We start from the raw sequence: 106,683 nt of genomic DNA on the forward strand, positions 1-106,683 counted from the left end.
GCTCAACCTGCTGCTGGCTGAAAAAAGCTGATCACTGATTGGTTGCTATGGGTTATTGCCCAGGTGCAAATTTGCCTACTGTTTGTAAATGAACCCCACTGAGCAGTTATTTGACCATGTGAAGGCACAAGGCATGTTATGGATACCCTTCATAAATGATGACATCACAAAGAACCGTTTCTAACAATATACTTGACTAGCTATAATCATTTTATTGCACATTATGTTAAGTCTCACATTATGTTAAGCCATGTGACCATAATCCTATATGTTTATTGGGTGCCATTATTGGGTCCAAGGCAATTTGCAGAGAAAATAAACTCTGAAGCTTCTCAGCAAGTGTCAGCCTTTGTGGTCACAAGGGCGGTTTAATGTGCTTCATATTTTGATGAAATGACTTGTGTATCTAATGCAGTCGCAATCAATAAGAGACTCCTTGAAGAAGGAGGATAAATTACTGAGGAAGTGATTTGTGCTAAGCCAGCATCTTCTTTCATCTCAGTAATAATGCCTCATTATTTATTTTATTATTATGACATCATTCCTCCCATCTCTGTAGCAACCTTCGCTATGTGGGGTGTTACAGTTATCAAACATGCGAATCCCTAGTGATGGGTGAATTTCTCCTGTTTCGCCGAAAAAAATTAGAGTTTCACAAATTTTTTCGAGAATTTTATGCCGATTTCACGGGAAATTCACGCGAAACGTCAAAAAATTCAAGGGAAACTTGTGAAACTCGAAACGCATCAATTTTGAACGTGCGTCCGAAAAGTTGCTGGCTTCAATTTTGACGCCGGTGTTAAAGGGGTTGTTCACCTTTCAGATAACTTTTAGTGTGATGTAGAGAGTGATAGTCTGAGATAATTTGCAATTTTTTAAAAAAAATTTATTATTATGTTTGAGTTATTTGGCTTTAAATTCAGCAGCTCTTCAATTTGCATTTTAAGCAGCCCAAATGACCCTAGCAACCATGCATTGATTTGAATAAGAGACTGGAATATGAATAGAAGAGGTCTGCATAGAAAGTAGAGAAATACAAATTAGCAGCAACAATAAATGTGTAGCCTTACAGAGCATTTGATTTTTAGATGGGGTCAGCGACGCCCATTTGAAAGCTGCAAAGAATCAAAAGAAAAATAACTATAAAACTATAAAAAATAAATAATGAAAAACAATTGAAAAGTTGCTTAGAATTGTTCTATAACATACGAAAAGTTACCTTGTGAGGCAACTTTGGGCAACTTCGGAAAACGAAGTGCATTGACTGCCATCCCACCAGCGATTTGCATTCTAGCCAGTGGGAGGCAGTTCGGGGAGATTAGTCGCTGGGCGACTAATCTCCCCGAATCTGAGCATGTCTCTGCCTGGAATGCTGGGAACTATAGTCCATATAAGAAAAAAAGGCACCCACCACCTCCAGTGCCCCCCACCCCAGTTACCACCCCCCTGCCACCACTTTACAGCTCGGACCTCACTTTCTCCGGCTGCAATTGGGGGGGGGGCTGGAACCCACATGTCCCAGTGGAGGGAGTGGGCCTTGGTTGGTTGGGGCCACAGGGCCCATTGGGTTTTTTCCCAGTTTCTCTACAGCCCGGTCAAACCCTGACTGCCTCTTCCATGTAGTACACCCGGTGCTTGGTTTAGAGAGGTTCAGCCACTTCCCCATCAAATTAGTACCAAGAAAAAACCAGCCTAGCAGAGGAGATTTAAGCAGGTGGATCCCCTTTGCAGGGTCGGACTGGACATTGGGGGCCAACGGGTTGTGGACCCCCAGCACGTGGCACCACAAATTGTTTTTTTTTTGAGGGGCAAGCAAATTGGGGGAGGGGGTCTAGGCCAACAAGGACCCATGAAGGCCAGGGACCACCAGGTTTTTTCCAGCTGGCCCAGTCTGACCCTGCCCCTTTGTGATTTATTAGTGAAATGCTGTAGTCCAACAACATCAGGGTTGTATGCTTGAAAACAATATTGTTCAACAAAACTTTTCCCAGCTCTCCAGGGCCCAATGCTCATTAAATTGCAAAATAATCCCCCAATCAGAATCCCAGTTGATGTGTTTAATTCTGGCTCCATGTTCATTGCTCCTGCATTTGGAGTTGGAAGCAACAGGCAGCTTCCCAGCACTGAGCATGTCTGTCCTTCTTCTCCATGTGTGATCCCAGAGTAATATAATGACTCCAACATGGCACAATAATCTCTGTATGTATATATATATATATATATATATATATATATATATATATATATATATATATATAGTGATGGGCGAATTTTATTCGCCAGGCGCGAATTCTCGGCGAATTTGCGCGATTCGCGCCGAGCGAATAAATTCGCGAAACGCCCGCGAAAATTCGCGGTAAAAATTCGCCGGCATCAAAAACGAGACGCCGGCGCCGTTTCGCGAATTTTTCGCCGTTTCGCGAATTTCGCGCGAAATTCGCAAATTTTTCGGTGAAGCGAAACGGCGCAAATTCGCCCATCACTATATATATATACACACAAACAATACACAAAAGCCATGAATATATTGTGAATTATATCCTTATAAACGGTAAGTTCTGATGTCATGTTATAAACGGCGAGTTCTGATGTCATTTCTGTCACATGACTCACTGAAACTTGTGTATTATAATAAATAAATAAAGTACCCCCTCTTGTAAAATATAAGGATATTAGAAGTTCCATGACCTGTATAAAAACACTCGGCCTACAGCCTCGTGTTTTTATATAGTCAAGAAACTCCTCGGTAACTTATAATATCCTTATATTTTACAAGAGGGGGTACGTTATTCACTAAATATATATAGTTAAATGCAGGACTAGGATTCTATAGAGCAACATTCTGAAGGCTGAAATCTGATTTACACTCCTCAGGTGCACGGTAATTGATATACACATTTCATAAAAAGGCAAAATATTTTTTGAAAAAAATTCACACTACCGGTATATTCAAAACTTTTGAGTTTTGTTTAAATTTTTTTATTTTTTTCACAAAATATCTCGGTGTTTTTATGAGATGCGTACATCAGTTACCGTGCACCCGGGGAGTGTAAATCAGATTTCAGCCTTCAGAATGTTGCTCTATAGAATCCTAGTCCTGCATTTAACTGCACACAGCAAACCCCACCCACTATACATTCTGCAACAAAATCAACAATCCTGACACAGCTCCCAGTGGGCGGAATGAGCATCCCCTGCATCTGAGACAGAAGCCGAGGTAGGTAACAGCATGTTTAATCCACTGCATGATGCGCAGAGAATAAGACTGAGAGCAGGAATAAAGACATTGCACACAGTCATGTTCCTAATGTGATTTAAGGACAGGTCTCCTGGAGTGAGTGGGAAACTCTCTGCCATGTTGCAGGATGGTACTAAAATACTGGAGATAACCTGCACTTTCATATTAGCGCTTTTCTCTGTTGCAACAAACTCATCAAGTATCATCGGCTTAAAGGTGCAGAATGCATGAATGATTGCGACATCGACTGCAGCACTTGGGCTACTTGGTTATTATGCCCATTGATCCCGATCCAGTTCCCAGAAATTGATTATTATCTGCTATACTCAATTAGACTTCAGACGACTTACACTTTTAATGCATTGTATATCATATGGTATAAATCTAATATTACACATCTATTATCTGGATAATTGGACAGTACCTTATTCCTCATGTTAAAAAAGCTGCATGAAGCCAGGTTGGTTCCCCATACTGCATACCGACCATTGCTGTAAAGCAAAAAATAAACACCCCTCCAATCTTTCCCCATTGGAAGACCTTCTGAGTGCAAAACCATTCTTTATTTATAGATACACATAGACAGACAGGGATGGAGAGATCTGCAGTAAGAGCAGCATAATTTAAAAAAACAAAAAAAACAAAAAAAACAAAAAAAACATTATTGTGTTACCTACACCCATTGGCTATTGTAAGGGGTATTGTACCAAAAAAGGTTGCCTAATTTTAACAGAATGCAATTATTTGCAACTTACTAGTATACGTTAATTACAACTGTGCAGTTGATTGTAAATCTAAGTTAGAGCAGTATCTGTCCTGCTGTTTATATTCTCTGCTCTGCTGATCCTGACTTCTGAAACAATCTAGTTGAAGTTGTATGGCGCTGATTTACTAAAGGGCGAAGTGACTAACGCTGGTGTTACCCAGGGGTACTTCGCCAATGAAAAATGCCGCTCCTGTTACTTTAAGAGCTGAATTTCTGGCAGTTAGGCTCTCTGCGCTAGTGCACTGGCCCTCTCTGCTGCCCTGGTGGGACCCCCTCATGCGCAAAAAGGTAAGCCCACAGGGGAGGGGGGGCGGCAGAGGGGCCAGGATCGCCCCTGGTGTTACCGCTTTCAGGCACTTTGCCAATTTACTAACGGGCGCAGGCATAACTTCGCTAGCAAAAGAGACAGATGCTAGCGGTCATTCGCACTCTATCGCTAGGCGAATTTTCACTCTGGCGAATAGATGTTACTCTACAAATTCACTAAGATGCGGATTTTACTGAACGTTACCTCTTTCGCCAGATTTGCCTTCGCCAGCTCAGACCAGACGAAGTCCATTGGAGTGAATAGATCTTCCTCAATCTTCTGTTACTTACTTCATATTTTTAGTGGAAAAAGTCCCAAAAAACACTGGTGTCTTTCTTTTTTCAGAGTGATAGGCTGCAAAAGTCCTTAAAATGTTTTGGGGTAACGGGGTTCCCCCCTACATTTTCTTACATATGTAACATAAACTATACAGTGGGCTCATGTGTACGGCAATATAACAACTCTATTGTCTTTATTAAGGTTCCCTGGACTTGTGTAATGTAATGTATTTGCTGCAACATATACGTCCATTCAACTTTATAATTTCCCACCGTATGCAAATTAGCCTGAGTGAAGACCTCTAACGAAGTTGAGCTATAATTGAATGCTAGCGCATTTTTGCTTTGATTGCTGAAGTAACGCTAGCGAAAATTCGTTGCATTTTAGTAAATTAGTGTTGTCTGAGCCAATTTTCACCTGGCGAATTGTTGCGATGGCTGCGAAGCTGCCGCTGGCAAATTTACATTGCTTAGTAAATTTACCCCTATATTGCATTATTTCTGTAATAACCAGACAGACACAACTTTATTTAATGCAGGGTAAGAGGGGAGGAATCCTTGTCAGCTACTCTGGTTATTACTTGTACTGCAATAAAGATGCCTCCTGTATCAATATATATATATATGCCCTGGAAGACTGTTAAGGTGGCCATAGACGCACAGATAATATCATACGAAACAAATTTTCGTCCGATATTCGTTGCGTGTATTGCGGAAAAAGAGACGACCGGTATCGGCAGAAGACTTGGATATCGGTCGGCTCGTCGATCGGGCTGGACGGAAAATTTTGATCGGGTGCCTTTGAAGGGACACAAACATCGGCCATTGCTAGTGCTGAATGGTCAGATACAGGTAGAATTCTATTGTTTCTTCCCGTATATCTACCTGTACATCTGACGATTAGGCTCGATTCAGGGTATTGAAACGAACGATCTTTCTTGGAAGGATATTTTCCAAGAAAGATCGAAATTGTTACGTCTATGGCCAAATTTACCCCAGCTTGGATCCACCAACCAGATAAGTCCTTCCCCACAACACAATCCAAAGTAATGAATTTGTCCAAAATGCGAATTTTGACGCTGGCGTTAAAGTCAATGGGCGTCTGAATAATGTTGACGCCCGATGGTTTTGATGCGAGCTACTTTTCCAACGCGCGTCCAAATTTTTTTGACGCAGGCAAATTTTTTTCTGCCAGTTTTGCAAAAACGGAAATTCGCCTCAAAATTCACGCCTGCCGAATTTATTCGCCCATCACTATTTATAAGCTTAAAGATATGCCACCTTCAAACAAGTCTTTCATTCACAATGTAATAACAGGTTTACCCTGCACAATACTCGGTTTTGTTCTTATCTGTGAATTTTTTTTCCCTAATTCTGACTTTTATTTGATCCCATTATTTAGACCAAATGAATAACAATTCCCAGTATTTATAGATGACAGTATCCGTGCCCAGGAATGAGCATTAACCTGGTTAACTTGTTATATCATCATCTGATGGAACCCCTAGGTTATTTTGTTCCAAAAGCCCTTCTATTACCTTGGATTATTATAATAATGAACAAAAAATATATACATAAGATCAGTAATTTGCAATTAATTTCTGAAGGAACATATCCCAGGGCAACAAAAATGCATTTCAGTAGATAAATAATTATAGGGCCAGACACACCCCAGACAGAAGTGCAAGAGCAGTAAGGAGCACAAAAGTCCCTCATTCATGGAGCACTTCTTTGTGGAAGATTATAGAAAATCTGGTGCAAGGTGTAGAGAGCAGCATTGTTGGGTGCAAGACCTGTCCTATGGAAGTACAAGGCCCCAGTGGCCCCTGGAGAAGGGACAGGAGCGGGGGGATGTCTATGTGCCACTTCTAGTGATGGGCGAATTTCGCTTCACCGAAAAATTCACGAATTTCCGGCGAAATTTGGCAAACGGCGAAAAATTTGCAAAACGCGAATAAATTCAAGGGAGTCAATTGATGCCAGAAACAATTTGATGCGCATTGAAGTCAATGGGCATCTGTTTAATTGTCACTGGCGTCCAAATTTTAAATTTGCCGCAAATTTGTGCCTGGCAAGTAAATTCACGCATCACTTGCCACTTCCTTTCTGACTCTCCTGAATACAGAGCAACACAGAATATAGTAGTTACACAGGAAAATACTGTAAATGGGGATCAAATCAAATGCCATTTATAGCTCCCTACATTACAATAGGATTTAAACCGCTCTCTCTCCTATAGAATCAGATATTTGAATACAGGCTTAAAGGAGAAGGAAAGCTACTAAAGCAGTTTATTGTCAATAGATTAGCCGCAATAGTACAAGCTATATTTATTCAATTTATTCTTCAGAATGCTTTACCATACCTGAGTAAACAGCTCTAGAAGCTCTCTCTGTTTGTTTAGGATAGCAGCTGCCATATTAGCTTGCTGTGACATCACTTCCTGCCCGAGTCTCTCCCTGCTCACTCATAGCTCTGGGCTCAGATTACAGCAGGCAGGTGAGGAGGGAGGGGGAGAGAGGAGCAAACTGAGCATGCTCAAGCCCTAGCCCTGGAGGTTTAAGATGAAAACAGGAAGTCTGATACAGAAGCCCATGAGTACACAATAGAAGGAAAGAAATGTGGTGTTTCTTTTGACAGAGGACTCAGAGCAGCATTACTTTGAGGGTTTACTGGTGTATTTACATAGACGTTTCTGATAAAGCTCACTTACTTTTAGCCTTTCCTTCTCCTTTAAATGTAAGAAGTATTTTTACTTTATGGAGTTACTGGTCCTGTAGCTGTTGTTGTCGGCATCTTTAGGGTTGTTTGGGGCCTTAATTATCGAATTGAATATAAATCTAAGTAACCTTCTGGCAAACATTACTTATAAGTGTAATTGCTATTGAAGACAGCATGCGTCTGTCTTTGCACTGCTGGTTCTGACTATTCAGTTAAATGTTAAAACAAAATCGTTTAAAGGAGACATACATTTTCTACAAAACTCACCCACCTAAGCCCAAACTGAATTACAGAGGGAAGAAATGTCTTCCTTTTAGCTCTGTGTCAAATATATAACTGTTATATAACTAAGGATGATTACTGTGCAGTTTTGGCTTTGTTATAATTTACTCCAGTTTCAAGATAAGACCTGGCGTGGGTACAGGTATGGGATCCGTTATCCGGAAACCCGTTATCCAGAAAGCTCCGACTTATGGAAGGGCCGTCTCCCATAGACTCCATTTTATCAAAATCAGAATTTTTAAAAACGATTTCCTTTTTCTGTGTAATAATAAAACAGCAGCTTGTACTTGATCCCAACTAAGATAGAATTAATCCTTATTGGAAGCAAAACCAGCCTATTGGGTTTATTTAATGTTTACTTTATTTTCTAGTAGACTTAAGGTATGAATTATGGAAAGATCAGTTATCCAGAAAACCCCTGGATAACAGATCCCATACCTGTACCAAGCAAGCTTTATTTTTAGCCAGGTTGATTAGCAATGCAGCCAGTAGATGGCGCACGTGCAAAACATTTACAGAGTTTGCCTTCTGCAGTGCAACACTAAAGCTGCTATGCAGTACTTGCCAATGCCATGCGTATAAATAATATACAGTAGGAAAATAATATCAATGACATCAGCACAAAATTAGAATTTAAATGGGACGTGCTGTATTTGTGATTTTTTTTTTATCCTTTGTTTTAACCTATTCTGAATCTTGCCTGTGCTCCGGTCCCCTCTCACTCACACACCTCCCAACATTTTGGAAATAGAAATAAGGACAAAAGGATTTGCACGGCAATTTTTTTCTGACCACTCCAAATTTTTGTGGTCACACCCCCTAATTACCATGTCCATTTTACAAAATTTGGCAGGTTATGAAAATTTAAATACACGTCTGTGTTTTTTTTTTTTTTTGTGTTATTACAGTTTTGCTATTGAAGGTGAATTGCCCTTTAAAGGAGAACTAAAGCCTAACTAAAGAAGTAGGTAGAAATGTTGGACATGATATTTTGTGCTTCTGTACCAGCCCAAGGCAACCACAGCCCTTAAGCAGTAAAGATCTGTGTCTCCAAAGATGCCCCAGTAGCTCCCCATCTTCTTTTCTGCTGATTCACTGCACATACTCTGTGCTGCTGTCACTTACTGAGCTTAGGGAGCCACTCACAATATACAGTACACATAGAATAGAAATGTCACAATATAAGGATGATTAGAAATTAATACACATAATTACTACATGGCAGCACAGAAACCAGTGCAATTAGCATCAGAATTGAATAATCAGCAAACCTGTAGCATCAGCTTATATTACAGCCAGGGAAGCTCATTTTCTGCTGGATAATTAGTGACGAGCCCTAAGCTTAGCTTCTCAACAGCCAATCAGAGCCCACTGAGCATGTGAGTGTCACAGACACTTTCCAAGATGGTGACCCCCTGTGACAAGTTTGAAGTCCTGGATCATTGCTGCTATTGACAAGCTGAAACTTTAGCCTCGTGCAATTAGTCCAGTAAATAAAATATGGCATTTTTAGCCATATTAATTTTTAGGGTTTAGTTCTCCTTTAAAGGGGTGGTTCAACTTTCTGTTAACTTGTAGTATGTTATAGAATGGCCCATTCTAAGCCACTTTTCAATTGGTTGTCATTACTTATTTTTTATTGTTTTTTAATTATTTGTCATTTTCTTCTGACTCGTTCCAGCTTTCAAATGGGGGTCACTGACCCCATCTAAAAACAAATGCTCCATAAGACTACAAATTTAATGACATTGCTACTTTTTACTATTTTCTATTCAAGCCATCTTCTATTCATTTTACAGTCTCTTATTCAAATCAGTGTATGGTTGCTAGGATGATTTGTACCCTAGCAACCAGATTGCTGAAAATGCAAACTGGAGAGCAGCTGGATAAAAAGTGAAATAGCTCAAAAACTACAAATAATAAAAAATGGAAACCAATTGCAAATTGTCTCAGAATATTACTCTCCACATCATACTTGGGGGGGGGGAATTTACTAAATCCAGAATGCAAAAATTTGTGATTTTCTTTTTATAAAATCACGAATTTTTCAAAATTTATTAAACCCTGAGGATGAAAAAGTCAGAATCTGAAAATCCGGCATCTCAGACCTGTCGAGGTTGCATATAAGTCAATGGGAGAAGTCCCAATGATTTTTTGATGTGCGCTGGGTTTCGTGCAATACCCCAAAGTTTTAGGACTTTTTGGGCAAAAAGCATATGAAATCTGAGTTTTTGGGTGAAAAAAATGAAAGATTTGTGAAAATCCGGATGAAAAATTCAAAATAATCGTGAAAATCTTAGTTTTTTCCCGCAAAGCAAATTTTTGCGAAATAATAACAATAATTATAATAATAGTAACAATAAATAAGCGTGGATTTGATCAGAGTTTGTAGCAGAAAATATTGAAATAAATTTGGACTTTGGATAAATTTGGATAAATAACCACCTTTAAGTTAATTTGAAGGTGAGCAACCCCTTTAAGCTGTAACTCTAAGTTCTCCCAAGAGACCCGCTTATCTTAAATTGTTACAAAAGTATCTAAATATCTATTCTGGGCTCTCTGCCAAAAGCCAATTAAGTCAGAACTTTGTAGTGTTCAGTGCAGGAGATCAAAGAGAAAGTCGGGACATTTCGGTAACAAATGTGGGACTACGTGCTGCGCCGTCAAAATTTGGACTGTCCATCGAAAAAACGGGACAGTTGGGAGGTATGCACTCTGATCCTTAAAAAAAGTTGCAGAGGTTAATACCAAGAAGCCAAAGAGGCATTGCCCGATAATAGTAGATTGGGTGAGTTATTCTAAAGGCCAAGCAAACAAAGCCAAGAACAAACCAGGGTCTTCTGGTTACCTAAGCAAACTTACTGTACATCCACAGGGCGGCCAACAGAAATTATGATGCCCTACGCTACTTAAGTGGCAAAGTCGTCTACATAGAGAGGGCCAGGATTAGGGCCCAAACTGGAGGTAGGAACAAAAGGCAAGTGGGGTGGTGGCATATGCCACAAAGGTTAGGGAAATGTTGGAGACCACCACAAGAACTTATCTTTTTCTTGTACCCCACTAGCTAAATCCAGAATCCATCCGCCAATCACTGAAGAGGCAGAGTAAGAAACCATGACTTGCAGTCAAATACAAGATGTATGACCGGGATGATGGATGGATATGTCCTAAATAATGCTGAAGACTCTCTACGAAACCTCTCAGTCTTCTCAGAGCTCCCTGGATGTCTACAAAGAGGTCTGGGGCCTATTCATTGAACATGACGTTTCATCAACAAGCAAAGGATGATATGGTAGGTCCGAATAATTCCGTTCAACCCATTTCCAGACTCTGTAGGTGTTTTGAATGTCCCGGATTTGCGGCAAAGCCACAAATAATAATGGGAGAGTAAATTCAGCAGGAGCAAATTTGCGGCGAATTTCCGCGTTTCATCGGTGAAAAAATTTGACTCGTCAAAGAAAATTGGGCGCGTGGCAGAATAGTCGCGTGCATAAAATTATTTGGACACCCATTGACTTTAATGCATTTGGACAAAATAGTGCACGTATAAAAAATGTTGCAGGCGTAGAAATTGATGCGCATCAAAATAATTTTGACACCCGTTGACAGTGCGTTTTGCAAATTTTTCAGCATTTCGCACATTTTCTGTGAAGCGAAACAGCACATATTCGCCCATCACTAGACACGAAGACCCGGTCCTAGGGTGGCAAGATTTCAGGGGCGGCATGACGCCCCAGTCGCACCATCTACGAATGCATCCTCAGTGCAGATAGGGACAAGTGAAGTGTGCCCATGCATGCTTACGCACGGGGGGCGGAGCAACAAAACTGAAGCCGGCCTAGGGGCTAGTGATGAAAAATTCACGAATTTCGCAAAGCGTCAAAAAATTCGCAAAACCACGCCGGCGTCTCGTTTTTGACGAGTTTTTGCCGCGAATTTTGGCGGGCGTTTCGCGAATTCATTCGCTGGCATCACTACTAGGGGCAGCAGACATACAAATCCGACCCTGAAAATGAGATTTCAATGGCCATAATGTTATGCCACATCACTGGATATCTGAGCCACAGCCAATCCACACAAGCCATTCTCAGTGATATGTGGCCACTTTCCTTTCATTATTAAATCCCCATAGTTGGGTGTTATGAAAAGGCCTACCATAGCATGGATGCTGTCTGCACGTAAAGGGGCCACCCAGGCTGATAGGCACCCATTATTGTGAGATGTATAAGCACAGCCTTTACTGTAGGAAGCAGGAACACTCACAAAGTTGAGATGAACAAAGGCACGCTTTATTGTCAGCTTCTTGCAGGGAGGCAGGTTTACCGACCGGACCACTGGTTGCCAATAGACTCTGTAATCCCCAACCTGTAGCTCATGAGCCACATGTAATATCATATTACAGAAACATCAAAAAAAGAGCAAATCAATCAAAAGTAAGAAACTGTATTTCTAAATTAACATTGCTGTAGTTCAGCGCTTTCTGGATAACTGATTTCTGTATAACAGATCCCATATCTGTAATTAAAGGATTGGGCTTACTCATCAGGCAGAATATAGATAAGAGATAGGGTTGCCACCAGTGTGGTTTTCAACTGGACATCAAAACTTTCTGTTCAGTTTACAACATTGAGAAAACTGAATGGAAAGTTAGTACGTTGCATCTAAAGGTGGCCATACACAGGGAGATCCACTCGTTTGGTGATGTCGTGATCTTGGTGGGCTATTTACACCTTCCCAACTTTCGGCCAAATATACACCCACAAACGGGCCAATAAGCTGCCGACACGGTCTGTTGGCAGCTTTTATCGGCCCGTGTATGGAGGCCTTTAGTGATGAAATAACCCCACCCTAGCATCAAACCTCCACCAACTTCAATGTGTCTGCCTCTCATGTCACCACTGCTCCACCCCCAATGCTATCCGTCCCACCCCCTTTGTTCTGGTTTAGGCACCAGCAAAAGTGGCAACCCTAGTCTTGATCCTGCCTCTGGATGTTCCTGGTCCAAAGCACAGTGCGCAGTTCCTGCACTTCCTCCTGCAGGGTAATTCTTCTACAGGCCAACCTTAGGGATGGCACCACCTGCTGAACTACAACATTGCCCAACTATTTACACCTCCTTACACGCCTCCCCTTTAAAAATCGAACATGTCCTTGTGTCTGTCAAAATAAATCCTTTCACATATTTACATGCATAAATCTGCCATACTGCCCGTTCCTTTTTGCCTTAAAGGAATTGTTCAGTGTAAAAATAAAAACTTGGGTAAATAGATAGGCTGTGCAAAATAAAAAATATTTCTAATATAGTTAGTTAACCAAAAATGTAATGTATAAAGGCTGGAGTTACATAGTTACATAGTTACATAGTTAAATTGGGTTGAAAAAAGACAAAGTCCATCAAGTTCAACCCCTCCAAATGAAAACCCAGCCCCATACACACACCCCTCCCTACTTTTAATTAAATTCTATATACCCATATCTATACTAACTATAGAGTTTAGTATCACAATAGCCTTTGATATTATGTCTGTCCAAGAAATCATCCAAGTCCCTCTTATAGTCATTAACTGAATCAGCATCACAACATCACCTGGCAGTGCATCCCACAACCTCACTGTCCTGACTGTGATGAACCCCCTACGTTGCTTCAAATGAAAGTTCTTTTCTTCTAGTCTGAAGGGGAGGCCTCTGGTACGGTGATCCACTTTATGGGTAAAAAGGTCCCCTGCTATTTGTCTATAATGTCCTCTAATGTACTTGTAAAGTCTAATCATGTCCCCTCGCAAGCACCTTTTCTCCAGAGAAAACAACCACAACCTTGTCAGTCTCCCCTCATAATTTAACTCTTCCCTCCCTCTAACCAGTTTAGTTGCACTTAGTCTCTGCACTCTCTCCAGCTCATTTATATCCCTCTTAAGGACTGGAGTCCAAAACTGCCCCCATACTCCAGATGAGGCCTCACCAGGGACCTATAAAGAAGCAGAATTATGTTTTCATCCCTTGAGTTAATGCCCTTTTTTATACAAGACAGAACTTTATTTGCTTTTGTAGCCACAGAATGACACTGCCCAGAATTAGACAACGTGTTATCTACAAAGACCCCTAGATCCTTCTCATTTAAGGAAACTCCCAACACACTGCCATTTAGTGTATAACTTGCATTTATATTATTTTTGCCAAAGTGCATAACCTGCATTTATCAACATTGAACCTCATTTTCCAGTTTGCTGCCCAGTTTTCCAGTTTAGACAGATCACTTTGCAAAGTGGCAGCATCCTGCATGGAACCTATAGTTCTGCACAATTTAGTATCATCTGCAAAAATAGAAACAGTACTTTCAATGGCCACCTCCAGGTCATTAATAAACAAGTTGAAAATCAAGGGACCTAGTACAGAGCCCTGCGGTACTCCACTAACAACACTGGTCCAATTAGAAAATGTTCCATTTACCACCACTCTTTGTAGTCTATCTTTTAGCCAGTTCTCTATCCAGGTACAAATACTCTGTTCCAGGCCAACATTCCTTAATTTAACCAGTAACCTTCTGTGTGGCACTGTATCAAATGCTTTAGCAAAGTCTAAGTAAATCACATCCACTGCCATCCCAGAATCAAGGTCTCTACTTACATTCTCATAAAAAGTAATTAAGTTAGTCTGGCAAGATCTATTACGCATAAAACCATGCTGGCACAAACTCATAGTATTATGATTTGCTATGAAGTCCAGTATCTTATCCTTTATTAACCCTTCAAAAAGCTTTCCTACCACTGACGTCAGACTAACTGGCCTATAGTTTTGAGGCTGAGAACGGGATCCTTTTTTGAATAGAGGCACCACATTAGCAATTCGCCAGTCTCTCGGCACTATGCCAGATCTTAATGAATCCTGAAAAATTAAGTAAAGAGGTTTGGCAATCACAGAGCTAAGCTCGCTAATTACCCTGGGATGAATACCATCTGGCCCTGGACCTTTGTTAATCTTAACATATTCTAGTCTCTTTTGAATTTCTTCATGTGTGAACCATGCATCATTAGTTGTATTACTGGAATTGGGACTGTTAAGAAGGAAACCTTCACTTACTGGTTCCTCATTTGTGTAGACAGATGAAAAATATGAGTGACTGGATGTGTAACATAATAGCCAGAACACTACTTCCTGCTTTCTACTGATTGGTTACCAGGAAGTAACCAATCAGTGACTTGAGGGGGGGCACATGGGTCATATCTGTTGCATTTGAATCTGAGCTGAATGCTGAGGATCAATTACAAACTCACTGAACAGTAATGTCCCATGTGGCCCCCCTTAAAGTCACTGACTAACTCAGAGTTAGAGAGCTGAAAAGCAGGAAGTAGTGTTCTGGCTATTATGATAGACATCCAGTCACTCCAGCCTTTACACATTACATTTTTGGCTAACTAATTATATTAGAGACATTTTATCTATTTACCCAGTTTTTATTTTTACACTGAACTGTTTCTTTAAGCCATGGACAGAATATAATCTTTGGCAAGATTGCAGCTTATCCTCCCATGATGATAAAGTTCTGTTTTTCTGCTGCAACTAAGACATCAAGTTTCTGGCTAAACATGGTTGTTAGCTGCAACCAGAAAGCTGCCATATTACCCTTTAAGAAAAACTTCAGCATGGCAAAATATGTAGCATTCCTCTTAAAGAATGTATAAAAGAAAAAGTGACATGAACTTCAGGAACAGCTGGACTATTTGGCCCTACAATTCCTGTTGAAATTCAGCGGTTTCCCTTTTTCTATATTTAATAATTTGCCCAATCTGTTCTTAACCGTACAAGAGCCCAAATTTTTCATGGGAAATGCCTTTTCTCTCGTGAACACTTCAAACAGATGTTCAGCTTATTGGCTCTTCTGTAATTGTGACATCATCCACATTTTATATCTTAAATGGGAATATATATAGGCACATCTCTCCCTACTATACCTGCTATCCCACAGTCACACTCCCTTCCCAGAGACTATTATCCACTGTTACTATAGATACCATCTCTCCCTACTATACCTGTTATCCCACAGTCACACTCCCTTCCCAGAGACTATTATCCACTGTTACTATAGGCACCATCTCTCCCTACTATACCTGCTATCCCACAGTCACACTCCCTTCCCAGAGACTATTATCCCACTGTTACTATAGACACCATCTCTCCCTACTATACCTGCTATCCACAGTCACACTCCCTTCCCAGAGACTATTATCCACTGTTACTATAGGCACCATCTCTCCCTACTATACCTGCTATCCCACAGTCACACTCCCTTCCCAGAGACTATTATCCACTGTTACTATAGGCACCATCTCTCCCTACTATACCTGCTATCCCACAGTCACACTCCCTTCCCAGAGACTATTATCCCACTGTTACTATAGGCACCATCTCTCCCTACTATACCTGCTATCCCACAGTCACACTCCCTTCCCAGAGACTATTATCCCACTGTTACTATAGGCACCATCTCTCCCTACTATATCTGCTATCCCACAGTCACACTCCCTTCCCAGAGACTATTATCCACTGTTACTATAGACACCATCTCTCCCTACTATACCTGCTATCCCACAGTCACACTCCCTTCCCAGAGACTATTATCCACTGCTACTATAGGCACCACCTCTCCCTACTATACCTGCTATCCCACAGTCACACTCCCTTCCCAGAGACTATTATCCACTGCTACTATAGGCACCATCTCTCCCTACTATACCTGCTATCCCACAGTCATACTCCCTTCCCAGAGATTATTATCCCACTGTTACTATAGACACCATCTCTCCCTACTATACCTGCTATCCCACAGTCACACTCCCTTCTCAGAGACTATTATCCACTGTTACTATAGGCACCATCTCTCCCTACTATACCTGCTATCCCACAGTCACACTCCCTTCCCAGAGACTATTATCCACTGTTACTATAGACACCATCTCTCCCTACTATACCTGCTATCCCACAGTCACACTCCCTTCCCAGAGACTATTATCCCACTGTTACTATAGGCACCATCTCTCCCTACTATACCTGCTATCCACAGTCACACTCCCTTCCCAGAGACTATTATCCCCACTGTTACTATAGGCACCATCTCTCCCTACTATACCTGCTATCCCACAGTCACACTCCTTTCCCAGAGACTATTATCCCACTGTTACTATAGGCACCATCTCTCCCTACTATACCTGCTATCCCACAGTCACACTCCCTTCCCAGAGACTATTATCACACTGTTACTATAGGCACCATCTCTCCCTACTATACCTGCTATCCCACAGTCACACTCCCTTCCCAGAGATTATTATCCACTGTTACTATAGGCACCATCTCTCCCTACTATACCTGCTATCCCACAGTCACACTCCTTTCCCAGAGACTATTATACACTGTTACTATAGACACCATCTCTCCCTACTATACCTGCTATCTCAAAATCACACTCCATTCCCAGAGACTATTATCCCACTGTTACTATAGACACCATCTCTCCCTATTATACCTGCTATCCCACAGTCACACTCACTTCCCAGAGACTATTATACACTGTTACTATAGACACCATCTCTCCCTACTATACCTGCTATCCCACAGTCACACTCCCTTCCCAGAGACTATTATCCACTGTTACTATAGGCACCATCTCTCCCTACTATACCTGCTATCCCACAGTCACACTCCTTTCCCAGAGACTATTATCCACTGTTACTATAGGCACCATCTCTCCCTACTATACCTGCTATCCCACAGTCACACTCCCTTCCCAGAGACTATTATCCACTGTTACTATAGACACCATCTCTCCCTACTATAACCTGCTATCCCACAGTCACACTCCCTTCCCAGAGACTATTATCCCACTGTTACTATAGGCACCATCTCTCCCTACTATACCTGCTATCCCACAGTCACACTCCCTTCCCAGAGACTATTATCCCACTGTTACTATAGGCACCATCTCTCCCTACTATACCTGCTATCCCACAGTCACACTCCCTTCCCAGAGACTATTATCCCACTGTTACTATAGGCACCATCTCTCCCTACTATACCTGCTATCCCACAGTCACACTCCCTTCCCAGAGACTATTATCACACTGTTACTATAGGCACCATCTCTCCCTACTATACCTGCTATCCCACAGTCACACTCCCTTCCCAGAGATTATTATCCACTGTTACTATAGGCACCATCTCTCCCTACTATACCTGCTATCCCACAGTCACACTCCTTTCCCAGAGACTATTATACACTGTTACTATAGACACCATCTCTCCCTACTATACCTGCTATCCCAAAATCACACTCCATTCCCAGAGACTATTATCCCACTGTTACTATAGACACCATCTCTCCCTATTATACCTGCTATCCCACAGTCACACTCCCTTCCCAGAGACTATTATCCACTGTTACTATAGGCACCATCTCTCCCTACTATACCTGCTATCCCACAGTCACACTCCCTTCCCAGAGACTATTATCCCACTGTTACTATAGGCACCATCTCTCCCTACTATACCTGCTATCCCCACAGTCACACTCCCTTCCCAGAGACTATTATCACACTGTTACTATAGGCACCATCTCTCCCTACTATACCTGCTATCCCACAGTCACACTCCCTTCCCAGAGATTATTATCCACTGTTACTATAGGCACCATCTCTCCCTACTATACCTGCTATCCCACAGTCACACTCCTTTCCCAGAGACTATTATACACTGTTACTATAGACACCATCTCTCCCTACTATACCTGCTATCCCAAAATCACACTCCATTCCCAGAGACTATTATCCCACTGTTACTATAGACACCATCTCTCCCTATTATACCTGCTATCCCACAGTCACACTCACTTCCCAGAGACTATTATACACTGTTACTATAGACACCATCTCTCCCTACTATACCTGCTATCCCACAGTCACACTCCCTTCCCAGAGACTATTATCCACTGTTACTATAGGCACCATCTCTCCCTACTATACCTGCTATCCCCACAGTCACACTCCCTTCCCAGAGACTATTATCCCACTGTTACTATAGGCACCATCTCTCCCTACTATACCTGCTATCCCACAGTCACACTCCCTTCCCAGAGACTATTATCCACTGTTACTATAGGCACCATCTCTCCCTACTATACCTGCTATCCCACAGTCACACTCCCTTCCCAGAGACTATTATCCCACTGTTACTATAGGCACCATCTCTCCCTACTATACCTGCTATCCCACAGTCACACTCCCTTCCCAGAGACTATTATCCACTGTTACTATAGGCACCATCTCTCCCTACTATACCTGCTATCCCACAGTCACACTCCCTTCCCAGAGACTATTATCCCACTGTTACTATAGGCACCATCTCTCCCTACTATACCTGCTATCCCACAGTCACACTCCCTTCCCAGAGACTATTATCCCACTGTTATTATAGGCACCATTTTTCCCTACTATACCTTTAATCCCACAGTCACACTCCCTTCCCAGAGACTATTATCCACTGTTACTATAGGCACCATCTCTCCCTACTATACCTGCTATCCCACAGTCACACTCCCTTCCCAGAGACTATTATCCACTGTTACTATAGACACATCTCTCCCTACTATACCTGCTATCCCACAGTCACACTCCCTTCCCAGAGACTATTATCCCACTGTTACTATAGGCACCATCTCTCCTTACTATACCTGCTATCCCACAGTCACACTCCCTTCCCAGAGACTATTATCCACTGTTACTATAGACACATCTGTCCCTACTATACCTGCTATCCCACAGTCACACTCCCTTCCCAGAGACTATTATCCCACTGTTACTATAGGCACCATCTCTCCCTATAATACCTGCTATCCCACAGTCACACACCATCTCTCCCTATTGTACTATCCCACTGAATGCTATTTTATGAGCCAATTGGTTGCCTGCAAAATCAATAGGGAAACGTGGTGCATTCATGTATTTTCCACACTTTGTGCGGGGCCCTAAGCAGGTTGCACTATTGGCACCCTTGTATAGAGATGTGTATAATAATCATTCCCTAAATCTACTTGAGCCACATATCCCTGGCTGAGTTCAATTCTCTGAACCCCTTAGCCAAGTACAGTTCATCCTTATAAAGTTATTATACATCGGCACTGCCAGCTCCAGATTGAGCCCTGCTTTGCAGTGCAGAGGAATAATCTTATGTCACAGGAGTTCTCTGCTGTCGGTGCCTCAGCCCTAATCCTTTTGCAAAGTGGTTTCCACAACAAAACTCCAATCTGTTGTGTTTCGCACTGATTAGTAAATCTACTGCTCATTTGTGCTCAAACAGCTGTGTTTGTTTAATTATTTTGTTACCAGTTAAAGGACTGAAATAGGCATTACAAATATACGCTTGCCTTTCTAAGTGCCGTATTTATATTCCATTAATCTAAATACTTTTTGCTCTATTCATATAATATCATGAGTATCCTATAATATAAAGTAAAATATAACTTTTTAATGGTTTTTAGTAATTAGTTGTATCAGTTACTATTTGTTCTTGGTAATGCCACATGAAGCTTGTGCATTTTATAAAATTATACACCTCTTGTTGTAAGAAAGATAATGGTGTTAAAAGTCATTACTTGTATAAAGGCACTCGGCCTTCTATATGGTCATAGAATCAGAGGTAACTATTAATATCCTTATAATTTGCAGTAGGGGACACATTATCCCTTTTAATATATGGTCACAAAACTTCTCAGTGACTTCTAATATCCTTATAATTTACAGAAGGGGGTACACTATCCCTTATAATACATGAGTGATACTCAGAGTTCCCTGTATAACTCAACTTGCAGTCTTGTGCCTTTATATGGTCACAGAACAACCCCTCAGTGACTTCTAATATCCTTATCATTTACAGTAGGGGGTACATTATCCCTTATAATACATGAGTGATACTCAGAGTTCCCTGTATAACTCAACCTGCAGTCTTGTACCTTTATATGGTCACACAACAACCCCTCAGTGACTTCTAATATCCTTATCATTTACAGTAGGGGGTACATTATCCCTTATAATACATGAGTGATACTCCGAGTTCCCTGTATAACTCAGCCTGCAGCCTTGTGCCTTTATATGGTCACAGAACAACCCCTCAGTGACTTCTAATATCCTTATCATTTACAGTAGGGGGTACATTATCCCTTATAATACATGAGTGATACTCAGAGTTCCCTGTATAACTCAGCCTGCAGCCTTGTGCCTTTATATGGTCACAGAACAACCCCTCAGTGACTTCTAATATCCTTATCATTTACAGTAGGGGGTACATTATCCCTTATAATACATGAGTGATACTCAGAGTTCCCTGTATAACTCAGCCTGTAGCCTTGTGCCTTTATATGGTCACAGAACAACCCCCCAGTGACTTCTAATATCCTTATCATTTACAGTAGGGGGTACATTATCCCTTATAATACATGAGTGATACTCAGAGTTCCCTGTATAACTCAGCCTGCAGCCTTGTGCCTTTATATGGTCACAGAACAACCCCTCAGTGACTTCTAATATCCTTATCATTTACAGTAGGGGGTACATTATCCCTTATAATACATGAGTGATACTCAGAGTTCCCTGTATAACTCAGCCTGCAGCCTTGTGCCTTTATATGGTCACAGAACAACCCCTCAGTGACTTCTAATATCCTTATCATTTACAGTAGGGGTACATTATCCCTTATAAGACATGAGTGATGTTCAGAGTTCCCGGTATAACTCAGTCTGCAGCCTTGTGCCTTTATATGGTCACAGAACAACCCCCCAGTGACTTCTAATATCCTTATCATTTACAGTAGGGGGTACATTATCCCTTATAATACATGAGTGATACTCAGAGTTCCCTGTATAACTCAGCCTGCAGCCTTGTGCCTTTATATGGTCACAGAACAACCCCTCAGTGACTTCTAATATCCTTATCATTTACAGTAGGGGGTACATTATCCCTTATAATACATGAGTGATACTCAGAGTTCCCTGTATAACTCAGCCTGCAGCCTTGTGCCTTTATATGGTCACATAAACCCTCAGTGACTTCTAATATCCTTATCATTTACGGTAGGGGGTACATTATCCCTTATAATACATGAGTGATACTCAGAGTTCCCTGTATAACTCAGCCTGCAGCCTTGTGCCTTTATAATGACACAGAACTCCTTACAAAATATCCTTTAAAGTTTACAGTAAGGGTTTTATTGACCCATGTAATGAATTGGAGTAATCATTTGGGCCTCTTTTGGGCACTTTTGTACACTTGTTCTAGTTTCCAAGATAGAAGTTTATACACTGCTAAAATAATGAATCTGAAGTAACCTCAGCACTTGCTGTTGCTGAAGACAGTCAGTATAAAATTATGTAAAAAAAAGGAAATCCTTGTGATGCAGGAAATTACGTTATTGACCAGGGAAAAGCCATTTTAAATTTCTTTGGGCAGGTCTAGACAGAGCAACATCCCAAGATGTTCTACTTCTCATGAAATTAATTTTCTACCAACTGCGTACTGCCTGCCAAAATGTTGTTTTAAAGCCATTTTATTAGCACGGTAGAAACTGCTAATATCTTAAAAACCAGAACCAAGAATAATTACTGCAGATTGCAAAAGTGCTCAGTAGAGAAACTTAACATTAATTTAGGGTTTATATTTCCTTTAAGCGGAATTTGAAAAGATGGAGGGAGGGGGGGCAAGTTTTAAAGAGAATTTATGTTCCTGTTAACAAACTGATGGAGTTAAATTAAAATAAATTAGAAATTGTAGATGCTTTACTTCTCATCAGGCAAGAGAAGTGTTGCCCTGGACACCATAAAGAACTAACTGCCATCTACATGTGTTACTGTCAGTTGTGATCTTTTTACAGCGCGTCAATCATAAATGCTTCTCTCTGACTATTTCACTTCGCCTTCTAAAGCTTTGCACATAAACGAGGAATCCTGAGATAGCCGCAGCTTGCATCGTCGGAATTCATTTGGCTTATTTATAATCCTTACAGGCAAACGCTTCCCTCTCCAAAACAGTCAGGGGCAACTGGATGAAATTAGCCTGAACTTTATCATCTTATTATTAAATGTTTATTAATTGCAAAAGTTGAGCTCATTGTCTTTAAATAGAAGAGAACTGCTGTAACGAAGCACTTTTTTTTTTTATTGAAGCCCAAGCGGTGCTTCATCACCCAAGTGCAAAAAGTGCAAACACAAAGTTCAATCACTGTACAAAAGAGTTCAATGGACTTTGTCTAAAAATAGAGAAAGTGGCAAAACTCCAAGGTTACCCTGGCCAAATGGTAAAACATTTTCTGGAATCTTTGGGCCTTCCTTCATCCGAAGACCAGGGCAGACCTTTATTCCTGACCTTCCCAGCCAAAAGGCCTGCAGGAGACAAGGGTCTTCATCACAAAGCTTTGTCCTACAACCTCGAGCCTCGAGGCCTATAAGGGGTCAGGAAAACAAATGGACCTTCAAGAAAGTCCAAGAATTGCCAAGGCCACAAAGTGTTGTAGTTCATAGGTGAAGGGTGCAATCCTGTGAGTTCAGTCACCCCAGGGGTGTAAATCCTCTGGGGGGGGGGGGAAATAGCTTGGATTCCATAGCAGCCGATCCCTGGGTCAAAGGATCAAGTGCCTCTTCATCTCAACAGCAGGTGGTGTTGGCTTCCCCAAATGATATAAACAGATACTACATTTTTTTATTAGTCAAAAGGTATAGAAGTGATAAATGAAACTTTTTTTTTATCGTTGAAGCCAGAGCAGTGCTTTATCACCCAAATGCAAAAAAAGCATAAAGGTACAATTTAGTGACAAAGTCTCATCAAAACTCTGCGTTCACCCAGCCAAAAGGCACAAAAAAGTTCTCAAGTCTTCGGCTTGCCTTTGTCTGAAGACTAGGGCAGACTCATTGTCCCTGACCTTCACGGCCAAAAGGTCCACATGGGGCAAATGTCTTCAGACAACCTTCACCACAAGACTAGTGGGGCCCTTTCATTCTTCCTCAGCCATCCCAGAAGCCTATAATGGGTCATGGATAAAAAATGGACCTCCAAGAAGCTGCCAATGATATGCTGTATGTGCCCACGGTGGCAGTGCCGTAACTAGTGTTGCTGGGCCCCACAGCAAATTAATTTTAGGGCCCCCAACATATCCAGTGTTTGTCCTGTTTTACCAATATATGTTCAAATTGCTCATCAATGAGAGCCTCATGGGGCCCCCTGTACCTCCTGGGCCCCCCTGCAGCCGCAGGGTCTGCTTCCTCTGTAGTTACGCCCCTGCACGTTGGGGCCCTGGTTCAGGGGAAAGAAGGAACCTAATGGCCACACATTTCCCCGCTAGATCAGTTAACAACCAAGAGGTTTATTGTACCTGATCCACACAGATTAAAGAGGTAAAAGGGGTTGTAAACTCTCCATAAAACTGCTCCACTGCGCCTCCCTAGTTCTCTTATGTAGATGGCTAAAAACAAGGTCATAGATGCTAGGGATGTACCGAATCCAGGATTCGGTTCGAGATTCTTCTGCAGGATTCGGATTCGGCCGAATCCTTCTGCCTGGCCGAACCAAATCCAAATCCTAATTTGCATATGCAAATGGAGGGGAAATCGCGGGACTTTTTGTCACAAAACAAGGAAGTAAAAAATGTTTCCCTTTCCCATCCCTAATTTACATATGCAAATTAGGATTTGGATTCAGTTCGGTATTCGGCTGAATCCTTCGAGAAGGATTCGGGGATTCGGCCGAATCCAAAATAGTGGATTCGGAGCATTCCTAATAGATGAATGCATGAATGCTCTTATCTTACATAAGAGACTAGTGATGGGCGAATTTATTCGCCAGGCGCGAATTCGCGGCGAATTTGCGCGATTCGCGCCCAGCGAATAAATTCGCGAAAATTCGCGGTAAAAATTCACCGGCGTCAAAATTTTTTTCGAAAAACGGACGCCAGCATCAAAAACGAGACGCCGGCGTTGTTTCGCGAATTTTTCGCCGTTTCGCGAATTTCGCGAATTTTTCGGCGAAGCGAAACAGCGCAAATTCGCCCATCACTTTAAGAGACCAATGTGCCATGACAGAATATTTTCACCAGATGCATTGATGTAAATCAGGGGTCCCCAACCTTTTTAACCTGTGAGCCACAATCAAATGTAAAATGAGTTGGGGAGCAGCACAATCATGAAAAAGTCCATTGGGGTGCCAAATAAGGCCTATGATTGGCTATTTGGTAGCCCCTATGTGGACTGGCAGCCTACAAGAGGCTCTACTTGGCACTATACTTCGTTTTTATGCAATTAAAATTAGCTTTCTAGCTTGAAATTCAAAAATAAGCACATGCTTTGAGGACCCTGAAAGCAACATCCAAGGGGTTGGAGAGCAACATGTTGCTCACGAGCTACTGGTTGGGGACCGCTGATGTAAATGGTTGTTTTTCCTCTGCATTTTTTTTCTCATGTCAAATGCATTGGTGTCAATTGATGCACAAAAACAAATTAAAATGCATGGAACATTTCTCGTAATGCTGTGGTTTTTCCTTGAGGGAGAATTTCTTTTTTTAAGGGCATGGTAAAACTCTAATATTACCATTGGGGTAGAGTTGCCATCTGTCCACTTTTGACCAAGGTAGTCTGGTTTTTGGAAGGGCTGTCCAGGTCAAAACTACCTTCCTGATTTTCCAGATTAGGAAAACCATCCAGGATTCCCTGAGAGTGATGTGACTCCGCCCTTGACATCACTGGCCTGCCCCCCACATGCTCATCACCCCACCCCCGACGCATCATTGGCTTACACACCACATCATTGCAGGAAATCGTGGCAACCCTAAATTGTTGGGGGGGTTGCCTTTTTCCCCTGATTTGACAAAATTCTGAAACTTCATGAAAAATAAGGGGGCAGATTTATTACAGGTGGAGGTGAATTTTAGAATGAAAAAAATTTGAATTTCGAGCTATTTTTTGTGTACTTAAACTAGGGAATAGTCCAAATTCGATTCAAATTTGAAAAAAATGTTGAATATCAAAATGTATTATGTACTGTCTCTTTAAAAATTCAACTTCGACCATTCACCATCTAAAACCTGCCGAATTGCTGTTTTAGCCTATGGGGGACCTCCTAGAACCTATTTGGAGTCAATTGGTGAACTTTGAAAAGTTTTTTTTGTGAAAAACTTCGAATCGGATTCCATTAAATGCTATTACTTGAATTCGGCTGAATACGGACCTATTCGATCAAAAAACTTCGACTTAATTTCGGTTGGTCTTTTTGAATTCGAATTTCGACGTTTATTTCAATTCGAAATTCGACCCTTGATAAATATGCCCCTAGGTGTGTAGTTATTATTAAATAATAATAATAATAATTAGGTCTAGTGGCAATAATAAACCCGGTATTGCAAAATACTCCCCAGCACACCCTGCTGCACACTGCCTGGTGCTCAGTACTAGTGACGGGCGAATAAACTCGCCAGGCATGAATTCGCACTGAAATTCTGCGTTTCGCCGCTGGCGAATTCATTTGCGAAACCGTGCATGCAGATATTGTAGAATCCCAATATCAGGACAGGGGTCTGGCCCAACGGGAGCCCATGAGGGTTCGGGGCCCACCGGGTTTTTTCCCAGTGTCCCGCTGGGCCAGTCCTACCCTGACGTAGGCTGATTGGATTCATATCACTGGAGCAGATCTGCTTTTCTCAGCCTGCAAATATAAACAGACCGGCAACAGCCGCAGTCGCAGCGCAGCATTGATCCAACACGACTGTAGCATGCAGATGCTGCACCTGCATTCGACAGTCGTGTCAGGTCGGATTAACACTGCGACTTCATCCGACATTTCTATCTCTTACCTTATTTCCGTTGCATGCATCATGTCGCAGCACGTCGGATCGTGCCGAAAACAGACGTGTACCGTAAGGATGGGAGAATTTTTTCGCCTTGTATGACTTGTAGACTTGTATGGCGTTGTGCATCAAAAAAAAAAAGACAAAATTATTTTGACGCCCATAGACTTTAATGGGCATCGGCGACATTTCGCCGGCGGCGAATTTTTGTTGAAACAAAACAGGTCAAATTCGCCCATCCCTACCGTGTAGTCCTACCCTTATAGGGCCATGTTTTATGCTATAACTGTTTTGCTAACGAAGCTGAAATTGCCCTTATAAGGATACATTTTAGTATGTTATAGAATGGTCACATTATAAGCAACTTTTCAATTGGCTTTCATTATTTATTTGTTATAGTTATTTGCCTTTTTCTTCCGACTCTTTGCAGTTTTAAAAAAAAGGAGTTCACGATCCCTTCCAAAAAGAAAATGTTCTGTAAGGCTACCAATTTATCGTTATTGCTACTTTTTATTGCACATATTTCTATTCAGGCCTCTCCTGTTCATATTACAGTCCCTTATTCAAATCAATACATGGTTGCTAGGGTAATTTGAACCCTGGCAACCAGATTGCTGAAATCGCTGGACAGCTGCTGAAAAAAAATAGCCATAACTCAAAAGCCACGAATAATAAAAAAAATTAAAACCAATTGCAAATTGTCTCAGAATATCACTCAGAATACATCATACTAAAAGTTAACCCCTTTAAGCTGTGAGTCACAGTTTTCCCAAAAGACCTGCTTATCTTAAATAGTTACCGTTATTTCTTTGCTTATCTTAAATTGTTACAAATGTATCTAAGTGCAACTGCTCAGTGTTCTCTTATTTTAATTAAGTTTCAGAAGCTTTGTATCTTTTTCTGGACATTTCAGACACTTCTGGACATTTCAGTAAGAAACCCAGGACTGTTGGCTGAGCTGTCAAAATCTGGACTGTGCCATAGGGAGTTCTGCCACAGCCTAAAACAAGTTAGTACTTCTGAATGCTGGCAAATCCCAGCCACATCTATGTAGATTCCTTAGCATGTGATTCAGCTGCCAGCCTCCCGTTGTTTCTATTGTGACTGTGAGGCCACTTTCATTCGCTATTGATCTCCATAGGAAAGTCAGGCATGTGATAATGGCCTTCACGGATCTGCAAGAACAGAATATCTCATTCTTGCCAAGAGATAATAATTCATCTATCTATTCCCTGTCTGAGTGCTCTCATATACTCAGTGCAGACGATGACCATAAATCATGAGCAGACAGCTGTTTGTGATGGGGAAGGAAGCAGATAAAGCAGATAAATAAGTGCAAAGCTTTGCCCTGGGCAGAATGCGCTTCCCTTAACCCACAGGGTTTTGTCCTGGCACTGCTCTTGTCCAGCAGTCTGGGATACCCCTCAGTCGTGCAAGTTAAGGTGGCCCTACACTATAAGGGCTAGTCCACACGAGGAGATTCGGGGAGATTTTGTCGCCTGGCCTCACTGAGGCAACTTCGGGCGACTATAGAAAACGCATCGCCTTGTGTGCATTAGCGCAGGCGACTTTGCATTGTAGCCTATGGGGAAAAACGCTGAGGCGGTTCGGGGAGATAGTCGCGCAAAAGACAAGGCGATTAGTCGCCAGGCGACAAAATCTCCCCGAATCTCCTCGTGTGGCCTTCCCTAAGATGCCAAAAGAGCGGATCTTAACCCAATGTGCCCACTAACGGCTGAGCGATATCGAGTGGATCCAAACGTTCGGCCCTGGGGCCAAACGATCGGATTACAATGCTACGAATGGGCGCCGATGGGTCGCAGGACCTCATAAATTAGCCAATGCGGTCCTGGATCGTTGAAAAAAATCAAACTTGACTGATCGACATCTGGCCGGTTTTTGACTTGATATCGATCGGGAGGACCCGTCGGGAGCCCCCACACATGGGCAGATAGTCTAAAGGGCCGATATCAGCAGCTTTAATCTGCCCGTGTATGGCCACCTTTACCCTTCTCCAGCTTCTAATAATTAATCAATGGGCTCAGGGCCAGAACTAGGGGAAGGCAGAGTAGGCATGTGCCTAGGGAGCAAAGCTCTGGGGGCGCCAGGCACGTACCTCTCTGTCGTCTACCCCATGTCCGGTCCCCTCTCTGCCCCATCTATTTGTGCTCCTGCGCCTGCGCACATCGATTTGCACATGCAATCAGTCATTCACGTATGCGCACTTGGGTGCCAGGCAGGCCTGGTCTGGCTGAGGATGGGCAACTGTCAATCTAAACATATATGGGCAGTATTTCAGTCTGGGGCATCCAAACTCACCAAGCCAATGACTCCCCACCCTTAATAATCATCCCATTTGCTACATATCTCTTTAACCCACCTGTCTGTCTGTATTAAGAAAAAGAGCAGGCGCTTGCAAAGATCAATCTTCCAGGCAGACTTGTCAAGTAGTTTATTCCAATAGACCAGGATCCAGCCTTACGCGTTTCATATCACTCAGATACTTAATCATAGGCTCCCATAGCTGAGGGTTCAGGGCGGTGCACCTGGACCTCTTCTCAGTTCTACAAAAACCTGACAATGTTCTATTTATATATTACTACTATCAACAAGTGTGTATGGTTTATATTGTCTGTCCGTATTGTCAAAGAGTCATCTTTTCCTTGGAAAAATCATAAATAGAGTCGGCAGAACAACCAAAACACATTAAAGGACTTAAAGGGGTTGTTCACCTTCAAACAACTAGATGTTTTTCGATAGATCACAAGAAATAATTACTAATTCCAATTACTTATCATTTTCTACGTGTCACCGTTTTTCTAATATTGAAGTGTAAAGTGTCTTTTTTTCACCTTCTAAAGCAGCTCTGGGAATGGGGGTCGCCGACCCTGTAAACTGTTCTAAATTGATACATTTAGTTGATATATTTGTTATCTTTGTCCCTGCTGAGCAGAATCCCTGGGTTTCATTAAAGGCAGCTGTTAGACTTGATACAATAGTTGCTAATACTCCAGGGATACCGCTGAGAAATTGCAACTAAATGTGGCAAAATTGTAACAGTTTAGAGGCTGCACCTGAATTACTATATAACTCAATGTTTGTTGAAATAATTAATGTGTCCATGTAGTTACGATATTCCCGATGTCAACAAGAGTTACAGCAGCAGCTGAGAGGCACGAGGGGGAAATGTAAATGGGCTAATACAATGGAAGGGATTTAATATGCATTGTGCCAGGGATGTGTGACCAAAAGGATTAGGAGCAGATAAATTAGCTGTCAAATAATGATAATGTACAGGGAGGCAGACTTCATCTACATTTATAGGTTTATATAGCAATACAGTAATTAGTATACACACACACACACACACGCAGGCTACTCATTTCAGTACAAATGCACAAAGGCAGGTAATTTGCATAATGGAATGGTTGGTCTAGTTCTAGTAAGTCAAATTTGTGTTATATGACTCAATCTTTTTTAATAATATCTTTATAATTTTTAGAAGGGGGTACATTATCCCTTATAATAAACAAGTGATGCTCAGAGTTCCATGTATAACTCTTTGTTAAGCCTTGTGCCTTTATATGGTCACAGAACAACCCCTCAGTGACTTCTAATATCCTTATCATTTACAGTAGGGGGTACATTATCCCTTATAATAAAAAAGTGATACTCAAGAGTTTCAAGTATAACTAAACCTGCAGCCTTGTGCCTTTATTTGGTCACAGAACAACCCCTCAGTGACTACTAATATCCTTATCATTTACAGTAGGGGGTACATTATCCCTTATAATACATGAGTGATACTCAGAGTTCCCTGTATAACTCAGCCTGCAGCCTTGTGCCTTTATATGGTCACAGAACAACCTCTCAGTGATTTCTAATATCCTTATCATTTACAGTAGGGGGTACATTATCCCTTATAATACATGAGTGATACTCAGAGTTCCCTGTATAACTCAGTCTGCAGCCTTGTGCCTTTATATGGTCACAGAACAACCCCTCAGTGACTTCTAATATCCTTATCATTTACAGTAGGGGGTACATTATCCCTTATAATACATGAGTGATACTCAGTGTTCCCTGTATAACTCAGCCTGCAGCCTTGTGCCTTTATATGGTCACAGAGCCCCTCAGTGACTTCTAATATCCTTATCATTTACAGTAGGGGTACATTATCCCTTATAATACATGAGTGATACTCAGAGTTCCCTGTATAACTAAGCCTGCAGCCTTGTGCCTTTATATGGTCACAGAATCTCAAAGTGACTTCTCACATCCTAAGGTATTCAGTATTCTTTATATTATTATTATCGTTATTATTATATGTCAATGGCATCGGCAAATAAAAAAAATGATAATTCGCCTCATTTTAAAAAGGCCAAGACTAAAATAATTTGGGAACCAATTCAGAATAATACACTCAAATAGACTTCGCCATCATCAGAATTGCTGCTTTAATAACACAGAATCTTATAAGGACTAAATATACAACTGTGGCTGGACGTTACTATGGAGATTAAAAATAAATAAGTGATTTTCTGGTTATGCGAGATCCAAGCCCCCTGGGAATGGAATCGTTTTCTGACCGGTTACATTAGTGGAGATTCAGCCGAGATAAGAATTTGCATTAGGGGAGACGGGAGATGAATAAATCAAAAGTGAAGGGCAATTCCACGTACAATATGACTTTATATGGAAAGCAGCTGAAAGGGATTTTGCCCTCATACAATATACTCCACACTGATGCAGAGTAGAGAGCCCAACATTTTCCCATGCTGTAGAATTGATTGCCTGTCCCTCCTCTATACGCTGCTATTGGAGCATCAAAGTCCCACCCACAATAGAAGTCTCTGACACCATGAGATGAGATGTGAACCAGAGATCTTTGCTTTTTGTTATGTAAATACTTTCACTTGAGCACTTCCTTATTCTGCCAAGTTACTGTTTTCAGAGGATAAGATAGTAAAACAAATGACTCTAATAATACTGTATAATCAGTAGCGTTCGTTGAGGGGGCGGGCCCTGGTGTGTGACGCGCAGCCGGGCCCCGCCCCCCTCCGTACCGCCGCATTTGGCCGGATTTTCAGCGGTGAACGGACTGCCGGGGGGCCCTGAGGGGGTGCGGGCCCTGGCCTGCTCGTACCCCCTGCTCCCCCGGTAGTTCCGCCATTGTGTATAATGAGCTGCTCTGAATTTCAAAGCATTTCTGAGCCAAACTCTATGTGCACCCAAGGTAAGGTGATTGCTATCAATGCCCAGCCCATATCTGCACACAGGACCCCCATTGGTAAAAAATTCCCGAAGAATAGAGAAATCGGAAAGTTCACGAAAAAATCGTGAAATTCGAAAGTTTTCAAGAAAAAACGTGAAATTCAAATGTTTTTACAAAAATCATGCAATTCGAACGTTTTCACAAAAAAATCGAGCAATTAGAATGTTTTCACAAATGAATCGAGCAAATTCGAGTGTTTTCAAGAAAAAAATCGAGCAATGCTAAAGTTTTCACAAAAAAATCATGAAATTCAAAAGTTTTCGCGAAAAAATCATGCAGTTCGATCGTTTTCACGTAAAAATTGAGCAATCAAATTTTTTCACTAAAAGATTGTGAAATTTGAACTTTTTCAAGAAAAAATCGTGCAATTCGAACGTTTTCACTACGAATCGAGAAATTCAAACGTTTTCACGAAAAAATCTTGAAAATCGAAATTGACGCAGATGAATTTTCACTGGCGAATTTTCACTGGAGATTCGCGAACTTGTTTGCTGCCAGCCGAATTTATTTGCCCATCACTAGTGGTGGTGCTACTGCTGGAACTTAAGTTTCCCTTCACCCAAGGCAGTAGCTTAATTAGAGTGTGCCGGGCCCCCTTGCAAAAAAATCTTCATTCCCTTTGTCAAGCATGCTTGATATGTAGATGTAGATATTTGATGTATAGACCAAGTAGCAGACAGTTATCATATATGGACTAAGGGGGGTGTAAGAAAGTTGCATGGGTAGCAAGCTGGATGAAGTTTCAGAGCATGAGCACCGGGATGCCCAGTTACACCCAGGGAAGCCTTGACTCCAGCCAAATCACCAAACACTTACCTGTAAATATCTCCCTGTTTGCGCTCCCCGATTTGGGGCTATCCTTTAAAGGATAAGTAAACCTTTAAAATAAGTGAATATAAAACTGACGAGGTTGCTATTCAAAGCAATTTTGTCATTTACGTTCATTATTTATTTTCTTTCTATTCCAAGATGTTAAGGGATACATGTGCTGTTAATATGAATGGATTTTGTTCCAACAGCGCCACCTGCTGGTCAGTTTCTGATCAGTCTGACCACCAAGTAGTCAAAGAAGTTGTCAGGAGAAAGAAAGAGGCTGCTCTGATGTTCTTCTGCTTAGGAAAACAATTCAAAAACATTCTCACTTCTTTCCTAAGCAGAAGAACATCAGAGCAGCCTCTTTCTTTCTCCTGACAACTTCTTTGACTACTTGGTGGTCAGACTGATCAGAAACTGACCAGCAGGTGGCGCTGTCGGAACAAAATTCATTCATATTAACAGCACATGTATCCCTTAATATCTTGGAATAAAAAGAAAATAAACAATGAATGTAAATGACAAAAGTGCTTAGAATAATTCATCAATTTTACATTCACTTATTTTAAAGGTTTACTTATCCTTTAAGAATGAAAACCCATAGGAGCTATTACGAGACCGAGAGACTCCTGCCTGCCGGCACAGTTAGTCAGTTGTCAGTTGCAATTTCCATTCTAGCCTTTTGCTATTTTGCATTGTGGGTTTGATATTTACTGAGCGATGCACACTGGAGGCGTATTCCCCTGGGAGTGGAAGGCAATTAGAGGTGCCTAACGTTGTATTTAGTTTGAAGCAGACACACAAGAACAGAAGCAAAGGATCCTAAAAGCTTCTCTGATACGTAACAGTGACAGACGCTACACACAGTCAACAATGTGCCCGTTCGTATTACATAATGAAGAGGCTCCCGCTACAATACACAACCTGGGCAGATGCCACTGAACTTCAAGAGGATGTTTTTAATAGGGCATTCAACAGCCTGTCATTGGTTAAAACTGCCTACAAGTAGTCAACTGTCAGTAGCTGCATGAAGGTCTTGTACAGATTATTCAACCTGTAACGCCTCTTTTTGTATCAATAGTGATGGGCGAATTTCTCTCGCGGAAAAATCATGAAATTCAGATATTTCAGGAAAAAATCATGAAATTCGGACATTTTCACGGAAAAACTGTGAAAATCAGACATTTTCATGAAAAATCTGGAAAACTGTAAACTGGCATGGAAGATTCTCGAATTTACTGGCTGGTGGCAAAAGGCGGAAATTCGCCACAAATTAGTGCCAGGTGAATTTATTCGCCCATCACTAGGGGGCAGATTTATCAAAGGTCGAGGTGAATTTCCAATGAAAAAAATTCTAATTTCCAGCAATTTTTTGTGTACTTCGACTAGGGAATAGTCCAAATTTGATTTGAAATATACTGTCTCTTTAAAAATTCGACTTCGACCATTCGTCATCTAAAACCTGCCGAATTGCTGTTTTAACTTTGAAAAATCGAATCGAATTTAATCGAATGCTCTATATCTTCCATTCGTACGATTCAAATTTGGCCAAATATGGACCTATTCAGTCTAAAACCTATTCGACCAAAAACTTTGACTTAATTTTGCTTGGTCTTTTTGAATTTAAATTTCTACGTTTTTTCAATTCGAAATTCGACCCTTGATAAATATATCCCTAGGTATCAATAAACCTGTCCTGAGATGTTCTGTTATATAACCATACAGTGGAACACTTTGTTTTGCTCTATAACAGCCTATAACTTGTGCCATAAGGATAACATTTCTCTGCATGCCAACTCTGTAACATGACATGCACTATATATAAACAATAAGTGTATTTCTTTTAGTTGTAATATTGGTGTGTAGGTGCATCTCAGGTCAGTTTGCCTGGTCATGTGCTTTCAGAAAGAGCCAGCACTTTAGGATGGAACTGCTTTCTGGCAGGCTGTTGTTTCTCCTACTCAATGTAACTGAATGTGTCTCAGTGGGACCTGGATTTTATTATTGAGTGCTGTTCTTAGATCTACCAGGGAGCTGTTATCTTGTGTTAGGGAGCTGCTATCTGGTTACCTTCCCATTGTTCTGTTGTTAGGCTGCTGGGGGGGAGGGGTGATATAGCTTCAAGTTGTATTACAGCAGTAAAGAGTGACTGAAGTTTATCAGAGCACAAGTCACATGACTGGCGACAGCTGGGAAACTGAGAATATGTCTAGCCCCATGTCAGATTTCAAAATTAAATATAAAAAAATCTGTTTGCTCTTTTGAGAAACAGATTTCAGTGCAGAATTCTGCTGGAGCAGCACTTTTAACTGATGTGTTTTGAAAAAAACATGTTTTCCCATGACAGTATCCCTTTAATCTTTGCATGCGCGCTGAGGGGGTGTTACAGAAAAACCCAATGCGTGCTGGCGCCGTGCCCAACATAGAAAGACTTGGATGGCACAACGTACGTTATAGAGACTCACTGTGTAATTATTTATAATGAGGAATGTTCAAAGGGCTCGGGATATTACCAGATGCACAGAAAATAAACGCATTGGAATCCAGCCAACGGGTTCTCCATTGACACAAAATGTAAGATATAAACAAATACATGTTCTGTTTGCGGGAAGGCAAGATGAGAAATAAAACCTTACTGAATCCGTTACATCTCACCCTGACATTTTATTATATATGTCAGAGAGATTACTAGACTAAGGGGCTGATTCACTATGGGTCGAATATCGAGAGTTAATTAACCCTCGATATTCGACTAGGAATTGAAATCCTTCGACTTCGAATATCGAAGTCGAAGGATTTAGCGCAAATTCTGCGATCGTATGATCGAAGGATTATTCCTTCACGATTCGAAGGATTTAAATCCAACGATCGAAGGAATATCCTTCGATCAAAAAAAGTTAGAAAAAGCCTATGGGGACCTTCCCCATAGGCTAACATTGACTTCGGTAGCTTTTATCTGCCGAACTAGGGGGTCGAAGTTTTTTTTAAAGAGACAGTACTTCGACTATCGAATGGTCGAATAGTCGAACGATTTTTACTTCGAATCCTTCGATTCGAAGTCGTAGTCGAAGGTCGAAGTAGCCCATTCGATGGTCGAAGTAGCCCAAAAAATACTTCGAAATTCAAAGTTTTTTTACTTCGAATCCTTCACTCGAATTTAGTGAATCGGCCCCTAAGTAAAAATTCTATTTTCTTAATATTCGTCTGATCCATGCGTGACCTTTGAGTGCCTTGCGTCAACATTTTGCTTTTCTACATACGGTTTGTCCGCTCCCCTGAGTGGACAAACCGTATGGGAAAGTATTTTGAACAGAGGAATATTGTTATAGCAATGAGAATGCTCAGAGGAAAGAGTTGTAACAACTCTGTACTATTAGGGAGAAGAATGACTGGAATAGTAAAGGAGCGAATTTGTCTCGTTTCACCGAAAAATTTGTGAATTTCCTGCGAAATTTCACGAAAAGGCATCAAAATTGCCGTTGGCAACAATTCCGATGCCGGCGACAATTTGACATGCATTAAAGTGCGTTTAATTGTCGCTGGCATCGGAATTGTCACCGGCGTCCAAAAAATTTTTTTGCAATATCTCAAATTTATTTATTTAAAAAAAAAAAATACACTTGCTGGTTCAGGAATAACATTTTGGGGCCCATTTACTTAGTTCGAGTGAAGGAATAGAGGAAAAAAAGTTCGAATTTCGAATGGTCGAATATGACTACTTGGACCATCGAATGGGCTACTTCGACCTTCAACTTTGAAACTAATAATTCAAACGTTCGACTATTCGATAGTCGAAGTACTGTCTCTTTAAAAAATTCTTCGACCCCCTAGTTCCTACTGAGGCCAATGTTAGTCTATGGGGAAGGTGCCCATAGGCTTCCTAACAATTTCCTGATCGAAGGAAAATCCTTCGATCGTTGGATTAAAATCCTTCGAATCGTTCGATTCGAAGGTTTTAATCGTTCGATCGAACGATTATTCCTTCGATCGTTCAATCGTAGGAATAATGGTAAATCCTTCGACTTCGATATTCGTAGTCGAAGGATTTTACTTCGACCCTGGGTAAATTTATATTGTAGAGTGAATTATTTGCAGTGTAAACAGTGTCATTTAGAAAGAAAAACAACACCATAAAAATCATGACCGAATCCCTTTACAAATGCATTTCCAAGAAGGGAATGATTTACATTTGTTAGTTATTAATATTTGTGGCAGGAATATCTCATTATAGACTCATCTCATTTGCACACGTGCTGACATCATTCTGCAGGAAATGAAATTGCAGAACTATAACGTACGGTAAAGGTTCCATAAAGTGTGGGGTCGGCATACTTGAGGGGCGCAAAGATGAGGATTGGAGAGGTGTGGGGCAGCCTATTTGGGGTGAATACTCACTTATTATTGTGGCTACCCTAAATGGAGTGGACAACATTACTATATGTTTAATTGGGCTGAGATTAGTGATGGGCGATTTTTGTCCCTTTTCGCTTTGCAGAAAAATTAGCGAAATTTGCAAAACGCACTTAAGTCAATGGGCGTCAAAATTATTTTGACGCCCGTCAATTTCGGGGCCTGTTACAATTTTTATACGCATAACTATTTTGTCCAATGTTTGAATAATGTTGTCGCGCGGCAATTTTTTATGCCTGCGATTATTCTGACGCGCAGATTTTTGGTCTGCGAATTTTCTCCTCGGTTCCATGAATTTATTTGCCAACAGTGAAACGCGGAAATTCACCACAAATATGCGCCTGCCGAATTTATTCGCCCATCACTAGCGGAGATATAAAACCATTGGAGGTTGAGCCTAAATCATTTGATGGTAGTTTTATAGCCATGTAGTTAGACCATGAGCTTGACTAGAACTGGCCATATTCCTCCAGTGTCCAAAATCTCAAAATGATTGACCCGCAGGCTGATTGACTTGGGATATGTGTACCATATGCTCATTTAGGCTGCAAAATGCACTGATCCATATGGTTAAAGGGGTAGTTCATAGTGATGGGCGAATTTATCCTTTTTCGCTTCGAAAGATTTTCCAAAAAATTTACAAATTTTCCGCAAAATTCGCGAAACAGCGAAAATTTTTAGATTAATCCTGAAATCGAAAAGTTCACGAAAAAATTGTGAAATTCGAACTGTTTCATGAAAAAAATCGTGAATTTCACACATCGCGAAAAATAGTGCATTTCAAACTTTTTCACTAAAAAAATTGAGGAATTTAAATGCTTTCACCAAAAAATCAAGCAATTTGAACTTTTCACAAAAAAATCAAGCAATACGAACGGTTTACCAAAAATCGAGCAATTCGAACGTTTTCACTAAAAAATCTAGCAATTTGAACGTTTTCACAAAAAAATCTAGCAATTCAAACGTTTTCACCAAAAAAACGAGCAATTCGAACGTTTTCACTAAAAAATTGTGAATACCGGAAATTGATGCCGGCAAATTTTCACCAACAAAATTCCCCCGGGAGATTCGCAAATTTATTGTTATTGCTACTTTTTATTACTGATCTTTCTATTCAGGCCTCTCTTATTCATATTCCAGTCTTTTATTCAAATCAGTGCATGGTTGCTAGGGTAAATTGGACCCTAGCCACCAGAAATTGCAAACTGGAGAGCTGCTGAATAAAAAGCTAAATAGCCCCAAGACAAAATGAAAACCAATTGCAAATTTTCCTAGAATAGCACTCTCTATATCATACTAAAAGCTAATTTAAAGGTGAACAACCCCTTTAATGGCCTAATGGAAAATCAGGCCAACAGATGCTGTTGGTTTTCTATCTTGGCCGTGCCAACGCATTAGCTCAGAGCCACATTTCGCAGTAGGGAGACTTCGAAAAAAAAACCTCATCTAAATTTGACGTCACTATAAAAAAAACAGGCTGTATAGTGGTCAGTTTAGAGGTAGAAAAAAATTATTCTAGGTCAAGGGTCCCCAAACTTTTTTACCTGTGAGTCACATTCAAATGTAAAAAAAAAGTTGGAGAACAACGCAAGCGTCAAAAAAGTTCCTGGGGATGCCAGTTATGGGCTGTAATTGGTTCTGTTTGGCAGTACACACAAACAAAACAAAAGGTCATTGGGAGCAACATCCAAAGGGTTAATCACCACTGATTGGGGACCACTGTTCTAGCCAATTTAAAAACTTTAGGGCACATGGGGGGATGTGATTGCTTTGCCACCTGCACAGTTTCCAGTGGAAAACCATTCAAAGCAGCATCTCCATCCACATGAATTGTAATCTACCAGTGAACTACTGACCAGTGAGTCAGGCATATTTCCAAGCAATCCATTGAATAACTACTCAGTAAAATATCAAATCCCTATAGGCAGACTATATGAAAGGCAGCCCTGTACTTACCACTCGGTCAAGGCAGGTAATAAGTGATTAAACAAACTGGCCTTTATGTTTTTGAAAGGAAGGAAAGGCTAAAATTAAGTAAGCTTTATCAGAAAGGTCTATATAAATACACCAGTAAACCCTCAAAGTAATGCTGCTCTGAGTCCTCTGTCAAAAGAAACACAGCATTTCTTTCCTTCTATTGTGTACACATGGGCTTCTGTATCAGACTTCCTGTTTTCAGCTTAAACCTCCAGGGCTAGGGCTTGAGCATGCTCAGTTTGATCCTCTCTCTCCTCCTCCCCTCCCTGCTGTAATCTGAGCCCAGAGCTATGAGTGAGCAGGGAGAGACTCAGGCAGGAAGTGATATCACACCAAGCTAATATGGCAGTTGCTATCCTAAACAAACAGTATGGTAAAGTATTATGTAGAATAAATTGTGTTATACCTTGCACTATTGTGGCTAATCTATTGGAAATAAACTGATTCGGTAGCTTTCCTTCTCCTTTAAGGAGAAATGTTGTTAAAGGAAATGTTTTTTTTAAGGTAAAATCAGTGAGGGCACCCCTAGTATTCTAGTTGTTTACTTCAAACCCTGGGCTAGTGATCCACTTCTTCCAATAATGCACTCGAAGTCAGCAATGTACCCCCAAACTCTTTCAGTGCCCCAGCACCCTCTAAGCCACCCAAGGGCATGCAATGTATAGAAGTCTTCTCCGATTTACATACTGCACAAGCACAGAGGATGCTGGGGCACTAGAAGTCTATGACGGCACAGTGATGAGAATATAACTCCCACCAAAGTATTTTTGGAAAAAGAGGAGCACCAGCCCAGTGTCTGAAGTAAGCAACTAAAATCCAGCAAATCTACCTTTCTTTGTCCTTTAATTGTATCTTATTTTAGAAAAGCTTTTATTCTGTTGCTAGGTTCTCCCTGACCCCAGAAACCAGGCAGTGGTTGGAATGAAAGACTGGAAGCTTAAGAGAGAGGGTCTAGATAAAAAGATAAGTAATAAAAGTCTTAGTAAAACACCGGGATTATTCTGCTTAATGTCTGAAAGGGTTATTGACATTGGTCACGTGTAGTGATGGGCAAATTTCTCCAGTTTCGCTGAAAAATTTGTGAATTTCCCACAAAATTCGCGAAACTGTGAACATTTTTTGAAACTCAAAAATTGACACCCTCGTCAATTTTGACGCCGGCGTTAAAGTCAATGGCCATCCGAATAGTGTTGATGTACGGCGGTTTTGACGCGAACAACTTTTCGGACGCTTGACTAATATTTTTTGACGCCAGCTAATTTTCCCCTGCAAATTTCCTCCTGCAAATCACTGAATTCCGCCGTGAATTCACGCTAGTCTAATTTATTTGCCCATCACTAGTCATGTGCTACACTTTATTCTGAAGAGAGGCAGAATGCGTAATACAGGTATGGGACCCGTTATCAAGAAAGCTCCGAATTACGGAAAGGCCATCTCCCATAGACTTCATTCTAAACAAATAATCCAATTTTTTAAAAATGTTTTTTTTTTCTCTGTAATAATAAAACAGTAGCTTGTACTTGACCCCAACTAAGAAATAATTAATCCTTATTGGAAGCAAAACCATCATATCCGGTTTATGTAATGTTTAAATCGTTTTCTAGAAGAATTAAGGTATGAAGATCTAAATTACAGAAAGATCCCTTATCCAGAAAACCCCAGGTCCCGAGCATTCTGGATAACAGGTCTCTGTATTTACAAAACAAATGCAAGAAAATAAAACCTGTTGCAGATTTTCTCGGAAATATCACGGTCGACCTCACATTCCAATTAAAGGTGAACTGCCCAAAATTACACATCAGTGTGCGTGGCAAATCTCTGTACATATTGTGGGTTAACAAGGAACGCCAGGGATTGCACCGTATTTCGGGATATTTAGCCTTTTCTTTGTCACACATAGCCACTATCAGACACGGCTGGGCTGGTTGCTATGGAAACAGAACTCTCCGGAGGCGACTACCTTCCATGGATGCCTCAGACAGACACGCTTCGCCTTGGAGTGGAAATATGGAAACTGGCTCCCATAAAACCCATGTAGAAATTAATTATATTTATGCCACAATTGGGGCCCACAACAGCTTATTTATGATGCCCATAGTACGTGTGCGGCTGTGTGTTCTGTGTCTGGGGGGGGGGAAATGTCTGGGCAAAATTACACAAATAAATACAAATGTCACCTTGGGGCTGAGGAGAGGTGATATCGAAAGATTATTTAGAACCATGGGGTTCTGTGGGGTGGTCACTTGGAAAAATGTATAAAAACACATTTAGCAGAAACCAGAGGCTGATTTACTAAAGGAGGAGCTGCCATACTGCTTGTCTTGGCCAGGCCCGGACTTGTGGAAAGGCCACCAAGGCCCGGACCTAGGGCGCAGGGGTGCTTCGCCAATGAGGCGAGTTGAGGCTGTCGCCTTAGGCGCCCCACTAGGTACCAGGGGTGGCAAAAATGCTGCTCCTGGTACTTTAAGAGCGAATTTCCGGGGGAGGGGGGGCAGCAGCAACTGCTGCTGCCTCAGGCGGAGGAGGGGCCAGGATCGCCCTGCTAGGACGGCAGGATTTTAGGGGACGGCATGCTGCCCAACCACACCCACATTGGTTAAAAAACATTGGGGATGCACAGGAGATACAATAGTTTTTTAAATTTCCTGTGCGCCAATCCCCATTGCTCCGGTCACAAATGATGAAAATTTGCAAGAATAAAGGGGAGGGGACAGGGGCGAGGAACGGCAGTGGGCCTAGGGGCACCCGTAGGGTTGCCACCTGGCCGGTATTTCAATGTATTAGCCGGTAAATTTGTAATCCCTATTGTTCCACCACTGGACTGCCTCCGATCCACCCCCTCTCCCCTACTAATCAAATTGCACAGTTAGAGTTGCCACCTTTTCTGGAAAAAAATACCGGCCTTCCTATATTCTTACCGTTCTTTCCTATTAATAACATTGGCATCAAGCATCATTTTTACCGGCCAAGCTGGTAAAATACCGGCCAGGTGGCAACCGTAGGCGCAGGCCTTCCTAGCGAAACTCCGTGACTCCGCCCCGAAACCTCATAAACCCGCCCCTGGAACGGACACAACTCCGCCCCGTGGACCAGCACAACCCCGCCCCTCTCTTGCCTGCCCTTACATCACCGGCCGGTAGAACCAGATCAAAAAGGAGGCAACCCTAGGCACCCGCTATGGAAATCTGGCCCTGGTCTCAGCTAATGTACCCCCAGTATACAAATATGTAGCACGTATTTATAATCAGTGGCGGGATTAGAGTGTGCCGGGCCCCCACCGCATAAAACCTTCAGAGGGGCCCGGCACAACTCCTATCCTCATCCTCCCACCCACTCCCCGCCCCATGCCGACTTGCACCTCCTTCCCGGCCTCAGTTAAGAGAGATGTTTGGGGGTTCTTGTTAGCTATAGCAGAAGATTCCTCTATATAGTTACGCCACTGTTTATAATTAGCGATGGGCGAATTTGGGGCGTTTCACTTCACCGAAAAATTTGCGAATTTCCCGCAAAATTCACAAAACGGCACCGGCGCCTGTTTTTTGGACGCCGTCGCCCATTTTTTTTGACGATGGCAAATTTTCGCTGGCGAATTTTTTGCGGCGGTTTTGCAAATTTATTCGCCGGAGCCGAATTGCAGGAATTCGCAGCAAATTTGCGTCGGACGAATAAATTTGCCCTTCACTATTTATAATCACTAAGCGATATAATCGGTGCAATTGCATGAGGCGTGCCCCCCTTCTTGAATCGTGGGGGAGAAAGCTGCTTTGCAAAAAACAAAGGGGCAAATTCACTAAGATTCGTAGTTGCGCCAGGCGTAACTTCGCCGCACTTCGCCACACTTCGCCAGGCGTAGTTTCGCCAGCGCTTCGTAAATTCACTAAAATCCGAAGTTGCGCTCAGGGGTAGCGTAAGGTTGCGAAGTTGCGCTAGCGTTGATTCGCTAAGTAAAGCGAAGTTACGCTAGCGAAGGCTAATTTGCATACGGCGCCAAATTCAAATTTCAATGGAGGAATAAGTATCAGCACTACAAATGGCTAGAAAAGCATCAAATAAAAATTTTATTTTGCCCTACACATGTGCCCACTGTATAGGTAAGTTGCCATGAGTCAGGAAATGTAGGGGGGAAGGAGGGGAGCCCCAAAAAATTTTTCGATCTTTTTCAGCCTATCACCCATAATGTAGAAAACACGCCAGCGTTTTTTGGGACTTAGAAAAAATTGTGACTTTTTTTGCAGCAATCCCTATCTACTCTATTGCGCTTCGCCTGGTCTGAAGTGGCGAAGGAAGTCTAGCGTAAAAGGTAGCGTTCAGTACACTGCGCACGTTAGTGAATTTGCGTAGTTACGTCGTTAGCGATACTTCGCCAGGCGTAAGGGTGCGAAGTAACACTAGCGAAACTACGCCAGCGTTCGTTAGTGAATTTGCGCAGTAACGAAAATGCCAAACGCTAGCGAAGTAACGCTAGCGTTCGGCACTTCGGCGCTTAGTGAATTTGCCCCACAGTGTCTGAAATTGCACTTTGCACACAGCACTTTACATAAATGAGCCCTATGAAACTAATGAATGATAATATCGACTGTGGTAAATGTAATGCAAAATACAATTTCAGGCAATAATTGCCATGTTTTTTCCCCCCCATTTTCTCCATAATTTCATCATAACTGCACTGTAGTTTTCACCCAGTTGTGGCCTCTGGCATTCACAGAGCTGTGTCACTTCCACAATCCCCTACACTGAGCACAATTCAGCAGGAACGTGTGTTGGCCGGTGGGTCTGTATGATACTGAGCTCACACCCTTCCCTCATATGAACAGCAAGAGAGAGGAAAAGAGGTGCTTGAACATCACTCGCACAGCTGGATGAGGAATAATGAATCAGTCAGTAATTAATCCATCATTTCTAAGGCAAAGTGGTGGGTTCTCAAGGGAAATAATTGCAGGTCTTCAGTTTGGGAATCAGCCATTGTTCCACCTTCAGCCTCCAGCTGTTTGTAAACTCAGAGCCTTGAACAGCTGAAGGCTATGACGTGAGCTTGTTGAAATTACCCTCTAGGGCAGGGATCCCCAACCTTTTGAAACCGTGAGCAGCATTCAGAAGTAAAAGGAGCAACACTAGCATGAAAAATGTTCTTGGGCTGCCAAATAAGTGCTGTGATTGGCCATTTGGTAGCCCCTATGTGGATTGTCACCCTACAACCAAGACTTGCCTCCAAGTTTGGAATTCAAAAATAAACTCCTGCTTTGAGGCCACTGGGAGCAACATCCAAGGGGTTGGAGAGCAACATGTTGCTCAGGAGCTACTGGTTGGGGATCACTGCTCAAGGGTTTAGGCAAAGGGTGAACTTAGCGCAATTTAGGTGATCTGTGCCAGCACTGATTGTAAATCAAGGAACCAGGAGCTGGGTGTGCACAGAGCAGGTGGGTAGTCCTGTATGCAGTAATAAAGCTTTGCTTTGAGACTCATTCCTTAATGTTGGTCAGCAAGAGCTACTGCAATCCTTTAGGTCACAGTGTGCCAGTGACTATCAATTAGTTATGAAATAGCCTCCCTTTCCTTTCTCCTTTATTGTTCCTTATTCCATTCTCTTGTCCATCTCTCTTTATCTTTGAAGCCCTTACTGTGAACTAGGATAATGATTCTCAAGACATTTTGGGCTAAAACCAACCTAAGTCATCTAACACTTGGTTAGGGCCCCTTATATACTATTAAGGTTACAGCTATTGTTAGACCAGTGGTCCTGGCCTTGCCTCAAGAACATCTCAGAGAGATAATAAGTGTTCACCCAAAAATCTAGTCTAACTCTATTTCAGTTAATAATCATTCACCCGATATGTCAATATTACTCTTGTATAGATAATTAACACAATAACTGGAAAGCGTTTTTGTATCCAGGAAACAGTAGTGAAAACATCCAAGATTCCCAATTTTGTCATTGAGATGGGGCAAAACAGGAGTCACAACAGATAATTTTAAGTAAGACTGGGAGCTAAGACAGATCTCTGAAAATAATTGGATTGCAACCCTGGGCTCCGTTGGTGCCAGGAATCTTGGTGAGTCTGGTAAACCTTCCAGTGTCGCTCAAAACGTAGATGGGCACAAAGATTCACTAATAAAATCTGCTGGTCCACTCCAAACTGAATGAGCAGCTGATTGGTCTGTTAATTGGGCCTTTCTAACAGACAGCCTAGGCAATATCTGGCCAATAGTCAGCCACATATCTGTTGGCACGTACCGGTCAACTCCCAAGGTTTCCCTGAAAATTATCTGATTTTGGAACCTTTGCCCTGCACTCCCCTCATTATATGCCATTCCCTCTGAAGATGAGGGTCACATGTGCAGTAAGCACAGGGGTGCTCCACCAATGAGGCGAGTTGAGACACTCGCCTCAGGCGGCAGCGCCCCCCTGGTTGCCAGAGGCGGCAAAAATGCAGCCCCTGGTAACCAAGAGCCGAATTTCTGTTTTTCAACCCGGAAATTCGGCTCTTCTATTGCAGAGAACACAATTGTGCTCTCTGCACTAATGACGTGGACCGCCCCCGACCCCCTCGGGAATGATGTGGACGCCTCCGACCCCCTCCGGTGCTGAAATGATGAGTGCCGTGGGGAGGGGTTGGGGGGCGGCAAAAGGAAGGCTGCCTCAGGCGGCAAAATGCCTAGGATCGCCCCTGAGTAACCATTTGGTTGACCTAATAGACTATACCCACATCCCCAGGGCCAGAAGTTTGACATCTCTGGTTGATATGGTTTATACCCAATAGGTCTGCAACTCTGCATAGTATGATCCGATCATTGGCCTGGGGAATAAACAGACCAATTTTAGGCCTAGCACATAAGTGACATAATTGAACAAAAATCCAATCATTTGACCTCACCAAATGAGCCGTGTATGACCATCATAAATTAGCCAGATGTTGCTGGATTCCACCTCTTCAACCCAGCAATAAAGTTGTCTAGTGGCTGTAAAATAACCCATAAGCATTGCTCACAAAAACCGACAGGCACCTTGAAGTGATCGGGGCTTAATCATTGAGGGCATAGGGGGCCTAATTAATAGCAATGTCAATATATTAGGAAATGATAATCAGGAGCTGCATCACAATGTCATTTTTCAACTCTTTAAACAATGACCTTAATGTGCCTGTAAAAACCAAGCAGATCCTTGCTGCGGAGACACGAGGAAATCATTGGAGACGAACTCTGTATTTTCTTAGATGCAATGTCACTCACTTGACTTTACCTGGGGAGCTGCTAATCAGTTAGTAATTAGTTGGTTTTCATAATATCATCTTTGTCTTATGGCTATTGCTGTACAAGGAACCTTGTGCTGCCACTGACCCGTGTTATTGCCTATTCCCTGAGCTGTTTCCAGCACTTCTCATCGTTTGTTTTGTTTGGCGTGGCAGGTATAATTCTCTTCTTCACTCACTGTTCATTTTAGTCAATTCTCAGCTCCTTGCTCTCACTGAAAGGCTCGTAAATACATTATTATTTATATTAGATGTTTCCCTGCTGCAAAGCCTGCCCAGCAACTATTGAGTGTCTGGGGATGAAGGGTATAACCTCCATCATTGAGCTGTAGGGCAAAGCCATTAACAATCCTCCTGTAGCCTTTCTGCAGCGTAATTTAGTTGCTATTGTTTCGCTCCCTATGTCATTGAGATTCAGAATGTGATAGTCACTTATGGAATAGAAATTTGAGCATAAAAAAATCATGTCCCGGTCCTTAGTCTTAAAAAATAAAGGTGACAGAAAATGACCAGTATCATCAAAACGTGCATAAAAACAATGTACGAATCCAGTATTAGAACCTGATTCATATGAAGATTTAATAGGTCTCTGTTAAGGCCTCATCATGAATATGCAGAAGCCCCAATATATTTATTTATACCAAGATATTAAGGGATAAATGTGCTGTTAATATGAATGAATTTTGTTCCAACAGCGCCACCTGCTGGTCAGTTTCTGACCAGTCTGACCACCAAGTAGTCAAGGAAGTTGTCAGGAGAAAGAAAGAGGCTGATGTTCTTCTGCTTAGGAAAACAATTAGAAACCTTTCTCAAGTCTTTCCTAAGCAGAAGAACATCAGAGCAGTCTCATTGTGGAGTATATAACCAATTGCCCCTGCCAGTGATTATGCCTTTCCTTTTGGCTTCTTGAGCAAGCATAATATTCAAGGCTACTCTGATCTCTGTATCTACATTCAGTTTAGTATGGGTATGTGCATATACAAGTGGGGATGCACCGAATCCAGGATTCGGTTTGTGATTCGGCCAGGATTCGGTCTTTTTCAGCAGGATTCGGCCGAATCCTTCTGCCCAGCCAAACCGAATCCAAATCCTAATTTGCATATGCAAATTAGGGGCGGGAGGGAAATCGCATGACTATTTTCCCCTTCCCACCCCTAATTTGCGTATGCAAATTAGGGTTCGGATTCGGTTCGGTATTCGGGCGAATCTTTAGCGAAGGATTCAGGGGTTCGGCCGAATCACAAATAGTGGATTCGGTGCATCCCTATACAAGTATGGGACCTGTTATCCAGAATGCTCGGGGCCTGGGGTTTTCCAAATAACAGATCTTTCATTTCTTAAGTCTACTAGAAAATCATGTAAACATTAAATAAACCCAATAGGCTGGTTTTGCTTCCAATAAGGATTAATTATATCTTAGTTGGGATCAAGTACAAGTTACTGTTTTATTATTACACAGAAAAAGGAAATCATTTATAAAAATTTGGATTATTGGATAAAATGGAGTCTATGGGAGATGATCTTTCCGTAATTCAGAGCTTTCTAGATAACAGGTTTCCAAATAATGGATCCCATACCTGTATATATACTGGAGGGGTTAAACTTAATGAACTATGTCTTTTATTTCAACACAGATTAACTCGGCACAAGTCAATAGCAGCTACTAATACAACTTTCTAAGGGAACCCTGGAATAACCAACAGGTCCAGGCTGATGGTTCTGTTGTGTTAATATGTGAGCATGCCTTTGTATTGACTGCAAATTAACAGTAGCGATGGTGCAAGTAGAGGTATGGGACCTGTTATCCGGAATGCTCGGGACCTGGGGTTTTCCAGTTAACAGATCTTTCTGTCATTTGGATCTTTATTAGTTATGGGTGAATTTGTCCCGTTTTGCTTTGCTGCAAAATTTTAAATTTCCAGTGAAATTTGCAAAATGGCCAAAAAATTGTGAAACGTGAATTTTGACGCCCACGTCAGTTTTGACGCCCGCATCAATTCTGACACTCGTGTCAATTTTGAAGCCGGCGTTGAAGTCAATGGGCATCCGAATAATGTTTTTTTTTGAACATTGCACTTGCGTTTGCACTTTATAAACCCCAGTAACGCGACAGGTATAGGATCTATTTTTTGGAATGCTTGGTACCTGGGATTATCCAGATGAGGGGCTTTTCCATAATTTGGATCACCATACCATACTAAAAAAAAATGTAAAATTAAAAGCATTTTGCCACCAGTTGGGATTCACGCCGCTTCGTTCCCATTAAGTACAAGCTTATTGCCTTATTATTACAAAAACTGGAACCTGGATTTTTGTATTTTTTGTTAAGTTTCCTTATAATCGATTCCACACCTGTAATATATGCAATGCGCTTTCCTTTCTCACAATGAGAATTTATGACCTTCACACATATTGAAGCATTTTCCTCGCTTCTCGACATGCAGTCGCTATGGAAACCAGCAAGCGCAACGAGGGCAACGTGAGAAGTGAAATACCTACATGGCTGGCATCATTTTGCAGATAAACATCCCTTCTACGTATAATTGGGGGGTGACCTTGTGCTTAGTCTAATCTTCTGTAATCCAGTCCCCCATGAACCTTTACAAATTGCCTGAAATCATAAAGAAGCATTTTATTGTTCTGGGCTCCCGCACCTCAAGCGATATTGTTTTAATTTAATTCTAATTCCCGTGTACATTCGTCGTACACCTCCCATGGTTTTAACATGATTTGTAAATATCAGGGATCACTATTTGTGATTCAGCCGAATCCTCGGTGAAAGATTCGGGCAAATACTGAACCGAATCCAAATCCTAATTTGTATATGCAAATTAGGGAGAGGAAAGGAAAAAGTGGAAAAAATTCTTATTTTTTGACGAAAAGTCACGTAATTTACAGATGCGGTTTGGGCCAGGCCCAAGGATTCAGCCGAATCCTGCTGAAAAAGGCCGAATCCGGAACGGAATCCTGGATTCGGGGCATCCCTAGTAAATATAATGGCTACTGAAAAGCAGAAGTTGCTTATCCCTTTCCCGGTTCTGACTTTAGAAACAATGTAGCAGAAGTCTATTCTCTTCCTCGTCTGTTAGTCGGCTCAGGGCTTCTGCTACATTGTTTCAAAGATCAGAACCACCAGTGCACAGAATAAAACAGGAATGACAGATACAGCTTTCAGATGCAGTTTCCTTCACAAGTAACTTTATAACCAATAGGGATGCACCGAATCCACTATTTTGGATTCGGTTAAACCCCCGAATCCTTCATGAAAGATTCAGCCGAATATCAAACCGAATCCAAATCCTAATTTGCAAGGGGAAAACATTTTTTACTCCCTTGTTTTGTGACAAAGTCATGCAATTTCCCTTTCCACCCCTAATTTGCATGTCCAAATTCGGATTCGGTTCGGCTGGGCAGAAGGATTCGGCCAAATCCGAATCCTGCTGAAAAAGGCCGAATCCTGAACCGAATCCTGGATTTGGTGCATCCATAATAACCGATGGAAATATATAATGAATGTATATTGGAAGACCGGCTTACAGCGATAAATTCATTTAGCAACATTTTAATTTTGGTTTTACATGACCTATAATATATATATATATATATATATATACACATACAGGTTATCCAGAAACCCATTATCCAGAGAGTTCTGAAATACGGAAAGGCCATTTCCCCTAGACTCCATTATAATCAAATAATCCAAATTTGTAATTTATTACAAATTTTCTTTTTCTCTATAATAATAAAACAGTAGCTTGTACTTGATCCCAACTAAGATATAATTATTGGAAGCAAAACCAGCCTATTGGGTTAATTTTTCTACTAGGCTTATGAAGGTATGAAGATCCAAATTATGGAAAGACCCGTTATCCAGAAAGCCCCAGGTCCTGAGCATTCTGGATAAATATATATATATGTGTGTGTATATATATATATATATATATATATATATATATATATATATATATATATATATATATATATATATATAGATATACTCAAGTATTTTTCTGGAACAGCATATTTATTCCCTTGCTGCTTTTGTCTTTCAATGTCCTCCGGACTGTACCACCTATCCTTACAGCAGGGTGAACATACAGTCATATGGCTGCTTTCCTTGCTATGGGAATGAATGGTACAGTCCCTGGTAGAACACTGAAGGACACCAAGAACACTGCTAGGTGACCTTATCTATCTATAAACACCTCTGAGTCTTACAGGACTAAACTGGAAAATACTCGAATTTGCAGCCCAGCCAAGAATTGGTGATATTATACAGGTATGAGACCTGTTATCCAGAATGCTCGGGACCAGGGGGTTTTCTGAATAACGGATCTTTCTGTAATTTGGATCTTCATACCTTAAGTCTACCAAAAAATCATATAAACATTAAATAAACCCAATAGGCTGGTTTTGCTTCCAATAAGGATTAATTATATCTTAGTTGGGATCAAGTACAAGCGACTGTTTTATTATTATAGAGAAAAAGAAAATAATTTTTAAAAAATTTGGATTATTTGATTATAATGGAGCCTCTGGGAGACAGGCTTTGCGTAATTCAGAGCTTTCTGGATAATGGGTTTCCGGATAACGGATCCCACACCTGTAGTACAACATTAATTAAGGAGCGTTGTGTAATGACCGCTCTCTGGCCCCTATAAATCTGACGTTGTTAAAAAGCCCTACAAATGACCTCTTTAGGCGGCCCAACACTCTCCAATCTGATTGGTTCAGACTGTTACCAACCAAGGACACATTAGACCAGGACAGATATACATTGATCAGTTGTCACTGATATCTCCCAGTGCTTGATGGATACTGTATATGGGAAAGGGAATAGGTGAGACGGAGCCATGTATTATTAAATGCCCTATTATTAAGTCTCCCGCAGGGCTGACGGAGGAGTAGAAAAGCACCAGGCAAGAATTACTATGTGCGACCCTCCTGCTTCCATCCTATAACAACTCCCAGCACCCCGCACTGTCTTCATCTCCTCTTTAGCTAAATCAGACACAATCCACTTTGGGCTGAATAGAGAAGCAGCATTAAAGAGGTGGTTCACCTTTAAGTTAAAGTTTAAAATGACCAATTCTAAGCAAGTCTGCAATTTGTTTTCATGATACATTTTTATAGTTTTTTGCATTATTTGCCGTCATCTTCTTCTTCTGACTCTTTCCAGCTTTCAAATGGGGGTCACTGACCCCATCTAAAAAACAAATGCTCTATAAGACTACAAATGTATTGTTATTGCTACTTTTTAGTACTCATCCTTTATTCAGAATGTCTCTTATTCATATGCCAGTCTCTTGTTCAAATCAGTGCATGGTTGCTAGGGTTATTTGGACCTTAGCAGCCACATTGCTGAAACTGGAGAGCTGCTGAATAAAAAGCTAAATAACTAAAAAAAAACAAATAAAAAATGAAAACCAAATGCAAATGGTCTCAGCAGGGATCAGGATCAGACTGGGGGGCTTGGGGCCCACCAGGGCTACTGCCCGAAGGCCCCCCTCCGGCCCCCCCTGCTGCTCCGGTGTGCCGCATTTCTAAGTATGTGCACGGTGCCGGGTCTGTGCGTGGTTTGCCTCGTTTCTGCGCATGCACTAAATTGTTTTTTTTTTACTTGCCGGCATTAAGAAACGGATCTGGGCCTGTGGGGCCCACAGGAGCCGGGGCCCATCGGGTTTTTTCCTGGTTTCCCGGCGGCCCAGTCCGACACTGGCAGGGATGGAACTATAGAAGAAGCAGACCATGAGGCTGCAGGGAGCCCAGGAGGTATAGGGGCCCCATGAAGCCCTAATTCATATAGAATTTCAATAAATATTTATAAAACAGGTCAAGCTCTAGACATTTTGGAGGCCTGAAAAATAATTTGCTGTGGGGCCCAATAATATCTAGTTACACCACTGGGTCTCAGAACATCTTACTAAAAGTTAAATCAAAGGGGAACAACCCCTTTAAGGTGAACAAGGGGCATGACTTTGCTTAGAAATATTGGGGCAAATTTACTAAACGGCGAAAATTCGCCAGTGACGGCTTCGCAGCCATCGCAAAACTTCTCCAGGCGTAAATTCGCGAGGACAACACACATTTACTAAAATGCGAAGTTGCGTCCAGGGCACCAAACACAAGCGAATTTTCGCTAGCGTTACTTCGGCAAGCAAAGCGAAGTTGCGCAAGCGCTGGGTAATTTGCATACGGCGGGAAGTTAACGTACAAAGCACGTATATATTGCAGCAAATACATTACACTACACAAGCCCAGGGAACCTTAATAAAATAAAATAAAGTTGTTATATTGCCCTACACATGAGCCCAGTGTATAGTTTATGTGCCATATGTTAGGAAATGTAGGGGGAACCCAGGTACCTAAAAAAAATTTTACGGACTTTTTCACCCTGAAAAAGGGAAAAGACGCCAGCGTTTTTTGGGACTTTTCAACAAAAAATTGAGGAAGATCTATACACTCCATTGCACTTCGCCTGGTCTGAGCTGCTGAAGGCAAGTCTGGCGGAACAGCTAGCGTTCAGTAAAATGCGCATCTTAGTGAATTAGCAGACTTACATATATTCGTCAGAGCGAAAATTCGCCTGGCGAATGATCGCTAGTGTATCTAGTGTATCTTTCGGCGAAGTTCCGAAATGACGTAACGCTGGCGAATTTTTGCCCTTTAGTAAATTTCCCCCAAAGTTCCTATTCCTGGAGCCGCCATATAACTTGCTCCACAGATGCATCAGCCATACAAACTATGGGGGTACAGTACAAAACCATATACATAGCCTATGGCAGTTTGTAAAGACAGAGCTGAACTAAAGGTGTTGAGCTCTTTAAATGTTCTCCTTTGCACTCCTTAGTGCTCTTGCACATCCATTTAAGGTCTATGTGAATGACACCTTAGGTCAGCTGCACTACTGGGGAGGGTATATATAGATCTAGGAGTATCTAATGAGTAAAATGCAAGCAATATGGCAGCACCCAGCAAGGTAAACCATAACATGTGCACGCAATGAGCCATTTCTATAAAACACACATTTTATGAAAACCAGATCTTGTTCTATAAGAAAGCAACAAGTCTAAATGAAGCTCCTGCAAGGTTAGAGCACAGCCAGACCCTGTTAGCGCTAATGGGTGCTCCTTGTGTCTGGGGTCTCTGTAAAAGACCCCGAAAATCAAGAAACATCAGGAATGCATTCCAAAAGCAGTGCAGTTATGTAGATTGTCTATCTCTGATATTCAAAGTATTTTGCCATATTGTGTTGCTTTACCTGGCTTGCAGGGGATCATGGGAGATGTATTTCCCCAGTCCCTTATGGCCTGGAGGTCAGACAACTTGTCTGGAGAATCAAGATTCTCTCTAGGCTAAAAATTCATAGCGATCCCTGTTTCTGCCAAGCTTTTCTGTGTTTGTTCCAGCCCTCCAATCTGTTGATCTTGGGAAAATATGCCTGCAGCCAACTCTGTGACAAAGTTGGACAGCTCTGCCTTTATCACAGGGCAAATAAATCTTCCCAGTGCAATATGTTAGCATTATATTATTACTATTATTACTATAAAGCCTCTGTTTATAAGCCACCCACAGCTTGTATGCCAGGTTGTTATACTGTATGAATAACTCATTGAAGAATACAAACAGCCCTATTACTGTGTATATATATATAGATAGATAGATAGATAGATAGATAGATAGATAGAGAGAGAGAGAGAGAGAGAGAGAGAGAGAGAGAGAGAGAGAAATCAGCTGTGCCTCAAACTTGCCTCATTTGGGTGCTGGATCAATATATATATATATATATATATATATATATATATATATATATATATATATATATAAATTCGCCAGGCCACAAATTTGCTGCAACTTCCGCGTTTTGCCAGCGAAAATTCGCAGGTGAAATATCTGCAGCAACAAGAAAAAAATTTGTTGTGTGTCAGAATAGTCGTGAACATAAAATTATATAAATATATATATTAGTCATGGTGAAATTCGGCAGGCATGAATTCGCAATTAATTTCCGCGGCAAAAAAAAAACTTTCCTCAGAAATGTCGCGAGCATAAAATTATTGCGCGTCAAAATCATTCGGACGCCCATTGACTTTAATGCATTTGGACAAAATAGTCGCACCTATAAAAATTCTTTTGACACCCATTGTTTTGCGAATCTGCAAATTACCTGCGAAATTCACAAAATGGCGAAAAATTCGCAAAATGGCACTGGCGTCTCGTTTTTGACGCTGGTGTCCGGTTTTTTGGACGCTGGCATCCGTTTTTTGGACGCCGGCGCACATTCGCCTAGAATTTGCGCCTGGCGAATAAATTCGCCCATCACTAACCATAATGGGACAACATCACTGAAAGTAGACGTCACATTAGTAAAGTATGGGCACTCTTGATTTATACAGTATATGCTACTTTTGACCCTGCACCCTAACTTATCCAGAGAATTCTGGATTTGAGTGCGGCTGCTTAGAATTGACTATATATATATATATATATATATATATATATATATATATATATATATACACATACATATATATATACACATACATACATACATACAGATAGAGAGAGAGAGAGATGCACATATGGTATTTGTCATGTTGGATTTGTCATCAGCTACATGACTGCAAAGGCATCTGCTGTATTTATGGGTTTATGGAGAATGCCTGTGCCTAGGAAGCAATATGGTACCTCCCACTGCTATGTATATGGACAGAAAAAAAGATGTTTGCTGCACGCAGTGTTATCATACCTTGTTCTATTTATGGGATTCAGCACAGGAAAGAAAATCCCTTTAAATCAACTGAACACACAAAACATCCATCTTTAGAGCTTGTATATCTCTGTAGTGTGCCATCAGACTCCCAGAGCTTTGTATCTGGTGACATTGCGGATACATTGTGTGGCTGGTGCCAAGAATACATATATACGAGTGTGTGTTTGTATCCCCTCCTCAGAGCCACGTAGGGGAAAATATGCCCTATTTATACACAGGCTTTAACTTCCATTTATTCTCCTGAAATAGAAAGTAGGATGTTGTGCACAAAGAGCAACCCTTCTCGGTATTCTGCATATATACATGAGTGAGAGCAGTCATATTGCTTCCTATCCCAGAGGTAAATATGGCACCATTAGCGTGTGACATAGGAATCCATAGGGCATAGCATAGGAAGACTAGGACATAGGGGGATGATAGGGCAACAAGGCAGAAGAATCCAAATATAATATTGTCCCACAGTTATAGGTAGGAAGACTAGGACATAGGTTGACAATAGAGCAGGATGGTAGGAAAGTCTATGCATAATGTTGCCCCAAAGAGCTACAGTTGCAGGTGAGAAGACTGAGTCATAGGGTGACCAGGGCAAGAGGAACGGAAGGTCCAAGCATAATGTTGCCTCAAAGAGCCATAATAATAAGTAGTTAGAGCTGGGCATAGAACCACAATAGGGAATTAGGGCAGGCGTCAAAACATAATGTTGCCTCACAGGTTAGAGACCATCCCTTCCACCGCTAAGACAACCAATAGGGCAGCTCACACATATTTTTAAAAAAAAAATGTAAAAAGCAAAGGAAAAGCAACCCCATCTTCATTTAATAAAAAGTACATCATAAACACATATTTTAATGGGGTATATTTATACTTCCTCCCCAGTGACCCAATATAACCAGTAGACTGTACGCGCCATGGCTTCAAAAATAAATAACAAAAGGGCAATGATAAATAACATGCATTTATTCCTAATCTTTGCATGTAAACGGTGAACTAAAGACAACATAACACACCGCAGTATGAAGTATGGCATTTCCCTTTTTACTTAAGCAGCATCCCCCCCCATCTCCTTAAATGGGAGCATGATTAAGTGTTTTTTTTTTCCAAGGGACGTGAAAAAAAAAATACTAGGCACCAATAAAAACACAGTGAAAGTAGAGCAAGACGAATGGTTTCCTTGACATTAAGATAGTTAATCTAGTGGTTCCCATCTAGGGCTTTTTATTTCAATTCAATTGTTCTAACTTACCAGCCATTGTGATATATATCAACCTGTGCAACAGGGGTACAATAGGGCATCAGCTGACCAAAGGTCTGGGCTATCTTTAGAACACCGTCTATTAGGGATCATTGATCTGGGAACCACTGGATTCATCATAATTTAGAGATTCCATTGACTTTACTTTGATATATACACAGGACTGTAGTTGACCTCAATACATCTATCCTACAAACGGCCTCCTTTTGTAATAAGTCACAGTCCATAGTTCTAAAGTTATATCCATCAGAGGGGTAACCGCCTAAAGCCCCAAGGAACAGTTAGGAAGAGTGCAAAATGGAGCAAAATGGCTACAGAACATAGACTGTTAATCGCATCACCTTGCCTTACTGTCTCCGTCCTTTTTAGACAAACTGGGACAACAGTGGAGCAAGATGGCAACTCTTGCTCCACTTACCCTACTACATAAATATTGTTCTGTTAGGCCCACTATTAAAGATTGGGCAATGGAAAAGGAACAGGTAGGAAGAGAATGTTGGTTGATGGCAGATATTGCAAAGCAAGATGGCCACAGAAGATAGAGTGATGATGTCTCCATCTTGCCCTGTTGTCTCTATCCTGTTCTATTATGTTAGACAATATTTAAACAGTAGGGCAAGATAGCAACTGTTGCTCAGCTTGCCCTCCTACATAAATGTTGTGCTAATTGGGCCACTACTAAAGTCAGCTCTGAATACAATACATGGCAGATTGATGAACCACTTGAACATAATACAACCTGGAGTTTTACCTTGCACATGAAGGCACTTACAAATATGACTATTTGGTAGCAAAATTAAAAAATAAAATTGAATATAGTCCAACTAAAGTGACCCTTTCCCCAGCTAGAAAGAAGTTCTGAAATCTCCAGCAGCCAAAGAAAAGGGTTTGAATGCCAGTGCCGGCATCGATGTAAACAAAAAAATATATGTGCAAAAATTGCAGATGCTTCTACATCGAGGTGAGATTATGAATCAATAAAGATTTTGTTGTCTCCTTTTTAAGGGGTGGTGGTTTCCATGAATGAATGTGTCCCTATAAAGTGCTTTTAAATAAGTACCCACAAAACACCCATCCATGTAGAGGGTCAAGACTGAGCCAGGGAATTCAAATGGGAGCTACGTTGTTGTTTGCATTTGTCGGCTCCCAACCACAGCTGTTCTTCAAAGTCCTTGATAAAATACACTGTTGTTAAGCAGGGTTTCCATTCCACATAAGACATGGCACCGTTGCAAATATCCATTGCTAGCTGTTAATACCATAGAAATGATGTGCCAGGCATGGAATCTGTTGATAAATATTCTGTGGGAAATACTAATCCTTAGCTGCCCTTAACGTGTGCCAAGCAAATCACATAGGACAGTCCCTGTACTGGAGGGGCAGAACTATTTCATTCATACAGTTGACTTGGTTTGTAAGGTAGATATGTTAGGGTATTGTTATTGTTTAAGATCTTGATGGAGTACATCACACCCAACAGTATTCCAAGCTCCGTGGTTGGCTTCCCCTGTGCTGATATAAACTATAACACCTTGAACAGCCATATGCTTTTCAGTGCCGGGCTGTTGGACAGTACTTTGTACTCACCCACCTGTTTGGCCCATCTAGAAGAAAATCAAGAACTGAACAACAACAGGTCATACATCTGTTAGTTTTTTGGGTTCTGCATAGTGTTGGTTTGCAGTGTAGTGACCATATCTCATGTCATCTATTTCCTCTGTTTCCATGTAGTCTGATCTGTTAAATGACTGCTTGCTCTCACTCTTTTTTAGATCTCCATAGGAGGATGGTTGGCCGCATGTCACATGGGTGTATTGAGACTGCTCCTCGTGATCAGTCTCCCTATGGTAGAAGTAGTTAAAATTTGATACTATAACGGGAACTGGTAGGGCAATGGTCAATACCCCAGCTATGGCACATAGAGATCCCACTATCTTTCCACCTATGGTCATAGGGTACATGTCTCCGTAGCCAACAGTGGTCATGGACACGACAGCCCACCAGAAGGCATCAGGTATGCTTGTGAACAAAGATTCAGGGTCATCCGTCTCTGCAAAATAAACTGCACTGGAGAACAAAATGACACCGATAAAGAGGAAGAATATGAGAAGCCCCAATTCCCTCATGCTAGCCTGAAGTGTCTTTCCTAAGATCTGGAGTCCTTTGGAATGCCTGGAGAGTTTAAATATCCTGAAGACTCGTACCAGGCGGATGACCCTCAGAATAGCCAAGGACATTGCCTGCTGCCCGTTGCTGCCTTGTTGCTCAGCCAGCTCAGTGCCTAGGGTGATGAAATATGGGATTATGGCCACAATGTCAATAACATTCATCATATTCTTGAAGAAAGCTGGCTTGCTTGGGCAAGCAAAGAACCTCACGAGAAGCTCAAAGGAGAACCAGATGATGCACAGTGTCTCCGTGAGAAAAAAAGGGTCAGTGAAAGGGCTGCTATTCGGTATGCGAGTGCTGTTGCCCGCAGGTTGTCCACTCGCCTGCCTGGCTTCCTCCCTGAATTCAGGGAGAGTTTCCAAGCAGAAGATGACTATAGAGATAAGGATGATGAGGACAGAGACAATGGCAATGCCCCTGGCAGGTCCTGAGCTCTCAGGATATTCAAACAGCAACCAGATCTGCCTATGGAAGTCGTTCTCAGGCAAAGGTCTTTCTTCTTCTTTGATAAACCCTTCATCATCCCGAAATATTTCAATCACTTCCTCTCCCAGTTCATAGAACTTGATCTCTTCCAAGAAAATGTCAACAGGGACATTGACAGGTCTGCGCAGCCTTCCTCCTGACTGGTAATAGTACAATATAGCATCGAAAGACGGGCGGTTGCGATCAAAGAAGTACTCGTTCCTTAAGGGGTCAAAAAAGCGCATCCTTTTCCTGGGATCCCCGAGCAAGGTTTGGGGGAATTGAGACAGGGTCCTAAGCTGGGTCTCAAACCGAAGCCCGGAGATATTGATGACCACCCTTTCACAGCAGTCCTGGGTGGCTCTGTCTGGATCGTAACCCTCCTGACCGAGAGCACTCAGGGACACCAGCGTCTCATCCACGTTGTCCCCTGAAACCACAGTCATGTCTCCCAGTTCAAGAGGAGACCAGCCCCCTTCCCTGGTCGCTGTTAGTACTGGGATCCGGATTCTCACCTCAGCTACAGGTTGACTGAACAAAAAAAACCACAGCCCAACAATGCTCACAGCGCCTGGCTTGCTAATAGGTTCCTTTGCCTGGCAGCTCTGTGCAGGGCTCGTCTGATGTTGGAAAGCATTTTCCTCTTCAAGCTTTCATATCACATATGATATAATAGGGGTGCAGACATCCAATCAATGATGTGTCTCACGTTGCATTTCCTGTGCTTACGGTTGTTGCAGCCATTCTTGTTGTTGCTCTTTGCAGTGATGCACTCAGCAGTCTGTTGCATGCACACACTCCAATGTGATATTCCCTTCTGTGTGTTCCCCTCTCCTTGTGCTGCTGCTACACTGGGCTGACAGTCACTGAGCTGACAGTCACTGAGCCAGGAGCAATTCCAATGTCTCTCCCGCCCCACTCTCTGACGTCCAGACACCAAATAACAGGGGGTGTGTCACTCCACAAGCAGCCACCTCTGATATTTCTGCCATCCCTTGCACTCAGCCCAATGGAGCAGCAGAAAGTAGCAAGTCAATGCCAACTGGAGTGAAAAGGAGGTCATGTGTGAGAATGAGCATTAGCCATAACTCCAGTGCAGCGATGGGCACTCCAGGGACCTGTCAGTGGGTAGCCATCTCTGCCTCCCAATATAAATTCTATGGAGGCAAATAAAAAAAGCAAGACCGTTAGCCACTGCAAAAACCTTGTGTAGCAAAGTGCTACTTGCATTTCAACCCTACAAGATTTTGTGTGTATCCATATCTGTGTGCAAGCGTGTGTATCTGTGTATCAGTACGGCTATGCCAATGAATTTGAGTGTGTACATCTGTATGTTTATTTGTGTCCATGTCCTGTCAATCTGTCTACCTGTCTGTCATCTGTTAGTGATCTATCTACTTTCTGTTTGGACATCTCTCATTACATATACTGTATATCTATTCTCAATCTATCTATATCATCTGTGTTACGATCTATTTATCTATCTGTCTGTCTGTCTGCCTGTGTGTCTATCTGTCCATCTGTCTGCTTATCTATCTCTTTATCTGTCTGTGTGACAATATATTATCTGTCTGTCTATCTATCTTTCTATCTGTCTGTGTGACAATCTATGATCTATCTATCTATGTTACAATCTATTTATCTATCTGTCTGTTTGCCTGTCTTTCTGTCTGTCTATCTGTCTATCTGTCTATCTGTCTGTTTATCTATCTCTTTATCTGTCTGTGTGACAATCTATTATCTGTCTATCTATCAATCTATCTATCTATCAATCTATCTATCTGTCTATCTATCTGTCTATCTGTCTGTGCGACAATTATCTATCTATCTATCTGTGTTACAATCTATTTATCTATCTGTCTGTCTGCCTGTCTATCTGTCTTTCTATCTGTCTGTGTGACAATCTATTATCTATCTGTCTATCGATCTGTCTATCTATCTATCTATCTATCTATCTATGTGATGATCTATCTATGTGATCATCTTCTATCTATCTATCTATGAGATGATCTATCTACCCATCTTTATATCTGTCTGTCTCTTGTTTTCTCTTTCTCTCAATCTCGCTCTCTATTCCAACTTTGGTAATTAGAGGTCCCTGAAAATTTCTCAGGGGTCATCTCAGTGAAAGACTGGAACAAATGAGATCTTCTAAAAATGTTTAAAGAAAAGAGTGATCCACAGAGCTGGGCTTGGCAAACAGGTGCACATCTGTACTTGCTCCTAGGAGCTCACCCAGGGCACCACAAGCCTCATTAGAAACATTTTTCTGCTTTTCCCAAGGTCAAGCTTAATTTGGTCATTAATTATAGTTCTTACACTTGAGCCATCCTAATATCTAGCATTCTGACACCGTCTTAAATAGCAAAATGTGCACATGCCTCTTATCCCTTTAAGTCTCAGAGGGCCGAGTGATTGACACTGACATTCAATTCAGCACTGGCCAAGCTGCTCTGTCTAGTTTGGTCTCAGGAAAGAAGAAGCTTAATAATGGCAATTTATTTATCAGAATTTCTCAGTTATAAGGTTTTTATACATTGAAAGAGTTGCTGCCGACTTTACTGGGAAATAAGTATATTACGGCCTCTCTATTAAAATTGTTATTAAAATTGTTCATCAATGAATTTGAGTAAAAATGGAAATATTTTTGGTGATTTTATTTGGAAGTCAAATATTATTTATTACTACAGCTATGGGACCTGTTATCCAGAATGCTCGGGACCTGGGGATATCCGGATAACGGATATTTCTGTAAATTGGATCTCCATACCTTAAGTTTACTAGAAAATCATGTAAACATTAAATTAACCCAATAGGCTGGTTTTGCCTCCAATAAGGATTAATTATATCTTAGTTGGGATCAAGTACAAGTTACTGTTTTATTATTACAGAGAAAAAGGAAATAATTTTTAACAATTTGGATTATTTGGATAAAATGTCTATAGGAGATGGCCTTTCCGTTTACGGGGCTTTCTGGATAATGGGTTTCTGGATAACGGATCCTATACCTGTAGGTGCAAAACATTTATTTGTTGCAAAAAGTCCAGCACAAGGCAACCTTGAACTAACACCAAATTGACCATGGGGAGAACTTCCTTTCCATGTTGTTATTGTACAAGCTGAATTTTTAGTATGAATACTAGTGTCCTGCCCAAATCAGTGTTCCTATACACAATCACTGCACTTGATTGCAGTAGATATAATTAGCCTATGGAATGTGGTATCATACATTTAAATATATGGATGCAATTAGAGTTTGCTTATTGGAATGTATTGCTTGTATAAATGTAGTTCAATGTAGCCATTTACAGAAGGTATTATGGGTAAAAGCATAGTACAATGTGTGTATTAATTACAATTTACAAAGCAAAGTGCAAATACAGACACAAACTGCCTTGATTAAAAGCACCAGCCTCAATTCTAAGCAATGTACTATTTGCCCCTGTGCATGGACTTTTCAACTAGGGATGTACCATTCTACCAAATCCTTAAATTTGACCAAAATACTAAATATTTTACTTAATATGCAGTTCAAATACCAAAGGAACTTCAAAGTAGTGTAAAGTATAAAAAAAAATGGAAGCAAATCATCATGTTTTACCCATTGTGCAATGTTTCCCCCCAGAATTCCATTGTAATAACCAATACCCCCTAAGAAACATTTACCATATTTGTGTGTTAATGGCATCACTTTCAGTACCCAGAATTGATAATGACTTTGGATCCCAATTTAGTTCATACAACCCACTAAGGAAGCTCAGGCTGATTTTGCTTGTGTTCCCTGGTTTCAATGTGTGTAGATGCCCTCAGATTTCTAGAGGAGACTGAATGGGTACATTGTCTACGGGTTCAGTTGGTCCTGTTTTGAAGCTCTGATTGGCTATGGGTTGGCCTAGCCTTGTGATTATTCTACTGCAGGGGTCCCCAACCTTTTTTTTATCTTTGAGCAACTTTAAATGTTGGGGAGCAACACAAGTATGAAAAAGTCCCTGGGATGCTAAATATGGGCTGTGATTGGCTATTTGGTAGCCCCTATGTGGACTGGCAGCCTACAGGAGCTTATATTTGGCAATGCACCTGGTTTTTATGCAACCAAAACTTGTCCCCAAACCAGGAATTCCAAAAGAAGCTCCTGCTTTGAGGCCACTGGGAGCAACATCCAAGAGGTTGTTGAGAAACATGTTGCTCATGAGCCACTGGTTCGGGATCCCTGCTCTACTGTGTTGCTCTTATAAGCTACAGGTTGAACTTGCCTTGTGGATCTGGCCAGTAAGAAAGATTAAAATATAAGAAGGCAAGTATTGTCTCCAGAAAAAATGGAAACCTTACCTGCAAATGTTCTAATGTTGTAATTGGCCAGCAGTTGAACTTCGGCATGCCCTCATCAAAGATGGTTCCAAACAGACACAGCAATATTAATTGACACATGCAATACACTCCTATAAATGAAGCCTTTGCCAGTCTCTGGAAGACAACGAAGATATTGGATCTTTGCATGGCATGCTGGTAAACCTGATCACACAGCAGAACCAATTGAGTTAATTCACACAAGAACTATTTATTACAATTCTATATACAGATACAGTACATCTTCAGATTCCTCCCACTCAACCTATAGGAAACATGGGAATTCCCCAGGACTTGGCATCGTTTCTGATTACTGTACAAGGAGGATAAAGAGAACTTCAGTTGAAGGAGTTGCCACATGAGTTAATGGAGTAGACTCACAGTCATTCGTCACTTTAAAGGACTCAATACTCCCATTTATAAAAGCTGGGTTTATTTTGTGTTGTGTGACTTCTGTGTGTGCTTCTATTTATGTTCTTTGCTATTGGTTTCCCATAAGGCAATTAATGTGAGATAGGAGCAACACTCAAATCAAATTATCAGTCAAACGGATTAGAAACACTTTACGAATCCATGACTGTTGATGTTTGACTACATCTTGGGGCTTCAGTTCAACATCAATAATGATGAATTCTTAAACCTTTTGTTAATCAGGTTCACAAATAAGACCCCCGAGGGGTCTGTATAGATTAAATAGGCTAAATTACTGCATCCTGGCCCACAACCTTGGACACCTGATTGAGTAAAAGATCTAAGCATGTCCTCATGCCACTGTATGTTAGAACAGAACAACAAAAACAAACCAATGATATACTGAAATATCAATAAACCCAATGAATGGTCAGCCTTCTAGTAAACCTGTTCACCTTTGACCTGTGACACGGTTGTCACAACAGAACAAAGGTCACTGCATCCGTTAAGTAGAATGTCCTCCAGGTCTATTTTGTATGTAACCTTAGCCTAAGCTTTTTTATTTCAAGTAATACATAAAAGGCACCAGAGGAATAACCAGGGTAGCGTAAAGGGAAGGTCCAAGCACAGAAATTGCCCTTGTAGTGAGAGGACAAGATTACATTTCTTATCTTCTACTATATTGTCTATATTTTGGTCCTTCTAAAATTTTACAAAACTTTTTTCTGTCCCTGCCCACTTTTGATGATGTCACTTCCACACATGACTTTTTGTCACAAAACAAGGAAGTACAAAAATGTTTTTCCACTTTTTCCTTCCTCACACCTAATTTGCATATGCAAATTCGAATTTGGATTCAGTTCGGTATTCAACCAAATCTTTCATGAAGGATTCAGGGATTTTCCCGAATCCCAATAGCGGATTTGGTGCATCCCCAGTTGTTTCAAGAATCAGAGAGCAAAAAGGGATGTATACATATTACATTAACAAATTATTTAAAACCATTAAAATGTTTTCATTAATGGAAATGGGAAAATCCTACAATTTTTTTTCATTCCGCAAAAAAAAAAACCTGATTTGGGGCAGATTGCCCTTGCCAAATGAATGTATCCCTTTTACAGTTTCTGAGCTGATTTGGGATATGTTTATTGGAACCAGGGACAAATTGGATTATCCAAAGAACCTAAGTGCTGTTCTGGCAGAATCTGGAAGACGCCGATGTTAGCAATCCGTAAGCAATAAACAGCCTTTCTTCCTCTGATTGGAGATGTGAATCCTTTGATTGATGGCAGATGAAGGTCACACTCTCAAAGAGAAGACGCCTGAAACCACAGATGTCCTTGAGATTTCTGCACCAATGACTCCATAGTAAACACAAGTCACCAAGGCTCAAGGTGCTGGGATACCCAAAGGTGGAAGCTAGATCATTTCTTAATTGAATCTAGGAAGTCACTTTAGCCGGTGGAGGGGGGAAATGATTTATGCAAATATTGTAAATCAATAGAGGGACGTAGCTGTGCTGCATCTGGGCAAATGGACAACTAATTCTAAATTGTAATTACTGACAGGTAAGGGCATTCTCACGAAAATGCAGCCTTACAAAATAGTAAAGGGAAAGTAACATTTGCTTTATAATAAAGGGCCTTATTTATCAAAATACGACTATTTCGATAAAATTTAAATAGAAAAAAAGTCAGCCCAAACTAGAATCCACAATTGGAGCTTATTTATTATTAGTGCTCTTACTGACGATCGCTTGAAGCTGCACTTTTTTAAATGCTTCAAAAATGCAGCATGTTGTGTCTCAACCTGCGTTCGGCGCCTACATGCTAAATGCGTCTATTCCTGCGCTCCCCTGTGGCTGAACGCAGAAAAACGGAACGCAGGGGAGCGCAGCTTCAACCGCTCGTCAGTAAGAGCCCTTAAAAAAGCACAATTAATTGGATCGGTGACAAACACAAAAAAAAATTTTGCAAAAATCTGAATCATGTGAGATTTTTCCCAAAAAGCCGAAATTCTTTAGATTTCTGACCGAAAAGTCCATAAAAGTCAGATTTTTTGGGTTAATTCCAGCGCAGACCACAGAAACCTCCAAATAGTATATGTACCTCTCCCATTAATCGATATACAATCTCAGCTGGTCTGAACTGCTGGATTTTCAGATTCAGACTTTTTCCATCCTCAGGGTATAATAAATTTCAGGGGGGGGGGTTTCCACCAAAAAAAAAATCGGATTTTATAGTTTTAAAAAAAATTGAGTTTTTTGGATTTGGACTTTAATAAATAACCTCCAAAATGTTGAGCATTACTTATGTTGAAGAGGCTCCATGAGTTAGTGTCCTGCACAAACCCAAACCCGCATATTTACCCACTTTGATACGCTACCTGACCCGGACCCGCAACTGCCTCATCCGCAACCTGACCCACAACCTGCTGACCACCATCAAACAGGAAGCGATGTTGCTGCAAACCGGAAGTTACATCATCAAAAGTGGGAGGGACAGAAACAAGTTTTGTAAAATTTTAATAGGACTAAAATATAGACAATATACAGTAATATAAGATAAGAAAATTAGATGAGACCCACAACCCGACCCGCATCTATGCCAGCACCTGAAAATCCTACCCTCAGCAGTGTACCGACTCTTTTTGCGGATAAGCCGCAGGTACCGACCCACTGCAGGACTCCACCTTGAGTATTTAGAATGCATTAGTTTGAAGAGGAACTAAAGCCCCAGACTAAACAAGCTGTACCTTGTCCCAACAATACTATTTACTATTATCCTTTTTAGAGTGAGAGTTTCCAAAGTGAGGGCAGGCCCCATCAGAGGCTTCGAAGCAGTGGAAGGAGTCATAGTCTTAAGGAGGGTTTTCGGGATACTTATAATTTGGTTTACTCCTAGAAACCCGACTTGAGGTCAAAGAGGATGAAATCAGGGGTAAATATATTTAATACCCTAGATCAGTGATCCCCAACCAGTAGCTCATGAGCAACATGTTCCTCAACAACCCCTTGGATGTTGCTCTCAGTGGCCTCAAAGCAGGTGCTTATTTTTGAATTCCAGGCTTGGAGGTAAGTTTAAATTGCAAAAAAACCAGGTCTACTGCCAAACAGAGCCTCAATGTAGGTTGACAATCCACATAGGGGTTACTAAATGGCCAATCACAGCCCTGATTTGGCACCCGAGGAACATTTTTCATGCTTGTGTTGCTTCCCAACTCCTTTTACGTCTGTTGCTGTAGCTGTTACTTATGTTCTCATGGGTTCTAAAGGTTGGGGATCTCTGCCCTAGATAATCTTGAAACTATGGCTGAAAGACTGATACAGCAGTGTATTGGTTGCCTAAAAAGAGATTGAGCCTCTAATGGAGGCTTGAATCGAAAAAGTCAGACTTTTTCAAAAGAACAGAAACAATTTCCTAAAGGAACAATTTTTTGAAACATCCATAGTAAGAACAATTTAATACATACAGTAAAAGTCACATTTCTAAATGGTTAATTAGTACAATTCAATTGTAGTCCCACTAAAGTATTCGTTTGCATTTCAGGACATGGCTCAGACATTTGCTTCTCAACTTTCAAATAAATCAGCGTGTCTACAGGCACAGAATGGAGTCTGACAAGAGACACAGAACAACTGGAAAGGAATTAGAAACAATCATGAAAAAGAGCAAATGGACATTAGTGAGGGCAGGGGAAATGGCACCTTTGGGGATAGACCTCTCTAAACAATTACCCTGGAAGACTATAACATTAATTAAAGGGTCATAAAAATGATACAGTACTTACAGGAGCAGAGCAAGGCCCCTGTGATAAGAAATCAGATGAATTCTCTGTTTGGATAGAAATGTGGACATTAGCATGTGAGCTCAGGGGTCTGGGGTACTTTCTTTAATGAAAAAAATATGTGCACCATTTATATAAGAAACCTGACTGTATGCAGTGCAAATCTCCCTTCATTTATTGCTGTGGATAGGAATTGTCAGACCGTCCCTAACTGCTCTGCAGGGAAACAATCATACTTATGAACAGCAGGGGGAGCCCCCGCCTTACTTCCCACCTATGCAGAACTCAAGCAGTTTTGTTTGTTTCCCTGTTTATATTGGATTTTTTTTTTTGCCCAGAGACTATCATCCACTGAGTCTGTTACTATAGGCACCATCTCTCCCTACTATACCTGCTATCCCACAGTCACACTCCCTTCCAGGAGGCTATTATCCACTGTTACTATAGGCACCATCTCTCCCTTCTATACCTGCTATCCTACAGTCACACTCCCTTACCAGAGACTATTATCCACTGTTACTATAGGCACCATCTCTCCCTACTATACCTGCTATCCCACAGTCACACTCCCTTCCCAGAGACTATTATCCACTGTTACTATAGGCACCATCTCTCCCTACTATACCTGCTATCCCACAGTCACGCTCCCTTCCCAGAGACTATTATCCACTGTTACTATAGACACCATCTCTCCCTACTATACCTGCTATCCCACAGTCACACTCGCTTCCCAGAGACTATTTTCCACTGTTACTATAGACACCATCTCTCCCTACTATACCTGCTATCCCACAGTCACACTCCTTTCCCAGAGACTATTATCCACTGTTACTATAGGCACCATCTCTCCCTACTATACCTGCTATCCCACAGTCACACTCCCTTCCCAGAGACTATTATCCACTGTTACTATAGGCACCATCTCTCCCTACTATACCTGCTATCCCACAGTCACACTCCCTTCCCAGAGACTATTATCCACTGTTACTATAGACACCATCTCTCCCTACTATACCTGCTATCCCACAGTCACACTCGCTTCCCAGAGACTATTTTCCACTGTAACTATAGACACCATCTCTCCCTACTATACCTGCTATCCCACAGTCACACTCCTTTCCCAGAGACTATTATCCACTGTTACTATAGGCACCATCTCTCCCTACTATACCTGCTATCCCACAGTCACACTCCCTTCCCAGAGACTATTATCCCACTGTTACTATAGGCACCATCTCTCCCTACTATACCTGCTATCCCACAGTCACACTCGCTTCCCAGAGACTATTTTACACTGTTACTATAGACACCATCTCTCCCTACTATACCTGCGATCCCACAGTCACACTCCCTTCCCAGAGACTATTATCCCACTGTTACTATAGGCACCATCTCTCCCTACTATACCTGCTATCCCACAGTCACACTCCCTTCCCAGAGACTATTATCCACTGTTACTATAGAGACCATCTCTCGCTACTATACCTGCTATCCCACAGTCACACTCCCTTCCCAGAGACTATTATCCACTGTTACTATAGAGACCATCTCTCGCTACTATACCTGCTATCCCACAGTCACACTCCCTTCCCAGAGACTGTTACTATAGGCACCATCTTTCCTATAGTTCATAATACCCAACTATACCTACTAAACAACATATTTGTTTAAGAGAAGTCAAAGTCAAGAATATCATATTCCCATGAGGGTCATTTTGTTTGAATGCACCCGATTTCTCGCTTCTGGTTACAGGCCTCTTTTCAGGAAGAAGTAATAAAGACATTTCTTGCCATTTAACATGTGTATGGTTTATTTCTACACTTGCCTTCTCCTCATTAGAAATGCTCTGGCTTCATTCCTACACCAGTAATAAGCATAATAACTCCTAATCTACTTTGTGTCGTTCGTAGCAGGATTCGTTCTAGAGAGATCATTTCACAGCAGAATACGGCATTGACTTTCAGGCAGATGGTGTAATGAAGGCTATAATTGGGCTGTTACAGAAACAGATTCACTGTAAGGAGTTGACAATAGCAGGGTCCAGTCCTGTGCCGATTACTCAGGTCATAGACTATTTATAGACACGTAGGGATAACAGATCTCAATCTAAACAGAAAATGGATTAAATGAGAAATTGCCTCAAAGTAGAGGTATAGGGGCAGGAGTCTAAAATATTCTATTTAGCATTTATATGAGGTTTTGTAAGCAGTCTCCTTTATATGTGCCAGTATATCTATAAGCACTAATCAGAATAATCATATTGATAATTGGGCATATTACTGTATAAGGCATTTATATCCAACGGGCAGTAAACATCAAAAGGGTTGTAGACACTGTTGGGCAACCATGGCTTATCCAAATATCACTGGGGAAAGATTCTCCAAAATAGTATAAAAGATTAAAGCATTCATAAAATGACTTACGATACAGAGCTGCAAATAGTGCTTTTTTTTGTCCAACTTTGGGAGAAACATGGTGACAAAATGCACCACTTCAGTCCCATCGATCATGAGTGGTCTTCTAAAGGTTGTTTCTTTTTACAGGAACTTTTCCAGTAAATTTGTTTAATTGATTTAGTTGATCCAGGGACTGGGTCCCCTCTGAGGCGAATTGGAGTGGCTTCACTAGGGTTTTTTGCCTTCCTCTGGGTCAACTGACAGTTAGGCAGGTTAAAATAGAGTTAAAAGGTTGAACTTGATGGACGTGTGTCTTTTTTCAACCTAACTTACTATGTTACTAACTATGATTTAACTCACTTGTAAAATGTCAAAATGCAAATAAATGATTCTCTAAGACCAGATGCCGCAATTTGCCAAGATGCATTTCAAACCTAACTATACAGAAACTAATCGCTTATCAAATTGTGATCGCCGAGCAGTAACGGTAACAAAATGTTCATGTTCTGTGCCTGCTGCAGCTAAATTTACTTTTCGTTGAAATGTGAAACTCATTTCCAACAGGTTTCATTTCTTCCACTTATGTCTAAATCCAGGAATGGAAACCATACTCCTTCGAGGTCAAAGTGGCCAGGGCTTTGGGATACCCCTGCGAAGGGCAAATGTGTCAATCAAATCTTACCACTAAATTCTTCAAGCTGGTGGCCCTAAAAGGGTAGTCAAGAGGGAGAACCATGTTTTTTGCTAGTCCTGGCTAAGCTGTGTATCAGGAGAGGTTACTTGAAAGAGAAAGCCTCCTACATTGAAAACAACCTTGAGAGAACGGCAAACAAACCATCTCTGGTACAATGTAACTGTTACAACGGGCCATCTGGGAAAGAGGGTGGTGGTGTATTTGTGTCCTACAGGCTAAAAGATGGGGAAATACTTTGAACTATATTTCTTCCTAATACAGTTCAGTTGACCAACCCTTTAGATTGTGAGCAGTGCTCTCTGGTCCTACTGTATTGCAAATCTATTATTGTAAGAGATTGTTTATTTAGCTAAGACTGCATAAATAAGGGATACTTATGCTTAAAGGAGAAGGAAACCCCCAGGGCGCTAAACCCCTCCCCCCCTCCCCTGTGCTGCCCCCCCTCCCTCCTCCCCCCTGGCCTACCTGTCCCCCTGGGCAAATGCCCCTAACTTTTTACTCACCCCTCTGCGCAGTTCCTGTCCACGGAGTACGCAGTCGCCATCTTCTCCCACGCGCGTCTTCTTCCTGCTCTGATCGGCGTTTTCTGGCGCATGCGCAGTAGGAACAGGTACCGGTACGGCTCTACTGCGCATGCGCCGAATGTCACGAAGTTTTCCGATTTCACTTCGTGACATTCGGCGCATGCGCAGTAGAGCCGTACCGGTACCTGTTCCTACTGCGCATGCGCCAGAAAACGCCGATCAGAGCAGGAAGAAGACGCGCGTGGGAGAAGATGGCGACTGCGTACTCCAGGGACAGGACCTGCGCAGAGGGGTAAGTAAAAAGTTAGGGGCATTTGCCCAGGGGGACAGGTAGGCCAGGGGGGAGGAGGGAGGGGGGGCAGCACAGGGGAGGGGGGGAGGGGTTTAGCGCCCTGGGGGTTTCCTTCTCCTTTAAGTCTAAAGACCAACCTTGACCTTATCATCGTTTAACTTTAAATGCAATATAAATCACTTTGGATCAATTATTTTTAAGAAATTTCTCCAAAACTTCTTTTCTAAGGGCTAAATTACACCACTGCAGTTACCAGCAACAGCCACACAACAATTTACTTGTAACACAATACTATAAGTTTGAAAAATGAAAAAACTTTAAGAAAAATGAAAGCTAAGGTCTAACTCAGGGCCGCCATCAGGGGGGCACAGGGGGTACTGTTGTACCGGGCCCAACCTAACCGAAGCTGGTCCGCACCTGCCGAAGTCCCGAACCGCCAAAATCCCGAATCGCCAAATCCCGAAAAGACCCGCCGCGAAAGGAGCCAAAATTAAAGTCCCGAAGGCGCAAATAGACCCAAAGCCACAAAAGGAGCCAAAGTTGAAGTCGTGAAGCCGTGAAAGGAGACGAAATTGGAGTCATGAAGCCACTAAAAGACCCGAAGCTGCGAAAGGAGCCGAAGTTGAAGTCATGAAGCCGCGAAAAGAGCTGAAGTTAAAGTCAAGAAGCCACAAAAAGACCGATGCCACAAAAGGAGACAAAGTTGAAGTCATGAAGCCACGAAAGGAGCCAAAGTTGAAGTCATGAAGCCACAAAAAGACTCAAAGCCATGAAAGGAGCTGAAGTTGAAGTCAAGAAGCCACAAAAAGACCAGATGCCACAAAAGGAGACAAAGTTGAAGTCATAAAGCCACAAAAAGACCCAAAGCCATGAATGGAGCCGAAGTTGAAGTTATGAAGCCACAAAAAGACTCAAAGCCATGAAAGGAGCCGAAGTTAAAGTCATGAAGCAACAAAAAGACCCGCCGCCGCGAAAGGAGACAAAATTAAAGTCCCGAAGCCGCGAATAGACCCAAAGCCACAAAAAGAGGCAAAGTTGAAGTCGTGAAGTCGCGAAAGGAGATGAAGTTGAAGTCATGAAGCCACGAAAGGAGCCGAAGTTGAAGTCATGAAGCCACAAAAAGACTCAAAGCCATGAATTGAGCCGAAGTTGAAGTCATGAAGCCACAAAAGGAGCCAAAGTTGAAGTCATGAAGCCACAAAAAGACTCAAAGCCATGAAAGGAGCCAAAGTTGAAGTCATGAAGCCACAAAAAGGCCCGTAGCCGCAAAAGGAGACAAAGTTGAAGTCATGAAGCCGTGAAAGGAGCCACAGTTTTTTTTTTTAACTTATAAGGGGCCCTCGCCATCAATGGCTTTTTTAACTTGTGTGATCTTTTAACTGTGGTGGGGGGGTGGGCAGAATCTGGGGTGGGGCTTGGCAGCTGGGGTGGGCGGGGTGCCAGAAAATTTTATTGTACAGGCTCCAGAATTCTAATGGCGGCCCTAGTCTAATTGGTGCCGTCTAGTGCCTGTATTAATAAATTAGCCCCTTCAACTCCATTTGAGCAATAAAACATCAGGGAGTCTTTGTCTGATTTACTAATACCTGTTTTGAGAGAAAGGGTGTTCTACAAGGCTAACCCAGAACATGAGAAAGGGCATTTGTTGTCCAAAATGTTTAATTCTACACTCATGTGTCTAGAGCTTTCCCCTTTGCAACTTCTAATGATACTGTTATGTCTACTCACTTGCTATCACACAATCCCGTTGGTAACCATATTCCTAACACTTGTGACTTACAATATTGAAGTTGAGGACACTTTGCTTGTCACCATTATATCTCAGGGTTGAGAATGTGCAATGCAATGTCCTGCCTGAAGGACAGAGAGATCCTTGTGCCGAACATGTTGAAAACTGAACTAGGTCCCTGTACTTACCACCTCCTTCTCACAACTCGTACCCTGTAGTGACATTGCACACTAAATTCACTTTTACTATGTCCCACCACCCCACTCAGATTGCCCTATAGTTCTCCATAAAACACGAGCAGCTGACATAGATATGAACGTTTCTTGATAGCCAAAGTCAAGGTAAACTTTATTGTCATCTCAGCAGTATATACGAATATACAGTGAGACAAGACGACTTATATATCACAAAAAGGCACTTAAAAATACACCATAAATATGTATATATTGCACTTTTCATGTTTACATATTTATTGTGTATTTTTAAGTACCTTTTTGTGATATGTTCTGGTGGGTTGTTTCATGGTACAAAACAAAAAAGCCAGGGCTATTCGGCACTCAGGAATCCACAGGGCCACAAATATAAGTAAAATGAATAAGTCTTTATTAATCATAGCTAGGGGGACAGAAGGGGGCTTTATGGATGCGGCAGGGGGCCCGGGGGGTGTGGGGATTCTTAAGGCAGCAGCCCCAGTCCGACGCAATTCTAATCAGTTACTTGGTCCTGCCTGTTCTACGCTACCTAAGTGAGCCATGGTGAGGTGAGGCTGGTGGGGCTTTATTCTGGTTGTTTAGTAGCCTTTGGAAATAGGGGTCCCAAAAGGCGTTTAATTGTGTGTTGTGGGTTGCTGTGCCTCATACCCCTAGTCCAGTCCCCTCTCTGGCCAGTGAGTGTGTACTTTTTGTTCATGTACATCCTGGCTGGCCAAGCCCGGCACTGGGTTTAGGTGTAAAAAACAGAAGTAAAACTTGCTTATATTGAGACTCACTAACTGACCTGGAGACCTGACGACCCATACCCACAACCCACAGCACTGACAGTGTTGGACTGGGCTGGCAGAACACCAGGGAAAAACCCAGTGGGCCCAGATCTGTTTCCCTGCTGCCCTTTAAAGAAACAATCTTGCGTGTCTTGTCCATGTGTTCGCGTAGCGTAGTACACAGCAAACACCAGGCCAGGGAGTCGTAGGTCTAGAGGGGGCCCCCAGGGAATTGCCAGGAGGGCCCATCCTTTGCAGCCCTGGTGGGCCCCCAAGGCTCCAGTCCGACCCTGAGCACCAATGTGCTTAGAAAGGGAGCCTATGCCGGGGATATCAAATAAAAATCACACGCTACTTTAAAGGGGAACTATCGCAAAAATTGACAGTTAGATCCAATATATCTTATAGAGGAGCTTCCTTTTGCCTAGAACATGTATTAGAGGTCACTCTATTAAAATCACCAGACATTATGTCTCTTTACATGCAGGATTTGTGCAAAAGGCAGTTATTTTGTTAGATTTTGTTTGTACTGGAATCAGTTATTTGAGTGAGCTCTAATACATCTGCTAGGAAAGGAAGCCCCCCTATAAGATATATTGGATCATTCATCTGACACCCAACTGCTGAATGAAGACAGAATGAAGAGAAACAGATGCTGAGAGAGGAATAGTGAAGATAAACTTATTTCAGAAACAATGCAGAATTTAATTTAATTGATTGATTGTAGTAAGTTTCTTACTTCAGTATGAGGAAGCTTATATAAAATTTCATTTTCGCGACAGTTCCCGTTTAAGTAACATTTTTCATAGCTGGAAATTCCTCGGCCAGGTTCTTTACGGGTGTCCAGTCTCTTCATAAAGTTATGTTTAAAAAGCTCTACTGTCGGGGCGTGGCCAACCACGCAGCTTGATGGCCGCAATCTGAGGCGCTCCCGGGGCTCCAGTCCTGCCTATGTCTCTTCCTCCCCACTGCGCCCATATACAACTATCCGGTACGCTTTGGGAGAGTGGGGGAGCCATCCGGAAGCCGTTGCCTGCAGGCCTGCATCACCCAGTGCTTGTCGGCGAGGAGATCTGTTTGCGGCCTAGCGCTGGGCCTGAAGCCGCGGCCTCGCGTGATCGCGGTACCCGCCCGCGGCCCTACCACCAGCGCGGTTCCCCTCTTAACACCTAGGGGACGTCGCAGAGGATATAGTGGGGACTCTGGACAGTGGGGTGAGTGGTGCTGGAGCCCTGGGGATCCTTCTACAGCCTGCAGCAGCCCATGCACGGCTGTGTCAGCAGTTTGGGCCCTCCAACATATAGTGCAACAGCCCAGCAGGGGTGGAGCATCAGGCCCTACACATCCCAGCCCTGCAGAGGGAGCTCACTTGGCTGCCATATCTAATAGCCTGGACCCTACCACTAGCGTTCTGTCCTATACAAGCTGAGATCACACATTGAAGGGGGCAGTGTGACTGCAACAATGAAATAATCAAAGGTGCTGTGCCTTAGCTCCATACCCCTGATATTATCCTGGGCAAGAGCTGCCTGACCCATCGGTTATTGCGGGTCCTGTCTACAAGCAACCCACTAGAGAAGGTGTCCCTGCAGAGGAGAGATGGAGAAAAAAAAGGCTGCACAGAAGCGGATTGATGGATATACTAAACCCACTAAAGCTTCACGAGAGTCACATCAGGGTGACGACACGGCTCATCCTGACGAGCTAGAAGGTTTAGCAGTGGTTGCTCCGCTTGATCCAGGGCCGGCGGCTCAAGACACTCAACTCCTACTGCAGGCAATCGCAGACTCCAAAGAGGTCCTTACCACCAAACTCGCAGCTACCAGCTCCACCCTCACTTCAAAAATTGAAGAGGTGCGTGTTGACCTTTCTCTCCTAAGGCAGGACCTGCAGGCAGTCCGAGAGCGCACGTCGGAGGTGGAACGCAGGACTGGGCTGCTGGAGGACGAGGTGGGTCCACTCGCCCAACAAGTACAACTCCTTCAGAGGGAACATACGATTATGGCCTCTAGAGTGGACGACCTGGAGAACCGCAACCGTAGATCTAACCTCAGAATAGTGGGCCTGCCTGAAGGTTGTGAGGGGGCAAAAACCGAAGACTTCATTGAAAGATGGCTTCAAGACACGTTGGGCCCCTCCACCTTTTCCCAACACTTCGTGGTTGAAAGAGCGCACCGGGTCCCTGCCAGACGACTGCCTCCGGGAGCACCACCGAGGCCTCTGATCCTCAAGTTGCTTAATTACAGAGATCGGGATGCCGCATTGAGAGCTGCTAGAGAAAAAGGCGACATTACCTTTCAAAATGCGAGAGTTTCTCTGTATCCAGATTTTTCCCTTGCGATCCAGAAAAAAAGGGGTACGTTCACTGAGGCTCGCCGCAGATTGAGAGAGCGGGGGATTAAATATGCCATGCTTTACCCTGCCAAAATGAGGATCCTGGATGGGGAAAAAGCTCTTTTTTTGACGCCCCAGGCGACATCATCCAGTGGTTAGAGCATCGACCTTCCTCTCCCAGACGTCCTGATCCATAGCTCGGTGGAAGGCTTTCTATCAGGTCGTATACTGTGTTACATGCCAACCATCTGTTTGGAAATTTTTCTGTCTTTTTCTGTATGCTTCCCTTGTGTGTCCGGGTCCAGTCATCTGCTTATGACTTATTCTGCGGTGCATTTGGATTCCTTCACCACCAACAGACAATCTCTTTGACTCATTGCATCTTCGTTGCTTGCATACTATGTTGTATTTTGATATTCTATTTCTCCTCCTATACCGAAAGGTGAGACCACTTTTGGTTGAATTACGTTGGACACTTGCCATCATTATAACTGGTTAGATGGAGCTTTTGCGCAGCACTTCTTACGGCCCTACAGGGCATTACTGCAGTTAGGGGGACATACTGGTTCACATCCCCTAGGGGTTAAAGTTATATTCTGTTTAGGGACTGATGTATCCCCGGGTTGGGGGGGGGTACCGGGTGGGGGATAACTTGTTGACTCAAGTTGGGCTTCTTACTGTCTACATGTTTTGTATGTTTTTCTTGCTATTATGTCTTACAATTCTACCTGCAACATTTACTCAGGGCTTCAAGCTTGGCCAAGGTCTCTTCCTGAAGATTATGGTTGGGTCCCTGTGGGACGGATAGTCATGGCGTCTAGACCAAAAACGATACAAATAGTGTCATGGAACACGCGTGGTGTGAATGACCGCATCAAACGCTCTATTATTTTAGACTATCTTAAAAAAACAAGGGCAGATATCTGTATGCTCCAAGAGACTCATCTCACGGGGCGAAGAGTATTGGCACTGAGACGGGCTTGGGTGGGCAGCCTTTATCATGCCGAATACTCCTCGCATTCCAGAGGAGTGGCAATTTTCACTAGGAAGGGGCTAGGTCTGGGGGTAGAAGACCTGCGAACTGACACGAAAGGTAGATATGTAATCCTAAAGTGCCTGTTGTTGAATCAATGCCTAATAATCATCAATGTGTATGTCCCTCCCCCGTTCACTGTACTCCTTCTCGATGAGATACTAATGCATGTTGCTAATTTGGGGCAATTCCCGACTGTATGGTTAGGGGATTTCAATGCAGTCCCTGATTCTTCCATGGACAGGCTCAGGCCTTTAGCCCAGGATTCCTCAAGTTTTCCAAACTGGATAGCAGGTGCGGGACTACTTGATGCATGGAGGTGCAAACACCCCAACGTTAAGCAGTACTCCTGCTTCACTGTTGGAACCTCAGCATTATCCCGCATTGACCTTGCCCTAGTTAATCAAGAGGCACTCCGCCTTATTATGACTGTAGATTTCCTACCCCGGGTGTGTTCTGATCACGCACCCCTACAATTATCCCTCCAACTCCCCGGCCCTGAGCAGACTTCCCCTTGGCGTTTGGCCCCAAAATGGGTTCACAACCTTAGTGTACTTGAGAGTTTCCAGCCCCAGCTGAAAGAATTTTGGGAATTGAATGCTGGTACTGCGGCAGCAGAAACAGTTTGGGACTCATGTAAAGCATGGACTAGGGGTGCTTATATTTCACTCATTAAGGGGGAGCGTACTAGAATAGAAGGGGACATAGAGAGGGCCAAGACGGACCTGTCGGAAGCCGAGTACAACTTGACGCTGGGTGATAGCCCCTCACACAGACAAGCCTTAGCAGCAGCGCAAAGATCTATAGACCTTTTGCTTACCGAGAAATACTCCCAGTTTGAAGTGAATAGGCGGGCTGCCTGGTATGATAGAGGGGATAAGAGCGGTAAATTGCTGGCGCTATTAGCGAAGGACCCCATGCAGCTGACAGTCATACCTAGATTGATTGCACCCTCCGGGGAGGAGCTCTTAGACGCTAAAGCAATAGCGAATGCCTTTGGGATTTTTTATAGAGATTTATATCAATCAGGTTGCTATGACAGGGCCACTTTGGAAGAATTTTTGGAACTGACACCCTTCCCAAAACTAACTGGTGCGCAAATGGATTCCTTAGTTTCCCCTATTTCGGCCGACGAGATTAAAGACGCAATAACTAATTTCCCTAATAATAAAGCCCCCGGCCCGGACGGAATTCCAATAGAGTGGTACAAGGCGAATGCTACTCTGTTGGCCCCTATCCTGGCCTCACTTTTTAATGATTGTGCTGAGTCTGGCAGTATCCCGCTCTCCTGTTCTCTAGCAACAATAACTGTGATCTTAAAACAGGGCAGACCCAGCCACTTGTGTGACTCATATCGTCCCATTTCGTTGCTGAACGCAGACATTAAGATATTTGCCAAGGTCCTGGCTACCAGGCTTAAAGGGGTAATAGAACATCTGATTTGCCCGGATCAGACGGGCTTCATGCCAGGTAGAGCGACAGATATCAATATTAGGCGTCTGTATACAAATATTCAAGCCAACCATGACAATGGGGGCGAGAGGGTTGTGGTCTCATTAGACACGGCCAAGGCCTTTGATACTGTCCAGTGGCCTTATCTGTGGGAGGTCCTGGCCCGCTTTGGTCTGGGTGACAGATTTGTCATGTGGATAAAAGCTCTGTATAAATCCCCGACAGGGCAGGTAAAAGTCAACAACTACCTCTCGGACCCGTTTGAGCTTCATCGAGGCACAAGACAGGGCTGCCCTCTTTCCCCCCTTTTGTTCGCGTTAGCGATAGAACCACTGGCCATTCGGATTCGCAGAGATCCGGGCATAGTGGGTCTTAGATTAGGTCAGCTGGAGGAGAAGGTGTCCTTGTATGCCGATGATATGCTGGTATACCTGGCAGATCCGGGGGCCTCGCTAACTAGGCTCCTGCAAGTGGTTGACCAGTTCGGTGTTCACTCTGGGCTTAGGGTAAATTGGGAGAAATCTACAATATTTCCAATAGATCAGATACCTCCCCTGGCTCGAACTCCTTCCCCACTGCAATGGACTTGCTCCTTTAAGTACCTAGGTGTGATTATTCATAGAGACCCCAAAGAATACATATCTAACAACTTAGACCCTGTCTTACAAGAGTACCGCAGGAAAACCACCACCTGGGCCAACCTTCCGCTTTCCCTAGTGGGAAGGGCGAACCTTGTTAAGATGGTATTCCTGCCTAAATTCTTGTATAAGCTTCATAATGCCCCAGCATATATACCCCAAAGCTGGTTTAAACAACTGGACAAAATCACCAGCTCCTTTCTCTGGGAGAATCGAGCCCCCCGCATCAGTTTGACAACCCTCCAGGCCCCTGTATCAGGGGGAGGCCTGGCGTTGCCAAATTTTTTACTCTATTACCACGCCTCACAACTGGTTTATGCCCACTGGTGGCTGACGTTTGATTTGAATAATCATGCCCTTTTGGCGGAAGCGGCATGTGCCACCTCACTTGAGGCTCTGGCAAATCATTTGTACAGAGGAGGGAACTCTGTTTTTCCTCAGACTTCATCTATGACCCCAGTGATGAAAATTTTTAATCTATATATTAAGCACATGTACCCCCACCAAGACACCTGGTCACCTGGCACCCCCTTATGGGAAAATCCCAACCTCCAGCACTTTAGGGGGCTTCCCGATTCTGGGCTTTGGGCGTCTCTGGGAATCAAATACTTGACCCAAATTGTAGAGAGAGGGCAGCTTAAACCCTTCCAGACCTTGAGAACAGAGCACCAGCTCCCTACTAATATGATATTTCGCTATCTGCAATTGAGTCATGCCTTCCAGGCCCAGTTTCGGGTTCGTCCTTTAAACTTAAACCAATGCTCGTTGGAACGATACCTCAGGCAGCCAGGGCTGCAAAAAGCCATATCTTGGTTTTATGCTATTTTACAGAAATCCTTGGGCTCACATATAGACCGTTTACGCCTAAAATGGGAAGTGGATATCCCAGGTCTGGATGAGGAGGCCTGGACGGGTGTCATAGAGCAGATTCCAGAACTTTTCATGTCTAATAGGGATAGACTGATACAGTTAAAATTTTTCAACAGGGTGTATCTTACTCCCCAACGGCTTGCCAAGATCTACCCGGGAACGCCAGACACCTGCTACAAATGTGGGGTAGAGGTTGGTACTCTCTTCCATGTGTTTTGGGAATGCCCTAGTATTCAAGGTTACTGGGGGAGAGTACTAGATTTTATTCAGTCTAGTTTTGACTTACCGAATATTCGCTCCCCGGAGCTATGCCTAATGGGTCACACTGAACCACTTACTTTCCCCCAGTGCCAGAGATTGTTTTATTTGCAATTACTTTATTATGCTAAGAAAGCCATCTTGTTGACTTGGAAGGATACTTCCCCTCCCTCTTTAAGTCGATGGAAACGACTGATAAACGAAATTCTCCCCCTGCAGAAGGCAGTGTATTTGGCTAGAGGGTGCCCGGAAAAATTCCTAAAGATATGGGGCCCTTGGCTTGAGTTGCCTGACACTGCTACTCACTCATTTCAAGCATTGACTTAGGCATGGTGATATTGCTCCTCTTGAAGCTAATGCATGTATATTGTTTTGTAGTACCTACTATGTAACCTTTGGTAGACAATTGTAAGACTCTCTTTTCTTCTGTACTTTGTATGTCTTTTTGAAAAAAGTTAATAAAAACAAATTTAAAAAAAAAAAAAGCTCTACTGTCACCAAAGAATCTGAGCAGCACTGGAATAGACTATACAAGCGCCTATGGGAGACAAGGAATTCTATTCTTCCTTTCCCAAAAATAAACCTTAGCATTCACGTCGCCTATTCTTTCTGCTCTCATTCATTGAATTCCATCCTTTTTGTTCCCTTTGACATCATCCCCAGTCCAACAAGGACATAAAATGCACATTTCCATCTTGAGAACAAACAGCATTAACAGCTGCATTACAAAAATGTTTCTTCATCTGCTGACATCATTATCCCAAAGGGATCCGCTATTACACATAGCGATGCAGCTTAGCCATTGGCTCTAAGGTTAATTATTTGGGGAAACAGGAGCTGGTACAGCCCAGCTTTCAACCATATCGTTTTGCCTGTGCACAGCACTTTGCAGCTGAGGACCTCGTGCTGAATCTAGAACAGGGTTCCGCTGTGTCTCGTGTCCATTGGGGCTCATTAAATTGCACATCCGAGGGGACACTCATGAGCCACGCCCATCTAGAGCTTGGTACTAAATCAGCTCAGCCTGCAGTACCATGTTTTTATGAAGAAGTCAAGAGTTTCTCTTTGATCTCGGGCACTGAAAAAGATTCACATGTTCTGAAACTTCATTAACATAAGAGGCTTTTTGTCAGCCCAGAACACTTGCACCTGTACTTGTAACTATTTAAGATAAGCAAAGATACAGCTGTAACTATTTAAGAGGTCTCTTGGGGAAACAAACTCAAAGCTTAAAGAGCAATTTCAGCTTCATTGCCAAATTTCTTACAGTAAAACATTGACCTAAAAGTCCCACAAATGTGTTCATACATTCATAACTTGCCAGATTTTGTAAAATGGGCATGGTAATTAGGGAGTTTGGCCATAAAATAGACATGGTATTTAGGGGGTTTAGCCATAAAATGGACATGGTAATTAGGGGGTTTAGCCATAAAATGGGCACCGTAGTTAGGGGATTTGGCCATAAATTGGGCATGGTAATTAGGATGTTTAGCCATAAAATGGGCACGGCAATTAAGGGGTTTAGCCATAAAATGGGCACAGTAATTAGGGGGGTTTAACCATAAAATGGGCACGGTAATTAGGATGTTTAGCTATAAAATGGGCACGGTAATTAGTGGGTTTGACCATAAAATGGGCTTGCAAATTAGGGGATTTGACCATAAAATGGGCTTGGAAATTATGGGGTTTGGCCATAAAATGGGCTTAGTAGTTAGGGGGGTTGGCCATAAAATGGACATGGTAATTAGGGGATTTGACCATAAAATGGGCTTGGAAATTATGGGGTTTGGCCATAAAATGGACTTAGTAGTTAGGGGGGTTGGCCATAAAATGGACATGGTAATTAGGGTGTTTGGCCATAAAATGGGCTTGGTAATTAGGGGGTTTAGCTATAAAACGGACATGGTAATTAGGGGGTTTGGCCATAAAATGGGCTTGGTAATTAGGGGGTTTGGTCATAAAATGGACATGGTTATTAGGGGATTTGCTTGGCTTGGTAATTAGGGTGTTTGGCCAAAAAATTGGCATGGTCAAAGAAAAATTTCACCGTGCTACACGTACCAAATATTTTTTTTCCTTTTTCCATTTTTCAAATGTTGGCAGTAGGGATGTAGCGAACGTCGGAAAAAAAGTTCGCGAACATATTCGCGAACTTGCGCAAAAATGCGAGCGGTTCGCGAACGGTTCGCGAACCCCATAGACTTCAATGGGAAGGCGAACTTTAACATCTAGAAAAGACATTTCTGGCCAGAAAAATGATTTTAAAGTTGTTTAAAGGGTGCAACGACCTGGACAGTGGCATGCCAGAGGGGGATCAAGGGCAAAAATGTATCTGAAAAAATCTGCCTGTGTGTGCTTGGAAGAGATAGTGTAGGGGGAGAGCTGTTAGTGATTTCAGGGACAGATGATAGTAAGTTTGCTGGCTAGTAATCTGCTTGATACTGCTCTGTATTGGAGGGACAGAAGTCTGCAGGGATTTGAGGGACATTTTAGCTTAGGTAGCTTTGCTGGCTAGTAATCTACTGTTCTCTTTAAACAACTGCCATACGTTGACCTTGTAGGCATTGTTTGGTGTTTTTTCTGGAGACGGTAATATTATGGATATTTAGACAGAATGGGAACAAGGTCACACAGCTCGATGGCGGGTTGAAGAAAACAGTGTGCAAATAATGCCTACAAGGTCAACGTATACACTACTACAGCGGTGGATACGGATTACGTAAAATATATGAATGCTGCTTGAAAAAAAGTAACTCAAGTGGTTTTTCTAGAGACGATAATATTATCAATATTTAGACAAAATGTGAACAAGGTCACACAGCTCGATGGCGGGTTGAAGAAAACAGTGTGCAAATAATGCCTACAAGGTCAACGTATACACTACTACAGCGGTGGATACGGATTACGTAAAATATATGAATGCTGCTTGAAAAAAAGTAACTCAAGTGGTTTTTCTAGAGACGATAATATTATCAATATTTAGACAAAATGTGAACAAGCTCACACAGCTCGATGGCGGGTTGAAGAAAACACTGTGCAAATAATGCCTACAAGGCCAACGTATACACTACTACAGCGGTGGATACGGATTACGTAAAATATATGAATGCTGCTTGAAAAAAGTGACTCCGGTGTTTTTTCTGGAGACGGTAATATTATGGATATTTAGACAGAATGGGAACAAGGTCACACAGCTCGATGGCGGGTTGAAGAAAACAGTGTGCAAATAATGCCTACAAGGCCAACGTATACACTACTACAGCGGTGGATACGGATTACGTAAAATATATGAATGCTGCTTGAAAAAAGTGACTCCGGTGTTTTTTCTGGAGACGGTAATATTATGGATATTTAGACAGAATGGGAACAAGGTCACACAGCTCGATGGCGGGTTGAAGAAAACAGTGTGCAAATAATGCCTACAAGGCCAACGTATACACTACTACAGCGGTGGATACGGATTACGTAAAATATATGAATGCTGCTTGAAAAAAGTGACTCCGGTGTTTTTTCTGGAGACGGTAATATTATGGATATTTAGACAGAATGGGAACAAGGTCACACAGCTCGATGGCGGGTTGAAGAAAACAGTGTGCAAATAATGCCTACAAGGCCAACGTATACACTACTACAGCGGTGGATACGGATTACGTAAAATATATTATGGCTGCTTGAAAAAAGTGACTCCGGTGTTTTTTCTGGAGACGGTAATATTATGGATATTTAGACAGAATGTGAACAAGGTCACACAGCTCGATGGCGGGTTGAAGAAAACAGTGTGCAAATAATGCCTACAGGGCAAATAATGCCTAAAAGGTCAACTTATACACTACTACAGCGGTAGTAAAATAAAAAAAAGTAAAATAAAAAAAAAATGAATATTAAAAAAAAAAAATTAAAGTTGGTGCTGCTGAACTACTAGGAGCAGCAGATTAGCACACCAGTCCCACTCCCCAACACTGCTAGACTAATAGCACTGGGCTCTTATAGTAGTAGTAGTAGTAGTAGTAGTAAAACAACAAAAAAATAAATAAAAGCAGTCCTTACAAGGACTACTGTTATTGCAGCAGTCAGCAGATGAGATCAGAAGCAGGACAGCTGCCCACTGCAGCTACATACAGAGCACTGCAGTAGAAGGTAGATTACTAGCCAGCAAAGCTACCTAAGCTTAAATGTCCCTCAAACCCCTGCAGACTTCTGTCCCTCCAATAACAGAGCAGTATCAAAACGATTACTAGCCAGCAAACTTTCAACTGTCCCTGAAATCACTAACAGGCAGCAGCTCTCTCCCTACACTATCTCTTCAGCACACACAGGCAGAGTGAAAAAACGCTGCAGGGCTTCGGTTTTTATAGGGAAGGGGAGTGGTCCAGGGGAGAGCTTCCTGATTGGCTGCCATGTACCTGCTGGTCTGGGGTGAGAGGGCAAAAAAAAGCGCCAACAATGGCGAACCCAAAATGGCGAACGTCGCGCGACGTTCGCGAACTTCCGGCGAGCGCGAACACCCGATGTTCGCGCGAACAAGTTCGCCGGCGAACAGTTCGCGACATCTCTAGTTGGCAGGTATAATAAATTCCAATATACATGGCAGCTTGCATGTAGTTCTTTTGCCTATTCACCTTATGTGAACCTGGTGCTCTGCCATTGAAGCTAAACCAGTGACAAATGAATTTCAGCTCACAAACATGTTCAGGCCAAAATCCCACCTCCAGTCAATGGGCAGAAGACTGAACAGTGACAGGAGCAATGCTGTGGGTACCAGCCCCCTTGTGAGCACCATTATTTTAGACCTTGTGTAACCCATTGTACAATATTATAACTAGGGATGCACCGAATCAGGGCCGGAACTAGGGGTAGGCAGAGTAGGCACGTGCCTAGGGCGCAAAGCTGAGGGGGCGCCAGGCATGTACCTGCTCTGCCGCCTACCCCGTGTCCGGTCCCATCTCTCCCCGACTGACGCTGGTGTCTTTAGCTTAAATGCACTTCTGCGCATGCGCAAACACATTTCGCGCATGTGCGCTGGAGCAAAATTTCAGGCATGCGTGCTGGATTGAAGTTTAGCGCATGCGCAGTCGAGCGTGCACTGAGTCGGGGCTGTGGCCCGCCAGGTTGCCTAGGGCGCCTGGCCGGGTTGGCCCGGCTCTGCACCGAATCCAGGATTCAGTTCGGGATTTGGCCAGGATTCGGCCTTTTTCAGCAGGATTCGGATTCGTCCGAATCCTTATGCCAGGCCGAACCGAATCCTAATTTGCATATGCAAATTAGGGGCGGGGAGAGAAATTGCGTAACTTTTTGTCAGAAAACAAGGAAGTAAAAAATGTTTTCCCCTTCCCACCCCTAATTTGCATATGCAAATTAGGGTTCGGATTGGGTTCGGTATTCGGCCGAATCTTTCGCAACGGATTCGGGGGTTCGGCCGAATCCAAAATAGTGGATTCGGTGCATCCCTAATTATAACCAATGTTACAGACTATCCTAGAGTAATTACAATGCTTTATAAATCCACCCCATGGGGATCAGATTGAAATCTAAGGATTTGGCCAAGTCTGTATCCAACATACAGTGTTCGGTTTCAGCTGAATGCCACTCCAAATCCTGGATACAGGCTTCCCTACTCCGGACAGCTGCTCTGCATTAGTTACCCACCAGAACAACAAATTGGACTTGGTCGTTTTTTAGTCGTCGTTAACACTATTTTGTTTGCGTTCGGCGCTTACATGCGTCTGAATACAGCCAGATTGAAAAGAATTCAGTGCGTCTACTCCTGCGCTCCCCTGCGGCTGAACGCATGAAATGCAGGGGAGCGCAGCTAAAAACGCTGAAATAAAAGAAGCATGGGGAAAAGCTGTAGCAAACAGAAATGGCAAAAAAAAAAAAAAAGACATCCTTGAGCTGTAAACAAGAGAGCGGGGGGAAGCAGTATAATGACTGTGATGTGTAAGGAGGAGAAGAAGGAGTGCAGAGCAATGAATAATTGAAAGGCAGGAGTCTGGGGAAGGGTATTTAGTAGAAAGGCAAACGGCTTCAGCTGCAGCTCTCGGAGCAGAAGGAGGGAAAGATCCGCAGCAGATGGAACAAAACAAATCTATGGGATGTGACAATGATCTTTCCAGGTGCCACCATAGGCCTATCATTTCCATAATGATTTCCTATTGTTCTCTGAGCAGCTATAAATGGAATAATGATGCAAAATCTAAAGGGGAAGTAAAGTCCACATGCAAACAATCCACATTAAATAGACCTCGTCATCAGCTGCATTTATAAATTCAATTTCCCCCTTCCGAGTATGCCACCAGCGCAATGTATGATGCACATTACAGTAATCCAATAGTTTGTGCAAGTCTTATGCTCCTGTCCTTACACACTGAGAACTGGAGGGCAGTGCGACTAAATACAGGGAGGTCTTGGCCTACCAGATGGTGAGGGTTGATCCATTTGCTCAGTTCCATGGACCAATGATCAGCTCAACGGCCAAGCTTCCTTAGCTGATGGAATTTTGTAGACTGAGAAAAATCTGAGGCAGATTTTTATTGGGTAAAGTTTGGGAAAGCTGACAGTCTATTGGCCTGCGTATGGGCCTATAAGGGTCAGTGAGGCACAGCTCACTCAAGAGTTAAATCTGCCCATTTCTTACTCATCAGTGGTGATGAGAGAATCTGTCTCATTTCGCTTTGCCCAAAAATTTGCGAAACTGCAAACAAAATTTGCGAAACTGCAAACCAAATTTGCGAAACTGTAAACAAAATTTGCGAAACGCATTGAAGTCAATGGGCGTTTTTTCTTATGGCGACTTTTTTGTCCTAATGCATTAGGGCTCTTACATACAGCGTTTTTTTTCTATGCTCCCCTGCGTTGTGATTTCTTCCGTTCAGCCGCAGTGGATCGCAGGAGTAGACGCACTCAATTATTGTCACACAGACGCATGTAAGCAGGCAAACGCAGGTGGGATGGAGAATGTTGCATGTCACCTGCGTTCAACGCATACATGCGTCTGTTTGAGTACAGCCCCCTTCACAATAATTGAGTGTGTCTACTACTGCGCTCCACTGCGGCTAAACAGAAGAAAGCGCAACGCAGAGGAGCACAGATAAAAACCGCCGTGTGTAAGAGCCCTTTATGTCAATGGGCATTTTTTCTTGGCAAATTTTAACAAGAAAATTTTCATATGGCGAAATTTGGAATTTCGCTGTGAATCCATGGTTGGCGAATAAATTCACTCATCACTACTCATCAGTTTTACCCTTTTAAATATAAACACATCAATTGCAGAGAATTTTCATATTTTCAGGGGGGATATTTACAAGAACGAGAAAAACATGGCAGCAGAGCGGTCTCATATACTCTAAGGGAGTTATTTACTAAACTCCAAATGCAAAAATCCCGAAAAATGTGTGATTTTTTTTTTATAAAACCGGACTTTTAAAAAATCATGAATTTTTCTGAATTTATTAAACCCCGAGGATGGAAAAGTCCGAATTAGAAAATCCGGCATCTCAGACTTGTCGAGGTCGCAATGATTTTTTGATGTGCGCTGGGTTTCGTGCAATACCCTGAAGTTTTCTGAGTTTTCAAGCAAAAAAGCAATCTGAGTTTTCGGGTGAAAAATTGGAAAAAAACTTAAAAATCAGATTTTTTTCCCGCAAAGCAAATTTTCTGGAAAATGTAATGATAAGCGTAAAAAACCTGAGCGGATTTGATCGGAGTTTGTATCAGAAAATATTGAGAAAAAAAATCGGACTTTGATAAATAACCCCCCAAAATATCACCAATAAGGTTGTCCTCTCAACCCATTTAACCAGACACAAATGAAATCCCATCCCAATTGCTTAACAGCTTGTTTAAAATTTGAGTTATACACATCAAGGGTATCCAACCTATGACCAGGGGGCTGCAACTTTGGCCCTCCTGCAAAATATATCTCTTTGTACCCCCAAACCATTCAAACTGAGCTGCATCCCACAGTCAGCCCCCACCCCACCTACTCCTGCATGCAGGTTATAATATAAAATACAGGTATGGGATCTGTTATCCAGAACGCTCTGATTTTTTTCGGTTTTCTGGATAACGGATCTTTCCGTAATTTGGATCTTCATACCTTAACCCTACTAGAAAATCATGTAAACATTAAATAAACCCAATAGGCGGGTTTTGCTTCCAATAAGGATTAATTATATCTTAGTTGGGATCAAGTACAAGCGAGTGTTTTATTATTACACAGAAAAAGGAAATCATTTTTAAAAATCTGGATTATTTGGATAAAGTGGAGTCTATGGGAGAAGACCATTCTGTAATTCGGATCTTTGTGGATAACGGGTTTCCGGATAAGGGTCCCATACCTGTATAATATTACACACAACTGTCATCTTTTGCCCTCAAGGCCCCCCCTGTGATGCTGGAATGAAAGTTTGTTAGGTTAATGGAAAGATATGGAATTCAAATCAAATAAATAAGGGTAGGACTACACGACTGACTTAGATGCGTTTCCGTCAGATCCGATGCTGGGCGACAAAATGCACGCGTCAAGTCTGATGCGACAGGAACAAGGTAAATAATATAGAGTCGGATGGTGTCGCAACAGTGATCCGACAGATGCAAATGCTGCGTCTGCATCCGACAGATTTGTCGGATCACCATTGCGACACTCTCCGACTTTATATTACTTACCTTGTTCCTGTCGCGTGCGTTTTATCACCCAGCATTGGATCCGACGGAAACGCGTCTAAGTTGGCTCAGTAGTCCTACCCTAAGGGCTCTTACACACGGGCGTTCCGACCTGCGCTCCCCTGCGTTCCGTTTTTTGGCGTTCAGCCGCAGGGGAGCGCAGGAATAGACGCAAGTCATTATTTGAAATGGGGCTGTACTCAGTCAGGCGCGTGTAGGCGCCGAACGCAGGTTCAGACGCAACATGCTGCATTTTTCCTGCGTTCGGCGCCTACACGCGCCTGAGTGAGTAGAGCCCCATTTCAAATAATGACTTGCGTCTATTCCTGCGCTCCCCTGCGGCTGAACGCCAAAAAACGGAACGCAGGGGAGCGCTGGTCGGAACGCCCGTGTGTAAGAGCCCTAAGGGTGGCTGAATGCACCGCCAATTAATCTTAAACCCGGATAACCCAAATCTGTGTGGTGCTAAGGCTGGAAAACAATTAGTAGAAATGTAACTTTTGGTCATCAGAAACCAAACACAGAGGCCATAAATAAAGCACTCTCCAGGGTACCTTTAAAACTAATTTTAATTTATAAGGTGCATTTGAAGCATAAACTCACCACACATATTTCCCATCAATAGAATCTATAGCGGGACCTCCCAGCGCACACTAAATACAAACTGTCACACCAGCACCCAAGCTTTTTTATATATATATATATACATACAGAAAACAGGTAAACGTATATTGACTTATCTTAACTGCAATTTAAACTTTTATTTCATTTTTCATAACATGTCCAATCCAGACACCCCCAATCAAATGATGTCCAGATAACGCACATTAGCTAATTAGCATTGTGTCTCAGTATGTGGGAGTCGGAGTTGCAACAAATTAAATCCAAAGACACAATTGCAGCTGGACAATGGCTTTCCGTGCAGTTCCAACAATAACAATAATATAAAAGCCAATTATGCTTCCATTATGGCATCTGGTTCAAAGTTCAATACCAAAAGAAAGCCGTCAATTTTTTCAGCACCGTCATCATCATCATCATCATCATCATACTCACTTTTTCACCGCACTTAGCCTCGTTGGCATCCGGGATCTGCAGGCACAATTCGTTTTCCCTGTGCGACATTCCATAGTCTTTGCTCTTCCGACGCACATTTCACCCTTGTACGGGGCTTCTTCCAGGGCTTCCCATCATTCATTGCAGTTTCCTATTGAGCATATTGGCCCTTAAAGGAGAAACAACCCCTTATTAAAAAAAAAATAACCCTCTGTTTACCCCCCTGCCCCCCAGCCTAGCTGCCCCCTGGGCAAATGCCCCTAAGTCTTTACTTGCCCCTCCATGCAGATTCTGTCCAACGGAGTTCACGCCAGTCTCATTCCGAAGATTACCGAAACGGCTGAAGATGGCGCCCGTGAACTCCGTTGGACAGAATCTGCACGGAGGGGTAAGTAAAGAGTTAAGGGCATTTGCTCGGAGGGGCAGCTAGGCTGGGGGGAGGGGGGCTATATAGGGTAGGGTTTTTTTTATTAGGGTTTGTTTTTCCTTTAAGTCTCCACTCACCCCTGGTGAAATTTCACAGTTAGGGCTCTTAAACACTGCGGTTTTACCCTGCATTGCGATTTCTTCTGTTCAGCCGCAGGGGAGCGCACTCAATTATTGTGAAGGGGCTGTACTCACACAGACACATGTAAGCGCCAAACGCAGGTGGGCGCAGCATGTTGCATTTCACCTGCGTTCGGTGCTTACATGCGTCTGTGTGAGTACAGCCCCTTCACAATAATTGAGTGCGTCTACTCCTGCGGCTGAACGGAAGAAAGCGCAGCGAAGGGGAACGCAGGAAAAACCGTCTCTGTGTGTAAGAGCCCATAATCTACAACTAACAAACGCAGTCGGGGCGCAGCATGTTGCATTTCACCTGCATTCGGCGCTTACATGCGTCTGTGTGAGTACAGCCCCCTTCACAATATTTGAGTGCGTCTACTTCTGCGCTCCCCTGCGGCTGAACGGAAGAAAGCTCAGCGCAGGGGAACGCAGGAAAAACCGTCTGTGTGTAAAAGCCCTTAATCTACAACTAACTATTCACAATATAATAACCACATCAATTAAAAAATATACATTTCCTGGTCATGGCATGGAATGGACTGGGATTTAAATGCGAATTTCAAAAATAAACTGAAAACCCCACTCCTCATTCAAACCTCCTGGGCTTAGTGTTTTTAGATGATAGATCCAGCGGGATCTGTAATAACAACACCCGATCTAAATCCCCTCAACGTATTCCTAAGGAAATCTGTTGGATCCCTACAACTTCTTAACCAATTAATTTCCCAGTATGTATGTCCCTTAAATGTCTCAGAAGATAGGGTTGCGGACACCTCCAAATTGTATAAACACGTGCGAACCGAAATGTTTTAAAAACGATCCATCTTTATTGTTCAATAAAGATGGATAGTTTTTAAAACATTTCGGTTCGCACGTGTTTATACAATTTGGAGGTGTCCGCAACCCTATCTTCTTGGATTGTTGTTTGCCGCGGCCAGAGCGGATCTAGCGGCTACACCTGCCAGGCGGCCCGCTGAGGTGCGCTCACATATCCAGTGTTGGATCGCTCTCCTTCAATCTTCACCGTAAATGTCTCGCCACACTACTTTTGTCATGGCAGTTGTAGCCAGCAATTTTTATTTACCTTAACACAAACCATAATAAATAGACACATACATGGTGGAGAATGGCCGTTTTATTAATTATCTATCATAATAATCTGAACAGTAACAACTGTTAATAACTGCTCAATACACACCTTCCCAGCCAGCCCCTGCATCAGATCTCTGCAGCGGGCCGCTTAAAGGGTACAACTACATGGCCGACTTAGCTGCGTTTCCGTCGGATCCAATGCTGGGCGACAAAACGCACGCGTCACGCTATTGCGCTCGCTGCACTAGAAGAGGCAAATTTCCGTTTTAAAAAACGGAAATTCATCTCTTAAAGTGATACTGTCACGTTCCTATAAAAATCATAGGAACGTGTCAGTATGAAGAAAATGCTGCACACAAAATATTTCCCATCAAAGCCCCCCGCAAAGCCGCCCCAGCCCAGCAAACCCGCACTCACCCGACCCTCCGACCCACCTAAAAGATCTCTTCAACTGAATTGAAATGCTGACTAAATCTCTTCAATTGTTTCCTACATCTTCCGGGTTGCTTCACTGTCAGAATCACTTTAAAGTTACCAAAGGCGGCTTTTTGCCGCCCTTGGTAACTGACCGATCCGTGCCGCCTGAGGCAAGATTCTCACCTTGCCTCATGGCCGGAGCGGCCCTGGATCTAACAGAAACGCAGCTAAATCGGCCGTGTAGTTCTACCCTAAAGGATTAAGAAGCATTAAGCCCCACCTGTTTAACACCTAGCCAGGGGCATACCTCCAGTTAATCTGAAATCTTTAAACATTTTAAGATACGACAATATTGTATTATATATATATATATATATATATATATATATATATATATATATATATATATATATATATATATATAAAAGCTTTAATTAACAACAGGGGGTTGGAATTCCAAAGATGTTCCTCTCTCTTCGACTGCCGTGAACAATGAGGACCGCTCCACAAACCCTTCTTATATAGGTCGCCTTTAGAATCTTTCTTGGCGAAGCCGTGCCCACTTTTTTTAATCGACCAATCAGAGGATTGGATTGAAATGTTAACCAATCGGAATGCAGGTAAGCAAATTTATGGGGAAAAAAGCATTTTAAAGCCATATTGACACTGACACACTCCCATGCCTGGGAGACTCGAAAACTCTCCCAGCCCATTCTTATATTTTATGTCTCTCACATGTTCTAAAAATTTGTGTTCCTAACCTTCTCACATTTTTTTCATCCATTTGCAAGCTTTATATTTACCACAGGCTTTACCTCCTTTTTCGAAGTTGTTTATTTATTAAGTTGCAGTTGCCCAAAACAATATGTTGGGAAAAACTGTGAGAAGGTTAGGAACATGCAACAAAAAAAAAAGCACTTTATGGTTAAAGCTTAGTATATTCTAGAATGGCTAATTCTAAGCAACTTTTCAAATTGCCAAAATAGACTCTAGGGGTCCAAACTAAGGAAAGATCCCTTATCTGGAAAACCCCAGATTCCAAGTATTCTGGATAACAGGTCCCATATCTGTACTCTGTAAGGTACAATTTATTATTATTGCCTCTTTATATTACTCACCAGACCCTCTCCTATTCATATTCCAGTCTTTTATTCAAATCAAGTTCTCTACCATGGCCCCTGTCTCTCTTCTGCTTCTGTTCAGCTTCAATGTCAAGGAATTCCAAATCCATGTTCCCACGCTGTGAGACCCTAAGCCCCTGCTACCCTTCCGCAAGTTGAACACATATCTTTGCATTATCAGTCTGTTCAGATCCTTCGTCCTAAAGGGGAACTTAACTCATATTTCTTTCATATATTGAAAGAAAAACAAAAATTATTTTTTTTTCCTTATATATAAATATACTTTGGGTTGAGTTCCCATTTAAGTGAAAATATTCCTGGGAAAGTTGACCTTCACAGAGCATTTATAGGCTCAACAGGCTCCCAAAGATCCAGCACAGAAAACGTCTTCCTTCCATAGGCTGGGAACTATTCACCCATAAAGCCCAATGGGTGACTTTGATATTCACTGGTTAAAAATAAATTTAGAGGAACTTTGTTTATCAGAGCACAAGTCACATGACTGTGGGCAGCTGGGAAACTGATGATATGTCAGATTTCAAAATTAAATATAAAACAATGTGTTTGCTCTTTTGAGAAATGGATTTCAGTTCAGAATTCTGCTGGAGCAGCACTTTTAACTGATGCGTTTTGAACAAAAAAAAAAAAAAACATTTGTTCCCATGACAGTATCCCTTTAATGATGCGCATGGGACTGCATCTACTTCATATCTGGAAAATTGACAGCGGCTCTATACAGCAAGAATTCTAGCTATAGATTTCTGTAAAACAGCCACATGTATTTACCGTATTGCCGGCAGGAGAGGCCTGTGATTGATAAAACTGGGGTCAAAGACTCAGGCAACACTAGAAGTAGAATGGACAGACTACAGACCACACTTATTGTATGTGATTGAGCATTCCTAGGAATTTAACTTCGACGTCCCCACTTACCCCTGTTTCTTAAAGTGTTCATTTTTTTGATTAATATGCATGTGCCTCTGGCAGCAAGCTTAGCTCTATAGAAGAAGCTCTATAGGACAAGTGTTTGCACTTGTAACCTGCAGCTGTTGTTGAACTGCAACCTCCAGAATCCCATCTACAGGCAGTGTGGCTTCCCTGTTCATTGCGGATTGTTCAGTCAACATGATGTCACCAATGACCCCTTCTTGTGCGTCTTCATCCACTGGGGACAATTTGTTACAGCTTTGTGACTTTCCTTAATCGGAGCTGGGAAGTGGCCAAGTCTGATGGATTTAGAAGAGGGGAAAATGACTGAATGATAAACAAAAAAACAAAGCCAGAATACAGGAGTAAGAAGCAAGGGTGTAACATTGCATCCCCACTCATGGAGGATAATAGGGGGTCCCTCTCTCCATGTGGCCCTACCCATAGTTTTGCCTATAATTAGGTTGGCTAAAGATCAAGGGCAAGGACTAGGGCAACTGCAGGGTTTATAAAGTTCCATTTTATTCTATTTGTACTACGTACAGGGCTTCATCTTCCTATGAACACAGTCCTGTTCAGCTTATGTCCTAAAGAATATAAAGATACTGAGAAAGAAGGTACAGTGATTAAGGTGTAACGGCCTTGTGGATTTTTGAGCAGTATGGTGATGGAAACTGTAAGCCTGTTAGTCTGACCTTTCATGGTTTCCAGTGAGACGCAGTTATGGAGCAATGTTGGTTATTAAGGGAGGGCAGTGAAAAGAATGGCACCTGATTTGGCACCAAATCATTTCATCATACATGTCAGAAGGCAGATGGAACGGTTGATGCCTTCCAATGAGACTTTTACATTAAGGAATCCCGAGTTATCCTTATGTGAAATGGAACCACCACTGAAAAACAGCTTGAGGGATAGAGGATGGGCAAGCCTGATTTCTCAATACCATTAGGGGTGTGGCAATAAATCAATTTGATTGAAATACTGTATTGTGCCCTATCAGGCTCTGAGTCCTACTCACCTATTTTCAACAATGTAGTTTCCTAGAGCAGGAATAATCCGAGAATGCAATTAGGCCAGGGGTATATAAAATACTGAGTTGTCTTTGTGGTCCTGTGTAATGTAGCTAGCCAAGAGATTACTATATCTTGTAGACTGCCGATGGCCATACACAGGTCAAAATAAAGTGCTTATTGGCCCCTGTATGGGGCCCACGGAGGGCTTACTCAACCAATATCTGGCATAAAATTATCCGGATAACAACTACCGTATATACTCGAGTATAAGCCGAGTTTTTCAGCATCCAAAATGTGCTGAAAAAGTCTACCTCGGCTTATACTCGGGTCACCGGGCAGTAGCTGTGATTGCAGTCACTTTTAATCATTCCTATACCAACAGTTCACTTGGGGAGAGACTGCAATATCCCACAATGCCCTCTGTTGGTTTTATGAAAGAATAACAGTGCGCCCTCTGTTGGTTATATCAAAGAATAACAGTGACTGCAATATCACACAGCGCCATCTGTTGGTTGTATCAAAGAATAACAGTGACTGCAATATCACACAGCGCCATCTGTTGGTTATATCAAAGAATAACAGTGACTGCAATATCACACAGCGCCATCTGTTGGTTGTATCAAAGAATAACAGTGACTGCAATATCACACAGCGCCATCTGTTGGTTATATCAAAGAATAACAGTAACTGCAATATCACACAGCGCCATCTGTTGGTTATATCAAAGAATAACAGTAACTGCAATATCACACAGCACCATCTGTTGGTTGTATCAAAGAATAACAGTGACTGCAATATCACACAGCGCCATCTGTTGGTTGAATAAAGGATTAACAGTGATGGCAATATCACACAGCGCCATCTGTTGGTTATACGAAAGATCAGTGATGGTTTTATGACACACAGCACTCTCTGCACAATTCTCTGTCACCATCAACTTTGCAAAGAAGTCCGGTCGATCGCTGGGGGAGTCTCTTTGGCGGAAGGTGCGCTGCTGGGAGACAGGGCTGTAGTTGTGTCTAGGCTTATACTAGAGTCAATAAGTTTTCCCAGTTTTCGTAGGTAAAATTAGGTACCTCGGCTTATACTCGGATCGGCTTATACTCGAGTATATACGGTAATGGATTTATAAAATTATCCAGATAACTGATGGATTTAGAAAATGATCTGGATAACAATTGATGGATTAAGGCTGCTCTGTATGACCCAATGTGCCAACAATTGGATCAGCCCAATCTGGCCCTGCGTGTGGGTGGCCAAATTATGCCCAGATATGTTCATTTTGAAACCTCGCCAAATAAGCAGTTTATAGCCAGCTTGAGTCCAATAATCAGGCAATCAAATCCCCATTACGTCAGTGCTGATAGGCTCATAGTGATTGGCTGTTTTTATCTGGCAATAAGTGATCATTGTGCTGTTGTTAAAGAATGGAGCCTTCCCCAGTTAATGTCACATCTGATCAGTGTCGGACTGGCCCACCGGGATACCAGGAAAAGTACCGGTGTGCCCAGGTGTCAGTGGCGCCTCATGCTGCTAAACATTTGGTCTATTTCATGGCCATTCTCTATTTCTATGAGAACAAAGAGGCTAAATAGATGGAAAATAGAGTATAGTATGTAAAGAAAAGAGACTAGGAGAATAGAAGTTAGAAGTGTCCCAGTCCGACACTGCATCTGATACCCATTTGGCTTCAGTCTTGCTAAAGAAATAGGGGAACACAGCACAAAGCTAACCATAGGATCATTGTGAAGTTACTACTTGATGGCCAATTCAACTTCTAGGTTTTCAGGATCCTGAATTGAGGACTACGTATGCAGGTTAAACAGCATTAGCCTGGGTCTGTGGATAGAAGGGAAGGAAGTTGCTGCATCAGAAGAACCAAACTAATGATAATAAACAAACCAACAAGAATAGGACCTCTAGACTGAACATTGCATTCAATGGTTAAAAATGTTCTAACTCCCTGGATAGGGTATTTTTCCTCCATGAGGTAATATGGGCTTGTTGCCCTCTAGACCTTCTGGAAACCATTAGACATTCCCCTGGGAATGCCAGATGGACTATCTCCATGAACTGTTCTGGAATGTCTCAATATTTCTTAATTTCCCATGAATATGTTACACTGAGCCAGGCCATCGTTCCTCAAGGACCCTATACCTCTGTCCTAATGATGGGCAAAACCATAGCAATAAATATAAAAAACAATCAGCACTGGAAGACAGCAACTGGGAATGTAATTTTTGCCATAGAATGAAGGTCCTATGAGGTGACCCAATACCTAAGAATCCACCTGTATTTAGGTGGTGGCCATGGAAGCATTACAAACAGGGATGGGTAAATGGCAGCAATATGTAGCCTGATAGCAGAGCTATAACGGTCAAGTAAGACATTCAAGCAAGACTCTCTTGACCCAATAAACATACAGGTCTATATCAGTGGCAGTAATGTCTTTCATTTAGTAGGTGCACTTCAGTAAGGCAGGACCTTTTCAATGTTGCAGGTTGGATGATGCTCTGCAAAAGATTTCTTGGCCCTTGGCCCAACCCAAAGGCTCCATAGACTTCTTTTATTTACATCATGATTTCAGAATCATGGAAACAGTAACATGGTCCACAAATTTTTTTTTTTAGGGATGCACCGAATCCAATATTTTGGATTTGGCTGAACCCCCGAAATCCTTTGCGAAAGATTCGGTCGAATACCGAACCGAATCCTAATTTGCATATGAAAATTAGGGGTGGGAAGGGGAAAATTTTTTACTTCCTCGATTTGTGACAAAGTCACACGATTTCCCTCCCCGCTCCAATTTGCATATGCAAATAAGGATTAAGTTCGGCAGAAGGATTCAGCCGAATCCGAATCCTGACGAAAACGGCCAAATCCTGGCCGAATCCCTCGTTTTTTATAAAGGGGAGCTCCACAAAAACATAAATTAAGCTTTTTTAAAAGTAAAAATAATTTCAAGCAACTTTGTAATATACATCAATTAAAAAATGTGCGGACTTTTCATGATTTTTAATGGTTTCTTCTGCTGATCTGTCTGACTACTTTGCTGAGCTGTCTGACTACTGTTACTTTGTATCAACAGCCACCTGTCCTCAGCCTGCATCCTCCAAACCCCACAATTCCCTGCACATGTGATTTCAATAAGGAAAGGAACATCCCAGTGCAATGCATTGTGGGTTATGAAGTTCCTGCATGCTGTCTGTAAGCTGTGGAGAAGTTGCTACAATTTGTAACGTCAGTGTTTAGTCCCTCCTTCCCTTCCAGGATTTCAAATGATGCAGAAAGAGAAGGACTGTTAAACAGCTGGATTTCAGCATAGAAAATGTCATTTATTTATACTTTTTGAAGACATAGATAATTGTGATGGTATATTAGGGGTTTCTGTGTTATGTGGCCTCTTTATCACATTTTGGTTTGGAAGTCAGAGTTCCCCTTTAAACTGACAGGTGTGCCACCCCTATAGGTATTAGTAAGGCCTACTGAATGGGTGCAATCCCTTCATGGAATCCCCGAGGCAGTGACGTCTGTATGACAAGTATCCTGTTCAGTATGAAACTATTATATCCAGTTGAGTTATGTGACAGTTACACCTCTATAAGCCAGAAGGCTCTCTCAGCAGGACAGAAAATCCCATTGAAGGTAAAGGAGAAAGCAAGCTTCTTGAGGTGAGCTGCCATTCTGCATTAGATCAGTGCTTGCTACACCGTGCAGAAGACTTGCAACCTGCTGGGGCTTTCGGAGTACTAATATTCAAGCAGCCAAAAAAAAAATATAAATAAAGCTGATGATGAGAGAAAATGGAGAGAGTAAGCAGAGGATAAAGTGATTTCATCTGACAAGGGAAACTGATTCTTTTTATAGGCCTAAAGCAGGGAGGATGCACCTCCTCCATAATAAGGACATTCCCTGGCCAGGTTATAGCTCTGGTTATGCCACTTTCATCTTAGATACATTGTTTATACTGAACTGGTTACCAATATACTAGTTTGTCTATTGTATTTATTTTTGTATTTCATTTCAGTTGGATTTCATTCGATTATTTAAGACATGATGTACAAAATAACATACTAACATTAATATAGGTAAATCCATTTAAATCTGAGGAGTAGCAAGTATAGTAGGGAGAGAGTAGGTGTGATTGTGGGATAGTAGGGAGAGATGGTGCCTATAGTAACAGTGGGATAATAGTCTCTGAGAAGCGAGTGTGACTGTGGGATAGCAGGTATAGTAGGGAGAGATGGTGCCTATAGTAACAGTGGGATAATAGTCTCTGGGAAGTGAGTGTGACTGTGGGATAGCAGGTATAGTAGGGAGAGATGATGCCTATAGTAACAGTGGGATAATAGTCTCTGGGAAGGGAGTGTGACTGTGGGATAGCAGGTATAGTAGGGAGAGATGGTGTCTATAGTAACAGTGGATAATAGTCTCTGGGAAGGGAGTGTGACTGTGGGATAGCAGGTATAGTAGGGAGAGATGGTGCCTATAGTAACAGTGGGATAATAGTCTCTGGGAAGGGAGTGTGACTGTGGGATAGCAGGTATAGTAGGGAGAGATGGTGTCTATAGTAACAGTGGATAATAGTCTTATAGTAACAGTGGATAATAGTCTCTGGGAAGGGAGTGTGACTGTGGGATAGCAGGTATAGTAGGGAGAGATGGTGCCTATAGTAACAGTGGGATAATAGTCTCTGGGAAGGGAGTGTGACTGTGGGATAGCAGGTATAGTAGGGAGAGATGGTGTCTATAGTAACAGTGGATAATAGTCTCTGGGAAGGGAGTGTGACTGTAGGATAGCAGGTATAGTAGGGAGAGATGGTGTCTATAGTAACAGTGGATAATAGTCTTATAGTAACAGTGGATAATAGTCTCTGGGAAGGGAGTGTGACTGTGGGATAGCAGGTATAGTAGGGAGAGATGGTGCCTATAGTAACAGTGGGATAATAGTCTCTGGGAAGGGAGTGTGACTGTGGGATAGCAGGTATAGTAGGGAGAGATGGTGTCTATAGTAACAGTGGATAATAGTCTCTGGGAAGGGAGTGTGACTGTGGGATAGCAGGTATAGTAGGGAGAGATGGTGTCTATAGTAGCAGTGGATAATAGTCTCTGGGAAGGGAGTGTGACTGTGGGATAGCAGGTATAGTAGGGAGAGATGGTGTCTATAGTAGCAGTGGATAATAGTCTCTGGCAAGGGAGTGTGACTGTGGGATAGCAGGTATAGTAGGGAGAGATGGTGCCTATAGTAACAGTGGATAATAGTCTCTGGGAAGGGAGTGTGACTGTGGGATAGCAGGTATAGTAGGGAGAGATGGTGCCTATAGTAACAGTGGGATAATAGTCTCTGGGAAGGGAGTGTGACTGTGGGATAGCAGGTATAGTAGGGAGAGATGGTGTCTATAGTAACAGTGGATAATAGTCTCTGGGAAGGGAGTGTGACTGTGGGATAGCAGGTATAGTAGGGAGAGATGGTGTCTATAGTAGCAGTGGATAATAGTCTCTGGGAAGGGAGTGTGACTGTGGGATAGCAGGTATAGTAGGGAGAGATGATGCCTATAGTAACAGTGGGATAATAGTCTCTGGGAAGGGAGTGTGACTGTGGGATAGCAGGTATAGTAGGGAGAGATGGTGTCTATAGTAACAGTGGATAATAGTCTCTGGGAAGGGAGTGTGACTGTGGGATAGCAGGTATAGTAGGGAGAGATGGTGCCTATAGTAACAGTGGGATAATAGTCTCTGGGAAGGGAGTGTGACTGTGGGATAGCAGGTATAGTAGGGAGAGATGGTGTCTATAGTAACAGTGGATAATAGTCTTATAGTAACAGTGGATAATAGTCTCTGGGAAGGGAGTGTGACTGTGGGATAGCAGGTATAGTAGGGAGAGATGGTGCCTATAGTAACAGTGGGATAATAGTCTCTGGGAAGGGAGTGTGACTGTGGGATAGCAGGTATAGTAGGGAGAGATGGTGTCTATAGTAACAGTGGATAATAGTCTCTGGGAAGGGAGTGTGACTGTAGGATAGCAGGTATAGTAGGGAGAGATGGTGTCTATAGTAACAGTGGATAATAGTCTTATAGTAACAGTGGATAATAGTCTCTGGGAAGGGAGTGTGACTGTGGGATAGCAGGTATAGTAGGGAGAGATGGTGCCTATAGTAACAGTGGGATAATAGTCTCTGGGAAGGGAGTGTGACTGTGGGATAGCAGGTATAGTAGGGAGAGATGGTGTCTATAGTAACAGTGGATAATAGTCTCTGGGAAGGGAGTGTGACTGTGGGATAGCAGGTATAGTAGGGAGAGATGGTGTCTATAGTAGCAGTGGATAATAGTCTCTGGGAAGGGAGTGTGACTGTGGGATAGCAGGTATAGTAGGGAGAGATGGTGTCTATAGTAGCAGTGGATAATAGTCTCTGGCAAGGGAGTGTGACTGTGGGATAGCAGGTATAGTAGGGAGAGATGGTGCCTATAGTAACAGTGGATAATAGTCTCTGGGAAGGGAGTGTGACTGTGGGATAGCAGGTATAGTAGGGAGAGATGGTGCCTATAGTAACAGTGGGATAATAGTCTCTGGGAAGGGAGTGTGACTGTGGGATAGCAGGTATAGTAGGGAGAGATGGTGTCTATAGTAACAGTGGATAATAGTCTCTGGGAAGGGAGTGTGACTGTGGGATAGCAGGTATAGTAGGGAGAGATGGTGTCTATAGTAGCAGTGGATAATAGTCTCTGGGAAGGGAGTGTGACTGTGGGATAGCAGGTATAGTAGGGAGAGATGGTGTCTATAGTAGCAATGGATAATAGTCTCTGGCAAGGGAGTGTGACTGTGGGATAGCAGGTATAGTAGGGAGAGATGGTGCCTATAGTAACAGTGGATAATAGTCTCTGGGAAGGGAGTGTGACTGTGGGATAGCAAGTATAGTAGGGAGAGATGGTGCCTATAGTAACAGTGGATAATAGTCTCTGGGAAGGGAGTGTGACTGTGGGATAGCAGGTATAGTAGGGAGAGATGGTGCCTATAGTAACAGTGGGATAATAGTCTCTGGGAAGGGAGTGTGACTGTGGGATACAGGTATAGTAGGGAGAGATGGTGCCTATAGTAACAGTGGATAATAGTCTCTGGGAAGGGAGTGTGACTGTGGGATAACAGGTATAGTAGGGAGAGATGGTGCCTATAGTAACAGTGGGATAATAGTCTCTGGGAAGGGAGTGTGACTGTGGGATAGCAGGTATAGTAGGGAGAGATGGTGTCTATAGTAACAGTGGATAATAGTCTCTGGGAAGGGAGTGTGACTGTGGGATAGCAGGTATAGTAGGGAGAGATGGTGTCTATAGTAACAGTGGATAATAGTCTCTGGGAAGGGAGTGTGACTGTGGGATAGCAGGTATAGTAGGGAGAGATGGTGTCTATAGTAACAGTGGATAATAGTCTCTGGGAAGGGAGTGTGACTGTGGGATAGCAGGTATAGTAGGGAGAGATGGTGCCTATAGTAACAGTGGGATAATAGTCTCTGGGAAGGGAGTGTGACTGTGGGATAGCAGGTATAGTAGGGAGAGATGGTGTCTATAGTAACAGTGGATAATAGTCTTATAGTAACAGTGGATAATAGTCTCTGGGAAGGGAGTGTGACTGTGGGATAGCAGGTATAGTAGGGAGAGATGGTGCCTATAGTAACAGTGGGATAATAGTCTCTGGGAAGGGAGTGTGACTGTGGGATAGCAGGTATAGTAGGGAGAGATGGTGTCTATAGTAACAGTGGATAATAGTCTTATAGTAACAGTGGATAATAGTCTCTGGGAACGGAGTGTGACTGTGGGATAGCAGGTATAGTAGGGAGAGATGGTGCCTATAGTAACAGTGGGATAATAGTCTCTGGGAAGGGAGTGTGACTGTGGGATAGCAGGTATAGTAGGGAGAGATGGTGTCTATAGTAACAGTGGATAATAGTCTCTGGGAAGGGAGTGTGACTGTGGATAGCAGGTATAGTAGGGAGAGATGGTGTCTATAGTAGCAGTGGATAATAGTCTCTGGGAAGGGAGTGTGACTGTGGGATAGCAGGTATAGTAGGGAGAGATGGTGTCTATAGTAGCAGTGGATAATAGTCTCTGGCAAGGGAGTGTGACTGTGGGATAGCAGGTATAGTAGGGAGAGATGGTGCCTATAGTAACAGTGGATAATAGTCTCTGGGAAGGGAGTGTGACTGTGGGATAGCAGGTATAGTAGGGAGAGATGGTGCCTATAGTAACAGTGGGATAATAGTCTCTGGGAAGGGAGTGTGACTGTGGGATAGCAGGTATAGTAGGGAGAGATGGTGTCTATAGTAACAGTGGATAATAGTCTCTGGGAAGGGAGTGTGACTGTGGGATAGCAGGTATAGTAGGGAGAGATGGTGTCTATAGTAGCAGTGGATAATAGTCTCTGGGAAGGGAGTGTGACTGTGGGATAGCAGGTATAGTAGGGAGAGATGGTGTCTATAGTAGCAATGGATAATAGTCTCTGGCAAGGGAGTGTGACTGTGGGATAGCAGGTATAGTAGGGAGAGATGGTGCCTATAGTAACAGTGGATAATAGTCTCTGGGAAGGGAGTGTGACTGTGGGATAGCAAGTATAGTAGGGAGAGATGGTGCCTATAGTAACAGTGGATAATAGTCTCTGGGAAGGGAGTGTGACTGTGGGATAGCAGGTATAGTAGGGAGAGATGGTGCCTATAGTAACAGTGGGATAATAGTCTCTGGGAAGGGAGTGTGACTGTGGGATACAGGTATAGTAGGGAGAGATGGTGCCTATAGTAACAGTGGATAATAGTCTCTGGGAAGGGAGTGTGACTGTGGGATAACAGGTATAGTAGGGAGAGATGGTGCCTATAGTAACAGTGGGATAATAGTCTCTGGGAAGGGAGTGTGACTGTGGGATAGCAGGTATAGTAGGGAGAGATGGTGTCTATAGTAACAGTGGATAATAGTCTCTGGGAAGGGAGTGTGACTGTGGGATAGCAGGTATAGTAGGGAGAGATGGTGTCTATAGTAACAGTGGATAATAGTCTCTGGGAAGGGAGTGTGACTGTGGGATAGCAGGTATAGTAGGGAGAGATGGTGTCTATAGTAACAGTGGGATAATAGTCTCTGGGAAGGGAGTGTGACTGTGGGATAGCAGGTATAGTAGGGAGAGATGGTGCCTATAGTAACGGTGGATAATAGTCTCTGGGAAGGGAGTGTGACTGTGGGATAGCAGGTATAGTAGGGAGAGATGGTGCCTATAGTAACAGTGGGATAATAGTCTCTGGGAAGGGAGTGTGACTGTGGGATAGCAGGTATAGTAGGGAGAGATGGTGCCTATAGTAACAGTGGATAATAGTCTCTGGGAAGGGAGTGTGACTGTGGGATAGCAGGTATAGTAGGGAGAGATGGTGTCTATAGTAACAGTGCAAAAAAAAAAATATATGCCATTTGCTGGTTGCTCCCTATAGGTTGCACTGTCTGTATTCAGCAGTACAGGTATGGGATCTGTTATCCAGAAACCTATTATCAAAAAAGCACCAAATTTTAAAAAAAAAAGGCTGTCTCCCATAGACTCCATTTTTTCAGAATAGTCCAAATTTTTAAAAATGATTTCCTTTTTCTCTGTAATAATATAATAGTAACTTGTACTTGATCCCAACTAAGATATAATTAATCCTTATTGGAAGCAAAACCAGCCTATTGGGTTTATTTAATGTTTACTTTATTGTCTAGTAGACTTAAGGTATAAAGATGCAATTAGGATCTGTTATCCAGACAGCCCCAGGTCTCGAGCATTCTGCATAACTGTTCCTATACCTGTCTTTTAAAGCATATTGAGAGCTGTAGTCCTGCAACACCTGGGTGAGAGATACTGACAGCAGAAACAAAACCTTTTTTTTACATCTATCATAACATTTATAATTGCTATTTATAATTTTCCATAAAAGTATTTGCCCTTTTACATTACCCGTCGGGTCGGCCGTGTTCCTCTCTGTTAGCGGTAGTCTGTTAGTAGTGATTGGCGAATTTATTCACCAGGCGCGAATTTGCGGCAAATTTCCATGTTTCACCGGCGGTGAATACATTTGCGAAATCGCTGCAAAAATTTGCCGGCAATTTGGCGACAATTCTAGGCGCCCATTGATTTTTAATGGGCACCGGAATTGTCGCCGGCATCAGATAATATTTTCGCAACTTTTTCGGCGAGACGAAACTGGAGAAATTCGCCCATCACTATCTGTTAGCAATAGAAACTCTGACAGGTTGAGAAGTGTCGGGTTCAAGTAACAATTACTTATGAACATCAAAAAAAGATCAACATGAACTATAGTCAACTTTTTATGTACAGGTATGGGATCTGTTATCCAGAATGTTCGGGACCTGGGGGTTTCTGGATAACAGATCTTTCCATAATCTGGATCTTCATCCCTTAGGGCTACTTGAAAACCATGTAAATATTAAATAAACCCAATAGGTTTTACTTCCAATAAGGATTAATTATATCTTAGTTGGGATCAAGTACAAGTTACTGTTTTATTATTACACAGAAAAACGAAATCGTTTATGTAAAATTGGATTATTTGATTATAATGGAGTCAATGGGAGACAGCCTTTCTGTAACTCGGAGCTTTCAGGATATTGGGTTTCTGGATAACGGATCTCATACCTGTACATTAATATTTACTTTTAACTCTTGCGTGTCTTTCTTCCATTCTTTGCAAGGGTGGTGGCTTCTTTTTTGTCTAGAGGTTGAACTGTTTTACCAAAATATAGTTACACCCCTGCATTCATTTTTCATGACTCTCAGCCGGTGACGGGTGAATTTGTTCCTTTCGCTTTGCCGGTAAATTTCTTGAATTTCCCGGTAAATTCGTTAGCAAAACGCAAATTTTGATGGCCGCGTCAATACGTGGAAATGTTGACCCTCACGTCAATTTTGACGCCGGCCTAAAAGTCAATGGGTGTCCGATTAATGTTGATGCGCTATGGCTTCGACGCAATCGACACATCCAAAATTTCCTGATGCTGACGAATTTTCGCCGGCGGCAAAACGTGGAATTCTACACTTCCTTTTTGATTTTTGATGGACAAAAAAGTCAAAAGGATCGCAAATATAATCTTATACGTCATTTTAGTTATCGGGAATTAAGCAGCCATTACTGGAATGCCCCATGGAGGAGTGTGTAATCACAGGACGGGTCTTTAGTTTATTAATAGCGAGGGCGTATTTTCCTGTTTCGCTTCACCGAAAAATTTGTGACAAATCTCCTCTTC

General features: G+C 42.4%; 1 protein-coding gene and 1 long non-coding RNA gene across 2 annotated transcripts; one reads left to right on the forward strand and one right to left on the reverse strand.

The window, feature by feature from the left end:
- The first annotated feature begins 3,080 nt into the window (after positions 1-3,080).
- LOC121402100 lies at positions 3,081-67,555 on the forward strand. The gene is made up of 3 exons (XR_005966542.1): positions 3,081-3,217; positions 10,657-10,884; positions 67,147-67,555. It is a non-coding gene; the product is annotated as an uncharacterized LOC121402100 (long non-coding RNA).
- kcna6.S (potassium channel, voltage gated shaker related subfamily A, member 6 S homeolog) lies at positions 55,892-60,137 on the reverse strand. The gene has a single exon (XM_018254870.2). It carries the CDS (start codon positions 59,284-59,286, stop codon positions 57,844-57,846), a length of 1,443 nt encoding a protein of 480 aa, XP_018110359.1. The 5' UTR covers positions 59,287-60,137; the 3' UTR covers positions 55,892-57,843.
- Positions 67,556-106,683: the final 39,128 nt, after the last annotated feature.

Source organism: Xenopus laevis, chromosome 3S (genome assembly GCF_017654675.1).
Source record: "Xenopus laevis strain J_2021 chromosome 3S, Xenopus_laevis_v10.1, whole genome shotgun sequence".
NCBI classification, from domain to species: Eukaryota; Metazoa; Chordata; class Amphibia; order Anura; family Pipidae; genus Xenopus; species Xenopus laevis.

What these genes read in the sequence shown, in the direction of transcription:
- kcna6.S (XM_018254870.2), bottom strand. Translation starts at nt 59,286, where the DNA reads ATGACTGTGGTTTCAGGGGACAACGTGGATGAGACGCTGGTGTCCCTG.